This window comes from Neovison vison, chromosome 6 (genome assembly GCF_020171115.1).
Source record: "Neovison vison isolate M4711 chromosome 6, ASM_NN_V1, whole genome shotgun sequence".
Classification (NCBI taxonomy): domain Eukaryota; kingdom Metazoa; phylum Chordata; class Mammalia; order Carnivora; family Mustelidae; genus Neogale; species Neogale vison.
The window spans coordinates 161220953-161348799 of NC_058096.1; the positions used below are offsets into that span (position 1 = coordinate 161220953).

A 127847-nucleotide genomic window follows, 5' to 3' on the forward strand; every position below is an offset into this window, starting at 1 on the left:
CTGACCAGTCAGTCAGTCAATTTTTGAGCCTATAAGCTGGGGGTGGTCGCTCTCTTCAGAGACTGCCCTGGCTGGTCAGTCTGACTTCTAATGCTTGGCATAGAATAGAGCTTTGCATAACTTTAACTTTGTTTCAGTCTCGTTCCCCTGGCCAGTCAATCTGATTTCTAATACTTGGCATAAAATAAAGCTTTAAATAACTTTCACTTTGTTTCGGTCTCGTTTCATTTAATAACAGACCTAACAGTGAACACCAACTATATATTAATCCTGACTGTATTACAATACCAAGGGTTGGGCACCTGGGTGGCTCAGTGGGTTAAGCCTCTGTCTTCGGCTCAGGTCATGATCTCAGGGTCCTGGGATCGAGGCCCGCATCGGGCTCTCTGCTCAGCAGGGAGCCTGCTTCCCTCCTCTCTCTCTGCCTGCCTCTCTGCCTGCTTGTGATCTCTCTCTGTCAAATAAATAAATAAAATCTTTAAAAAAAAAAAAAAAAAAAACAACACCAAGGGTTCTTTCTTTTTAAGTTTATTTATTTTTTTAGTAATCTCTACACCCAAAGTGGGCTTTGAACTCATGACACCGAGCTCGAGAGTTACAGGCTCTTCCGACTGAGCCAGCCAGGCACCCCCACGATCCTAAGGGTTCTAACATAAACTTATTGCTTTCATTCTGACCTATTACAGCATTTACATGGGACTGTAAATAATTAAACAATAAATTTAAAACCAAAATTTCAAAATCAGAATCAAATCAGATCAGATAAAAAATCAAATCAGATCTAGATCTACGTGCTGAGTTTGAATTAGATACTGAATCATTTAGGTTTACTATCAGCTACATATAATAGAAAATCCAAATTAGGGGCAGCTGGGTGGCTCAGTCAGTAAAGCACCTGCCTTTGGCTCAGGTCACGACCCCAGGGTCCTGGGATTGATCCCCACATCAGGCTCCCTGGTTAGCAGTGAGTCTGTTTCTCCTTCTCCCTCTGCCTGCCACTCCCCCTGCTTGTGCTCTCTCTCTCTGTCAAATAAATAAAATCTTTAAAAAAGAAAGAAAGGAAGGAAGGAAAGAAGAGAGAGAGAGGAAGGAAGAAAGGAAGAAAGAAAGAAAATCAATCCAAGTTAACGATGAATAAGTCTTGGGGTGCCTGGCTAGCTCAGTCAGAAGAGACTGGATCTGAAGAGACTAGTCAGAAGAGACTAGCTCAGTCAGAAGAGACTGTGAGTCTGGATCTCAGTGTTGTGAGTTTGAACCCCACACTGTAGAAATTATTTTTAAAAATAAGCTTTAAAAAAATGAGTAAGTCTTACATGCAATAGGGTTTCATCATCACACATATACATATATTCACAAATCCAGCCTGGAATTAGTATGGAGACTTCAAGATATCATCAGGAACACAGGTTCTTCAAGCTTTCTGCCCCTGCCTCACTGGAACATTTGTCTTCATGGTCTAAGATGGCTGTGGGTGTTCCAGCATTCACGTTTACATTCTAGACAGCAGAATGGAATACTAATGTGAAAAGCAAAGAGAGGAAAAGACATGTATTAACCTTTTAAAGCAGTTTTCCAAAAACTGCCATATGATTTTAATTCCTTGCATCTCACTGGCAAGAATTTAGCCATGTAGCTACACCTAGCTGCATGGGAGACTGGAAAAATGGGAGCATTTGATCTAGGCAGTTATGTGACAAGCTAAAATCAGAGATTGTAGGACTTTGGAAGATGAAGACAAGTTGGGGTAGGTGGCTAACAGTCTCTACTTCAGACAGTTTCATATATTATACTATTTTTTTTAATGGGAGGGAATGCATAGAAATTTAAGAAACTGGTTTAAGGTGTGGTTGGAAAGGGGTAGAAAGAAGAGGAGAATGGAAATAGAGTAATACAGATGAGGATGGAGTTATATTTCTTTTTTTTTAAAGATTTTATTTATTTATTTGACAGAGGGAGAGAGAGATCACAAGTAAGCAGTGCAGCAGGCAGAGAAAGGGAGAAGCAGGCTCCCCACTGAGCAGAGAGCCCGATGCGGGGCTCAATTCCAGGACTCTGAGATCATGACCTGAGCCAAAGGCAGAGGCTTAACCCACTGAGCCACCCAGATGCACCTTCTTTTATTTTTTTAATATTTTATTTATTTATTTGACAGAGAGAGAGAGATCACAAGTAAGCAGAGCAGAAGGCAGAGGAAGAAGGAGAAGCAGGCTCCCCATGGAGCTTCCCCAGACCACACGGTTTTGGGTTTGAATTGACCAATCCAGCCTTAGCCCAGAATCCCCAACACCCTCCCTACCCATGGAGAATGATAAAGGCATGTGACCCAGGTCCTCTCCCTCTCTGCCTGCACCTGCCTTGACCTTCTCAAGTGCTCAAGTGGCCCCTTGCCCTATGCTGTGTACTTCCTCCAGATCTTGTGAGTAATAATCCTCTCTTTCAATTTCCCTTCTAATCTTTTGTTGAACCATGGCAACACTGACATCTTGCATTTCTTCAGCAAATATTAATTTAACAAAATTATAACGAAAACATATTCTGGACTTCTAGAATAAGGAAAGGAAACTAAGAAATTGGAGGTATAGTGCAAGAAACCACAGTGGAAGGGAAGATTTCCACAAGCAACATTAAGACATTGTAGACCCATTCACCAGTGAAACCAGTGAAGATTTTGTTAAAAAGCAAGCAAAAAATCAGTGTTTGTCTTTCCTCACCACTGCCACCGAGTCTCTGGGGGGTGGAGGCTCAGGTGTGTTCCAGATTGGACTCCACCAGTAACCCACTGCCATGGCTGAGGAAGGCATGGCGGCTGGCAGTGGAATGGGTGTTGGGACTCTGCTTTGCAAAAGGTGTAGAAGACCATCCTCCTCCACAACAGCCTAGCACGTGGAATTCACTAAGCAGCCAAAGCTTTAGACAAGCTCCAAGCCAACATTTGTGTATTTGCATCCAGCTGCGATAACGCTATGTCTGTCAGCTTGGTGGAGGCCTTTGGTGCTAAACACCAAATCAATCTCATTAAGGCCAATGACAACAAGAGCCTAGGGGGGTGGGTAGATGGGTAGGCCTCCACAAAGTTGACAAAGAGGGGAAAACCCCACAAAGTGGTTCATTGGAGTTGTATGGTGCTTATGGCAAAGAGTCTCAGACCAAGGATGTCTTCAAGGAATACTTCACGTGCTCAAAATGAACAAATAAAAAACTTGCTCTTGTTGAAAAAGAAAAAAACAAAATCATTTAAAATCTCTAGAAATGGGGCACCTGGGTGGCTCAGTCGGTGAAGTGTCTGCCTTCGGCTCAGGTCATGGTGTCAGGGTCCCGAGATCGAGTTCCATGTTGGGCTCCCTGCTCAGTGGGGGAGCCTGCTTCTCCCTCTCCTCCCTGCTTGTGCTGTCTGTCACTATCTCTGTCTCTCTCAAATAAATTTTTAAAATCTTAAAATAGGGGCGCCTGGGTGGCTCAGTGGGTTAAGCCGCTGCCTTCGGCTCGGGTCATGGTCTCAGGGTCCTGGGATCGAGTCCCGCATCGGGCTCTCTGCTCAGCAGGGAGCCTGCTTCCCTCTCTCTCTCTGCCTGCCTCTCCATCTACTTGTGATTTCTCTCTGTCAAATAAATAAATAAAATCTTTAAAAAAAAGTAATAAAATAAAATCTTAAAATAAATAAAATAAAAATAAAATCTCTAGAAATGGTCCCTAGGATGTATAGCCTATTAAAAAAAAAAACTTACTAGAAAGAAAAAAAGAAAGAAATTAATTTACTAAAACAAAACAAAACAAAAACTACTAAAATTCAGTACAACTACTAAGAGTCTATGGTATTTAAGCTGAGACCTGCTCCTCCTTACCCCACTCCCACTCAGCAAGATGAACACTCAGGACCAGTACAGCCAAGAAAGAACACAGCACTCCCTCTCCCCCCAGTTGGAGGCCTATTTTCTACACGCAGCAGGATCAACATTTCTGTGTGGTCCCCCTCCATCTTTTGTGGAGGCTTACTTCTTGTGAGTGTCACTGAGAAATGAGGGCTCCTTTCTTCTGCCCAGTTCTCACTCACAGGACTGACCCTGGATGTGGTGCCTCTGGGAGTCCACAGCTCTGATTGTCCTCACCTCTGCTGACCAGGCAGTGGTTCCAAGCCGGAAGAGGCAAGCCAGGAAGATGTGATGTTACTACCCCCTCTCTACTGAGTGCTCAATTCCTATGGCAAGAGCGACACTGGGAGAGAAGTGTGCCACTGTCTCCCATCCTCCGTTTGGAGTGATGGCTCAGAGATTTTGCCTAAGGAAAGAAGCAGGATGGAAAAGAAAGCTCTTACTCTCTTCCCAAAGGCACTGACTTCATCTGCTATTCATGTGGAGAAGTTCAAGCTTGAGGGTTCTCTCAAAAACAGTGGAGATTATGGTGACAGGCAACTAAGAGGAGAATGACATATTTATTAGATATACAGGCAAAGTACAGGCCAGCTAGAAAACCTGGGAAAGGGAGCAGGGAAGAGCCTACCTGGGATCAGAACAAACTCAAATACCGCTCTCAAAAAACCATTCTGTCTGGGCACCTGGATGACTCAGTAGGTTGAGTGTCTGGCTCTTTACTTCAGCTCAGGTCATGCTTTTAGGGGCTTGAGGTCAAGCCTTCTGTTGGATCAGTCCTCTGCGCTTGGTGTGGAGTCCGCTTGAGAGCCTCTCTCTCCTTCTGCTCCTCCCTCAGCACATTCTCCCTCTCTCTCTCTCTCTCTCTTTAAAAATAAATAAATAAGTAAAATCTTGAAAAGAAAAAAAAAGGATTTGAATTACTTATTTTTCTGCGAGACAGAGACAGAGAGAGAGAGCACAAGGGAGAGAGGCAGAGGCAGAGGGGGAAGTGGGCTCCCAACCGAGCAGGTAGCCTGATATGGGCTTGATCCCAGAACCCTGGGATCATGACCCAAGCTGAAGGCAGATGCTTAACCAACTGAGCCACCCAGGTGTCCCACAATAAACAAAGTCTTTAAAAAACAATTCTATTCTGTTAAAGGAGCCTGAATTGCACTGGTTTCATCTGGAGAGCAATTTTTGCACCAGGCCTTTGCCAAAAATAATAGAGTAACCAGTGGGCAATTTAGTGGAGTCTAATAGCAGTGCGGTCCAAGGAAGAGATATTAAAGCAAGCCCCGCCAAAATGTCCACATCCCAGAGTGACTAGGGACAATGAGGGCAACATTAGAGGTTTACCACAGGTGAAGGAGAGGGTGGAGAGAGAGGAGAGTATGCTAAAATGATGCAGCCAGTCACTAAACAAGTAAACAAGCAAGTAACAACAGCAAGCCCTATTGGAAGGGTTACTATGATATTATCGGAAATGTCCAGTTTCTGACCAAAAGAAAAAATTACGGTACATGCAAAGAAACAAGAAAGCATGACTTAACACTGAAACAAAAAAAACAAAAACAAAAAAACAGGCAACACATACTGCACGTGAGAGCAACCAGATGTCAGAGTTAACAAACCAAAGCTTCCCAGTAGCCATTTGTTTCATGTTAGTGCCAACCTATAGAGAGAGAAGGTCCTGGCTAGAAATGCCTGGGGGCAATGCCATTTCCCCAGTGTGGAGGCCAGACCAGCTCCTGTGGTTCTTACGACTACAAGATGCAAGTCAGCAACAGCCATGAGAAAATGCTGGGGGGAAAAAATAAGATTTATTACTGACAAGTCCTGGAGGGTTGGTACACGGCTCATCCGGGGCTATACAGTGAGATCAGGGGTACAGACAGAGAACATGGCCTTGGGGTTTTGCCATTACTGCAGTCAGGGGTGGGTTGCCTAGGGTTTTACAGGTTCATTCTTTATTGGTGAATTTAAAACCTAAAAGTAGGAATTAAAGTGCATGAAGAGAAAAACATAGCCCCTCAAATACTAGCAAACCAAGTGGCAATATATAAAAATGGTGCACCATGACCAAGAGAGATTTATCCAAGGAATGTGAGTTTGGTTTAATATAATTATTTTATTTATTTATTATTTTAATGCATCATATCACTAAAATGAAAAAAGAATCACATGATCACCTCAATAGACACAAAAAAACGTTCGATAAAATTCAACACCTTGTCAAAAAAACAAAACACGCAACAAACTTCAACAAACAGGGACAGAAAGGAACCTGACAAAAGAGTATCTATAGGGCACCTGGGTGGCTCAGTTGGTTGAGTGATTGCCTTTGGCTCGGGTCATGATCCTGGAGTACCAGGATCGAGTTCCACATTGGGCTCTTCTCCCTCTGACCCTCCCCCTTCTCATGCTCTCTCTCCCTCAAATAAGTAAATTAAATTAAATCTTTTCTAAAAAGAGTATCCATAAAAACTCACAACTAACATATTTAACAACTAACATATTTAATGGCAGAAGACTGGATTTTGGGATGCCTGGGTGGCTCAGTTGGTTAAGTGTCTACCTTCAGCTCAGGTCATGATCCCTGGGTCCTGGGATAGAATGCCACATCAGGCATCCTGCTTGGTGGGGAGCCTGCTTCTCCCTCTGCTGCTCCCCCTGCTTGTGCTCTCTCTCTGACAAACAAATAAATAAAATCTTTTAAAAAGAGAAAGAAAGAAAGAAAGACTGACTGGATGTTTTCCCCCTAAAATCAGGAATAAGACTAGGATGTCCACCTCGCTATTTCTGTTCAAGGTTGTAATAGAAGGTTCTAGTCAAGGAAATTGGTCAAGGATAAAAGAAGGCATCCAGACTAGAAGGGAAGAAGTAAAACTATCTCTACCCACAGATGATGTGGCCTTAAATAGAAAATATCCTAAGGAATTACCTGAAAAACTATTAGAGATAAGAAACAGTTCTATTTTCATCAAGGCTATAGAAAACAAGATCAATTTTTTTCTATATACTTTCAATGAACAATCTGAAAATGAAATTAATAAAATAATTTCATTTGAAATAGCATCAAAAAGAATACAACTTGGTTGCCTGCGTGGCTTAGTCAGTTAAACGTCTGCCTTCGGCTCAGGTCATGATCCCAGGATCCTAAGATCAAGCCCTGCATCAGACTCCCTGCTCAGCAAAGAGCCTGCTTCTCCCTTTCCCTCTGCCTGCTGCTCTGCCTATTTGCACTCTCTCTCTCCCTCTCTGTCAAGTAAATAAAGTCTTTAAAAAAAAAAAAAAGAAGATAACTCTTAGAAACATACTCACAAAACAAATATTATATGTTGAATACTATAAAACATTGCTGAAAAGATCATAATATATCTAAATAAATTGAAAAAATTCCATATTTTTATATATCAGAAGATCAGAAGACAATGTTATAAAGGTGGCAGTACTCCCCAAATTGATCTACAGATTCAATGCATTCTTTATCAGAATCCCAGGTGACTTTGTAGAAATTTACAACCTGATTCTAAACTGCACATCATATTACAAGAGCTTCTGAAAAGCTCAAAACAATCTTAAAAAAGAACAAACATGGAGGATTCACATTTCCTCATTTCAAAATACACTACAAAGTAATGGTAATCAAGACAGTGTGATACTGGCTTAAGATTAGACATAAAAATCAATGAATAGAAGTGAAAGCCCAGAAACAAACCCATGTGCCTAGGGTTTATTTATTTAGTTATTTATTATTACTAACATATAATGTATTATTTATTTCAAGGATACAGGTCAGTGATTCATCAGTCTCACACAACATACAGCGTTTGCCACAACACATACCCTTCCCAATGTCTACCACCCAACCACCTTATCCCCCTACCCACCTCCCCTCCAGCAACCTTCAGTTTGTTTCCTGAGACTGAGTCTTTTGTGGTTTGTCTCCCTGTCTCCCTGTCTCCCTGTCCATTTTTCCCTCTCTTCCCCTATGAGCCTCTGCCGTGCTTCTCAAATTCCACGTATCAATAAGATAATGTAATTGTCTTTCTCTGATTAACTTATTTCGCTTAGCATAATACCTTCTAGTTCCATCCATGTCATTTCAAATGGCAAGATTTCAGTTTTTTGATGGATGCTTAATATTCCATTGTGTATATGAACCACATCTTGATCCATTCAACTGTCGACGGACATCTAGGCTCTTTCCATAGTTTGGCTATTGTGGACACTGTTCCTATAAACTTTTGGGTGCACGTGGCCCTTTGGATCACTACATTTGTATTTTGGGGGTAAATACCCAGTAGTGCAATTGTGGGGGTCATAGGGTAGCTAGCTCTATTTTCAACTTTTTGAGGAACCTCCATACTGTTTTCCAGAGTGGTTGCACCAGTTTGCATTCCCACCAACAGTGTAGAAGGGTTCCCCTTTCTCTGCATCCTCGTCAACATCTCTCATTTTCTGACTAGTTAATTTTAGCCATTCTGACTACTGTGAGGTGGTATCTCATTGTGGTTTTGATTTTTATTTCCCTGATGCCAACTGATGTTGAACACTTTTTCATATGTCGATTGGCCATTTGGGTATCTACTTTGGAGAAGAACATAAGACTCTTGATCTCAAGGTCATGAGTTTGAGCCCCACATTGGGGGTTGAGATTACATTAAAAATTTTGGGCACCTGGGTGGCTCAGTGGGTTAAGCTGCTGCCTTCGGCTTAGGTCATGATCTCAGGGTCCTGGGATTGAGTCCCGCATCGGGCTCTCTGCTCAGCAGGGAGCCTGCTTCCTCCTCTTTCTCTCTCTGTCTCTCTGCCTACTTGTGATCTCTCTCTGTCAAATAAATAAAATAAAATCTTTTTAAAAAAAAATTTAAAAAGAAAAAAATTTCAAGAGGCCCCAGAGTAGCTCAGCTGATGAAGCAACTGACTCTTAGTTTTGGCTCAGGTCATGATCTTGGGGTCGTGGGATCAAGGCCTGCATTAGGTTCTGAACTGAGCAGGGAGTTGGCTTCAGATTCTGTCCCTCTCTCTCCTGCTGCTCCTCCCCCTTTCTCATGCTTTCTTTCTTTCTTTAATTTTTTTAAAGATTTTATTTATTTATTTGACAGAGAGAGAGGGAACACAAGCAGGGAGAGTGGGAGAGGGAGAGGCAGGCCTCCTGCCCAGCAGGGAGCCTGATGCAGGGCTTAATCCCAGGACCCCGAGATCATGACCTGAACTGAAGGCAGATACTTAATGACTGAACCACCAAGGCACCCCTTAAATAAATCTTTAAATATTTTTTTTACACTGTCTTGAGGTTTTTTATTTTCTTTACATATATCATGCCACAGATTCGTAGGGAATGGGTTCTAGCAGTTCAGGCTCCTTTCCACTGCTTCTCACAAAATGTGTTTCTCTGGGTGAGGCAGGCTGGCACTTCAGTTGAACTCAAGTACCTTTCTCTTTGGCTTCCTTCTTTTTCTGGTCTTATTCCTTCACACGTTCCAGGAAGCTATCTCAGCTCTTTGAGTGTTTAATATGCTCAATGCATACATTAATACTCTTGGCAAGAATTTTCCCTTAATTTGTGTGTTTACAACAATGCCAATAGCATGTTGAGTAGCGTTGTAGACTCTTCCAGTTTGTCATGGTGACATTTGTGGGACATGCCTTTTAGAACAGTGTCCATTTTCTTCATGTCCCCAATATCATCTTTCTCGTAGATTCCCATGTATGTGGCCAAAGGAACAACTCCATGTTTTCTAAAAGGCCTAGAGAACATATAGTGGGCACTTCTCCTTTTTCCCTTTGTGTTGGTCATTTTGGTGAATTACTGGATGATGGCTGTTCCAGATGAAAGGAAAGCAAAATTTTCTTAAACTAAAGTATAAATGGGGTGCCTGGGTGGCTTAGTTGGTTTAGTGACTGACTCTTGGTTTAGGCTCAGGTCATGATCTCAGGGTTATGGGATCTAGCCCCATGTCATTGGGCTCTGTGTTCAGAGAGAAATTGGCTAGAGGTTCTCTCTATCCTCCCCCCATGCTCTCTCTCTCCCTCTTTCTCTCTCTCTAAAATAACAAATAAATCTTTAAAATAATATATAATAAATAAATATTAAATATTATTTTATTTTATTTTTTAAAAGATTTTATTTATTTATTTGACACACAGAGGGAGATCACAAGTAGGCAGAGAGACAGGCAGAGAGAGAGGGGGTAGCAGTCTCCCTGCTGAGCAGAGAGCCTGATGCGGGACTCGATTGCAGGACCCTGAGATCATGACCTGAGCGGAAGGCAGAGCCTTTAACCCACTGAGCCACCCAGGTGCCCTAAAAATTAAATTCTTTTTTTTTTTTTTAAGATTTTTATTTATTTATTTATTTGACAGACAGAGATCACAAGCAGGCAGAGAGATAGAGAGAGAAGGAGGGGAAGCAGGCTCCCCCGCTGAACAGAGAGCCTGATGCAGGGCTTGATCCCAGGACTCTGGGATCATTACCTGAGCAGAAGGCAGAGGCTTTAACCCACTGAACCACCAGGCGCCCCTAAAAATTAAATTCTTAAAATTAAGAACTTTAAAATGGACAAAGAGGAGCACCTGGCTGGTTTAGTTGGTAGAACACGTAACTCTTGATGTCAGGATCATGAATTAGAGCCCCATGTTGGGCGTGGAAATTATTTGAAAAAAGTTTAAAATAAAATGGGTAAAATCCTTATTCTTAACATCCTCAAAGTGGAAATAACCCAAATGGCCATCACTTGATGAATTAGTAAGCAAAATGCAGTATTCACAAACAAGGGAATATTAGTCAGCCATGAAAAGGAATGGAGTGCTGATATATGCTACAATAATGGACAAATTTTAAAAACATGTTAAGTGAAAAAAGTCAGTCACAGATGGCATACATTGTATGATTCTCTTTGTGTGAGGTGTCCAGAAGAGGCAACCCCAAATAGTCAATTTGAGACAGAAAGCAGATTAGTGATAGCCAGGAGCCGGGACATGGGACACCAGGAGAGAACCAGTGATGCATGCAGTGTTTCTTTAGGAAGTGATAAAATGTTCTGGAATTATATAATGGTGATGGTTGCACAACTTTGTGAGATACTAAAACCACCAAACTGTACACTCTAAGTGGATGAATTGTATGGTATATGAATTATATCTCAATATAGCTATTTCTTTGAAAAGGAAGCAAGGATGAGCAAAGACACTGGAGAAACATGAGGGTATATCTAAAACACAAACATTACAACAGCTAAATAAGGTTTTAAATGAGTGGTAGAATTAAAAAGAAAACAAAACATTGGGGTTGTGTGCCTCCACAGGCACACATGGAATAATTTTCATTTCAAAAAGGGTAAGGACTGCAGTTGATTAAAACATATTGAATATATAAAAAGTCATGAGTTCAGAATAATTTTTTTAAAAAGGAAATAGTCCTGGATATAGCCAGGCCATCAACTTATTCCTCTGAAAATTGTTAATTATAGGAAAAGAACTAAACATTTCTGCTTTTCTAATACAAATAAAACTTCAGTATAAACTAATAGCCCGTAGATAAGGGAACCTGTTTCAGTACAGAAGAATTCTAGATAGGGCTGGGACGAGGGAAAGGTGAATCAACGGCCTAAGGTAGAAAATTTAAGGAGGTACTTGCTTAGCCCTGATTCTAGTTAACAAATGCAGGCATATCCAAGTTAGAAAATTGTTTCAACCATTAGTGAAATAACTGATTCAGGCAATAGTCATTAATGCTGCTAAAACAACTACAAGAAAAACTGATAGGAAATGTATAAAAACAGGTCATCACCAACCAAACTCAACGATCAATCTTAAAGTCACAAAAAGTGAGGAAACCAGCATCCCATGCCTCCTGATGTGGGTACAGAAAGTACACAGCCCCGTTTAGTGAGGATTCTCAGGAAAAAAAATTTAAGTCATAATGAAATCAAACCGGGGCACCTGTGGTTCTGTCAGTGGAACATGCAAGTCCTGATTTTGGGGTTGTGAGTTTGAACACCATGCTGGGGGTAGAGATTACTTAAAAATAAAATCTTTAGGGGCGCCTGGGTGGCTCAGTGGGTTAAGCCCCTGCCTTCGGCTCCGGTCATGATCCCAGGGTCCTGGGATCGAGCCCTACATCAGGTTCCCTGCTCAGCGGGGAGCCTGCCTCCTCCTCTCTCTCTCTGCCTGCCTCTCTGCCTACCTGTGATCTCTGTCTGTCAAATAAATAAATAAAATCTTTAAGAATAAAAAATAAAATAAAATCTTTAAAAATAATTATAATAATGCAATCAAACCTTTAAAACTGACCCCTAGTCCACAGTAAATATTGAGCGTAAAGGATGCAGTCCACAAGGAAGCAATACACAAAATGTCAAAGGAGGGACTTTATATTAGACTCTAATTTCATCAGCAAGTCAATGAAAGGAAAAATAAAAGGGGAGGGGACTGTTCTAGATTAAGAGAAACATAAGATTTGAAAGACTTATGAGAAACACAAGAGACATAACAACCAAATAAAATGGATCCTGTTTGATCTTGATTCTAAACAGAAATTACAAAAAGAATTTTTATTATAATCGAGGAAATTTGAGTATGGCTGGGTAATTGAATAATATTAAATAATTATTTGCATTTTGTTAGATGTGATAATGGCATTGTGGTCACGCAAGAAAATATTTAAAGATTTCTTTTTGAGTTGCATACTGAAGTGTTTAGAGGTGAATGGTACAATGTTCGGGATTTGCTTTAAAATACTCCAGCAAAATATACAACGGAGAGAAGGGGTAGATGAAACAAGTCTATGGTTAAATGAATTTAGGGGATGGACACATGGGGTTTGTTATACTTTCTAGTTTGGGGCACGTTTGGAAAATTTTACAGTAAAAATCCTGAAAATATGGGTACACCATTATTCAGCTAAGTCCCACTGTAGATAGTACATATCCTAGAGAAACTTTTATGGCTATGCACATGTTCAAGAGGGCCTGTGCTTTGCAAAATGCAAACTGTAGATGAGTTCAATGTCTGTGTATAAAAGAAGGGATAAACAGGGTAAAGTGCCAGCAGCCGTAACCCATTCCTCCTAGTTAACAAAATCCTGATTTTATTTTTCCCTCACAGAAATGTTTTGTGACTGCGGTGTGATGGATCCAAGGTACGAGTTGGAATCTCATTTCTTCTTATCAGTATTGATGCAATGGCAGGCAGGCCACAACTTTGCCAATGAGAACAAAGGGAAAGAGGGAGAGTCCAGGGAAGTTCCACCATGCTTCATTGATGCCAAGGCACACAATCATTCTTTCATTTCTAAAGCTGGCAGGCTTCTCACAGTGGATAGCATCTCACGAACACTGTCATGGGTTGGCTGGTATAGTGGGTTCGTCAACTCTGCATGTGTGCAAACATGATCTGAAAACCTACCCTTTATGACATCTTGTAAGATGCAGAAAGTACTAGAATTACAACTTGCAGAATGGGTCTTCAACATTCTGTGAGGAGATGAGACACAGCCAGTGTTCTTTAGGGCACAGAAGGTAACAACATTATGGGGGAAAACATGGACATGGAAGGTGCTGATTTGAAAAGTGATTTAGAGTGGAATTCTGGTGAGAAGACATCCTGAAAATACACTTAACTAATTTATTTCACTTCTATATTCGTATTTTGTGTACTGAAGAGTAATATATAATTCTAAAAATTTTGTGTCTAAGTTTAAAGGGCTATTTTTAAGAGTATAAAACAAAAATTTTAAGGTATAAGAAAGCATTTTCAGTTTTAAGTGTTGGATTTGTGGGATTTTTAGTAGTTAAAAAAATGTGTGCCTCGGGGTGCCTGGGTGGCTCAGTGGGTTAAGCCTCTGCTTTCAGCTCAGGTCATGATCTCAGGGTCCTGGGATCAAACCCTGCATTGGGCTCTCTACTCAGCAGGGAGCCTGCTTCCCCCTCTCTCTCTGCCTGCATCTCTGCCTACCTGTGATCTTTCTGTCAAATAAATAAAAAAATGTGTGCCTTATCACTGATGGAATGTGGTTGCTATCATATAGAGAATAAGGCTAGAAAATGGGAATTCTTCTTTGCTTCCCTTCCTTCCCTTCCTGCTTTGGACTGGCAAGCAAGAGCACAGCTGTGGCAGTTATTTTAGGACCACCAGGGGAAGACAAAAAGGATCCCAGGGAGACCAAATTGCATCCTGACATTGCTGAGTTGCTAATCTAGCAATGGAACATCCTACTTGCAGATTTCCATCAATGAGATAATTAATGCCTATATTAATTATAAGACTTTTACTTAGGAATCATGCTACAAAAGTATACTTTTGTAGTATACAAAAGTATAATACAGTTAGTGATAATCAGTTAGTAGAATACTGAACAGCATAAAATACACTATATAGTTTAATATAAATTATATTTTGTATATTTTAACATATACTTATATAAATATATTTAATATGAATACTATGTATTTTATAAATATATATTTTGATATCAAAACTATGGTGTTGGGTTAAAAAAAGAAAGTTTCAGAATAATAACTGTGCAATACTTATATAAAGTTGAATGATTAATAATGTGTTATTTATATGTTTTAAACATGGACTAGAAAGATACATACTATCTATAGCACAGTGGGTATCACTGGGAAGGGAGTAAAGGAAATGCAATCAGGAAGGGAACATAAACTGGACTCATCTTTCCAATAATGATTTGCATATTTTTCAAAAGAATATTCAAAGCAAATGTGACAAATACTTTGTTAAATCTGAGTGGTAAATAAACTTGTCATATTCTTCATTTTTTGTTTGTGAAATAGCTCATAATTATGATGACAAGGATTTTAAAAACCCTGGTTAGTTAATTTTCCCGTGTTTACAATTGAAATAATCTCAGTCATATGTTAGAGAATTAAAGTGTGTTTAACACACATACATTTTTTTCTTCACTTGTAAATTAGAAATGTCCACTGGAGGTGGCGCCAAAGAGTCATGAAAAACACTAGGTTAATGATAGAATCATTCTCACTCTCTCTCTCCCCCCCCTTTTTTTTTTTTTAAATTTTATTTATTTGACAGGCCCAGAGAGAGCATAAGCAGGGGGAGTGGTAGGCTCCCCAGGGAGCAGGGAACCCTGGGATCATGACCTGAGCTGAAGGTAAATGCTCAACCACCTGAACCACCCAGGCACCCCCAGACTAATTCTCTTAAAGGTACTATATATAATTGTGAAATCCCACGTATATTATTAAGACTTCTAGCAACAATATCTTGTATTTGCATATTAGTGGTTCAGAAATAATGATAAAGACACAAATCTAAATGCCATTTGTAGGAAGCCTCCAGAAGGAATATCGAACCTCCTTTAGGAGGGCTTAGGATGAGAAGAGACTCCCTAACTCAGCATGTTGTTTCTAAGTCTTTTGCGAAAGGATTTTTTTTTTTAAAGATTTTTATTTATTTATTTGACAGAGAGAGATCACAAGTAGACGGAGCAGCAGGCAGAGAGAGAGAGAGAGAGAGAGGGAAGCAGGCTCCCTGCTGAGCAGAGAGCCCGATGTGGGACTCGATCCCAGGACCCTGAGATCATGACCTGAGCCGAAGGCAGTGGCTTAACCCACTGAGCCACCCAGGCGCCCTGCGAAAGGATTTTTTTTAAAAGATTTTATTTATTTATTTGACAGACAGAGACCACAAGTAGGCAGAGAGGCGGGCAGAGAGAGAGGAGAGGCAGGCTCCCCGCCAAGCAAAGAGCCTGATGGAGAGCCGTTCCTGAGCCGAAGGCAGAGGCTTTAGCCCACTGAGCCACCCAGGCGTCCCTGCCAAAGGATTTCTATTGGTCAGAGTCTAACTGGGAAAACAGAAACCACTCTAAGCACTGAAAAAAGGGGGAAAGACCCAATACAGGAAATTGGAGAGAGGGGCCCAGAAATCTGGCTAGGCAAGGAGGCAACTCAGCCCTTAAAAGAGCCAGACACCGGGGCGCCTGGGTGCTCAGTGGGTTAAGCCGCTGTCTTCGGCTCAGGTCATGATTTCGGGGTCCTGGGATCGAGTCCCGCATCAGGCCCTCTGCTCGGCAGGGAGCCTGCTTCCTCCTCTCTCTCTCTCTCTCTCTGCCTCTCTGCCTACTTGTGATTTCTCCCTGTCAAATAAATAAATAAAATCTTTTAAAAAAAAAAAAAAAAGAGCCAGACACCACTATTGCCTACTGCTGGAACAAGGCGGGGAAAGAAAGGAAGCTGCAGAAACTCATCAAGTCCAGGGGCTGGGGTAATTGAGCAAATCCCTGTTGAGGGAAGAAGAATTTGCCAGAAAGACTACCTGAGGCAGAGAAAGAAGAGGAGAAATACCCCTGGTTTCTCCCTTCCACTTGCCTTCCGAGTTCCCAGTGATGCCTCTCATTGGCTGGACCTGGTCAGAAATCAGCTAACTTGGGAGAGTGGGAAATAGCCTATAGGAGCCAGCCCGGTGATACAAAGCAGAGCAGAGCAAGGGCAAAAATGAGATCTGAGGGCAGAGAGGATCCACCCCATTAGTTTCAAACTTAAGTAGTTAACATTACATTTTCTTGTTTCTCGTATTTCTTTTCAAAATGGTTCTTGCACACCTGGGTGGCTCAGTGGGTTGGGTGTCTGCCTTCAGCTCAGGTCATGATCCCGGAGTCCCAGAATGCAGTCCTATATCCTGCTCCCTGCTCAGTGGGGAGTCTGCTTCTCCCTCTGACCCTCCCCGCTCTCATGCTTTCTCCCTCTAGCTCTCTCTCTCTCTTAAATAAATAAAATCTTTAAAAAATAATAATAATAAAATAAGATAAAATAGAATGGTTCTTAACTCCTGGATACCTTGAGTTGCCAGAGTTAGGCAATGGGAGGGGAGACATGGGATACCAGTTGAATCTGAATTTCAGATAAACAATGCAATATTTGGAATATATTTATAACAATAATATTTATCTGAAATTCAAATTTAACTGGGCATCCTGTGCTTAAAATTGTATCTCACACACTGTATATCATATACCAAGTATAACTCTAAATGAAACACTTTAAAAGCAAAACTAACTTATACACCCAACTATACAAAACCAGAATTTATCCTAACTCGTACATCTGTAAGACAGTAGGAAAGACTATTATACAAAATTGGATAATGCCACTGTGCTCCAGACATTCTGGTGACATAGCCTTTGGGTACAGGGCCACACATAGGATAAAGCAAGTGAAGCACTGACCTTGGGTGCAAAATTTAATGGAGTGTCAAAAAACTTAGAAAGCAATTAAGATAAATAATATATTAATGCAATATTTTGAAATAAAAATGAATACAATAAAATCCACAAAGAACAAAAAATTGAAATTTTTAATATAACAGGATCAGTAACAGTGCTGTGCTGAGACATACTGAAACCTGAGATAAAAGGAAGAATCAGTATTTACTTACTTTAAACCCATCGTTACTTAAAATATTGATATACTGCTCATCATGAATATATTAATTCCTGATTTTTAAAAATATCGCCTCAAAATACTGTTCATCTTGATTACTGAATTTTTTGGCACTTCCTTAAATTTTTCCACTTGAAGTGAGTGTTCAGCACTGTTTGGATCCATTTCAGGGTCACAAAAAATTCACCAGATTTGGGTCAAATGATTACTGGCACACTTTAAGTTAACAAATAGTTTTGCCTTAGAAGCTTGATTTGAACAGACTGTGAATGAAAAGTTAAGTTGGGACAGGAACTTAATGTCAATCCCTTTGGATGTAACTGCTTTGACAAAATGAATAGAAATATATGCTTTTACATCTTTGAAATATTTGTTGGTAATTATGTATTCACTGTGATGAATTATTTGCAAAATAATTTGTAGTTTCAACCAGAAATTTTATTATGGGAATAACATTTGATTTAGCCCTTTGTATCATTTAAAAAAAAAAAAGAAGACCAGGTCTAGAGTCCAAGAACTCTTTCCAAGTTCCAGTTTGACGCTTACTAGCTGAGCAAAATGATTCATAGATTTACTTCTTGGAGCCCCAATTTCCTCACCCTTAAAAATGGGTTTGAAGGGACGCCTGGGTGGCTCAGTTGGTTGGACGACTGCCTTCGGCTCAGGGCGTGATCCTGGAGTCCCGGGATCGAGTCCCACATCAGGCTCCCAGCTCCATGGGGAGTCTGCTTCGCTCTCTGACCTTCTCCTCGCTCGTGCTCTCTCTCACTGTCTCTCTCTCTCTCAAATAAATAAATAAAATCTAAAAAAAAAAAAAAATGGGTTTGAATATCCATATTACAACAATTTTGAGGATGAAAAGAAGCAATCATTGCAAAACCTCTTTAAGAAACTGTAAAAGAGGGGTACCTGGGTGGCTCAGTGGGTTAAGCCTATGTCTTCAGCTCAGGTCATGATCTCAGCATCATGGGATCGAGCCCTGCATCGGCATCTCTGCTCAGCAAGGAGCCTGCTTCCCCCCTCTCCTCTCTCTGGCTGCCTCTCTGCCTACTTGTGATCTCTCCATCAAATAAATAAATAAAGGGGCGCCTGTGGCTCAGAGGGATAAGCCTCTGACTTCCACTCAGGTCATGATCCCAGGGTCCTGGGATCGAGCCCCATATCAGGCTCCCTGCCTGATTTTTTTTTTTAAGATCTTTTTTTAACCCACTCAGTGGGTTAGGCCTCTGCCTTCAGCTTAGGTCATGATCCCAGGGTCCTGGGATCAAGCCCTGCCTATGGCTCCCTGCTGGGTGGGAAGCCTGCTTCTCCTTTGCCCTCTCCCTCTGCTTCTATTCTGTGTGTCTCTCTCACTCTCTGTCAAATGAATGAATAAAATCTTAAAAAAAAAAAAAGATGTATTTATTTATTTGATAGAGACACAGCGAGAGAGGGAACACAAGCAGGGGGAGAAGGACAGGGAGAAGGAGGCCTCCCACTGAACAGGGAGCCCGATCCTGGGCTCCATTCCAGAACTCCAGGATCATGACCTGAGCTGAAGGCAGATGCCCAAAAACTGAGCCACCCAGGCGCCCTGGGAGACAGAATCTTAAGCAGGCTCCACACCCAGTGCAGAGCCTGACACAGGGCTCCATCTCAAAACCTTGAGATCATGACCTGAACTGAAATCAAGAGTTGGATGCTTAACCGACTGAGCCACCCAGGCGTCCCAGAATTCTCATTATCTTAAAGTCATGCTGCATTCATACACATGCTGCATTCATTGGCACGCTTGCTAAGCATCAATACAATGATGGTATTTAAAGACAGTATTTGGAGATTACAGCTTAGGTGACAGAGAGAGGATTCATATCACGAGATTGCTTCTGTAGTGCGAGAGAATATTTGAAAATGCTTAGTAGCCTTTGGCAGTCAGGAACATCTTTTTGAGAAAATGATGCCCATGTTTCCCATGAAGGAAATGGCATTAGCTACAAAAGAGGTTGTGTATGGGATAGAAACTGAAAAGGGATTATAGGCAGGTCATGAAGTGTCTTAAAAGTCATTTTAAGGAGTTTGGAACTGGGGCTAAAAGCAAGGAAGTGTCTTAAATGGGTATGGACATGATCAGATTAGCATTTTAAAAAACCTGTCTTGGGGCACCTGGGTTGCTCAGTCCATTGCGCATCTGCTTTCAGCTTAAGTCACGATCCCACGGTCCTAGGATCAAGCCTGACATCCGTGTTAGGCTCCCTGCTCGGCAGGGGAGTCGGCTTCTCACTCTGCTTCTCCCTGCCGCTCTGCCTGCTCATGCTCTCCATCTCTCTGTCAAATATAAAAATAAAATCATTTTTAAAAAATAAAAAATAAAGTATCTATCTTTGGCTAAATGAAGACATTCTGGAAGGGGAAAGACTGGATGACAAGGTTGCTGTGGCATTTGTCTCAGAAGCAATAATGACTTGGGTATAGAGTGGCAGTGAGAATGGAAGGATCCATTAAATGGAGGAGGTAGAATCCACAGACCTCAGTTGGTTGGTTGAACCAGATAGGGAATGAAGAACTGGGAGATGGTGTTTCAGTTAACTATTGTTACACCCTCAAATTTAGCAGTTTAGAAGAACAACTTGTACATCCACATGCAAAAGAATAAGGTTGGGGAGCAATAGGGTGGCTCAGAAGTGTAAGGATCTGATTCTTAATTTTGGCTCAGGTTGTGATCTCAGGGTCATGAGATTGAGCTCCAAGTGGGGTTCTGAGCTGGGTGTGGAGCTTGCTTGGAATTCTCTCTCTCCCTCTCCACCGGCTCTCCCCTACCCACCCGCTTTTTTTGAGAGAGAGAGCATGCATATGTTTGAAAGGGAGAGGCAGGGAGGGACAGAGGGGAAATGGAAGACAGAAAATCTCAAGCAAGCTCCAGGCCCAGTACAGAGCAGAGTCCAGGGCTTGATCTCACCACTCTAAGATCATGACTTTACCTGAAATCAAGAGTCAGACGCTTAACCGACTGAAATAAAAATAAAATCTTAAAAATAAGGCATTCCTTAAAAATAAAATCTTTAAAAAAATTTAGAAATTGGTAATGACTGTACATCATGAATGTACTAAAAACCACAGAATTGCACACTTTACAAAGGTGAATTACATGGTATGTTAATTATATCTTAATTTTTAGATTTTTTTTTTTTTTTTTTAAATTTGATAGAGAGAGATCACAAGCAGGCAGAGAGAGAGAGAGAAGGAAGCAGGCTCCCGGCTGAGCAGAGAGCCCGATGCGGGGCTCGATCCCAGGACCCTGGGATCATGACCTGAGCCGAAGGCAGCGGCTTAACCCACTGAGCCACCCAGGCGCCCCTATATCTTAATTTTTAAAATTAGATTTAAAAAATGCAACAACAATGCCTTAATATTTTTTGCCATTCTGGGGGTTGACTGAGCGGCTTTTCTACTTTGTATGGTATTAGATGAGATCATTCATGTGACTACATTGAGTTGGTAGCTGAGTTGAGCTAGAAGATTCAAGAAGGCTTCATTCTTGGGGTGCCTGGGTGGTTCAGTCAGTTGAACGTCCAACTCTTGGTTTCAGCTCAGGTCATGATCTCACTGTCCTGGGATTAAGCCGGTGTCAGGCTCGGTGCTCAGTACAGAGCCTGTTTCCCTCTTTCCTTCCGTTTCCCTCTTCTTCCCCCTCTGCCTCTCTCCCAGCTCACACATGCTCACTGTTTCTCAAATAAATAAAATCTTAAAAAAGAAGAAAAGCAGAAGACTTTATTCTTATGTCTGGGACCTTGGTGCTGGCTCTCAGTTGGGGCATCTTGGGTCTCCTTCATGTGGTCTCTCTCCAGCAGGACAGCTTGAGCTTCCTTACACCTTGGTGGCAAGAACAAGAGAGGAAAAGTGGAAGCTGTAATACTTTTGAAGGACTAGACCCAAACCTGGCTCACTGTCCCTTCTGCATTCTTTTTTTTTTTTTAAGATTTTATTTATTTATTTGACAGCGAGAGATTACAAGTGGGCAGAGAGGCAGGCAGAGAGAGAGAGGAGGAAGCAGGCTCCCTGCCGAGCAGAGAGCCCGATGCTGGACTCGATCCCAGGACCCTGAGATCATGACCTGAGCCGAAGGCAGGGGCTTAACCCACTGAGCCACCCAGGCGCCCCTCCCTTCTGCATTCTGTTGGTCAGAGCAAGTCACAGCTTGGTTTCAAATAAATAAATAAATAAATATTTTTAAAAATTGTGTGTGTGTGTGTATACATATATACTGTATGATCCATTTGTATTAAATCTGAATATAGGTGAAACTAATCCATGGTGTTAGCCATCAGTATAATGACTACTCTTGTGAGAAATGGAGGAGGCATGACGGGGGCCTCTAGTTACAGATAGTTGGTTGTTTTTTCTCTGGGTGCTAGTTATGTGGCTATGTTGAAAATTTAATAAACTGTACTTATGATTTGCACACTTTTCTATGTGAATATTAATGCAAATAAAAGAGGTTTTTTTTTAAAGTGGGCAACCACTTAAAAGGGACACAAGAGCCTATTGAAGAAGCTCCTAATTAATAAAGCTGAAACAATTTCAGCAACAAAATAACTTAATATTGGATTGTAAAAATAGTCATGAGTCCATACTCATGAGATTTATGATTAAATAAGTAACTAAATGGGGGAGAAGAGACAAATTCTCTCTTAGAGAAGATTATCTATATACATACTCCTCACCGTGGGAGGTAGAATTTAAAACATCCTCCACACCCCAACCTAAGTGTGAACTGCACTTAATGACTCACTTCCAAACAGTAGAGTATGGAGGTAATTTTACAGACTCTCCCTGAGCCAGGGGATCACAGTTAACATCATCATTTGCTAGCATGTACTCTTCACTTGATGTGATGGGGATGGCAAGTCACCTCTGGTTTTCCTCCTAAAAACCCATAATCCTAGTCTAACTGTAACTGAACTCAATGGGTGGTACACTTGGGATGCGCAAATCCCGAAGAAGTGTGGAAAGCAAAGAACCTTTCTTTTTTTCAAACTTTTTAAAGATTTCATTTATTCATTTGAGAGAGAGAGGAGAACACAGAGGGAGAGTGAGGAGAAGCAGACTCCCGGCTGACCAGAGAACCTGATGTGGGACTTGATCCCAAGACCCTGAGATCATGACCTGAACCAAAGCAGATGCTTAACCAACTGAGCCACCTAGACACTCCAAAAACAAAGAACTTTCTATTACTTGTTGTGTGAAAGGAGAAAGTTCTCAAAGAACTATCTTCCCATGGATTAGCACAGGATGCTTTTAGTCACTGTCTTATCGGCAAGATTAAGAAACTTATACATATTCTATTATCCACACTCTTTGCTTCAACTCTGCTTGTCTAACACATTAACATGCTAGTGCATATAGGTATGTTCAAAAAATGACAGAAAACCCTGTCTATAGGAGGAGATATTAGTACTATAATGAACTAAAGGCAACTTCAAGACAACTCAGGGGGATAAATAATAATAATAATAATAATAATCAAACAAATAAATAATGGGGCTCTTGGCTGGCTCAATTAACAGAGCGTGCAGCTCTTTGATCTCAGAGTTGTAAATTCAAGCCCCATGTTGTGTACAGAGATTACCTAAAAATAAAACCTTCTTGGGAGCACCTTGGTGGCTCAGTCCGTTAAGTGTCCAACTCTTGATTTTGACTCAGGTCATGATCTCAGGTTTCTGAGATCGAGCCCTGTGCCAGGCTCTGTGCTGGGTGTGGAGGCTGTCTAAAATTCTCTCTCTCCCTCTCTAAAAACAGCAACGACAGCAGCAGCAACAACAACAACAATAATAATAATAAATACAATCTTGAAAAAAACAACTCAGTGCGGCTTCTGCACAGATCCTCAGCTCCAGTCCCTCTCAAACTGTCTCATGTAAGGGGCTACCAGGTGAAACACCTAGCTGGATAGTCTTCTTGGCTGGAACCGCTGATTCAGCAAAACGAAATGCATTCCTTCCCTGCTTTTGTCCCTTCCCCCTCCTCCTTCTACTGATAGCTTTTAGCCCTCTGATAGAAGTAACTTCCCCACTGGATCCTTGCTAATTGGGCAGGGGTGTCCTGAGAAGGTAGACCCTGTTGACTGAAGGCCCATGAAGTTAGCGGGTGTCCTGGTGCCACTTTGTCTGATCCTCTGTAGGTCTTTTCCATTTCAAGATACTTGGAATCTAAAATATACCTTTTTTCTTTATGTTAAAGATTTCATTAGGTATATTTGGTAATTGTATCTCTAGGGTAGTGTTGATTAACTACTTGTCCCACAGGTTGCTTTTGAAGATAAAGCAGGCATTCCTATCCCTTGAAGGGATAGGCCTATGTGTTCCTTCTTTGGTCCAGCTTTGCCTGGGGACAACTTGACTGCTTCTGTTCTGAATTGACAAGATGAATGTCTGGGTACCAACTTCATAACCATGAACAAAATAAATCAAATCAGATATGCGTTATTCAAAAGTCCTGACCAGTACTCCTTAAAGCTGTCAAAATCATCAAGGACAGGAAAAATCTGAGAAACTATCACAGTCAAGATGAGCATAAGAAGACATAACGAATGTAACGTAGTGTCCTTGGCAGAATAATGGAACAGAATGGGGGCATTGGGGAAAACTGGTGAAATTAAAAAATAGATTTTAAGAAATATTTTAAAATAATAATTAAATTATTATTTCGTTAATCAAGGTTGTTTCAATCAAGGTTGTTTCTTAGACGTGACAAATGTACCAGTTATTTAGTCAAAATTTAAGATGCTTACAACACGGGAAACAAAGTGAGGAGTATACAGGAACTCTGTGTATCATCTTTGCCATAGTTCTGTAAATATAAAACTATTCTAAAATAAAATGTTTCGTTTTTAAAAGGGAACAGCAACAGTGCCTTCTCACAAAATTGGGAGAAATCAGTGAAAGTGTACAGGCCAAGCGCATGGCTCATTGCTCAGCACACAGTGTTATAATTGTGATTTTACGTAAAATGCGGGAGGAAAGCTCTGACACTGCAGAATTTTAAGCAGTATAAACCAGAGGTAATCGCCTGCAGACCCCGCCCATGCTACCCAGCACACGCCCACAGCCCCAAGATAGCGTCCATCGGGTCGGTCGCGCACGCATACGCACACACGCGCGCCGCCGTGGGCGGGGCGCTCGGGGGACGCCAGCGTGGGGCGGGACCAGCTTGCAGTTCCCACACGGGCGGCGGCCCCCGGAAGTGGTGTATACCGGGAAACCGTGCAGCGGAAGCAGTGTCTGGCTGGAGACTGTGGGGCTATCTGGCCGGAGACGCTGCTTCTTGTTGCTAGACGACGCGAGCTAGCCTTCGTCACTTCCTAAGCCCGCGTCAGCCCACTCCCCAGGCCGGAACCCAGGGGCCCGGAGCCCGGGTGGACTCGTCTTCCGAGGTTCAGGATCGCAGCCGGCTCGGCAGCTGGAATCAAGGCCACGCCACCTGCGGGGAAGAACATAAGCTGGGGTGTGAAGATGGCTGCAGACAAGCCTGCAGGTGAGGTGCCCACGCCCGGTGTGCTAAAGCTGTGGGACACGCAGGGGTGGGCCGACCCTGGCGCGGAGTTGGTGGGGACACGAGGGCGACTTGAATCTGGGTGTGCATTTCTCTCCCACGGCCGTCCCAAGTGTGAGTCTGTGGGTCCCAGATCTATAGGTTTTTTTTACCCAAGTGCAGTATGAAGTCACTACTGACCACCTCTCTCCAGAATATCTGACTTAAATTTATTTAACCACTTCACAGGCTTTTCGGTTTTCCAGTGGGGAAGGCAGAATAGGTAAAGTTCACTCTGGAGCGCACAGCTGCCTTGTGTCCCCTGACTCAGGATAAGATTCACCTGGGCTCTTTCGCCCCCACATAAGCCTGCCTCTGGTCTGCGACGTCCTATGTAATTAGCTTTGTGAAAACTACTTGTTTAAGTAGACATAAAATTAGAGTGTCTCTCTTCGTTCTGTGCTCTCAGATATCTTGCGTTTGTAACCTATTCTCCCGTAGTTCCTTAAAGTTAATTAATTTAATCTCGATTATTTTTTTTTATGGAGTACTGCTCCATTCCTAGAAACTTCTCCATTATGGTATATAAAATTCTTTCTTGCCTACTTCTGGGACGGTCTGCCATATGTGTCTTGTGAGAAATTGATGTTCTCTGTGGCATCTCATTTATGTTGGGAGAACTTAACTGAGGGATCTTAGAAGTGGGCAACAACTTAGACTTTTTGCAGTGAAATTTAGAAAAAAAGGAAAGACAGTCTCTATATTCTGTAGGTTTTGATCTCAATAACTGACAGATGGACTTGATTTGAAATAAAACTGAGCCGATCCTCATATACAGTAGAGAGAAGGTTTACAAAGTGAGGATAATGGAGTATGCTATAGAGTTTTCAGGTAGGCTGGTCACGGAAGGGCTCGGGTGAGGTGATGTTTGAACAGATACCCCCCTGAAATGAAGGAGAGAGCCATGTGGAAGGAGTAGGATGGATAGGGACAATGTTCCAGGCAGGAAATAAGCATGACTTGTTCAAGGCTGGACCAAGCGGACCAGCATCTTCCTTATTAATTGAAGGCAGTATCTGTTTCCCAGGTTTACCTTTCCTACTTGCCGGTGTCTTTTGCTCTTGCCTGGAATGACCTTTTTAGGCCTAAAGCCCATCTAGTTTCCAAGTTCTATCGGTTATAAAGCACTCTTCGACTTGTTCATTCACAAAGATTAAGTACGAGGGACTGCCTTGGATATTGAAGAAGTGAATAGAACATAGTCCCTGCCTTTGAGGACCTATTGCTCAGTCTGTGAGACACCCAACTTAGTAGCATATCCATTTGGTAGTATGTATGTAATATAGCCAGGTACCATAGCTGTGTAATATGTGTAGTGGAAGAATAAGGTCCAGGGCGTTTTGGGACTGTGTCTTTGGTTGAAGTTTATGGGTCACAGTGTAGGAAATTCTTACCTAGATAATGTTAAATTTTTATTAAGTAGATGAGTGTTTAATATCATTCCTTTGAATCTCTCCTCTCCATCCCCCTTTCACCTGTTGTGATTCTAGCCTTTATTTTTTAATGTGGTCTGTTTCACATTAAGCAGCCTTCTGACTGGTGTTTGTTTCTCTTCCTATCCAGTCCATTATTCTCACTACTGTGTCTGCCTTTCTTTCTTTCTTTCTTTCTTTCTTTTTTTTTTAAAAGATTTTATATATTTGACAGACAGAGATCACAAGTAGGCAGAGAGGCAGGCAGAGAGAGGAGGAAACAAGCTCGCTGCTGAGCAGAGAGCCCGATCGATGCTGGGCTCAATCCCAGGACTCTGGGATCATGACCCGAGCCAAAGGCAGAGGCTTTAACCCACTGAGCCACCTAGGCACCCCTGTGTTTTTATTTCTAAAACACTAATTGGAACATACCATTCCCATGCCTGTAAACTTTCTAAGATTGTATCATCTTGTGTGCATCAAATCCTCACTCTTTAATGTCATTTGTGAAACTTTACAGTCTGTTTCCAGCTAATGTTTCTATATCAACACACCTAGTTCTTTACACCAGAAACGACTCTCTTGAAAAGTATTGTGTTCGGGGCGCCTGGGTAGCTCAGTTTGTTAAGCCGCTGCCTTCAGCTCAGGTCGTGATCTCGGGGTCCTGGGATCGAGTCCCCCATCGGGCTCTCTGCTAAGCAGGGAGCCTGCTTCCCTTCCTCTCTCTCTGCCTGCCTCTGCCTACTTGTGATCTCTCTCTGTCAAATAAAAAAAAAAAAAAAGCATTGTGTTCTTTTAAGTTTCTGAATGGTAAGAAAGAAGAGAAAGTGGTATCTTCCTTTCTCTTCTTTCTCTTCTCAATCTGGTAAATTGTGTCTTCATTCAAAGTCTAGTTTATATGCTGCTTCATCTCTGAGCTCCTGAGCTCAGAGCCCTTGTCATGGAGGGTATTGTGTGCTTATTCTTAGTTAGTTAAGAAGAGAAACCCATGAAAGCCTTTAAGAAAGTAAGTGACCTGACCACAGTATGGGAGGGGGTAGATTTCAATGAAACAAGACTGGAAGCCCAGAGAATAGCTATAGCCAGCTAATGTTGTTATATTAATTTATTCAGTAAATATTTACCCATGCCTGCTTTGCCAGGCACTAATGTAACTCTGTAGTTATGAGGCTTATAGTATGAAAGACAGGGTAAACAAAATAAATAATTATGGGTTTTTTTTTTTTAAAGATTTTATTTATTTGACAGAGTGAGAGAGCACAAGCAGGAGGAATAAAAGAGAGGGAGAAGCAGGCTCCTTGTTGACAGGCAGTCTGATACGGGGCTCAATTCCAGAACCCCAGGATTACAACCCAACCCAAAGGCAGACGCTCAACCGTCTGAGCCACCCAGGTACCCCAGTAATTGTGATTTTTAAGTTGTGATAAATATTGTGAAGAAAGGAAGATGAGTCGGACGACAGAGGATAACTGAGAGCAAGAACCCTATTTTGAATAGATTGGTTAGAAAAGGAAGGACTCTCTTACTGGAACAGAGACCCTAAATATAAAGAGCCAGCCATGTGGAGAAAAAATGATCCAGGTAAGAGGAGCAACAAATGTATAGACTCCTTGGAAAATGTTTAAAGAGACTGAGAAGACCCCCTTGAATATAAGCACCCCGAAGAAAGGTACTTTTATCTGTGTTAGTCTTGCTCTTATCTCCAGTGCCTAGAACAAGGGCTGGCATATAGGAGGCACTCAATACATATTTATAGTGTAGTGAGCAAAGAGATGAATTCAGTTGTGTCAGGGGCTGGCTTATGTCAGTTTGAATTCGTTGTAATCAGAAGAGATTTCAGCAAGAGCATCATGTGACCAGATTTATATTTTAACGGAGCTAGGTGAGAATGATGAAGTTAAAAACAAGGTAATTGTGCTCGCTTCGGCAGCACATATACTAAAAACAAGGTAATTAACCAGACAGCCTGGGTTCATCCTACCAAGACACCACTTGGTATCCGTGTGACCTTGGGCAAATTTTCTTTTTTAAAGTAGGCTCCAGGGGCACTTGGGTGGCTCATTGGGTTAAGCCTCTGCCTTGGGCTCAGGTCATGATTTCAGGGGCCTGGGATCGAGCCCCACATCAGGCTCTCTGCTCAGCAGGGAGCCTGCTTCTCTCTCTCTCTGCCTACTTGTGATCTCTGTCTGTCAAATAAATAAATAAAATCTTAAAAAAAGATAAATAAAGTAGGCTCCATGGGGTGCCTGGGTGGCTCAGTGGGTTGAGGCCTCTGCCTTTCGGCTCGGGTCATGGTCCTGGGATCAAGCCCGGCGTTGGGCTCTCTTCTCAACAGGGAGCCTGTGTCCCCCTCTCTCTCTCTGCATGCCTCTCTGCCTACCTACTGATCTCTGCCTGTCAAATAAACAAATAAAATCTTAAAAAAAAATGAAAATAAAGTAGGCTCCACACCCAACATGGGCTTGAACTTGGTGACCCTGAGATTAAGACCTGAGCTGAGATCAAGTGTCAGACACTTGGGGTGCCTGGGTGGTTTGGTTGGTTAAGTGTCCAGCTCTTAATTTCAGCTCAGGTCATGATTTTAGGGTTGTGAGATTGAGCCCCATGTGGGGCTCTGTGCTCAGCAGGGAGTCTGCTTGAGATTCTCTCTCTGCCCCCTCCCCTGCTCCCCCTCCTTGCTTGCTCATGTGCTCTCAAATAAATATATAAATGAGTCAGGTGTTTAACCAACTGAGCCACCCATGCACGCCTTTGTTAAATGTTAAGACCCTTTTTTTAAGCCTCAGCTTTCCTCTGTGTAAAATGGGAATGATAACAGTATCTATGTCTCAGCATTAGTAAAGGTTAAAATGACATCATCTGAGGCCCTGACTTTATTTTAAATATGGGTTAGTATTACTTTGGGGTTGGTAGGATGGTGAGGAGAGGCAGATATGAGAAATGTTTAGGGAGTAAAAGTGGCAGAATTCGTGACTAATTGGGTATAGTAAGGTGAGCAGAAAGCCTTACTCCTTAGGAAAGGTTCTTAGTTGAACCTCAGTTTCTTCATTTGTAAGATGGGTGTTCTGACAGTTTTCTAACTTTTTTTTTAAGATTTTATTTTTAAGTAATCTCTCTACCCAACATGGGGCTCAGACTTAACCCCGAGACCAAGAGTCACATGCTTTACCAACTGAGCCAGCCAGGCACCCCCTAACTTCTTTTTTTTTTTTTTTTTTAATTTTATTTATTTATTTGACAGAGAGATGATGAGAGAGGGGGAATGGAAGAGGGAGAGTCAGGCCTCCTGCTGAGCAGGGAGCCTGCGGTGGTATTCGATCCCAGGACTCTGGGATCATGACCTGAGCTGAAGGCAGATGCTTAACAACTGAGCCACCCAGGTACCCTACCCCCTAACTTCTAATAACATTTTATTTCATTTATTTTTTGTCTTTTTTTTAAAGATTTCATCCATTTATTAGCATTTTTTGTTTTTTTTGTGTTTTTTTTTTTTAAGATTCATTTATTTGTTAGCGAGAGAGGGAGAGCACAAGCAGGCAGAGTGGCAGGCAGAGGCAGAGAGAGAAGCAGGCTCCACGCTGAGAAAGGAGCCAATGCGGAACTCGATCCCAGGACCCTGGGACCATGATTGGAGCCAAAGGCAACCACTCAACCAACTGAGCCACCCAGGCATCCCCATTTATTAGCATCTTTGACTAAGAAAATACCATCATTGTTTTAGGATGATTTATTTGACCTTTTTTTTTTTTTAAGATTTTATTTATTTATTTATTTAACAGAGAGAAAGATCATAAGTAGGCAGAGAGGCAGGCAGAGAGAGGGGGAGCAGGCTCCCTACTGAGCAGAGAGCCCGATGTGGGGCTTGATCCCAGAACCCTGAGATCATGACCTGAGCCGAAGGCAGAGGCTTAACCCACTGGGCCACCCATGCGCCCCTGACCTTATTTTTTTATGGTTATCTAAAAGGAGAAAATGGCTAGAGTTAGGACACAAAATCCTAGATTAGAATTTATCTGAGAATTTGAACTGTGAGCCTGGCTATAATAGGCTTAATAGGAAAAGATTGATAATATGAATAAGGGAAAGATCAGACTTGATGGGTGATATGAAATCAGGAGAAGGGTACTTACAGATGGCTTTGAAATTTTAAGCCAGAATAAAAATAATAATAACAGGGGCGCCTGGGTGGCTCAGTGGGTTAAAGCCTCTGTCTTCGGCTCAGGTCATGATCCCAGGGTCCTAGGATCGAGCGCCGCATCGGGCTCTCTGCTCAGCAGGGAGCCTGCTTCCTCCTCTCTCTCTGCCTGCTTCTCTGCCTGCTTGTGGTCTCTCTCTCTGTCAAATAAATAAATAAAATCTTAAAAATATATATATATATGTATATATATGCAGGGTTGCTTGGTTGACTCAGTTGGTTAAGCTTCAGACTTATGGTCTAAGCTTCAGACTTGTGGCTCAAGTCATGAACTCATGGGTTGTGGGATCGAGTCCCAGTCCATGCTCAGGGCAGAGCCTACTTGAGATTCTTTCCCCCTTCCCTCTCCCTCTCCATCCATGCATGTTCACACTCTCTCTCTCAAATAAATAAATAAAATCTTTGTTTATCTATCTGTCTATGCGGATGAGGAAATAAACTATGCAGTACTCGTCTACCATTTGCTTTCTTCAAGGTCGTGTGAGGAATCCATGCATATTTGATATTTTTTCAACTTTGTATTACAGATGATTTCAAACATCCAAAAAATTGAAAAAATGAGTATCCATATTCTCACCACCTAGTTTAACGATTGTTGCATTTTGCCATATTTATTTCCTCTCTCTCTGGCTACAACTTTGAGTGTTGAATCATTTCTAAATATTTCTAAATATCGGGCGCCTGGGTGGCTCAGTGGGTTAAGCCGCTGCCTTCAGCTCAGGTCATGATCTCAGGGTCCTGGGATCGAGTCCCGCATCGGGCTCTCTGCTCAGCAGGGAGCCTGCTTCCCTCTCTCTCTCTCTGCCTGTCTCTCCATCTACTTGTGATTTCTCTCTGTCAAATAAATAGATAAAATCTTTTAAAAAAAAATATTTCTAAATATCAATATTTCTAAATATTCATCTCTAAATATTTCACCAGGCATTTTTTCAAGATTTTATTTATTATTTGATAGAGCGAGCACAAGCAGGGGGAGTAGGAGAGGGAGAAGCAGGTTCCCCACTTAGCAGGGAGCCCAATACAGGGCTCGATCCTAGGACCCTGAGATCATGACCTGAGCCAAAGGCAGATGCTTAACCAACTGAGCCACCCAGGCGCCCCTCACCATGCATTTTTTATTTTTTTTTTAATTTTTTAATTTTTAAGATCTTATTTATTTATTTGACAGATCTCAAGTAGGCAGAGAGGCAGGCAGAGATGGAGGAGGAAGCAGGCTCTCCGCAGAGCAGAGAGCCCGATGCGGGGCTTGATCCCAAGACCCTGGGATCATGACCTGAGCCAAAGGCAGAGGCTTAACCCACTGAACCACCCAGGTGCCCCACCATGCATTTTTTAAAAATCCACCATGCACTTTTTAAAAATAAGGCCATTCAAAAAAAAAAAAAAAGGCCATTTACTTGTACAACCATTGTCATACTTTAGAAAATTAATATTTGAATATATTAAGTTTCCCAGTTGTCCCAGAAATGCTATTTAAAGGCTTAAAGAGGCTGTGCTTACCTGGCAAAGTATCAGTTAAAAGATAATAGTAAGTTAAAAAGATGAAAAGTACAGCATAGGGAATAGAGTTAATAGTACTGTACTAACGTTTTAACTGCACATACTGTGGCAAGCACTGAGTGATGTATATACTTGTTCAGTCAACGTGTTGTACACCTGACACTAATATAACACTATGTTAATTAACTTCAATTAAAAAAAGAAAGGTGTGCTTTTCAAACTAAGATCCAGTCATGGTTTACACATTTGTTTGTGTATAAAATACATTGGGTTTGTAAGTTCAAGCCCCACATTGGTTGTAGAGACTACTTAAAAGTAAAATCTTTTAAAAAAAAAGTCTAAGTTGAATATAAAAGCTTAAGGGAAATCTAGGCTTTCTATATGTAGAGCCTTAATAAATCAGGTATTAATATTTGGAAACCAGAGTAAATCTCTTTTCTGTACATAAAAACTACTCTCCAATATGAATATTAAAATACTCCCCAGCAGGGGCACTGGCTGCCAGTCAGTGGAGTGTGCTCTTGATCTTGGGGTTGTTTGAGCCTCACAATGGGTGTAGAGATTTACTTAAAAATAAAATCATAAGAAAAAAATACTCAGCATGGTAGAGGTCTGGTTTGCCTATCTTCCACAAAGCATGTTATTGTTAATTCTTGATTATTTTCTTCCTTTATTTCTGTTGTGCTGCACAGGGTGCTCAAGTCTAAGGCATTGCTCGTCACATATTTCTCTGATTATGTAATAATCAACTGTTATATGTGTGGGGTTTCAATAAGTCAGAGACACTTGTCCAAGTGATAGAAAACCACGTGAGCTATGTGAACTTTATTTATATGGTGACTTCAACAGATCTGAATGATTTTTCTTTGAAATGGCATCCTTCTTTTTTAAAACTTGCCTTCACAAAGGCATCATCACTACTTTGTGACCATATTAGTAGGTTTCCTTAGTTTTTAACATTCCTTATTCCTATGGGGAAAAAATGTCTTTTCTTGAACATCATTGGAGCTGTATTTTAAAATGTGTAGCTTGAGTGCCTTCTTAGCGCAGTAGGCAGCGCGTCAGTCTCATAAAATGTGTAGCTTGTGTGGAAAACCCTCCTCCAATCAGCTTTGAATTGTTAACATTCTGTATTAGAATGTGTCTGTGCTTTCAGTTAACTGACTTCTTTCAGTTTTTGAAAAGCAGTGTATTTCTTTTCTACTTACTTTAAACCTAAAGGCAGTTGTTTGGTTCAAAATGAAGCCTATTGGATTAAAGGGTGTCAGGGTTTTTGCTCCTAAGAGCTCTGTGCGCCTGGAAGGTCAGCCATGTTCATTAGGCCAGAGTAGAAGGAAAGTCAAGCTTATGGATGAACGGCCATACACTCTTACAATTGGCAATGGAGACTACTTTTGGACAAATAAAGACACATTATGGAATTACGTGCAGACTCTTTCTGGTAAGAACTCTGAAGTTACAAATAATGTTTTAAAAACTGATTACGAAAGTAACACCCACTCCATACAGAAAACTTGAAAGGTGCAGAAAGATAACAAGGAAAATAAAAATAGTAAACCCATTGGAGTATTTTTGTTTTAAAGTTTTATCTTGAAGTAAAAGTGCAGATAAAATAATGGTTGGTTACCTTGGAAAAGGCTACCTCTTGGGGCACCTGGGTGGCTCCGTGGGTTAAAGCCTCTGCCTTCAGCTCAGGTCATGATCTCAGGGTCCTGGGATTGAGCCCCACATCGGGCTCTCTGCTCAGCAGGGAGCCTGCTTCCCTCTCTCTCTCTGCCTGCCTCTGCCTACTTGTAATCTCTGTCAAATAAATAAAATCTTTAAAAAAAAAAAAAAAGAAAGAAAGAAAAGGCTACCTCTTGCACTGATTTCTTCAAAATATCTGTAAAAATGACAATTTCAGAGTCTCTTGTCAGCCTTAGAGTCTAGCTTGTTTATTATATTAAAGTTGGCATCTTTCTTTGCTTGGAAGATTGTAGGAGGCTTTTACAGTTCCTGAAGGATAATGGTGGAAAGTAGAAACTTCTTTTTTTTTTTTAAGATTTTATTTATTTATTTGACAGACAGAGATCACAAGTAGGCAGAGAGGCAGGCAGGGTGGGGGTTGGGGGTGGGAAGCAGGCTCCCTGCTGAGCAGAGAACCCAATGCAGCCCTGGGATCATGACCTGAGCTGAAGGCAGAGGCTTTAACCCACTGAGCTACCCAGGCACCCCTACGGATTTTATTTTTAAGTAATCTCTACACCCAGCATGGGGTTTCAGTTCACAACCCCCACCTGAGTCAGCAGGTATCCCCAAAATAAAATCTTAAAAAAAAATAATAGTAAATAAATAATTGATCCTTACTGTTGTTGTATACGTAAAAGTTTTGCTAAACAGATGTAGTGTGAAAACAGCTTAACAGTAACTCATTGTCATTGACTTTCTAAAGAAAAAATTATTTAACAGTGTCTTTATTTATTTATTTATTTATTTTTAAGAGTTTATGTTTTAAGTAATCTCTACACTTGGGGCACCTGGGTGGCTCAGTCAGTTAAGCGTCTGCCTTTGGCTCAGGTCATTTTTCCAGGGTGCCGGGATTGAACCCCCACATGGGGCTCCCTGCTCACTGGGGAGCTGCTTCTCCCTCTGCCCCAAAACCCACCTGTAGTTGCTTTCTCTCTCTCTCTAATAAATAGATAAAATCTTTTAAAAAAAAAAATGGTATGAAAATTTTCAAAATTAAAAGTTGGGGAGGGAGTTGGAAAATAAAAAGATCTAAAAAAATTATTAGAAAAGTTGATTGGTGGTTTTTTTAAAATCAAAAGAAAGTATCCTTCCTTCCTTCAGAAAGAGCACAAGTAGGGGGAGCAGCAGGCAGAGCCCAGCAGAGTAAGAAGCAGACTCCCCGCTCCCCACTGAGCAAGGACCCACATGTGGGACTCAGTCCAGGGTTCTGGGATCACGACCTGAGCTGAAGGCAGATAGATGTTTAACCCATTAAGCCACCCAGGTGTCCCAAAGAGAGTTTTCTAAGTTTTCTAAGTAGGAAATATTTGTAAATTGTAGAGGACAGTTTCTAAAGACTGATCTTGAATAAGTACAACTTTTAATTTGAATTTAGTACCTCGGGGAAAAGCAGGAATATCATGAGTAATTTGAGATTAAATGAAGTTCAAATAATCCAAGGCATTATAGCTGGCTATACCTTTCAAGGTGCTATCTTTCCTCCCTTCCCTGCAATTCCCGTTCCCATAGTCTTTATTATTATTATTATTATTATTATGGCATTGAATACATGTGAAAAAGGCTGAAAGATTTAAAGGATTTAACTTTTTTTACAGTCCCTTGGTACGCTAGATGCTGCATTTTTTTTTTCAAGAATGAGGAGTGTTTTGTGTTTTTTTTTTTTAAGATTTTATTTATTTGACAAGAGATCACAAGTAGGCAGAAAGACAGACAGACAGAGAGGGGGAAGCAGGCTCCCTTCCTAATGCGGGGCCCAATCCCAGGACCCGGAGATCACAACCTGAGCTGAAGACAGAGGCTTAACCCACTGAGCCACCGAGGCACCCCTAGATGCTGCATTTTTTTTTTTTTTTTTTATTTGACAGACAGAGATCACAAGTAGGTGGAGAGGCAGGCAGAGAAAGAGGAGGAAGCAGGCTCCCTGCTAAGCAGAGAGCCCCATGCGGGGCTCGATCCCAGAACTATGAGATCATGACCCGAAGGCAGAGGCTTTATTTTTATTAGCTCTGTAGATGTGGTTACCTGGAAGTATTTATTCTTACTAATTTTTATGACTTTATTGTCTCCTTTCCTTTAAAGAGTAATTAAGAGCTCAGATATATTTCTTTTTTTTTTTTTTTTTTAAAGATTTTATTTATTTATTTGACAGAGAGAAATCACAAGTAGATGGAGAGGCAGGCAGAGAGAGAGAGGGAAACAGGCTCCCTGCTGAGCAGAGAGCCCGATGCGGGACTCGATCCCAGGACCCTGAGATCATGACCTGAGCCGAAGGCAGCGGCTTAACCCACTGAGCCACCCAGGCGCCCCTCAGATATATTTCTTATTGTTGAATGGAAACTATGTTTTGTGGCTACTACATGTAATTTTACAGAGGAAACTTCAAAGTTTGTGAAAACTGGATAAGCATGATTCTGTCTCCAGAGTGTGATATTATGATTTAGATTCTTGTCAGTTATCTGACATCAAGGCCCCAAATCCCAAGGAAAAGAAAGATTTCTGCCAGCCCCTCTCCCAAAAAGTCTCTGCTACAGTATATAGATGAGGCTTAGTCCAGAAAGATCTCTTGTGAACAAAAAGAGATGGGATCATTTGACTGCATTGTGCTCACAAATGTTGGGATCAGTGATGCTGCATCTTTCGTGAAAGAAAAAGTATTTCTTCTGGGATGCCTGGGGGCTCAGTGAATGAGTGTCTGCCTTCTGCTGAGGTCATGATCCCAGGGTCCTGGGATTGAGTCCCACATCAGGCTCCTTGACTAGTGGGGAGCCTGCTTCTCTCTCTGCTGCTCCTTTTGCTTGTGCTCTCTCTCTGACAAATAAATAAAAAATTTTTTTAAAAGATGTATTTATTTTGAGAGAGAGGGAAAGAATCTCCCACAGACTCCCCCACTCAGACAGAACTCAGTGAGGAGCTCAGTCCCACCACCCAGAGTTAATGAACTGAACCAAAACCCAAGAGTCAGATACTCAATCTAATTGAGCCACCAAGGCACTGCAGAAAAAGTTCTGGGTTTTTTTGTTTGTTTTGAAGCATTTGTCAGAACAGTTAGAAGTATTGAACTCGAGTAGTTTGAAACTTGATTTAGCAGAGATTTTTCTGTTTATTTTGGAATTTGGTTTTCAAATAAAAAATGTCTAATTTTGAATTGTGGGGCAGTAATCATTAATCTTAGAAGGTATATGGATACTTAATCATGTTAAGGAAGCTTTGTAAATGTGTTAATCTTGGCTTTTGGATTCCTAAGCCTATGAAAGTATTCTTGGCCTAGAAATTAACTATGAGTTCTTATTAAAGTAGTTTTCTAATTGTTAAATGTTACTGTATTCCAACTGAATTATAAACTTTTTGAAGGTATTGTATATATATTTATAATCTTTTGTCTCCGGAGCGTAGCTTCTGAAATATGTAGGACTTTGATATATTGCTGGGGGGCAGATCTAACTTTTTTTTTTTAATTTTTTAAGATTTTATTTATTTATTCGACAGAGAGATCACAGGTAGGCAGAGAGGCAAGCAGAGAGAGAGGGGAAAGCAGGCTCCCCGCTGAGCAGAGAGCCCGATGCGGGGCTCAATCCCAGGACCCTGAGATCATGACCTGAGCTGAAAGCAGAGGCTTAACCCACTGAGCCACCCAGGCGCCCCCAGATCTAACTTTTTTAAGTGAACACAACATTCTCAGCCCAGGTGTCCTGTAATCTTTACATAAGCAATGGTGGGTTTTCATTGTGCTTGACCATGGCTAAAGAAAACATTTCTTTGTTTTTGGAGGAGTGGCTTCTAACTCACCTATAACACTAATATGCCATCGTAGTTGAAAAAGTCCTAACTGTAGCAGCTTCATTAGGAAGAAGACAAAAGAAAACTAGGGCACGTTCACTGTATAGCTTTATTTCTAAACAACTGTGAAACTTTTCTGCTTGCAGATCAGGGAGCAGAGAAACATGAAGGGACAAGTCAGTCCTCTGGGATCACTGATCAAGAGAAGGAGTTGTCCACCAGTGCTTTCCAAGCTTTCACAGTAAGCAGTGGTTTCTTTCTGTCGGCTCTAGTTTTAGGGTCTGTCAAATATGAATCTTTTCACAGTGAATTTTTTAAATTTAAAATTTTTGTTCTGTAGTAATTCAAGAATTAAGTTTAGGGAGTAGGTTTAGTTTTAATATTTAAAAAATTGGAGTTTAAATATGATAAAAGGAATGGGAGTAATTAGAGCCATTACCAAGTTTTTGTGTTTTCATAAACATGTTTAACTCTCATAGTCCTTTTTAAGCCTTTAAAACTTAGATTTGTAAATATGTTGTTCACTCTTTTTTTTTTTTTTAAAAGATTTTATTTATTTATTTGACAGACAGAGATCACAAGTAGGCAGAGAGGCAGGCAGAGAGAGAGAGAGGAGGAAGCAGGCTCCCCGCCGAGCAGAGAGCCCGATGCGGGGCTCGATCCCAGGAGCCTGAGACCATGACCCGAGCCGAAAGCAGAGGCTTTAACCCACTGAGCCACCCAGGCACCTCTGGGTCACTCTTTTTAATTCACTGCTTTTGTTCTGTTCTTTTTCTCAAATATGCTTTAAAATGGAACTCTAAAGGTTTCTTGTCAAAACTTTAACTTTTCTGACATTAAACTATATGAAAGTAAACCTTATTTGATTTTCAAGTTATATACATGTAAGCAGAAGAATTTGATACTTGGGTATTCAAAGTGTATTTAGTGGAAATTAAAAATTAGAATAATTAATCATATTACCTTTCTTTGCTAGCCTCAGCTATTATGTCCTACTAGCAGTATACACCTATAAATAAATAAATAAATAAATTTGTGTATGTCATGTTGTTTTATGCATATATAGAGGTGTATGGTATACCTATGTGTCTATGTATGTGTCTTATACAAGTATTGGTGTTTGAGTTTGCGCCTTAGGAAATACCTGCAATTTTTTTCCAGCTTTATTTTATTTTATTTTATTTTTTAAGATTTATTTATTTGACAGAGAGAGAGAGATCACAAGTAGGCAGAGCAGGAGGCGGGGGGCGGGGGGAGCAGGCTCCCTGCTGAGCAGAGAGCCCGATTCGAGGCTCTATCCCAGGACCCTGAGATCATGACCTGAGTCGAAGGCAGAGGCTTAACCAGCTGAGCCACCCAGGTGCCCCTTTTTCCAGCTTTATTGAGATATAATTGACATATCCCAGTTTCCTTCTCTCTCTCTCTTTTTTTTTTTTTTTAAAGGATTTTATTTACTTATTTGACAGAGAGAGAATGAGAAAAGGAACATAAGCAGGGGGAGTAGGAGAAGAAGAAGCAGGCTCCCCACCAAGCAGGGAGGCTTGATCCCAGGATCCTGGGATCATGACCTGAGCTAAAGGCAGATATTCAACGACTGAGCCACCCAGACGCCTGGACATATCCAGTTTCTTTTTTTCTTCCCCAGTTTCTTAATTAATATATGAATATTGCTTCACCTAGTGACTTTAGTTAGTATTCTTAGGGGAGTTGTAGGTCTTTTTCTTTCTTTCTTTTTTTTTTTTTGTTGTTGTTGTTGTTGTTGTTGTTGTTGTAGGTCTTTTAAAGTTTGTCTTTTTTTTAACTTTTTTTTTTTTTAAGATTTTTTTTATATGTCAGAGAGAGAGCACAAGCAGGGGTATGGTAGGCAGAACGAGAAGCGGGCTTCCCGCTGAGCAGGGCGCCCAACATGGGGCTTGATCCCAGGACCCTGGAATCATGACCTGGGCTGAAGGCAGATGCTTAACCGACTGAGCCACCCGGGCACCCCTTTAAAGAGGTTTACAATGAAGAGTGAAATATATTTGGAAATTATTGTATAGTTTTAAAGCTGATATGTAATTTTGTCTGTTTTTGTGTTTGTTTGTTTTAGGCTGGAAATTACGATGCCTGTCTGCAACACCTTGCTTGCCTACAAGAAGTAAACAAAGATGATTATAAAATAATTTTGAATACAGCAGTGGCTGAGTTTTTTAAAAATAATCAAACGACAACAGATAGTTTGAGACAAACGCTTAACCAGCTGAAGAATCAGGTGATACAGAAATGAATTTAGCTGTAAAAGTACTGTGGTAATCTCTCAATTGACCAGTAGAAATACTTAAGAAAAATTAATAGGACATGTCGGATACTGATAGCATAATTTCTAATGTATCTAAAACACTTGCATCAGTTTTATTTATGTAAAATTATTATTCCAGGAAATGAAAGATATGCTGTATAATTTTATTTTATTTTCTTTTTTTTTTTTTTTTTTTGATTTTATTTATTTATTTATTTGACAGAGAGAGATCACAAGCAGGCAGAGAGGCAGGCAGAGAGAGAGGAGGAAGCAGGCTCCCCGCTGAGCAGAGAGCCCGATGCGGGCCTCGATCCCAGGACCCTGAGATCATGACCCGAGCCGAAGGCAGTGGCTTAACCCACTGAGCCACCCAGGCGCCCTATTTTCTGTTGTATTTTTAAATTGAACAGAATAGACTAATAGACTAAATTTGAATGAGTTTTGGAGTTTTGAGAAAAAAAGTGGAAATATATGAAAAGCTTAGCTACTGAGATTATCTTTTTTATAACTGCAAAGATCAGATTATTTATAATAATGTCAAGATTGTTTTAGCACATTGGATCAGGACATGATTAATTGATAAATAGAAGATATTCTGATTTATATATGGTTTGGGGCTTGTCTTAGTCATTGGTCATAGCAGCAACATTTCTCAGATCACAGAGTTAGAGCTTTGATAGTCAAGAGGGCTGGTGATGATGATAGGATCAGATAGCAGACATTTATTGCTTATTATGGAACAAGGCCCTGCCAAGAACCTTATATGCAACATGTCACTTAGTCTTCCCAGTAGTCCTATGAAACAGCTACTATAATTTTTCTCATTTCACAGATGGGAAAGCTGAGGTACAAATAGCTTGTATAATTTGTCCAAAGACACAAATCTCTTAAATGAAGAGAGTTCCATCAACCCAGTCCTGTTTGACTCCTCAAGGGCCTGTGCTTCTAATTATTGCTTCATGCTGTAGAAGCACCTATGACCTTTTTGAGCCTTTGTCCTTGTTCATGAGTACCACTGTATGGTAGCGTATCACCCTAATATGTGATATAGACCCCTTCAGGACCTTTATAATTTTTTTATAGGAGTAAAGCTACCCTGCAGTATCACCCAAACATGGTATTGTTAGAAATAAGTAACCTGTTCATGCTCTTCCTAATTCTTTACAGGAGTCATTTTCAACCTTATTACAGTTCTTCAATGAAAATGAGAATAATAAGGGTGCCTGCCTGGCTCAGTTTGTGGAGCATGCAAATCCTTTTTTATTATTATGAACATATAATGTATTTGTTTCAGGGGTACAGGTCTGTGACTCACTAGTCTTACACAATTCACAGCACTCTCTATAGCACATACCCTCCCCAGTGTCTATCACCCAGCCACCTCATCTTCCTACCACATCTCCCCTCCAGCAACCCTCGGTTTGATTCCTGAGATTAAGAATCTCTTATGGTTTGTCTTCTTCTCTGGTTTCATCTTGTTTCATTTTTTCCTCTCTTCCCCTATGATCCTCTGCCTTGTTTCTCAAATTCCACATATCAGTGAGATCATATGATAATTGTCTTTCTCTGATTGACTTATTTCACGTAGCATAATACCCTCTGGTTCCATCCATAGAACATGCAACTCTTGATCTCAGGGTCATGAGTTCAAGCACCCCTTGGGTGTAGCGATTACTTTAAAGTATAATTTCTTTCTTTTTCAAGAAAAGAAAATGAGAATAATAGCAAATGTGTATTAAACACTTATGTGATTCCAAATTCCTTGTTAAGTGCTTTTTAAGTTTTATCTTGAATAATCCTCACATTCAACCCTTAAGATAGGTACTTTTATCTCAGTTGTAAAACTGGGATTTAGGGCGCCTGATAATTTTAATTTATATAGCTGGAGAGGGGAGGAGCAAGATTTGAATCAGACCTCTGATTTTTTTTTTTTTTAAAGATTTTTTATTTATTTTGACAGAGAGAGAGATCACAAGTAGGCAGAGAGGCAGGTGGGGTCGCTGAGCAGAGGGCTCGACGCAGGGCTTGATCCCAGGACCCTGAGATCAGGACCTGAGCCGAAGGCAGAGGCCCAACCCACTGAACCACCCAAGTGCCCCTGATTTTTTTTTTTTTTTTAGGTACATTTTATATGTGGGTTTGAACTTACGACCCCGGAAATCAAGAGTTATATGTTCTACAGACTAAGCCTTCTAGGCACCCCCAGACCATCTGACTTTTGAGCCTGTTTTCATAGCTACCCCATTCTTCACACATTTATATGACATCACATTTCTGTATTTCTCTAGCTTAGTAACTGTTACTTTATCTGGAGTTACAGAATCAAAGGAAAGATGATGTTTGTGGATATCTAGTACACATACCCTATGACCCCATAGACTGTTTATTCCAGGGAATATTTATTTGGTCTTTGAGCACAAGTTCATCCTTAAAACCCTTTTTAGGGTAAGAGACTCCTGCAGACTTCTTATTAAGCCAAGAAAACAGTTTTGAAATCCTTTCACCAGCCTTAGTTCTTTTTTTTTTTCTTTTTTTTTTCTTTTGATAAGGCTGGTTCAGTAATCCCCCCATGCCCTCCAACTCTCTTAAAACCTAGAAATATTTGTACCTATGTCTCCTACTTTTCACTAAATCATACTTCTGTTCAGAGTCTTACGTCCTCGGCCTAGTTACATACCTTTACAACCTATTCCACTTTTATTGATGTTTTATCTCATTTAACAAGTAGTTTTTGTTCTGGCTGGAGCAATTACTAGATGTTTTTGGTAAGTCCTAGAAAATGTTGTTGTTATTTATGTCATATGTTCAACCATTTGTGCTTTGCTTTTGTTTTGTTTTTTTAAGAAGAAAGAATTTTTTTTTTTTTTATTCATTTATTTGCTAGAGAGAGAGTACTTATGTGCACACAGAAACGGGGGGAGTAGCAGGCAGAGGAAGAAGCAGGCTCCACACTGTGCAAGGAGCCTAGTGTGGGACTTCAGGACCTCAGGATCACAACCCAAGCTGAAGGCAGAAGCCCAGCTGACTGAGCCACCAAGGTGTCCCTACTTAAAAAAACAAGTCTTAAAAACAAACCCATAGCAGTCCCTGCCATTTGACAGCAAACTCCCAGTGCCCAGCAACTAGTAATCTGCTTTGTCTGTTCATTTGCCTACTTTGGCTATTTCATGTAGCTGAACGTTCAACCTTTTTTTTTTAATGTATTTTTTAAGATTTTATTTATTTGACAGAGAGAGACATAGCAAGAGAGGGAACACAGCAGAGGAGAGGGAGAGGGAAAAGCAGGCTTCCCTTTGAGCAGGGAGCCCGATGTGGGCCTCGATCCCAGGACCCTGGGATCATGACCTGAGCTGAAGGCAGACACTTAACGACTGAGCCACCCAGGCGCCCCTGTTCAACCATTTTTTAATCCAAAATTCCTTAATTTTGTCCAGACCCCTCTTTTCTGGCTAAGAATTAACCTTTTCTTAGTTCATTCTCTCTCCATTATGTTACCACCAGCAAGTATTGTTTTTCTTTGGAAATTGAGTTTTCTCTAAAGAGACTGTTTTTAGTCACTTCAAGACTATGACTTGATAAGCGAAGTTGATACAGAATCTGCAAACTAATGGAGTTGCAAGTGCTTGTGGTCAGAGAGGAGCAGTTGTTAACATTTAAGCCCATGGTATGGATGACTGAAGTCACAGGTGTCTGATTACAAATTACTCTGTATCATGAACCTTCTGGTTCCTTGCCATCAGCCAAACCAAAGTTAAGTTCATCATGTACATCATACTCCTACTGCTTGATATAGGGAAGTGTCAGTCTTAAAATTAATTACTTAACATGCTCAATAATTTGTTCCAATCTTTAGGGGCACCTGGATGCCACAGTTGTTTGGGAGTCTGACTCGGTTTTGGCTCAGGTTGTGGTTTCGGGATCGTGAGATCGAGTCCCATGTAGGGCTCCAAGCTCAGTGCAGAGTCTTCTTGGGACTCGTTCCCTGTTCCTCTCTCCTTCCTCTACGTGCACTCTGTCTCTCTCAAATAAATCCTTAAAACAATAATTTATTCCAATCTTACCAGTGGCAGAGAAAAATTGGTTTTAATACAGTAGATTTCCAGTTTTGTGTGTTAAATGAAATTACAAAGTGTTTGCAAAACTTAATTAAAATTTGTAAGCCTAGGGGCACCTGGGTGGCTCAGTGGGTTAAGCCTCTGCCTTTGGCTCAGGTCATGATCTCAGGGTCCTGGGATCAAGCCCTGCATTGGGCTCTCTGCTTGGCAGGGAGCCTGCTTCCTCCTTTCTCTCTCCCTGCCTCTCGTGCCTACTTGTGATCTCTCTCTGTGTCAAATAAATAAATAAAATCTTAAAAAAAAAATTTGCAGGCCTATTGCTTCAGCTTGGGGGAGCATACAGGTAGTCATTAGCTTTAAAATGCAAAGTGGTGTGATTTTTTTTTTTTTTCTGGTATCAGATGTAAAAGTGTTTTAGCAAAGCCATTAAAAGCCTATTTTTGTTATTTATTCAAACTTTTTTTTTTTAGTTATAGGAACAAAACCTGAAAATAGGAGGAATATCAGAAAATATACTTCCTAGCTATAAAGCCTTAGGCAAGATAATTAAGCTTTTTGTGCTGGTCTCCTTATTTATAAAATGGAAATGATAATAATTTCTCTGTCCTCAAGGTATGGTGTGGATTAAATGAGGTATTCTTTATGAAAGGTTTAACGTAGCAGGCCTGGCACATAGTTAAGTAGTTAGCTCTTGTCTATTAATGTTTAAATTTTACTTTAGTCTTTACAAAATGAAATCAAGGTTATGTATACATAGCGCATAACATAGTGTGTACAGGAAAGGTCTTTGAATTTTGCCCACTCCCAGGGAGACTAAAAAGCGGGGGACTAATTTGGAAGCCAAGTTGGCAGTTAAAACATTGATGATACTGTCACAGTAGCAAGGAAGAGACTTGCCTTGCTTTGTGCTAGGTACTACATAAAGTCCACGAAAATGTTTTACTTAATGGAATTTTATTATGAATAAAATAATTTTGAATATGTGAGAACAATTAAAATCTAGAAGTCCTGTAGAAAAGATGGAAAAATTCAGAGTAAGAAATGGCCTTTGTTTCTGTTTGTTCATATAGATCCTTTCACTTTTGCTCTTGATTTTCTTACTGTGTGAGAACATATTCTTTGTTGATTTTGTTTCATAGGTCCACTCAGCTGTTGAAGAAATGGATGGATTAGATGATGTGGAGAACAGCATGTTGTATTATAATCAGGCAGTCATTCTTTATCATCTGCGGCAGTACACAGAAGCGATAGCAGTTGGTGAAAAGCTTTACCAGTTCATAGAACCTTTTGGTATGTTATGTCAAAAATTTTTCTATCTTTGGGGGACTTGGGTGGCTCAGTCGGTTAAGTGTCTGACCCTTGATCTCAGGTCAGGTCTTGATCTCAGGGTTGTGATATCAAGTCCCACATCGGGCTGTGCACTGGGCATGGAGCCTGCCTGGGATTCTCTCTCTCCCTCTGCCCTTCTTCCACTCTAAAAAAAAAAAAGAACTCCCTGTCTTCTCATACTTGCAGTGGCCACTGGTCCTTTTACCTGGTTAATCAAAAGCAGGGAATTACCTGTTAGTATTTAAAGAAAGAAAAAAAGCTGTGTCAGGTTTTCTTGATAGCTAGAAAAGATTAAAAATGACATCACTTTTAAATGAACCCAGGTTTTCTTGTAGCATTTCTTCCCCATCTCTCGATTTTTTTTTTTTTTTTAAAGATCTCATCCACTTGTTTGAGAGAGAGAGAGTGAGCAGGAGAGAGAACATGAGCAGGGGGAGAATCAGAGGCAGAGGGAGAAGCAGGTTCCCCACCGAGCAGGGAGCCTGATGGGCAGTCTGATCCCAGGACCCCAGGATCATGACCTGAGCTGAAGGCAGAGGCTTAACCCACTGACCCACCCGGGTGCCCCTACTCACCCTTCAGTTTTTAAAAATAACTTAGAGGGAGGACGCCTGGGTGGCTCAGTGGGTTAAGCCTCTGCCTTCAGCTCAGGTCATGATCTCAGGGTCTTAGGAGGGAGCCCTGCATCTGGCTCTCTGCTTAGCGGGGAGCCTGCTCCCCCACCCCCACCCCCAACCCGCTTGCCTCTCTGCCTACTTGTGATTTCTGTCTCTCTCTCTGTCAAATAAATAAATAAAATCTTTAAAAAAAAAAAAAACTTAGTGCTTGGGTGGCTCAGTGGGTTAAGTCTCTGCCTTTGGCTCAGGTCATGGTCTCAGGTTCCTGGAATCGAGCCCCTCTCTGCTCATCAGGGAGCCTGCTTCACCCCCTCTCTCTGCCTACTTGTGATCTCTGTCTGTTAAATAAATAAATAAAATCGGGACGCCTGGGTGGCTCAGTTGGTTGGACGACTGCCTTCAGCTCAGGGCGTGATCCTGGAGTCCCGGGATCGAGTCCCACATCAGGCTCCCAGCTCCATGGGGAGTCTGCTTCGCTCTCTGACCTTCTCCTCGCTCATGCTCTCTCTCACTGTCTCTCTCTCTCTCAAATAAATAAATAAAATCTTTTAAATAAATAAATAAATAAATAAAGTCTTAAAAAAAACAACAACTTAGAAATTATGTTTCTGATTGGAAAGACTTCATGATTTTTGTTTTTTCTCTGCTCTTTAAACACCACCTAGTGTACCCAATCTATCCTTACTTGAGCAGTATATTAAGGCGTGTTCAGGGATGTTAAGGGACAGTGAAATATTTTGTTCATTGCCTTACATTTTTGTGTGTAATCATAGAATATATAGTACAGACTATGCTAGCTTTCTTGGTATCTTAAGTTACTTATTTTACGGTTACTAGCCTTGAGTACGGTTACTAGCCTTACTTTCAAGTAAGAAAGGTGGGGACGAAGGAACAAAGAGGGAGCAAATAAAGCAGCAAAGCCAGGCTCAGGAAATGGTTGTTAGAGAGGCCTGTTTGTTTCCAGTCCACAGGCAGGCAGAATTCAGTTGTGATTTTTGTCTTTTACTCCATGTTTCTTTTAAATTCAAAACACTAATGCCAGTTCCTGATTATTATAAACACCCGAGTGCTGATGTGCTTCCCCACAGGACAAGGGGTAGAGTGTGATGGCTCCTCTGTGGGACTTTGGGAAGAGTTACAAGGTCCCTATTTGCTGTCAGCCTTTGAACAGCTGCTTACTGTGAATCTAGGGAGGCATTTTCATGGTGCTCCTCTTCTGTACTGAGGCCATGGTGGCTGGACAGATTGGGCAGGGAAACACCAGTGGTGAAGATGGTGTAAATTGTGACCTTTCCCTATAAAACTGGAAATTAGCATTATACTTCTATGTTTTTCTATAAAGCTGAGAGGGAGGTTGTTTTTTGTTAAGTAATCTCTACACCTAAGTGGGCTTGAACTTACACCCCAAGATCAAAAGTCGCATGCTCTGCCAACTGACCCACCCAGCTAGGTGCCCCTATAAAGCTGGTTTTTAGAAATTCTGGAACATTCATGAAATTCTATTGATCTATACTGTGGCTGAGTATCGAATATAACAACCAGCTAGGTAGAATTCAGGTCCATTTTTCTTCCTTGAAAATTATTATTGCTCTTTTTATTTTTTTTTTTTTTTTAAGATTTTATTTATTTATTTGACAGACAGAGATCACAAGTAGGCAGAGAGGCAGGCAGAGAGAGAGGGGGAAGCAGGCTCCCCGCAGAGCAGAGAGCCCGATGCGGGGCTCGATCCCAGGACCCTGAGATCATGACCTGAGCCGAAGGCAGAGGCTCAACCCACTGAGCCACCCAGGTGCCCTCTTTTATTGTTATTTTTAAAGATTTTATTTTTAAGTAAAATCTATACCCAATATGAGGTTCAGACTTACAACCCCAAGATTAGGAGTTGCATGCTCTTCCAACTGAGCCAGCCAGGCACCCCCCATTATTGTTATATTTAAAAATGTTACTAGGGAGATGCCGGGGTAGCTCAGTTGATTGAGCGTCCAACTCTTGGTTTCAGCTCAGATCATGATCTCAGGGTCCTGGGATTTAGCCTCGCATCAGACTCCATGCTCATCGGTGAGTCTGCTTGTGGATTCTCTCTCTCCCTCTCCCTCTGACCCTCTCCCCGCTCGTGTGGGAGCTCTCTCACTCTCTAAAATAAATAAATCTTTTTTAAAAAAGTATAAAAATATCACTACTTGGTTCTTCTACAACATGTATTTATTGAGCATGTACTGTGGACCAAAATTGTTCTGTGATGTAAAGGTAATGCAGTGAATGAAATAAAGTCTTGACCCTCATTAAGGTTATATTCTAATGGGAGAGCAACACAATAAATATAAATTGTGAGGTAGCTGAATGCCGCGAAGAAAAGCTAAAATTGGGTAAGATGGAGATGGATTGGGAACATTAATTTTAGATAAGTCAATCAGGGAAGGCCTGGGATAAGGCAGTATTTGAAAAAGAGACCTGAGTGAAGAGAAGAGATGAGCCACATGGCTGTTGAGGGGGAAAGCATTTCAGCCAGAGGTGATAGTTTATGCAAAGAACCTGCGATGACCTAAAGTTTGGTGAGAGGGGAACAGCAGAAGTCCATTGTGACTAGAGCTAGGTGGGGAGAACAGAAGCAAATGAAGTCGGAAGTAGCAAGGTAAAGTTCTGTGGCCTAGGTAAGGACTTACTGTATTAAGAATGATGGGAAGCCCTTGGCCCTTTGTGCATTGACCACCTTGATTTTAGTTTTAAATGGAATCCACTCTGTTTGCTGTGTAAGAGCAAGAATGGAATCAGGACTTGTTAGGAGGCTTTTAAGGGCTTTTGAAATTTTCTGTTCTTGATTTTAGCATTCTTTTTTAAACCTTGTTTTTCATTTTTTCTTCTGAAAGGAAAGGAAAATAGTGTTGTGACATAACAGGTTACCCTTCCTCTCTTTTTGGGCTCTTCCTCCTTTGAAATCCTCCTCAGAGTTGGACCTCAGAAGATCATCTGGCTCACCTCCCCCCTGCCTTCAGGCAGGTGAAGTATTCTCCCCATTTTACAGGTCTGCTAGCTGAGGTCTAAAAATTAGCTCAGTGATATGTAGAGGTCACATACCTAGTAAGTAGCTAAGTGGGTACTGGAATTAGGGTTTCCTTCTACCTAAAGTAATAACTCCTCGTTTCATGTGTTGGTGTTTGGTAGATATTTTTTGTCAAAGGAGTATCTGTCACTGCAATGAGAGGCCTTGAGGTGCGGAATAGAATAGCATTGTTGGTATTGTAAGTTGTTCCATGCACAGCTTTAGGTGATGAACATTCATTTAAATAAAGACTTAAGTGTCTTTGCTCTTTAGAACTTTCTGAGGAGGAGTGGTCTGAAATGTTTGCTTCACTTTGGATTATAACTTTTCTTTTCCTGTTTTTTTCCCCCCAGAAGAAAAATTTGCCCAAGCAGTGTGTTTTTTGCTTGTAGACCTATATATATTAACCTATCAAGCTGAGAAAGCTTTGCATCTTCTTGCTGTCCTAGAAAAAATGATTTCACAAGGCAGCAACAACAAAAATGGGAAGAATGAGGTAAGTGTTCTGAGGTGATCAGATTAAAATTTATGGTTAATATTTTGGGTTATTAAATATTTTAACAGCTTTATTGAAATGTATTGAATATTGAATGATCACTGTTCTTTTTTTTTTTTTTTTAAGATTTTATTTATTTATTTGACAGACAGAGATCACAAGTAGGCAGAGAGGCAGGCAAAGAGAGAGAGGGGGAAGCAGGCTCCCTGCTGAGCAGAGAGCCCGATGCGGGGCTCGATTCCGGGACCCTGAGATCATGACCTGAGCCGAAGGCAGCGGCTTAACCCACTGAGCCCCCAGGCGCCCCGAATGACTACTGTTCTTAAACTTTTTTTTTTTTTTAAAGATTTTGTTTATTTATTAGACAGACACAAGTAGGCAGAGAAGCAGGCAGAGAGAGAGGAAAGCAGGCTCCCTGCTGAGCAGAGAACCCAATGTGGGGCTCGATCCCAGGACCCTGGGATCATGACCTGAGCTGAAGGCAGAGGCTTTAACCTACTGAGCCACCCAGGTGCCCCTGACCACTATTCTTAATGATACCGTAGTATTACATACTCGAAAATGGCCAAGCGAATCTATCTTCAGAGTCCTCAGTACAAGAATAAAAACCTTTTGTAATTGTGTATAGTACCGTGATAGATGTTTCAACTAGACTTACTTATTTCATAATATATACAAATATCATTATGTTGTATACCTGATAGTATTTATGTCAATTATACCTCAATTTTTTTTAATTATACCTCAATTTTGAAAAAATATATTTTTTTAAGATTTTATTTTTTTATTTATTAGCGATCAAGAGAGGGAATACAAGCCAAGGGGCTGGGGAGGCAGTGGGAAAGGGAGAAACAGGCTTCCCACTAAGCAGGGAGCCTGATTTGGGGCTCGAGCCTAGGATTCTGGATCATGACCTGAGCCGAAAGCAGACACTTAACAACTGAGCCACCGAGGTGCCCCTAAAAATTTTTGTAGTCAATAAAAAAATCAGAAGAATTGGGGCACCTGGGTGGCTCAGTGGGTTAAAGCCTCTGCCTTTGGCTCAGGTCGTGATTCCAGGGTCCTGGGATCAAGCCCCACATTGGGCTCTCTGCTCAGCGGTGAGCCTGCTTCCTCCTCTCTTTCTGCCTACTTGTAATCTCTGTCAAATAAATAAATAAAATCTTTTAAAAAAAATCAGAAGAATTATGCCTGCCCTCAGGTGGCCCACATACTAGTAAGGGGAGACAGAGGAGTTAAAATTTTGATTAATGGCGGCAACTGACTGGCTCACTTGGTAGACCATGTGACTCTTGGTCTCGGGGTCGTGAGTTCGAAACCCACATTGACCATGGAGCCTACTTATTTAAAAAATAATTTGAGGGGCGCCTGGGTGGCTCAGTGGGTTAAGCTGCTGCCTTCGACTAAGGTCATGATCTCAGGGTCCTGGGATCGAGCCTCGCATCGGGCTCTCTGCTCAGCAGGGAGCCTGCTTCCTGCTCTTTCTCTGCCTGCCTCTCTGCCTACTTGTGATCTTTCTCTCTGTCAAAATAATAAATAAAATCTTTAAAAAAAAAATTTGATGAGTGACCTAAAAAAAAAACAAATATAATTTACATCTACAGAATCTAACATTTTAAGATGTACAGTTCAGTGGCTTTTAATATACTCACTGAGTTGTAGAATTGTCATCATTATCTAAGTTCCAGAGCATTCCATCACCCCAAAAGAAACCCTGTACCTATTAGCACTTTTCCCCTTCCCTCAACCCTTGGCAACCACTAGTGTACTTTCTATCTTTATGAATTTGACTGTGCTGGACATTTCATATAAATGGAATTATATTAATATATGGCCTTCCATGATTGGTTTCTTTCACTTGGTATACCTTCAAAGTTTATCAAGTTGTAGCGTGTACTTCATTCCCTTTTCATGTATTTCATTCTTTTTTATGGCCATGTACTCCTCCACTATATGGATTTGGCACATTTTTTTATCCATCAGTTGATGGTCATTTGGGTGGTTTTCCACATTTGACTAATATAAATGATGCTGCTGTTAACGTTTGTGTACATATATTTGTGAAGGCATATATGTTTTCATTTCTCTTGGGTATATATTTAAGAGTGGACTTGCTGGGGCGCCTGGGTGGCTCAGTGGGTTAAGCCGCTGCCTTCGGCTCAGGCCATGATCTCAGGGTCCTTGGATCGAGTCCCACATCGGGCTCTCTGCTCAGCAGGGAGCCTGCTTCCCTCTCTCTCTCTCTGCCTGCCTCTCCATCTACTTGTGATTTCTGTCAAATAAATAAATAAAATCTTTAAAAAAAAAAAAAGAGTGGACTTGCTGGATCATATGGCAGTTCTATGTTTAATCTTAGGAGGAACTACTAGCCTGTTTTCCAAATTAGCTACACTATTTTACATTCCTACCATTTTTGCCAACCTTGTTATTACCTTTTTTTTTTTTTTTTTAAACATTGTAACCATCCTGGGGTGCCTGGGTGGCTCAGTGGGTTAAAGCCTCTGCCTTTGACTCAGGTCATGATCCCAGGGTCCTGGGATTGAGCCCCACATCGGGCTCTCTGCTCAGCGGGGAGCCTGCTTCCTCCTCTCTCTCTGCCTGCTTCTCTGCCTAATTGTGATCTCCATCTGTCAAATAAATAAATTTAAAAAATTAAAAAACAAACCATTGTAACCATCCTAATGGATGTAAAGTAGTATCTCATAGTGGTCTTAATTTCTGCACTTACTAAGGGAGTGTGTTTGTATCTTTTCACGGGTGAAATGTTCAATTTACTGGATGTGAAGATTATAATTAAGACAATAGAAATCCATAATTTGGATAGACAGGGCAGCTTTCACTAGAGAAAATTTCATCATTTAAGTTCTTTAGAAAGAGTGCGTATTTATGATGTATACTGGAATAAGGGATTTGGTGTACATTAAGAATACTTCTTAGTTCTCATGGGTTTTTTATTTTTAGACTTTATTTGTATTTTTAATTATTTGTTTTTTTGAAGATTTTATTTGAGAGTGTGCGCATGCATATGTGCAAGCAGTGGGGAGGGCCAGAGGGAGAGGGAGAAGCAGGTTTCCCACCAAGCAGGGAGCCCAGTGTGGGCTTTCGTCCCAGGGCTCCAAGATCATGACCTGAGCCAAAAGCAGACACTTAACTGACTGAGCCACCAAGGTGCCCCAAGATTTGATTTGATTTGATTTGATTTGATTTTTTTTTAAAGATTTTATTTATTTATCTGACAGAGATTACAAGTAGGCAGAGAGGCAGGCAGAGAGAGGAGGAAGCAGGCTCCATGCTGAGCAGAGAGCCCAATGTGGGGCCCGATCCCAGGACCCTGGGATCACGACCTGAGCTGAAGGCAGAGGCTTTAACCCACTGAGCCACCCAGGCGCCCCCCGCAAGATTTTATTTTTAAGTAATCTCTACACCCAGTATGGGACTCAAACCCACAACCCTGAGATCAAGAGTCACATGCTCCACTAAGCCAACAGAGGTGGGTACCATGAGGTGCCGCTTTTGTTTTTTGTTTTGCTTGTCCTATAGTTGTCAAGGGATGGTCATTCTCTTTTTCTGTTCCTGCCCTTTTGTTAGAAAAGGAGTATTTGTAGGGCTCCTGGGTGGCTCAGATGGTTGGGCATCTGCCTTCAGCTGAGGTCATGATCCTGGGATCGTTTTTTATAGATTTTACTTACTTATTGGGGACAAAGAGAGGGATCACAAGTAGGCAGAGAGGCAGGCAGCGAGAGAGGGAAGCATGCTCCCTGCTGAGCAGAGAGCCCGACACAGGGCTCAATCCCAGGACCCTGAGATCAGGACCTGAGCCAAAGGCAGAGGCTTTAACCCACTGAGCCACCCAGGTGCCCCTCTCCCTTTCCTGCTGCTCCCCCTGCTTGTGCTCTCCTGCTCTCTCTGTTAAATAAGTAAAATCTTTAAAAAAAAAAAAGGAGTATTTGTATAAAACAGATCGTTAATAGTACTTTCTTTCTACCTGGGTAAGTTCTCTAAGTTTAAAAATAAACATTAGCATTACTTTTTACAATTTAACAGATGTGGATAGAAAAGAACTGAGTTAAATCATCTTAGCAGGGCGCCTGGGTGGCTCAGTGGGTTAAGCCACTGACTTTGGCTCAGGTCATGATCCCAGGGTCCTGGGATCGAGTCCCGCATCAGGCTCTCTGCTCAGCAGGGAGCCTGCTTCCTCCTCTCTCTCTGCCTGCCTCACTGCCTACTTGTGTTCTCTCTCTGTCAAATAAATAAATAAATTCTTAAAAAAAAAATCATCTTAGCATTATTCCTAAACACTGTGTGGTAAAATACTTTGTTTTTATGTTCAGTACTTATGAATGAGTTGATAAAAATATAATTCTGTTCAGCAGATGCTTGTGTCCTTTGCTAGATACTAAAGTGACAAAAATTAAAACCTTGTAGTTTACACTTTGTGTGAGAGGAGAAAGATGGGGCAGCGTTTCTCCAGGCACTGGGAGGAAGGCAGGTAGGGATGATTTTGGAGAAGTTTAAGGGTGCCTGGGTGGCTCAGTTGGTTGAGTGTTCAACTCTTGATAGTAGCTCATGTCATGATCTCAGGTTCATGAGATCAAACCCCATGTAGGGCTTTGTGCTCAGTGTGGAGTTGGCTTGAGATTCTCACTGCCTCTCCTTCTGCCCTCCCTCCCCAGATAAATAATTAATTATCTTGGAGAAATTTGGATGTCTGATTTGGGCCTTGAAAGATGTAATATAATATAATTCAACTAGTCAGAAGCAGAAGGATGGAGCAGAATAACTGTCATGGCAGAGAAACCATCACAGAAGGTGTGAGAGTGGTACTTGGAGAAATTTCTGGTAATCTGAAATGCATATTATACCTGAAAAATGTAGGTATAGGAGATCAGGAGATGAGATTGTCAACTCAAATATTGGTCACATTGTGAAGGATTTGAGATATTACTGGGAACCAAGTGTATGATGTTGGCAGTGTTTCTATAAGAAAAAGCTTATATGACATGGGGGCACCTGGGTGGCTCAGTTGGTTAAATTTCTGCCTTTGTCTCAGGACATGATCACAGGGTCCTGGGACTGAGCCCCACGTCAGTGGAGAGGCTGCTTCTCCCTGTCCCTTTCCCCAGTATCCCCCTCCTCAAATAAATAAAATCTTTTTAAAAAAATGTAGACATTGATCATTACATTTTGTTTTTGTTTTAAGAATTTTTTTTTTAAGATTTTATTTATTTACTTTACAGACAGAGATCACAAGTAGGCAGAGAGGCAGGCAGAGAGAGAGAGAGAAGGAAGCAGGCTCCCTGCTGAGCAGAGAGCCCGACGCGGGGCTCGATCCCAGGACCCTGAGATCATGACCTGAGCCAAAGGCAGAGGCTTGACCCACTGAGCCACCCAGGCAACCGATCATTACATTTTTTTAAAATGTAAACATCAAAAGTTTAGAAAAGGGCTGCCTGGATTGCTCAGTCGGTTAAGCATCTGCCTTCTGCTCAGGTCATGATCCCAGGGTCCTGGGATTCATCCCTGCATCTGGCTCTCTGCTCAATGGGAAGCCTACCTCTCCCTTACCCTCTGCCTGAAGCTGCCCCTGCTTGTGCCCTGTCTCTCTCTCTCTCTGACACATAAGTAAATAAAATCTTAAAAGAAAAAAAAAAATTGGAAGTTAAAAAATAAAGAAAAATGACACCTGTTTTGGGTTCAGAAAGATAATCTTGAGTTTTGCCTGAGTAATATCCATGCTTTTTAAACCTGGTATATCATCTTCAATGAGAGTTTCTCAAAAGTAGAATTTTCTTTAAAAAAAAGGGAAGGGGGCATGCAACGTTAAATGTCTGCCTTTGGTTTGGGTCCTCACCTAAGTCCTGACCAAGACCTGGTATCGTGGGATCCAGCCCCGTGTAAGGGCTCCCTGCGCAGTGGGGAGTCTGCTGGCCGTGTTCCTTTTCACTGTCTCTGTCAAGTAAATAAAATCTTTAAATAATTTTTTTTCCCTGTTATCCGTTCCAGATTATTACATCTGAATCTCTGGGTGTAAGACCTGGGATTCTGTAGTTTTAAAATGTTTTAGGTGTCAGATAAGCTCACTTAGAAATCACTGATTTAAATTACAGTAAAAAATTTTTATTTAATTTTGATTAACTTTGTTTAAACACCCTACAGACTGGTAATAACACCAACAAAGACGGATCGAATCATAAAGCTGAAAGTGGAGCCCTAATAGAAGCTGCAAAATCAAAGATACATCAGGTAGCATAAATTCTAAGAGAGGTTATCACTTATATTTACTAGTAGTTAAGAATGATGAAGAATATGATAGATCATTGAAAGCAGTAAATAATTCAAGGCATGTATGTTTGTTTGGCTTTGAAGTATTATAATTTAAAAGCATATTTATCCTAATTATATTTGCTTAAAATGATAATACAACATCTTTTCTTTTAATTACTTAAGAAAAGATTAAGTGAAATGGCCAGGGAATGTATTGGATGATAAAACCAGTCTGTAGACTACAAAAATTCATTCTTAATTAGTCAGGTACAGATAAAAAATGATAGGAAGTAGAGAATTGCTGAATCACTATATTGTGCACTGAAACTAATACTGTACATTAATTATATGGAATTAAAATATAAATTATTTTTTTGGAAAATTTTAATATTTTTGCTTGGAATTTAAGTATAAATTTTATTCTACCATGTTTTTTGTTTTTGTTTTTTAGAATGTATTCTAAGACTATAGTGAAAATAGGTTATTTAAGATAATTTAAAACTTGCTTTTGAAAGTAACTATTGTAAAAAGATTGGCTTGAACTTTGATTTAATTAGAAAGTAAAACTTCCAGCATGTGTAAATCCATAACAGTTCTCACATACTAGCATTTTCCTTTGACAGTATAAAGTAAGAGCTTATATCCAAATGAAGTCCCTGAAAGCATGCAAAAGGGAAATCAAGTCAGTCATGAACACAGCTGGAAATGTAAGTTTCTTCTTGATGTTTCTTTTCTTTTCTTTTCTTTTTTCCAATTTGTAACTTTTATGCCCTAAAACTTTTTTGTTTGGATAGTAGGTATTTGTCAGTCTTAAAAATTTATTTTAGTCTATTATACTGTGTATATATATGTATGTATGTGTATATATATATATATACCGCTAGATATAGAGCTTGACATTGGGATGTAAAATGGTGATCGTACTGTAGCTATAATTTAATACTTTTCTCACTTAAAATTATAGCAAGCATTTTCACTTGGTGTGTAGCCCTCAAAACCACCATCCTAAATAGCTGTCTAGTATTCTGGAAATGGCTTATCACAATATATTTACTGTTGGACACTTCAGGGTTTTTTTTTAGTTTATACCAAAATATTTATTAAAGATGTACAGTTCAACTGTATCCCAAACCTGCCACTTCCACATGATCTTTGGCTTGATAGTACCTTCAGTTTGACTAATGCTGCTAGAGTATTTGAGATAAAATTACTCCTTCCTTCCACTCCCTCCACCCCACTCCTCCACTGATAACATAATTTTTAAGATGGTGGAGGAGAAAGAATTATGAACATTCTTGATGCTTTTGGGAAAACTGTTAACATTTTAAATACGAAAGTCATAAAGAGAAATAATTTGGTTTTGAACTATTGTAGTAGTTTGTACTACAAACAATAGTTTGTAGTAGAAATGATTCAGGAAAAGTGACCCTAGAAATCCTAGGCAGGATCCACATTAGTCACTGAGTCAGTACTCAAGTGATTTTTGAGGAGAACAAATTGTAGCCAAAGTCTGAGGAGGGTAGACTTGAGGCTAAGAGGGAAAAACCTAATTAGCCAGCTAACCATTATCAAATCTTTTTGAGATAAAAGACATGATCCTTGCCTTAACAGAAGCCATAGTCACCAGGAAGAGAGAAAAAGGAAAATAAATAATTGTATTGCAGGGTAGTAGTAATACCTAAATCAGGAGGAAGTACTGCTACCTGGAATAAGCTTTGGAAGCCCTTGTTTCCTCAACCTGAGGAAGAGCAAAGCATGAACAAGGACTTAGAAGAAAAGCCTATAGCTAAGCTAAAGTGAATAAATGATGAAACCAGGATCCCTGATGTCCTCCTAGATGAATGTTCAGTTTGTAGATCTATGCATGCTTTTGCATTCTAAATAGGTATGATACACAGCCATCAAAAGAAATGAAATCTTGCCATTTGCGACGACGTGGATGGAACTAGAGGGTATTATGCTTAGCAAAATAAGTCAATCAGAGAAAGACACTTATATGATCTCCCTGATGTGAGGAAGTTGAGAGGCAATGTGGGAGTTTGGGGGGTAGGAAAAGAATAAGTGAAACAAGATGGGATTGGGAGGGAGACAAACCATAAGAGACTCTTAATCTCATGAAACAAACTGAGGGTTGCCAGGGGGAGGGGAGTAGGGAGAGGGTAGTGGGGTTATGGACATTGGGGAAGGTATGTACTATGAAGTGTGTAAACCTGGCTATTCACAGACCTGTACGCCTGGGGCTAATGATACATTATGTGTTAATTAAAAAATTAAAAAGTAAAAAAATAAATAGGTATACAGATGATCCTCCACTGGGAGGATTCTTAGGGGAAGTGAAACGTGGTCTGCCATCCAAAATGTGAAATTTGTCACATGCAAGATGAGCTTTCGAAAATAAGGCATTCTGTTAGGTAATTCTTCCATCCATAGAATGATACTTCTTTTTTTCTATCTGGAAAGGCATTGGATTATTTGTATCCCTTTGGGTTCTGATGAATGTGCATCTACCCTAAAAAATAAGGGAGACCTCCAGTCTTTCTAAACAGTCATTGAACTGAAGGACCTAATTAAATTGGCTTCCAGTTAATAGTATAATAGATGAAGGCAGTCTGTTGATGATCTGCAGACTGTATTTTTATCCATATATACTGTCTGTATTTTTTTTAGGCAGACTCTTAATTCATTTGATAAGGTGCTCTCTTGATAGGTTTAATTTTTTTAGAATGTGAAAGCAATGAAAAATTGTGAAGCTACAGTTTTTTGTGAGCACGACTTAAATGATTCATTTATGCTCTTGAATACATGCCAGTACAGCAGTATGATTATTATCTCACAATAGACATCTGAAAACAAAATATAAGCAACTTATATTTTCTTTACAGTCTGCGCCCTCTCTGTTTCTTAAAAGCAATTTTGAGTACTTAAGAGGCAATTATCGGAAAGCTGTGAAGCTATTAAATAGTTCAAACATTGCTGAACATCCAGGATTCATGAAAACAGGTAAAAGAAAATTGTGAAATTCTAGTATTGTCTTCCTGGCTCTTCTCTCTTTTGTTGTTTGTTTCATTGAGTGCTCTTCAGTATGATTTTTGCTAGTTTTTTAAAAACGAAATGTTTTATTATTTCTGCTGCAAAAAATTCTTAAGAACTTATTCTATTATTTGTTTCCACTTTATTTATTTTATAGATATATTTATTTATTTTAGAAAGAGCAGGAGTGTGCACGGGGAGGGCCAAAAAAAAGGGTGGGGGGAGAAAGAGAAAAGAGAGAGAAGCAGATTCCCCACTGGTTGCTGAGCCTGAGACTGGACTGATCCTAGAGCCTGTGTCAAAACCAAGAGTTGGATGTTGGATGCTTAACCTACTGAGCCACCCAGGTACCCCTATTTATTTCCATTTTAGAAGCTTCTAAAAGGAAACTTCTCTTTCACTTCACGTATGCTTTCTTTCATTTCATTTTTTAATACCAGCCAACAAATTATGTCCAGGACATAAGGTCCTTGGGCTTTTACTTTGTGAAATGAAATCTTTTAAGGAAATGAGATGATAATGTTTTTACTTTTCCCTTTTCTCCCATAAAAGCTGTGAGCATATGATTTTTTAGACTATTAACTATAACAAAAATATTTCTATAAAGTTAAGAAGGTAATTATCATTATCTGTTCTCTATTTAGAAAGTTGCTGTTTTTTTAAGATTTTATTTATTTATTTGTCAGAGAGTGAGAGAGAGAACAAGCCAGTGAGCACAACAAAGGGGAGCGGCAGGCAGAGGGAGAAGCAGGCCTCCTGCCAAACAAGGAGGCAGACAGGGAACTACATCCCAGAACTCTGGGATCATGACCCTGACCCAAAGGTAGAGGACTAAGGGACTGAGCTACCCAGGCATCCCTTTTAAGAAAGTTTTAATGAGGAGCGGCATCTGCGTAGCTTAGTCAGTTAAGCGTCCAACTCTTGATTTTGGCTCTGGTAATGATCTCAGGGTAGTGAGATCAAGGCCTGCACTGGGCTCCGTGCTGGGTGTGGAACCTGCTTAATTAAGATTCTGTCTGCCTCTGCCTCTCTCCCTGTCTAAAAAAGAAAACTTTAATGAGTTGCTTAATACTGTTGGTAAAATGAAAGGTAAAATTTGAGGCTTTCTTTTAAATTCACATCATTGCTGTTTTATGGGGAGAAAGGAGGAAAATCCATTTATTCAAGAAGTGAAGTCAAACATTTGAAAATGTTTTATCCCAAGTTTAAAATGCAAAGATGGGGGGCTCCTGGGTGGCTCACATTGGGCTCTCTGCTCAGCAGGGAGCCTGCTTCCCCCTCTCTCTTTGCCTGCCTCTCTGCCTATTTGCCATCCCTTCTCTGTCAAGTAAATCTTTTTTTTTTTTAAATAAATAAAATATTTTTTAAAGAAATAAAATAAAATGCAAAGATGGGGGTGCCTGGGTGGCTCAGTTGGTTAAGTCTCTGACTTTTGGTTTCAGCTCAGGTCATGGTCTCAGTATTGTAAGTTTAAGCCCCATGTGGGGCTCTGTGCTCAGCGTGGAGTCTGCTTTTAGGATTCTTTCCCCCTTCGTTCCTCCCCGCCTTCACATGTCCACACACTCTCTCAAATAAATAAATAAATAAATAAAATCTTAAAATGCAACAGATGAAATAAGTTTTTTGGGATGTTTTGTTTTAGATTCTATTCAGATACGAAGATAGAACACACAAGGGCACACAAGAACACACAAGGGCACCTGGGTGGCTGAGTCCATTAAGCATCTGCCTTTGGCTTAGGTCATGATCCCAAAGTCCTCGGATCAAGCGCCAAGACGGGCTCTCTGATCAACAGGGAGTCTGCGTCTCCCTTTCCCTCTACCTGCCGCTCCTCCTTGTTGTGCTTGCTCTCTTTCTCTCTCCCTGTCAAATACATAAATAAAAGAAATTCTTAAAAAAAAAAAAAGCATACCTGCAGACATACTCACTGCCCCCTCCCCTTTACCCATTCTGTTAAGTGGGGTTGTAAAAGATGGAGAAAAGCAGTTTGTTCCATTACAGTTCTCTTGGATATTCTTTTTTTTTTTTTTTTAAGATTTTATTTATTTATTTGACAGAGATCACAAGTAGGCAGAGAGGCAGGCAGAGAGAGGAGGGGAAGCAAGCTCCCTGCTGAGCAGAGAGCCCAGATGTGGGCCTCGATCACAGGACCCTGGGATCATGACCTAAGCCAAAGGCAGAGGCTTTAACCCAGTGAGCCACCCAGGTGCCCCTCTCTTGGATATTCTGTTTATTCTGAGTAACCATTTTTAACTCTGCTAAATTTTTGGTTTTGCTTTTTTTATTGTCATAATTTCCCCTCAGAGGCCTGTAACAGCCAAACACTGAAATGATCTTTCAGACTAAATATTCAGTATCCTTTGAGAAAATTTTGCTTAGGGTTGTCTTGATACAGATTTCAGAATCAATATTATTAGGCTCAGGGTGCCTGGGTAGCTCAGTGGTTAACTCTCTGCCTTCAGCTCAAGTCATGATCTCAGGGTCCTGGGGTCAAGCCCCGCATCAGGGTCTCTGCTCGGCAGGGAGCCTGCTTCCCCACCTCTCTCTCTGCCTGCCTCTCTGCCTGCTTGTGATCTCTCTCTCTGTCAAATAAATAAATAAAATCTTTTAAAAAAATACTATTAGGCTCTACAGTGGAGTGAGGAGCAGGACATATAGTTGCCTAGTCAACAGTTAAAATGATCTAATGGGGGGCGTCTGGGTGGCTCAGTGGGTTAAAGCCTCTTGCCTTCGGCTCAGGTCACGATCTCAGGGTCCTGGGATCGAGCCCCACATGGGGCTCTTTGCTCAGCGGGGAGCCTGCTTCCCCCCCTCTCTCTGCCTGCTTGTGATCTCTGTCAAATAAATAAAATCTTCAAAATAAAAAAAGATCTAATGGGAAAGATTTTTATATAGTAGTTATATATTTTATGTACTAGTATTTTTATATAGTAGTTATATATATTATGTACTAGTTTTTTTCCATAGTTGTTAGTTTTAAAATATTCATTTCTCATTTGTAAAATTTAGTTTTTGCTGCTGATAAAATAGGCTTATTGGAGAAGATTCGGGAATAGAACATTCCTTAAATTGTTCACAGTGCCACTACCAGAGGCAGCCTCCTTTAAACATTTTAATGTATATCCTGCTATCTTCCGCTGAAGTCTACTATTTGTCTTTTTGAAATACACATCAGAAGAGAATCTTTAGATTTCAGTATTAAGCATTGACTATTCTGAGTGTTAATTTTGTCAGTCTAGTCTGGCATTTTATTTTTTTATTTTTTTAAACATTTTATTTATTTATTTGACAAAGAGAGACAGTGAGAAAGGGAGCACAAGCCAGGGGCAGAGGGAGAGGGAGAAACAGCTTCCTGCTGAGCAGGGAGCCTGATTCTGGGCTTGATCCCAGGACCCTGGGATCATGACCTGAGCCAAAAGCAGATGCTTAACGACTGAGCCACCTAGGCACCCCAAGTCTGGCATTTTATATCATTGTGGAAAAGACTATCAGTAAATTGTTTTGGAGTATTTGGAAGCAGTTTACAAGAAGAAAACTAAAGGTTGGGTTGCTTTCATTACACCAAAATAGAGCCCAGAGAAATGAAGGGTTGAAATGTAAAAATCATAAAAGCAGCTAAAGAAAACTTGAATATTTTAATATTGTGGGGGGGAGACTTGAGTAAATTTCATCCAAAATGCAAGAACCATAGAGTTTAGGAAAGATGATTTATATCACCACATAAAAATATAAAACTTTTTATGATTAAACACACATACATACACACTGAAGCAGGTCATAAGATAGGTGACACACTGGCTTTGAGGACAATATTTTAAACAGATGTGCAGGATTCTGTAGCATAGTAACAGGTAACCAATAGGAAAAACGTCCATAACCAAATTTTTAAAAATGGGTGAAGAACAGAAAGAAGCAGTGTGTGTATTACAGGATAAGAAATAAAAATGCCTGGGGTGCCTGGGTGGCTCATTTGGTTAAGCCACTGCCTTCAGCTCAGGTCATAATCTCTGAGTCCCAGGATCCAGTTCCACATCAGGCTCCCAGCTCCATGGGGAGTCTGCTTCTCTCTCTGACCTTCTCAGCTCTCATGCTCCCTCTCACTTTCTCTCTCTCAAATGAATAAATAAAATCTTAAAAAAAAAAAAAAGAAAGAAAGAAAGACAATTGCCTAATAAGCTTGAGAAGATAGATGCTCAGCGAGTGATAAAGAAATGTGAACTAAAAGAACAGTGGAGACTTTAACAAGCAAAAGCGGATATTATATATTCTGTTTTATGTGTTCTTGCTACTCAGTATGTTTCCATATCTATTGATTCTTTGAAGTTTCTACATATTTTGTTGTGTGGATGCAATGTGTATATTGTTACTAATGTTACTTTTTGTCCTTTGCATTATTGTATTATTTGCCTATAGTTATTTAAAAATCAGAAGAAGAGATTAAGCAGGCTAAGAAAATCAATGGGTAGGGTTAGTTTATCACCTTTAATAAAAGATTTTATTTTTTATTTATTTTTTAAAGATTTTACTTATATATTTGACAGAGAGAAAAAGAGATCGCAAGTAGCCAGAGAGGCAGGCAGAGAGAGAGGGAGAAGCAGGCTCCCTGCTGAGCAGAGAGCCCGATACGGGACTCGATCCAGGACCCTGAGATCATGACCTGAGTCGAAGGCAGAGGCTTAACCCACTGAGCCACCCAGGCACCCCTAATAAAAGATTTTAAAAAGGAAAGGATCTTAGAAAATTTTCAGATGTCCTGAATTTGAGATGCCTTAAAACTTTTCCATAAGGACTAGGTAGAATTGCTGTTGCACTGCCAGTTCTTGTGTGGCATTTGTCAACTGTAACATTTTCGGACAAATTTATTTGTGTTTTTGTCAGGTGAATGCTTGAGATGCATGTTCTGGAATAATCTTGGTTGCATCCATTTTGCCATGAGCAAGCACAATTTGGGAATTTTCTACTTTAAAAAGGCTCTACAGGAGAATGACAATGTTTGTGCACAGCTCAGTGCAGGGAGCACTGATCCAGGTGAGCCCATTGCTGGTGGACAGTTTGTATTTTACTACTTGAGAGCATGATATTAAAGATCAAGCGTCTGAGCACTGAGTAACGTACAACATTGTTGAGTCACTTATGGTGAGTACTATGAAGTGTGTAAGCCTGATGATTCACAGACCTGTACCCCCTGGGGCAAATAATACATTATAAGTTAATAAAAATAATTTAAAAAATAAATTAAAAGAACAAAAACAAAAAAAATATTGTTGAATCACTGTATTGTATACCCAAAACTAATATAACATGGTCAGTAAATTATATTGGAATTTTAAAAATAATTTTTTTTTAGAGAATAAATAGGTAGAGGGTATGTGCTATGTTGAGTGCTGTGAAGTGTGTAAACCTGGTGATTTCACCGACCTGTACACCTGGGGCTAATAATATATGTTTATTAAAAATTTTAAAAATTATTAAAAAAAAAAAGAATAGATAGCTGGTGATCAGTGTCTGGTCAAAATGCACCCATATGCGCCTGCCTACAATTAACATTGACCCTGACCAACAGGTTTGACTCTGGGGATCTTTCGTAGATGTGGCCACTTCAAATAGCAAGGTAGTAGGAGTAATTATCAAGGAAATTTAAATTACATTCACTTTTTCATGGATTTGAAAATCAGTAATCCATTAGGATAATGTTACAAAGCAAAGTATGTTGCTAAGATTTCTTGACTACTTTTTTTGGTGTTTTTGTTGTTGTTTTCTTTTGTTTTTTAAGTAAGCTATATGCCCAGCATGGGGTTTGAACTCACAGCCCTGAAATGAGGAGTTGCATGCTTTACCTACTGAGCCAGCCACGTGCCCCTAAACTAGTTTTATTATAGCTTCTTTCCAAGGTTTCACATGGGATGTTATAGGCAGCCTGACAGTCTTTATTTTTTTAATTTTTTGCACCTGATAATCTTTGAGCAAATTCCTGAAGTCTCTTATGTTAATATTCATATGCTATGGATCCTTGACCTGGAATGCTTAAAATCAACCAGTTATTTAGCTTTTTTAAACATAAAAACACTGAAGAAATGTGTATCCAAAATCATAAGTAGTCTTATTTTGTTGTAGACTATGAAACTTCAAATAAGCAAGTATACCATAGTCGTCATAGATACAGTATATTTTTTATTTTCATAGGTTCCCAAACCCCTGCTAACATTAGCAGAATACTTCTGGCTAAGAAAGCACATTACAATAAAATGGTTAACCAAAATGAAAGTTACAATAGAAAGTGAATCTTCTAAAAAGGTAGCAAGTCAGTGGGTCCTATCTTTGTTTTCCTGTCTGGACCATTGTTACCTGGGGAGCTGGCAAATAAGAGACATCTCTGGCTACACCAGCACAAGCAACTGAGATGACTCTGGAGAATATTTGTGGAGTTGAAGATAAAGATCATCACTAGCAGAGAGCTATTACAACTTTACACTGGTCTAGAACAGCTGGGTGGCTCAGTTGGTTAAGTATCTACCTTTGGCTCACGTCATGATCCCGAGTTCCTGGGAATCATGTTGGGAATCTCTGCTCAGTGGGGAGTCTGCTTCTCCCTGTCCCATGTGGCTCTTCTGGCTTATGCTCTCTCTGTCAAATAAAATCATTAAAACAACAAACAACAGCAAAAACTTCACACTGGGGTCCGTGGTATTAAACAAGGTAGTATTTAAGTATTTAACAGTGTTTTCAATGTAATGTAATTAATGTAATTAATACATTACATTGATGTAATTACATCAATGTTATGTAATGTAAGTGTGTTCAATGTAACGGTTATTTTTAATCTAATGATTTTTTTTTTACCTAATTTGTATCATTAGGCAAGAAATTTTCGGGAAGACCCATGTGTACATTGCTAACCAACAAGAGGTATGAGTTGCTATATAACTGTGGCATTCAGCTTCTTCACATTGGAAGACCTCTTGCTGCATTTGAGTGTCTGATTGAAGCTGTTCAGGTTTATCATGCAAATCCCCGCCTCTGGCTAAGGCTGGCTGAATGCTGCATTGCTGCAAATAAGGGGGTGAGTGCTCCTTGGATATCTTTTTGTTCAAAAAACTTCCCCTTGCTTGTTACATAGAAAACAAAAAATACTTGGAAACACACAAGACGTCATTCTCTTATAACTCTCAGGGAATTTATAAAAATAGTCTGTTCTTTAACAGTTGGATAAAAGATTTTAGTTTCTTAAAGTCATTTGTTAACATTCTGGTTCTTAAAATATAGCAGGCTGTATCAGCAGTCGCATTAAAGAGGTGAAGCCAACGAGAGGGCCATATCTGTTGGAACAGTGATCTACTAGCAGCTGCTGGGTCAGGGTCCATATCCTCTGCTGGCCTGGCCTGAGTATGGTATGTACATCAGGTGGTTAGAGTAGGACTAAGACCATGAGTGTGGACAGAACTGTACAACACTACCTTTCCTTTGGTGCCTACGGGCTTTACTTTTGATTCAGTAAATGGTTCAGAATTCATGGATTATCAGGCTGTTTCCTTCACACCTTTCTCACCAGCGACTGTGAGAATTAGGCCAGTTTACATGGGTGTCCTTGCCTAGATTATCTGCACGTAGTGGTTGGTGGAAGCCTTTGAAATCTCAAGTGGGGAGTGGTCAGTAGGAGTAAAAGAAAGACAGGTTGTATCAGAACTACCAGATGCCTGTATCACCCCATTTCCTACCCACCCCCCACCCTTGCTGTGCTCTTTGGCTGTGTGGAGATTGGCAGGCCTGGCACCTGAGGTTTGCCTGCCATAGATGATATAGATGTTTTTGCGCTCCTTCTACTGCTGAACAGCACTTCCTGAGAAACAGCTGCAAAAACTAACATTTAGAAGTATGTTTGCCTGGCAGTATTCACACATGATACTGAAGTAGTTTATGATTTGGTATGTATATACCACTAGGGGAAGAGATAAGTGCTATCTTTCAAGGGCTTTAATCATTTATTTGTCTGATTTGTCTTTTAAAAGAACTTTTTTTTCTTTTTAAGATTTTATTTATTTGAAGAGCGAGAACACAAGCAGGGAGAACAGAAGGCAGAGGGAGAGGGAGAAACAGGCTCACTGCTGAGCAAGGAGCCTGATGTGGGACTCAGTCCTTGGACCCTGGGATCATGACTCAAGCCGAAGGTAGATGTTTAACTGACTGAGCCACCCAGGCACCCTAAAAGACAACTTTCTTATTGGATAATTCTTAAATAAACTGACAATTCTAGGTAGTATTTATACTTTTTTAAAACAATCTCTAGAAATTTCTTACTCTTTTTTTTTTTTTTTTAAGATTTTATTTATTTATTTGACAGAGAGAGATCACAAGTAGGCAGAGAGGCAGGCGGGGTGGGGGGAAGCAGGCTCCCTGCTGAGCAGAGAGCCTGACGCGGGACTCGATCCCAGGACCCTGAGATCATGACCCAAGCCGAAGGCAGCAGCCTAACCCACTGAGCCACCCAGGCGCCCCAGAAATTTCTTACTCTTTAATCCATTGATGAATGTAAGGGTTGGAGGCCTCTCATTTGGATAGTTATTGGAAACCAGGTAATTAGATCTTCTTAGGAGTAGAGAAATACAGTAAGGTTTAAAATTACTTATTTTTAGAAATAGTACCTTTAGGATTGTCTTCATTCTGTGGATTTTATTATGAAATCCTCCTCCCCCCAATTTTCTTATACAAAGTTCTAAATTTCTAATTTTTTTTAAAAGATTTTATTTATTTTGAGAGAGAAGAAAAAGTGTGCACAAAAGGCAGTGAAGGGCAAACAGAGAAGGAGAAGCAGACTCCATGCTGAGTAGGGAACCCAGTGCAGGGCTCAATCCCAGGATTGTGGGATCATGACCTGAGATAAAGGCAGACACTTAATCAACTGAGCCACCTACGTGTCCCCGGAATTTCTGATTTTTGAAAAATGGTAGGGGTGCCCTGGATGGCTATGTCAGTTGAGCATCCAACTCTTGGTTTTGGCTCCCATTGGGTTCTCAGAGTTATGGGATGGAACCCTGCATCCAACCCTGTACTCAACAGTGTGGAGCCTGCTTGGGATTCTCCCTCTCCCTCCTCTGCTCCTCCCCCCTGTTCATATACACTCTCTCTGAAATAAATAAATAAAGTCTTTTTTTTTTTTTTTTTTAAGATTTTATTTAACTCATTTGACAAGAGAGGGAGACACAGCAAGACAGGGAACACAAACAGGGGGAGTGTTAGAGGGAAAAGCAGGCTCCCCACTGAGCAGGGAGCATGACGCAGGTCTCGATCCTAGGGTCCTAGGATCATGACCTGAGCCAAAGGCAGCCACTCTAAATGCACTGAGCCACCCAGGTGCCCCAGTAAATAAAAAAATTTTTTAAATGGTAAAGATGACTTGATTGCCATAATTTGGTGAATCTCGGAACACTCAGTTTGTGCTACAAATAGGACTTTACCAAAAATAATTATCTAGGGGCGCTTGGGTGGCTCAGTGGGTTAAAGCCTCTGCCTTTGGCTCAGGTCAGGATCCCAGGGTCCTGGGATCGAGGCCCGCATCGGGCTCTCTGTTCATCAGGGAGCCTGCTTCCTCCTCTCTCTCTGCCTGCCTCTCTGCCTACTTGTGATCTCTGTCTGTCAAATAAATAAATAAAATCTTTAAAAAATAATAGTAATAATTATCTATGTCTATGCTTCTCCTTCTAAAAAGGATCTGAAGTGCCCTAAAAGACAGTGAAAACAACCCCCAAAATAATCCTGAATAAAACCAGAAAACAGGGGTGCCTGGGTGGCTCAGTTGTTGGGCATCTGCCTTCGGCTCAGGTAATGATCCTGGGGTCCTGGGATCCAGCCCCACATGAGGCTCCCTCCTTGGCAGGAAACCTGTATGTCCCTCTGCCTGCCTCTCCTGCTTGTGTTCCCTCTCTCACTGTCTCTCTCTCTCTCTCTCTCTCATAAAAATCTTTAAAAAAAAAAGGGAAAACAAAATCCCAATAAGTAATATAAACTCCAAATAAAATTCCATAAAATGTATTTACTCAGTATAGAAGGAATATTGAACAAAGCAGTTTGTACCTTCAGAAATAAAATCATTTTGGAGGTGCCTGTGTGGCTCAGTCTGTTAAGCAAGTATCTGCCTTTGGCTCGGGTTATGATCCCAGGGTCCTGGGGACGGGTCCCTGCTTCTTCCTCTGCCCCTCCCCTCTCTTGTGCACTCTCTCACTCTGTCTCTCTCTCAAATCTTTAAAAATAAATAAGTAGATAAATTCATTTTTTAATAAGAAGAACCAATTAATTGTTAAATTGGTGATGCTGAGATGATTTATGTCCTGTTTATGTGATGCTCATTGCTTCAGACCTGCTTTTAGCAGAAGCAGGGCTTATGCTTATTGGGTCGGGGTAATATATGTGAGATCTGCTCATTACAGAATGTAGACGTAATTGTAGGAAGGTATTTAAGCAGTTTAAGAGAAGACTATTAAAATATATAAATAAAATGTGCTGTTTATTTTTCTTAGTTCTGAAACTCAGATATGTTGAGTGCTATTGCTGTTATGGCAGTATAAAGTAATATTTTAATTACATATGATTCTTCGACATCATGACTCATCTGACACACTTTCTGGCTATTGGTGTATTATTTAAAGTATAGTTTATTATTGTGGATTTTTATTTCCATTCCATCTTTGTTTTCATCTATTACATATTCACAATCTAGCCATCTGATCTGTGTGGATGACCTTAAAGATCAGGAAAGAATGTATGGATGAATCTGGGGCACCTGGGTGGCTCAGTGGGTTAAGCCTCTGCCTTCGGCTCGGGTCATGATCCCAGGGTCCTGGGATCGAGCCCCGCATCGGGCTCTCTGCTCAATGGGGAGCCTGTCCCCCCCCCCGCCTCTGCCTGCCTCTCTGCCTACTTGTGATCTCTGTCAGAGAAATAAAGAAAAAAATCTTAAATAAATAAATAAATAATATTTATTATTTATAAAATAAATAATATATAATATATAATGTTTATTATATATAATTTTATGTATAATATTTATATAATAAAATAAATAAAAAATAAAATCTTACAAAAAAAAAAAGAATGTGTGGATGAATCAGAATCATTCTAAATTTATCACCACCACTAGGAAAAGAAGTCAGAATGGAAGTCCCTCCCGGTACTGGTTCAGAATATCCACATTCTGTAATTTTTCATTAATGTTGCTTGGCTACCTCCTCGACACAAAATTTCCAATCAGAGAGGGACCTAGGTGGTTCAGTCGGTTAAGGGGCCAACTTTTGGTCTCCACTCAGGTCATGATCTCACGGTTGTGGGATCGAGCCCCTCATTTGACTCTGTGCTCAGTGTGGAGTCTGCTTCAGATTCTCTCTTCCTCTCCCTCACTGTCTCTCAAATAAATAAATAAAATCTTTTAAAAATATTTTTTACTTGGGGCACCTGAGTGGCTCAGTGGGTTGAGCCTCTGCCTTTGGCTCAGGTTATGATCTCGGGGTCCTGGGATCAAGTCCCACATCAGGCTCTCTGCTCAGCGGGGAGCCTGCTTCCCCCCTTTCTCTCTACCTGCCTCTTTGCCTACTTGTGACTTCTCTCTCTCTCTTTAAAATCAATAAATAAAATCTTTTTTTTTTAAAAAAAGAATATGTATTCTCAAAAAATATATATTTTTTACTCAGAACAGTTCTGTTGTCTTTTTAAGCATGTTGTATTTTTTAAGCACTGTGTATTATTTTTGTTTAAAATGAATATGCAAGTGAGTCCTTGTTTTATTAGAAGTCATAAATAGAAGTACAACCATAATAAACTTCTAGTAGGAACAGCAAGTAACAGTACAGAAACATTATGCTTAGAGAAGGACTTTCAGCAGGGCAGAGTTTAGCTCTGAGTTCATATGAATTGGCTCCAGTTTATTCCTGCATATGAGAATCTGCCTGACTTTATATGACTAATTGGGAATCCACCTCAGGTAACTCAGAGACTTTGAGTGAAAGGGACGATAAAGGCAGCTGACACCCACCATTAACTTGCCATAGTAAGATGATGCATCTTAGTGAAATATCCTAAAATACTATATATGTGTAAGTAGCTTTTACTGTTTTCTTTTACAGGGTTTTAGGATTTTAATTTCCTAGAAGGCAAGAATTGAGCCCATGTAAATTTCAACATATAGCTTGTCCAAGTTTAGAAGTTGTTGACAATTTAATGCTTCTAATGAAGAAGGACAAGATTTGTGTTTTAGAAAATAGAGGTGTTTCCCTTTTTCATTGAGTTTTTGTGGCTCTCCTATGTTTCCTTACTCTGATGTCAAAGTACCGTAATATGCAGCATGGTTCCTGGGATGTAGAATGTTCTAAAGAAATGCTTGAGTCATTCTTGAATGGCCTTTTTTCCTTAGTATTACCTCAGACTTAATATTAAAATATGGCATGTATCACAGAGCTCCTGCTTCATGTACTAACTACCCTTCAGTATGGAACATCCTTCTCTCTACATCAGTGGATCTTAGGAACTTCCTTGGAGTAACTGGAAAAGTATTAGATCATTTTTCACATCCTGTCTTAAAATTGCACTAAATTAATTGGAAATTATTTGTATTTTGTAGACTGCTGAACAAGAAACTAAAGGCCTTCCGAGTAAGAAAGGAATTGTACAGTCTATTGTTGGTCAAGGCTATCATCGTAAAATAGTTCTGGCATCACAGTCCATACAGAATACTGTATATAAGTAAGTATTTTGCAAAGAGGAAGTCTAGATATTTAACATTGTTTCACATAATATTATTTATGTATAAAAATAGGCAAAAGACTTATCACTTCATGGGAGGAACCACTTTGTAGCTAGATTTTATTGCTACTTCAACAAGTACATACCCTGTATAGGTTCACAGTGAGTATTACCTGATACAGGATTTCATTTTATTACATCTGTGCTGAAACTGTTGATGGCCTGAGAGACCCTGGTCTATTCAGTACCATTATTCACAATGTCCAGAAGAGGGCATCTTGATGTTTCCTTTATATATAATTTATTATATAATTTATCATTGATGCTTTTTATTTAGGTGTTTTCTTATAGTCCCTAAAACTAAGTATTTAGAAAGAAAAGTACTAATAATACACAAAGTAACCAAAGCATTAGAAGCTGTCACATGTAAACCTTCAATAACTTTTAAATATGAACATTTTTATCTTGTATAAAGATTCCAATTTGGAGTTGCTGTTATTTCTAAAGTAGTAAGCTTTGTAAAAAATTTGCTATAGTTTTACTTTTCTAAAAAATAAAATTGTTCCACTGCCATTTAAAAATTCTCCCAAAGTTTTAATAATAGTAACTGGCACACAGTAGTTTGGTCTTAGTTTATTTCAGCCATAATGCACTTTTCTTTTAAAGGCTTATGATGAAGGATCATCTTCTTACAATTTCAAAATTACTACTGCTTTTCACCTTTATTTTCCTAATAAAGATTAGTTTGGTGTATTGAACAATAGAAAGTTATGTAAAATCTCAAAAAAATTATAAGACAAAACTTAGAAGTATTTTCAAAATGAGATCAACCAAAATGAGACTCAAAGGTGAATATCTATGTTCTTTCCAATTCTTACTGTACTTGCCCTGGTCCTCACTAGTTTTCCTTGTCTATAACTCTTCTGTTACATTAAAACAACATTACAGATAACCTTTAAGCTGGTTTCCATCCTTAATCCCATTCCTAGAGTACAATTTATGTGATGTTTTTACTTGCTATATATTATTCATACGTTTTTAAATTTTATATGTAATATTTAGGATTTAGGTTCTTTAGGATTCTCTTATAACTGCTTTTTTTCAAATTTCTACCTGTCGGCAAATTTTCATTTACAGTTATATTGGTTTTTTTCCTGATACTAGAAAAGTCTTATTTATTTTTAAGTTATTTACTGAGCTAATTTGGTTTTGTTTTTTTAAGTGATGGACAGTCTTCAGCCATTCCTGTAGCCAGTATGGAGTTTGCAGCCATTTGTCTCAGAAATGCCTTGTTGCTCTTACCCGAAGAACAGCAAGATCCAAAGCAGGAAAATGGGTCTAAAAATAGTAATCAATTAGGTGGGAACACGGAAAGCAGTGAAAGCAGTGAAACTTGCAGGTATTCTAATCCCTTTGGCCCCCTTTGGTGAAACCCCTTAGGACTTCATCAGTAAGCCTCTTTGTCCTTTAGATGAATTCCTAAAATCTGGAGCCTGAATTTCCTAAATCCCCTGTTTTGAATAATAAGAAAGGAAAGTATGAATGTTAAGTATTTCTGGAAGAGAGAAATAATTTGAAGACTGAGGAGAGAACCTTCGAAAAGGGGAAAGAAACAGCTTTTCTTTAACAGGAGGAGTATTTGTAAAGAAATCCTGTTGCTCTCAGAGAGGGCACTTTGTTTTTACGTTTGTTAAAATACCTAAATCCTGAAACTTCTCCTTTCTTTTTTTTTTTTATTATTTTTATTTTTTTAAAGATTTTTATTTACTTATTTGACAGACAGAGATCACAAGTAGGCAGAGAAGCAGGCAGATAGAGAGGGGCCTGCTGAGCAGAGAGCCCGATGTGGGACTCGATCCCAGGACCCTGAGATCATGACCTGAGCCGAAGGCAGCGGCTTAACCCACTGAGCCACCCAGGCGTCCCTTCTCCTTTCTTCTTAAGCTATGCCTTTTCTCGCACTATTTCATAAACCATTAACCTCCAGAATATTTCTATAGTTTTTTAGTATAAGTTAAATACTAACCAGTCTCTAGAAATTAAGAGAACTTTTGGTAATAATAAAACACCATTATATATAAAGTTCTTTTTGCACATGGCACCTTTAAATTGAAGTGTTTCATTCCAGTGTCTTTTGTTGATTTTGATAGAAATATATGTATTAAAGAAAATTTGAAACAAAATTACAGGGGGTTTTGTTTTTTTCCTCCATCAGGGGGCTATGTTTTGCTGTAGTTGATAAAAAGCAATCAGAAGACCAAGAAACGTGTGAAAATACAGGAGTGGTTTCCTTTGTAGAGATACTATTTACAATTAGAAATTTTTAGAAACAGTATTTTGTACTAGGGGAAAGAAACTGAAATACAATATATCTTTAACACACTGGTTATACCAACCTACTAAGCAGTTTGCATTTGTTTTTTTTGGCTCTTCTTTATGTTTGGCATAAACAATTGCATGTGAGTGGGGAGAGGGAAACAATTTTATATTTAATTGTTTATTTGCTTTTCATAATTTAGAGTCTATCTTTATTTTAGCAGTAAAAGCCATGACGGAGATAAATTCATTCCAGCTCCACCTTCTTCGCCATTGAGAAAACAAGAATTAGAAAACTTAAAGTGAGTATCTAAACAAAATTAGTATAGCAACTAGTGTACATTATTTCCAATCTTTGTTAATGTTATGAATTACATTGATAGAATATCAAATGTTAAACCAACCTTTCAATCCTGTGATAAACCCCGCTAGTCAGAATGTGTTATTTTTTTTTTATAAATTGTTGGATTCAATTTATTAATATTTTGCCAAGAATACTTACTTCTTGGGTACCTCACTGGCTCAGTTGGTGGAGCATGCAACTCTTGATCTTGGGGTTCTGAGTTTGAGCCCCATGTTGGGTATAGAGATTACTTAAAAATAAAATCTTGCAGGGGGGTGGGAGGTTGGGGTACCAGGTTGTGGGTATTATAGAGGGCACGGCTTGCATGGAGCACTGGGTGTGGTGAAAAAATAATGAATGCTGTTTTTCTGAAAATAAATAAATTGGAAAAAAAAAATCTTGATGGGTGCTGGGTGGCTTAGTCATTATGTGGCTGCTTTCAGCTCAGGTCGTGATTCCAGAATCTTGGGATCTAGCCCCACATCTGACTCCCCACTCAGCGGGAAGCCTGCTTCTCCCTTGTGCACTCCTCCCTGCTTGTGTTCCCGCTCTCACTGTGTCTCTCTCTGTCAAATAAATAAATAAAATCTTAAAAAAAATAAAATCTTGAAAGAGAAAAGCCATCTTTTATATTCAGCAAGATAATTACCACTTTCAGCTGATTCTAGTTTCCATAAGATACCATTTTTCTTCATTCTGAGGCTCTTCTTTCAACATTTCTTACAATATAGGTCTTAATTTTCATAGGTTTTTTGGTTTTTGTTTTTATACTTTTAGCTTTATTTTTTTTTTTTAATATTATTTATTTATTTATTTGACAGAGAGAGATCACAAATAGGCAGAGAGGCAGGCAGAGAGAGAGAGGAGGAAGCAGGCTCCCCGCTGAGCAGGGAGCCCGATGCGGGACTCGATCCCAGGACCCCGAGATCATGACCTGAGCCGAAGGCAGCAGCTTAACCCACTGAGCCACCCAGGCGCCCCTATACTTTTAGCTTTAAATTTACAGTTGTTGGGTGCCTGGGTAGCTCAGTTGTTAAGCATCTGCCTTTGGCTCAGGTCATGATTCCAGGGTCCTGGGATTGAGCCCCACATTGGGCTCCCTCCTTGGCAGGAAGCCTGCCTTTCCCTTTCCCACTCCCTCTGTTTGTGTTCCCTCTCTGGCTGTCTCTTTCTGTGTCCAAAAATAAATAAATAAATAAATCTACAATTGTCTTTATTTCATGTTCATTCTTAGAGGATATTTTTGCTAAAAATAGAACTCTTGGTTGGTAGTTTGTTTTTCCCTTTCACTGAGTTCTTCGAAGAGGTCACTGCATTATCTTCAACCTCTGTTATTTGTGATTAGAAGTTTATAGTCATTCTACAGAGGTGCCATTTTTCTATCTATAGATTACCTCTGTTTTTCAGCAATTAGACTGATGAGTCTGAGTGTGATTTTCTTCATTTTTACTGTTAGAGTTAGCTGACTTTAAGTCTATAAATTTATCTTTCAACTAATTTGATATATTTTCACCATAATTTCTTCATATTATTTCTGGAGCTAGGCTGAACAATACAGCATTACTTTTAAAAATGATTTCAGTAGGGTCACCTGGGTGGCTCAGTGGGTTAAGCCTCTGCCTTCCGCTCAGGTTGTGATCTCAGGGTCCTGGGATCAAGCCCTGCATCTGGCTCTCTGCTCGGCAGGGAGCCTGCTTCCCCCTCTTCTCTGCCTACTTTGGATCTCTCTCTCTGTCAAATAAAGACATAAAATCTTTTTTAAAAAAATGATTTTAGTAATAGAATTGAAAATTAAAATGAAAAGAAAGAGGGGCGCCTGGGTGGCTCAGTGGGTTAAGCTGCTGTCTTCGGCTCGGGTCATGATCTCAGGGTCCTGGGATCGAGTCCTGCATCGGGCTCTCTGCTCAGCAGGGAGCCTGCTTCCCTCTCTCTCTCTGCCTGCTTCTCCATCTACTTGTGATTTCTCTCTGTCAAATAAATAAAATCTTTAAAAAAAAAAAATAAATAAAATAAAATGAAAAGAAAGAGCCATTATTTCTTTTACTAGAATTTTTACTATTTTTTAAGAGCCGTTATTTCTTATGTTTTTGCCTACTGCACAAGATTGACAAAAGTATATTTAAACGTATATATGTTGCTGGTAGCATTGTAAATTGATGGATTACTTTTGGAAACATTTCATTTATTCCCATTTTTTTTTTAACAGTGCTAGCCATGTAAAAGGTACAGAGAAATTAGAGATAGAGGGAAAAAACACTGCCTTCAAAAAGAAGGGTGCCTCAGTGGCTCAGTTGGTTAAGCAACTGCCTTCAGCTCAGGTTGTGGTTCTAGAGCCCTGGGATCAAGCCCATTGTCCGGCTCCTTGCTCATTGGGGAGCCTGAATCTCCCTCTACCTTCTACTCTACCTGATTGTGCATAATCTCTCTCTCTCTAACAAATAAATAAATAAAATTAAACAAAGAAAACAAAAGCAGATGGTGAGGAGCACCTCAGTGGCTCAGTCAGTTGAGTGTCCAACTCTTGATTTCAGCTCAGTTCTGATCTTCAGTTGTGCAATCAAACCCCACATGGGGCTCCACATCCAGTGGGGGGTCTACTTCTGTTCCCCTCTTCCTCTCCCCTTCCCCCAACTGGCATGCTCTCTGTCTCTCTTAAATAAATAAATCTTTTTTTTTTTTTTAAGCAGATGTCCAACACTTAGGAGAAAAAGATATTAATTAGTAGCTTAGTTATTAGGTGGTGAGATTTGGGGTGTCCCTTTTTTTCTTGTGATTGTACCCTGAGAAGTGAAAAATTACATCACTTTAAAATTTTGCATTTCTTTCAGTCTGCTCAAGGTGCTCAGTCTGATGCCAAGGTTTACTGATGGCTTACATTTTTTTTTCTGTGAACTGCCTATTTGTAGAATTTACCATATTCATATTGGGATTTTCATCCTTTTTTTTACAAGAGTTCTTATATATTATAGAAATTGGCCTTTGTTTATGATACTAGTTGTAAAACAGAATTTCATAAATATTCATGTAATGTGTAGAAAGGCCTTCTTGCCTCCAAGGATGGAACACACCCATGTGTTCTAGCATTTGTCACAATCACCAATCTAAATTTCTGTTTCATCTAGAATGTATTTTATAGCAATGAATAAAGTAGGGATCTATCTTTACTGTGTGTAATTTTTCATAGTATAATCCATTTGATTAACTTAACTTTAAAATCAAACATGAAACAACTATAAAATGTTAAGATTCTAGGTCTAAACAGTTTAAAATTATATTTTTATAAAACAACATATATATATTTATTTGCACAAAATAATTAGAGGGCTCTATGTCAAAACCTTCATGGTGGTTATCCCTGAATGGTGGAATAACTGATGATTTTTATTTTCTTATGGGGTATCTGTTTTTTCTAATTCTTTAAAAAGGAAGATATTTCATTAATGTTAGCGATGCCCCTCCTTGCATATCTAGTATTTTTGGAGGAAGATTGGCCAGTGGATGTATTCTTTTCTCTCTCTCTCTCTCTCTTTTTTTCCCCCATTTATTTTTTTTTTAAAGACTTTATTTATTTATTTGACAGATGGAGATCACAAGTAGGCAGAGAAGCAGGCAGAGAGAGAGGAGGAAGCAGGCTCCCCGCTGAGCAGAGAGGCGGATGCAGGGCTCGATCCCAGAACTCTGGGACCATGACCTGAGCTGAAGGCAGGGGCCCTAACCCACTGAGCCACCCAGGCGCCCCTTTTTCCCCCATTTAAATAAAGATGTGCCCTGGGGCACCTGGGTGGCTCAGTGGATTAAATAAAGATATGCCCTTTTCATTTTTCTTTTATTTTTTAAGATTTTTATTCATTTATTTTGAGAGGGAGGTGATTTATTAATTATAATAATTATAATCATTAATTAGTAAGTTATTTATTTGTTTGTTTTGTGTGTGAGAGAGAGAAAAGGAGAGAGGGTGCTTGTGTGGACAGGAGGAGGGGCAGAGGGAGAGAGAGTCTCAAACAGACTCCACACTGAGTGAAGAGTCTTGACACAGTGCCCAGTCCCACAACCCCAAGATCATGACCTGAGCTGAATTCGAGTCAGACGCTTAACTGACAGAGCCACCCAGATGCCCCCAAGATGTGCCCTTTTCCTGATCATATCCTGTCAGATCAGTGTGTTTATGATAGGGCATTGCTGTCCTTGAGCACAGGGCTCTATGCACCATTCTCACCTAGACAACAACTTTTTATTTCTTTATTTTATTCTATTGAGGTATACCAGAAATTCTCTCTTTGCATTAATACCCCTCTCTGTCCTGGGTTTTATTATCAGGAGGAAGGAATTAATCCTCTGATTATATGGGGATTAAATCTTTAGTTCAGTTAGAAATGAATTGGTCAGGGCGCCTGGGTGGCTCAGTGGGTTAAGCTGCTGCCTTCGGCTCAGGTCATGATCTCAGGGTCCTGGGATCGAGTCCTACATCGGGCTCTCTGCTCGGCAGAGAGCTTCCCTCTCTCTCTCTCTCTGCCTGCCTCTCCATCTACTTGTGATCTCTCTCTGTCAAATAAACAAATAAAATCTTTAAAAAAAAAAAAGAAATGAATTGGTCATATAAGATTTTGAAAGTAAAGTTTTGGTTTTTTGAAACTTGACAAAGTTAATTAAATGTTTCCTTGGGGCGCCTTGGTGGCTTAGTCTGTGAGCATCTGCCTTTGGCTCAGGCCATGATCCCAAGGTCCTGGGATCGAGCACTGCACCGGGCTTTCTGCTCTGTGGGGAACCTGCCTCTCCCTCTTCTCACTGCTTGTGCTCTGTCTTGCTGTCTCTCTCTCTCAAAAAAAAATAAAATCTTTAAAAAAAAAATGTTTCTTGGGCGCCTGGATGGCTCAGTGGGTTAAGCCACTGCCTTCGGCTCAGGTCATGATCTCAGGGTCCTGGGATCGAGTCCCGCATCGGGCTCTGCTCAGCAGGGAGCCTGCTTCCTCCTCTCTCTCTCTGCCTGCCTCTCTGCCTACTTATGATCTGTCTCTGTCAAATAAATAAATAAAATCTTTAAAAAAAATGTTTCTTCAATAATCTTTAGTTATATTAAAATCTCTTGAATTCTCAGATGACCCATAAGATAGCAAGGAGAGAAAAGTACTATAACAAATTACCAGTAAAGGGACACTTCTGTGGTTCAATCGGTTAAGTGTCTGACTCTTGATTTCAGCTCAGGTAATGATCTTAGGGTCGTGGGAGCTCTGCACTCAGCCTGGAGTTTGCTTCCCTCATGCACATGCTCTTTTTCTCTCTCTCTCAAGTAAATAAATCTTAAAAAAAAAAAAATTAGCAGTGAAACAACAGCAGTAACAAAATATACAGAAGAATGTTGCCAGAGTGAAATAAAATTGAATTTTTAAAAAGCAGTGAAATTCCAACATACTACTAAAACTTACCATGCTAGATTTTTGTCCTAAATGAAAATTTGTAAAAACAAAGCAAATTGGGGTGCGTGGGTGGCTCAGTGGGTTAAAGCCTCTGCCTTCGGCTCAGGTCATGATCTCAGGGTCTTGGGATGGAGCCCCACATCAGGGTCCCTGCTGCAGAGAGCCTGCTTCTCTCTCTCCCTCTGCCTGCCACTCTGCTTACTTGTGCTCTCTATCTCTCTGTCAATTAAATAAATAAAATCTTTAAAAAAAAAAAAAAGGCAAATTAAGTAAAGCTAGACCGTACTTGGTATAAAGTGAGCTTGTGGGAATGAGGTGGATTATAGTGATCAGCCAGTACGGTATTAGGGAAAATGCTTTAATTTGCCCAAAAAAATGTACTGTTTTTCCTCCAGTATTCCTAATGTTTTCTAGAGATATCTCTCTTTATGGAGCCACCTACATTTTATATTTATCTAAGGGTTTCATCTATTTTTTTTTTTTAAGATTTTATTTATTTATCAGAGAGAGAGAGGGGGAGAGAGCAAGCACAGGCAGGCAGAGGCAGAGGGAGAAGCAGGCTCCCTGCTGAGCAAGGAGCCCGATGTGGGACTCGATCCCAGGACGCTGGGATCATGACCCGAGCCGAAGGCAGCTGCTTAACCAACTGAGCCACCCAGGCGTCCCATGGGTTTCATCTATTTTTAATAGGTTATTATATGTGATAAAAATCTCAGTACAAAAAGTTATATAGTATAGGGTGCCTGGCTGGCCCAGAAGAATGTGTGACTCTTGATCCCAGGGTCATGAAGTTTGAATTCTGTGTTAACGTATATAGATTACTTAAAAATAAAATCTTAAAATGAAAAAATACTGTATGGTATAAGTAAAATTTGTTACTTTCCTCTGTTTCCAAGATCTTCCAGTCCTCTGTTTCCAAGATCTTCCCTGAGGGCCAACCAATAGAATTGCATTATATGGATATGACATACTTTATCATTCCTTTATATTTAGCTGTGTTTTTGTTTTGTTTTTTTGTTTGTTTGTTTTTAAGATTTTATTTATTTATTTGACAGATCACAAGTAGGCAGAGAGGCAGGCAGAGAGAGAGAGAGAGAGGAGGAAGCAGGCTCCCTGCCAAGCAGAGAGCCCGATGCGGGACTCGATCCCAGGACCCTGAGATCATGACCCGAGCCGAAGGCAGCGGTTTAACCCACTGAGCCACCCAGGCGCCCTGTTTTGTTTTGTTTTTATGATCTTATTTATTTGACGGGGAGAGCGAGAGAGAGAGATCACAAGTAGGCAGAGAGGTAGGGGGAAGCGGACTCCCTGCTAAGCAGAGAGCCCGAACCAGGGCCTGATCCCAGGACCCTGAGATCATAACCTGAGCTGAAGACAGAGGATTAACCCACTGAGCCACCCAGGCACCCCTATTTAGCTGTTTTAATGTTTCAGTCTTTGATGTTACAAATACTGCAGTGAATATCATTATATACAGTTTTTAAGGAGAATCCTTAATGAATAAGGTATTTTAAACAATTTTTAAATTTGATTTAATTTTTACAATTTGTTTTTTGAGTACTAATCTTAGGATGGCTTTATGCCATTTAACAAGTATATTATTCTCTAATGGCTGAACAGCTGCAGAGTTGTGTAAATTAATTTTGCCTTTTGAAAGTGGCATTAAAGAGAAGAGTATGTGCAGAGTGGCATACTCCCTCTCTGAATTTTGTTCCCTTCATGGCGTAACTCTTTGCTTTCCATGTGCCTTAGTAGGAGGAATGATGATTTTTAGAGAAAATAAAATTGCTTCCTCATTTTCCTGGAAAGGGGCAAAGGGTCTCCATAGGGAATTCCATCATCATAAAGTGAGGTAAGGATGGGTTTGCTGGTATATATTAACCTTTCTTCTTATGGAGCAGATGGGAGAAAGGAAATGGAACAAGATGGAAGGAGCCTTAGGGTAGATTTATAAAAAGAGCTGCTATGCAAGACAGTAGTAATGGTAATGTGGAGACAAATGGTGCAGGGAGGGAGTTCTAAAAGATTTGTGTCGTAATTTTCAAAGCTGTAAAAGCTCATAATACATTTGGGCGTGTTAAAGGGCAGTTCTGTGGCAAGAGCCAGCTGTCTTCTGTAGAAGGAAGGAGACGGAGTACATTGGTTTTCTGTTAAGATCATGAAATTCTTAGAGATTTCATCTATTTCTGACCTGAATTCTTTATGTGATTGGAAATGTGTGTGACTAGTGTATAGTTTAGTTTTTATGGACTATTATATTTGACCCCTTGTGCCCTATGATACCCAAGACAGCAATGTAAAACCTCATTTCCTATTTCCAGCATAACTAATATGCAGTAAATTATCGTGAGTGTTCTATTGGCCACTTCTTATGGTATGGGTTCACAGCCTCTTGAGTACTTCCCTTTTTTTTTCATTTGTATATAGATAAAGATGGCTTCCAAAAAATATTTCTAACCAAGTTTCAAGTATGTTTTTGAAGACAGATGACACCTGAAGCAATTGTGAGATTCTATATTAGAATTAAGATAGTTTTCAGAATAATATTCTCACAGTTAAAACAGAAGTTTGCTCCACATTAGGAAGTGTCTCAGAAATCAACTAAGCATTTTAATTGTGAGGCTCAGATGAACAGATGAACACTGTTAGAGTATTGTTCAGTTCCTGAATCATTCAGAGCTCTGCAAAAGCATTAGTTTCATTCAGTTAGGAAAGCACATGCACACACACATGTGTGCACACATTCTACAGCCTTAAATTAAGTAAATGCTATGACTTTAAATTTTCAAAATTAAAGGTTATTCTGTTTTTAGGTATTTACCCAAGATAAATGAAAACTTGTGCATATAATAAAACATAGCAGCTTTATAGAGAAAAACTAGAAATAGTCCACGTAACCATTAGGAAGAGAACAGATAACTAAATTATAACCACTGTATATACTGGAATACTATTCAGCTATAAAAAGCAACAAATTAAAGATACACAACATCATTATGAATGAATCTCAGAACTACTGTATGATTCCATTTATGCCATTTATATGGCAGGCAAAGCTATACTAAACTGATTTATGTTGATCGAAATCAGAGCAGTGGTTGGGAGGAATTAACTTGAAGAATTTTTCTGCAGTGATAGAAATGTTCTGTATCTTAAAAAAAAAAAAAAAAGAAAGGTTCTGTATCTTAATTGGGCTGGTAGTTACATGTATATATTCGAATTCATCAAACTGTACACTTAAAGTGATGCATTTTAGTATATATAAATTATATCATTAAAATTACAATGTATTGGAGGATCTGGGTGGCTCAGTCAGCAGAGCATGTGAGTTTTGATCTCAGGATTGTGAGTTTGAGCCCCATGTTGGGTGTAGAGATCACTAAAAATATTTTGGAAAAAAAAAAAAAGATGTTAAGGTATTTTGAAGTCTTACAAAAATTAATATAATTCTAAGTATATTCTTTTGAGGGGTGCCTGGATCACTCAATCAGTTAAGCATCTGCCTTTGGCTTAGGTCATATCTCAGGGTTCTGGGATTGAGCCCTACATCAGGTTCTCTCTGCTCAGCAGGATTCCACTTCTCCCTCTGTGCTCTCTCAATCCCTCTCCCTCTTTCTCCCTCCATCTCAAATAATAAAATAAAATAAAAATATATTCTTTTGGGAAATATAATTTAACCACTAATGATTAATACATGGTCAGTTTCCTTTACATATCACTTATCAAGTAGGAGGACATGGAAAATTTCATTTTCTTAACAACACAGAACCATTTTGTATTTAGCATGTATTCTGCAGACCCTAAGTTTACAGAATCCTGAACCAGAGCTACTTACCAGGTCACTACTAAGCCCATGAAAGGCACACTGTTTAAGTGTATGGTACAACAAGGGATTTCAAAACTTACTACCAAAAACAATGTGAAATGTATCAGTGATTTTTATATTGATGATATGTTGAAATGATAGACATAGTGGGTTATTTTAAATACATTAAAACTATTTTAAATACATTAAGCATCTGCCTTCAGCTCAGGTCATGATCCCAGGGTCCTGGGTTTGAGCCCCACATCAGGCTCCCTGCTCAGCAGGAAGCCTACTTCTCCCTCTCCCACTCCCCCTGCTTCTATTCCCTCTCTCACTGTTTCTCTCTCTGTCAAAGAAATAAAATCTTTGGGGGAAAAAAATGTAGACAGTAGGAGCATGGTTAAGCGCTTGCCTTCAGCTCAGGTCATGATCCCAGGGTGCTGGGAGTGAACCCTGTGTCAGGCTTTCTGCTCCATGGGGGATTCTGCTTCTTCACACTCTGCCCCTCCCCTTGCTCACATGCCTACACTCCTTCTATCATTCACTCACTCTCTCAAATAAATAAATAAAATCTTTTTTAAAAAAGAATGTAGACACTTGTGCAGGATTGATATTTTGACCATCTGCTTTAAGTATTAATGTTGCCACATGCATTTGAGAGATAATGATTTTCTTATACAATGACTATATTAAAAGGGTATACTTTTAAGATCTTATTTAACAAACATTTATTGACTTCTACTGATACCTTAAATTTTTAAAACACTTATTGAGATATAATTCACAGACCATGCAATCTCCCCATTTAAAATTTACAACCCACTGGTTTTTTAAAAAGATTTTATTTATTTATTTGACAGAGAGAGATCACAATAAATAAAAAGATTTTATTTATTTATTTGACAGAGGCAGGCAGAGAGTGGGGGGAGGCAGGCTCCCTGCTGAGCAGAGGGCCTGATGGGCCCTGATCCCAGGATCCTGAGATCATGACCTGAGCCAAAGGGGGAGGCCCAACCCACTGAGCCACTAGGCACTCCATCCACTACTTTTTAAGTATAGTCACCGAATTGTGCAGCCATTACCACAGTCAATTTTAGAACATTTTCATCACCTCAAAAGAAACTGTGCACCCTCTAGGTGTCATCCCTTTGTACCAATCTACTCCCCAGCTCTATTTAAGTTATTTTCTAGAGGCACCTGGGTGGCACAGTTGGTTAAGCCACTGCCTTTGGCTCAGGTCATGATCCTGGATTCCCAGGATCAAGTCCCGCATCGGGCTCCCAGCTCTTTGGGGAGTCTGCTTCTCCCTCTGACCTTCTCCCCTCTCATGTTCTCTCTCTCTCTCTTTCAAAAGAAATAAATAAAATCTTTTAAAAAAAATAAAAATAATTTATTTTCTAAAAGCTCTATAGATTTTTCTATTCTGGACTTTCATATGAATGGAATCAGTGTTGTGGGCTTTAATGACTGGCTTCTCTTTCACTTAGGATGTTTTCAAGGTTTACCCAAGTTGTAGCATATATCATATTTGTTTTTGTAGCTGAATAGTATTTCATTGTATAAGTATACCACATTTTGTTTATCCTTTCATTCATTGAAAGACATTTGGATTGTTTGTCCTTTTTTAAAAAAATTTTCAGGACTTCTGGGTGGCTCAGTTAATCATCTGCCTTGGGCTCAGGTCTTTATTCCAGAGACCTGGGATCAAGTCCCATATTCGGCTCCTTGCTCAGTAGGGATCCACTCTGCCTGCTTGTCCTCTCTTTCCCTCTATCAAATAAATAAAATCTTTTTTAAAAAATATATTTTTTAAAGATTTATTATTTATTTGACAGATCACAAGTAGGCAGAGAGGCAGGCAGAAGAAGAGGAAGGGAAGTAGGCTCCCTGCTGAGCAGAGAGCCCAATGCGGGGCTCGATCCCATGACCCCGGGATCACGACCGGCGCTGAAGGCAGTGGCTTTAACCCACTGAGCCACCCAGGCGCCCCTAAAAATATATATTTTTAAGAATTTTTTAAAGTAGGGGCTCCTGGGTGGCTCAGTGGGTTAAGCCACTGCCTTTGGCTCAGGTCATAATCTCGGGGTCTTGGGATCAAGTCCCACATGGAGCTCTCTGCTCAGCAGGGAGCCTGCTTCCCTCCCTTCTCTGCCTGCCTCTCTGTCTACTTGTGATCTCTCTGTCAAATAAATAAAATCTTTAAAAAAAAATTTTTTTTTTTTTTAAGTAATATCTATACCCAATGTGGGGCTTGAACTTAAGATCCTGATATCAAAAGTCACTTGTTCTACTGACTAAGCCAGTCAGACACCCCTTGTCTTTACGCTATTACGAATAATGCTGCTGTATACATTTGTGTACAAATGTTTGTGCAGGCATATGTTTTTCTGTTTCTCGGGTATATACCTAGAAGTAGAATTGCTGGATCATAAAGTAATTCTGTTCAATCACTTGAGGAATTGCCAGACTGTTTTCTAAATGGCTGTACTATTTTATAATCCCACCAGCAGTGTGTGAGTATTTCAGTTCACATTCTCACTAGTATTTGTTATTGCCCATCTTTTTGATTATACATTGTGGAAGGTGTGAAGTGGTATCTCATTTGCTTTGATTTACATTTCCCTGAAAATGATGTTGGGCTTCTTTTCTGCTTATTGGGCATTTGTATATCTTCTTTGGAGAAATGTTTATTCAGATCCTCTGCCTTTTTTTTTTTTTTTTAAAGATTTTATTTATTTATTTGACAGAGAGAGATCACAAGTAGGCAGAGAGGCAGGCAGAGAGAGAGAGAGGAGGAAGCAGGCTCCCTGCTGAGCAGAGAGTCCGATGCGGGACTCGACCCCAGGACCCTGAGATCATGACCTGAGCCGAAGGCAGCGGCTTAACACACTGAGCCACCCAGGCGCCCCCTCTGCCTGTTTTTTAATTGGGTTATTTTACTATTGAGTTTTAAGAGTGCTTTATACATTCTAGACAGAAGACCCTTTTCAGATACATGATTTACAAATATTTTTTTTTCATGACTTGAGCCAAAGGCAGAGGCTTTAACCCACTGAGCCACCCAGGCACCCCAAGTTTTTTCATTTAATTGAGGTTTAAAAAACAAAATTGAAGGAAAAGTTTTTCATTTTGATGTTCAACTTCCCTATTTCTTTTCAAGATTTATTTATTTTAGAGAATGTGAATGGGGGGACAGAGGGAGAGAAATCCTCTCGCAGACTCCGCAGTGAACATGCAGCCCAACATGGGTCCAATCCCAGGACCCTGTGAGATCATGACCAGAGCTGAAATCAAGAGCCAAATAACTCAGCCACGTAGGCACCCCTTATTTTTTTCTTTTATTGACCATGCTTTTTGTGTCCCATCTAAGAGTCCTTCACCAAATTCAAGGTCATAAGGGTTTAACCCCTATGTTTTCTTCTAAGAGTTTTATAGTTTTACCTGTTAGATGTAGGACTTTCATCTCTTTTTCAGTTAATTTTTATATATGATATAAAGTAAGGGCTCAACCTAATTCTTTCACATGCTGGTACCTTATTAACAGGAAAGAAGTAAGTTCATAGGCTTAGTCATATAGTAACATTTTGTTGTTACACAGTGGTTTAATAATTGGCTTAGATATGTACTGATTTTTACATGTTGCATATTTTAGGACCTCTTCGTTATTCATTCCAAGATTCTGGTGTTAGCTGAACTTTTAATTTGTGAAACTAAAATGGAGCTGCTCTAGAACTTGCAAAAAAGTGTAACAGAACTGGAAAAGGGTAGGAAATAATTTGGGGGCCCACATAGCAAATGTCTGCATGGGAAATTAAAATCACAGCATATAGAATAAAAATGAAATTTCAGTTTGTCTTTTTTTTTTAATAAGGGGCTCAAAAATGGATAAAAGGAAGTGTTTGGATCAAATTTAATTAAACCCAGTTAAGTTATTTTAAGTATAAATTATAAAACTTTAATTAATTCATTTAGAATTTGATATAACACTTAGTAAATGATTTCCCATTCAGTTAAAGGGGACCTCCCATGACCCAGTGTTTTTGTGAGAAGATAAATCAAACAAATTGTTGATGACATAAATATTAAAATCAGTTCTGGTGTACCTAAGGAATCCAGGTTCTTTTGGTTTTAGCTTAGTGGTTATATTGTAGCTCGTAAGACATACCTAAAACAGAATTATGGCTAACAATCTTTTGAATCTCCTGTTGCTCTTACAGAGAGTGTGTGGTCCTGCTAAAATGTATCCACCTATAATCAATTCTACCAAAGAAGGAACCTGCACATGTGACATTTCCTTCACTCGTCAGTAGTGTTCATATTGGCAGGGTTCAAATAATTCTTCCGTGGTCTACCATTGCTGTGGAAGCCCATATGGCCACTGCTGACATTGGACAAATCCTTTAACCCCTATAGGTCTTACTTTTCTGTCAAATAAGTGAATTGGGTCGGATGATATTCAGGTCCCTTCTGTATATAAAATGCTGTGTCTGTGACTTCCTGAATCTTACTTGCTGCCTAGGCTAGGACTGGGTACATTGAGTTGCTAAATTTGGTTGAAAAAACTTTTTTCAGCTTCTTTCTGTTGGGCTTCTATTTGTTTTGGATTTGGGGTGTGTTTGTGAGTATGCTGCTTTTTGTACAGAACTGTTACTAGAAAAGCAAAATGTTTACAAAACATGTACAGTAAAAAATGTTTGAATTTTCTTAAGATTTGAATGTTGAGGGGCTCCTGGGTGACTCAGTTGTTTGGCTTCTGCCTTGGATTCAAGTCATGGTCCCTGAGTCCTGGGATCAAGCCCCGCATCAGGCTCCCTGCTCAGCAAGGGAGCTTGCTTCTCCCTCTCCCCCGCATGTATTCCTTTTCTCGCTCTCTGTCAAATAAATAAATAAAATCTTTAAAAAAAAAAATCGAAAGTTGACAAGTTTAACATTTCGAAATTACTGTAGATAATGGAAATTGCTTGAAAGACTTTTTTTTAAAGTAGGTTCCATGCCCGCTATAGGGCTCAAACTCACAACCCTGAGATCAAGAATCAAGAGCTCTACCAACTGAGCCAGCCAGGTGCCTGAATTTTCTTTTCTTTTTTTTTTTTTTTAATAGTATAATCTAGTACCATATTCAGCTTGGAAGAAATAATTATTATTTTTAAGATTTTATTTATTCATTTGAGAGAGAGAGGAAAAAAAAGCAGGCTTCCTGCCTAGCCTCCCATTGTGGGGCTCAGTCCCAAGACCTTGGGACGATGACCTGAACTGAAGGCAGATGCCCAACCAACTGAGCTACCCAAGCACCTCCCCTGATAGAAATTCTTCATTGGAATTTTTGGGCCAGTTTTTCAAACATATTTGCTATAAGATTGCTTTATAAGTTTATTTTCTTTTTACACATTTTGACTGACTAGATTTACCCCCATTTTAGCCTCTTTTAAAAAGGGTTAAACTATTTCAGACATTTGGTTTAGAGTCATTTAACTCACAGAATATGTGGCTTGGCAGATTTTAATGCCCAGTCTTATATGCCTTGCTGTAACTTGATGCTTTAAGGAAAGTCCCTACCCTCATTTCTTTCTTCTTTTTATTCTTTCCTTTCCGAGGGTTTGCATTCTGTGGACCTAGAGCAAGCTCCTCCCACATGTAGAGAAGAGAGTGTGGGGTTATGTCAGATCCTCCATGGCGTGGGGCGGGTAGGAGGTTGGGAAGCTAGTATGTCTCTTCCCTTGAGGTATAGTTCTTCCAGTCTGATGAACTGTCAAATCCACTGTGTGGTTGGTAAAGCAGATTGGACAGTGACTCGAGGAAATAGTGGGGTGGGGGGTGGGGGTTCAGTGTTTAAGTAACAACTCTCTAAAGTAAAGTGATTTCTCCAGGGGCTTAGTAGATTAGAGCTGTATGTGTTTCTAGTGTTACCACTCTGTAGGAATTATGCAGAATGGAGTGTTGCTTCCTAGAGGAAAAGGAGGATGAGTGGGGATGATGAGCCATTGGGGTAGATTGTGAGGCATTAAGGGAAAAGGGGCCATAAATGTTAGTTTTAGTTTTGTTCAATGAAACTTGCTTAATCCTGACAGCTCTTAATCCAAATGCCAGCCACAGAGTTCTGCGTTGACATATTTAAGTATTTTTGAAAAGAAAGATTATTATTAGAATCTTCTACCCTGTTGTGATTTGATAGGATATCTTCTGGGGAAAGAGGTACAAGTTGAGGAAACCATATTTTTACTTGGTATATAGCTGCAGTTTGGACTTCCTGAGCAGCAGAAACTGCCATCTTACATGACTGATTTCTGGACCCAAAGTGGGCTTGACAGTGGGCTGGAGCAGTAATAGCCCCCTACTGTCGGGAGAGGCCAGGGCAGGCTTTTCCCAGCAAGCCTGCCTGAGGTGTGGCTATCCTAGATGCTAGGCCCTAGAGCATGCAGGATGACTCTCATGTCTACGGGAGCTGGGAAGGAGGTGGCTTCGTCAGCAAGGCAGCCAGCCAACAAGACAGGTAGAGGTCTGGATGCCTGGAGCAGTAAGTCAAAAAATGTCTTCAGGGACGCCTGAGTGGCTCAGTGGGTTAAGCCGCTGCCTTCGGCTCAGGTCATGATCCCAGGGTTCTGGGATCGAGTCCTACATCGGGCTTCTTGCTCGGCAGGGAGCCTGCTTCTCCCTCTGCCTCTGCCTGCCTCTCTGTCTGCCTGTGCTCACTCGCTCTCTCTCCCTCTGTCTCTGACAAATAAATAAATAAAATCTTAAAAAAAAAAAAATGTCTTCAGTGATTACCTATTAAACACTTACTGTGCAGATGATGAGGAATTGCTCTATGTTAGTGCAGTAAACAAAAGATGGTGGGCTTCTGCTTTTAAGGAGCTTATGTTTTGCCCTGACCTTTGACCATGTCCCATTTGAAGATGGATATTAAACTTTATGATTTTCATTCATATAGATCCTGAGCTGATGGTTTTCTTAGGCCTTTGGAGCCTAGGCCTTAAAAGTCCTTTTCTTCATAAGCAATACTATGTCTGGCTGATGAGTGAGTCTTTATTGCCTTTTTAAAGTAGTACAAATAAGCCGAAAGAGGTAATTAAGTCACCCTAATCTCACAACACAGAGCTAAGCACTGAGGAGCTTCTGCACAGAGGAGATAACTAGCCAGTGCTTCCCTTCTTTGGGCCCTTGCTTTTTCCATCAGAGAGAAGATACCCCCTCACCCCCGCCGCCCGGCCAGGGGCTGTGGCCACAAGACAGTCTGGCTCATAAAGACGGCTTTTAGAAATACGGGGATATTGACCATAAGCTTGTCAAAAAAAAATCCCTTTAAGGAGGACATTACTTGTGTGTACTTACTCTGTTCTGCGAACAGGGTTTAGATTTTAAATTATGTGATCGGTAAGAAAATTTAAACTTTGGAGGGATGCTTGGGTGGCTCAGTGGGTTGGGTGATTGCCTTGGGCTTGGGTCATGATCTCAGGGTCCTAGGATCAAGCCCCACATCAGGCCCCCTGCTCAGTGGGAAGTCTGCTTGTCCCTCTCCCTCTGCCCCTCCCCCTGCTTGTGTTCTTTTGCTTGCTGTGCTTAGCTCCCAAATAAAATCTTCTTTAAAAATTTAAACTTTGAGGGGCACCTGGGTGGCTCAGTGGGGTTAAGCCTCTGCCTTCAGTTCAGGTCATGATCTTAGGTTCCTAGGATCAAACCCCGCATCAGGCTCTCTGCTCAGCAGAGAGCCTGCCTCCTCTCTCTCAGCCTGCCTCTCTGCCTACTTGTGATCTCTGTCTGTCAAATAAATAAATAAGTAAAATCTTTAAAAAAAAATTTTTTTTAAACTTTGAATTACGGGACGCCTGGGTGGCGCAGTTGGTTAAATGACTGCCTCCGGCTCAGGGCTTGATCCTGGAGTCCCGGGATCGAGTCCCACATCAGGCTCCCAGCTCCATGGGGAGTCTGCTTCTCCCTCTGACCTTCTCCTCGCTCATGCTCTCTCTCACTGTCTCTCTCTCTCAAATAAATAAATAAATAAATAAATAAATAATAAAAAAAATAAAATCTTAAACTTTGAATTACATTCTGTTTTCTTCCCTTTTAAAAAGACAAGCTTAAATACCTACATTTGTATGCATAGTTATGTATGCATTGGGAAAATCATAATGTAATCTTTTCTTTCTACTTCATTTTCAGGTAGTCTTGTGAACCAATAGTAAAGCAATATGATAGGATGGGAAGGGCAGTGAATTAGGAGTCCATGGTGTTGAATGTTGGTCCTAACTCTAATCACTCACTCTAAGCTAGAGAATATATTTAATGACTTTGGATTTCAAGCTCTATCTTCTTAAAACAAGGGACCACATTAGGCTCTCTTTCAGCCCCTACCATTGTAGCCTACGGCCGTAAATCTCAATTTCTTTGTGTCACTTCTGGGTCCAGTCTCCTTTTCTGTGTTGTGAGGAGCTGAAGGGACTATTTTGCCTTTAGTGGGGTAATTTTCCAAGGTTCCAACAACCAGGACTCATCCAGTGAAGAGGAAACAGCAGGCTATTTCTGGGTTTGCCAGCTGCACTTTTAGAAAGGCCATTTCTAGTAAGGGGTTTCAGATTTTTAGAAAACTGCAGGGCCGTGGGGGTTGCATTCTTCCTTAGACTGAAATTACAACCCAAATGCACTTAATGATACACATATGTACTGTAATTTGTAAACATAACTCAAAACCCTATATCTAAGTTGGGTCATTTGCGGTTGGCCGTTCAGACCTCATTTCTATTTGACAGCGGTTTATTTTAAGATTGCTTTTTGGAGCAGTTGTTTAACATTCAAGTGATCTATTAGTGTCAAGTCTTTAGCTAGACCTGTTTTAAATGAGCTGCCTGTTAAGTAGAAAACCAAACAGAAATTTAGCTTCCCAACGCAACTTAGCAAAGTCAATGTAACTTAAATGTTCTTATCTTCATGTGTATTTATTCAGCCTAATTTCTTTCTTGAATATTCATTTAGGGTAATAGTACGTGTATGAATGAAATTCTTTTAGTTACTCTTGATACTGTTGCTTAGCAAGAACTATAAACTTCTTAATAGATTCAGAGAATAACACTTTACAGTAAGCTAAATGGATTTTTTAGTGTGTTAATTGTGTTTCTTAGTGAAACAAGTTTGAAAGAATAGTATCTGCTTCTGGAGCTTTATTTCTGTATATTAAATGTTCTATGGGAAATAAATTCTCACTAGGCCATTAACTACATTATTTTTTTACAGGCTAAATATTTTAACTCCTTTCAGTTATTTTGTTGAAGATGGGAGTCATTTGGATGGAAGCTAAAGATGGTTTGGGTAGATAGCTACACTCTGCCTCAGATGGTAGTTTTATACATCATCCTAATTCTTAACCATTACTATTTTTCCTTCTTCTCTTCTTTCCTAGTGTCCAGATTGTCACAGCTATAATTAGGGTGTTCTTCCCTATTTAATTAACAAATGCGGCCATTGTCAATTTTGTAACTCAGGTTTTCAGCCCTTCTCTTTTGTGTTTCAGATGCTCCATACTTGCCTGTAGTGCTTACGTGGCTCTGGCTCTGGGTGATAACCTTATGGCTTTGAATCACGCAGATAAACTTCTTCAGCAGCCCAAGCTGTCAGGATCGCTTAAGTAAGTGTGACTTCCCCTGCTCTGTCCCAGGGTTATTTTGTTTGGAGGTTTTCAATTAGTTCATAGTACATATTGCGGCTCTTTACTCCCCCAGTGGGATATATTATCTAGACAAAGTAACTGACTGAAACATTAATTTGGTAGTTCTTTTCCCTTAACTGTATCTCAAGGATTAAGGGAAGTAGTGTTTGCTGCACTGAGTATTAGTAGGCAGGAACTTTGCACTGTCTAGTGGCAGCTACAAGCCCTGACTGGAGCATATTTTCACAAAGGGATCCCCAAAATAAGAGGAGTCCTCAGGAGGAAGACCAACAAAAAAAAGGAACTTAGTCAGCATCATAAATCTCCAAGGAATGCAATTTAAATAGACATAAGAATTCTGACTACATGAGTTTTATTCAAACTCTTCAAATGCCTCTTTAGTATTAGTGTCATTGTCATTCTAAAATTAGCTAAATAGCTCTTCTTTCCTTTCATGGATATTGAGTGAGATGCAGCATTTTTTGAATCTTTGTATGATGCCATGCTAAAAATTTCATTCAAAGCCACAAATACTCTGCTTATCGTTAGGACAGTTGTTTTTTCATTCATCCTGTGGATATATACCTATAATCTCCAAAATACAATTACTTTTGTCTTTTTGTGGTCTTTGTTTATAATGTACACTGCTTGCAATTGGGAAATCATACTCTGAGGAATAATTTTGTTGATGTTTATTTTTGTCTTTAAGAAAACTTACTACTGGGGCGCCTGGGTGGCTCAGTGGGTTAAGCCGCTGCCTTCGGCTCAGGTCATGATCTCAGGGTCCTGGGATCCAGTCCCGATCCGGCTCTCTGCTCAGCAGGGGGCCTGCTTCCCTTCCTCTCTCTCTGCCTGCCTCTCTGTCTACTGTGATCTCTCTCTGTCAAATAAATAAATAAAATCTTTAAAAAAAAAAAAAGAAAACTTACTACTTTATTCAAGCATCTAAAATTAACATTGATGAAGGTTGTTTCAGGCCAGTGTTTCCCAAACATACGCTGTGTCTCCAAAAAAAAAGGATAATTAAGAGAATATCCAGTAACTTAAGAGACTTTGCCACAGTCAACTATAAGAAAGCTCCTGCCCTTTGGGACGCCTGGGTGGCTCAGTTGGTTAAGCAGCTGCCCTCGGCTCAGGTCATGGTCCCAGCATCCTGGGATCGAGTCCCACATCGGGCTCCTTGCTCAGCGGGGAGCCTGCTTCTCCCTCTGCCTCTGCCTGCCATTCTGTCTGCCTGTGCTCGCTCGCTCTCCCTCTCTCTCTCTGATAAATAAATAAAATCTTTAAAAAAAAAAAAAAAAGAAAGCTCCTGCCCTTTTTTGAGAAAGCCTTGTCTAACATTCAGGCCTGGAGGGATCCCGAGTTCTAGTTCAAGGCCATGGTGTTGCCTCTGAGGGTACCACCACCCAACTCGGTGAAGTAGCAGCCCAGAGCCAGTGCCGCTGCCCTCGCTGTTGCCACTGCCGGACTCGGCGCTCAGGCTGTGGTGCATGTAGCCATTATGAGAGCAGTGTTTGGTTTGCTTTCCTTTTTTTACAAAAATGAAACACAAATCTTCCTTGCTTTTTCAAATCCTTTGGTCGACATTGTGGTCACTGTTAAATCCCAAGTAGATTCTTGGCATTTGGTGGAAGGTTTTAACTTTATCAACTTTTGAGGGATTGGCCAAGCTGTGTCTGGCGATTTCTTTTTTTAATTCTTGAGTTCTTAGGGGAAGGCTCCATAGCTCAGGGGTTAGAGCACTGGTCTTGTAATTCTTGAGTTCTTTTTCTTTCCCAAGTATTGGTTTCTTAATTATTAACAAGGCCACTGTCTTCCCAGTAAAGACAAGCAGGTGATTTTGCATTTGGCAGCTCACATACCACAGCAGATTTACCCCACAGCTTTTTGCTTTCTGTACACCCGGTCAAAGATTTTTTGTCTTTGGGTGTCATGAAGCATTTCATTTGGCTAAAAAAGGAATATGTTTTTTAAGTGAATTCACAGAAGACGATTTGAAGTAGTTCTTTGAATTTATATGTTTGTGTTTTGTAGTGATAGCTACTACTATCTAGATACTACTAGATAGTATCTACTAGATACTAATAGATACTACTTTAATTAAATTTTTAAATTTTCATATTTCAAAATATAATTGAAGTTACTGATTTCTTTAAAAGTTGTCATTTCTGTTAGGGTATTTGGTAGAGAAGTAAAATGAAAGGTCATTGCAGCCCCTGGCAATTAGAAGAAATTGCTTAATAAAGAGTTAAAGAACTCTTGAGTAGTTATTATGTGTAAATATCTAAAAAGGTTATATTGAAAAAAGCCTAAAATTTGAGGACTCAAGATAATGGGGACAGATTCATTTGTGGGCAGACTAGCTAGAGTAGGTGAGATGTAGCCGGCCATTTAAAAGGAGGAGTAGAGAGGTGGCTGACTGGCTCAGTTGGTAAAGCATGCAATTGTTGATATCAGTTTTGTGATTTCAAGCCACATGTTGAGTGTAGAGATTACTTGAAAATGAAATCTTAAAAATTAAAGGAGGAATTGACATTAACTTGTGGAGATGAGGCCAGGCTTGCCCAAGAAAGCCAGACCCTGCGGGAACAGCGGGTTTGCCCTGTCCAGGATACTGGCTGGTAGGAGCAGAGCAATTTTTGAGGGGGTAGGAATATTGACTGGACATAGAAAAGTGGCACCAAATTTGGAGAACTCTAAGTTGAAGAAAGTTCTGTTTTCAGGTAGGGAAAAGTCATTAAGATTTTTCCACAAGGGTATAATATATCTAATCCAGTTTTAGTTTTGAAAAATCAATCAGGTGATCATAGAGAAAAACGACCTGTATTTAAAAGACTGGAAGAAGCAGGCTCTTAGAAGCCAGGAGGATACGTATATGTCCTAGATGATTTGAAAAGCAGGAAACTTTGGGATAGAAAGTAAATTTGATCTAACCCAAATCTCTCAGTGTCATTTGGCACTCTGATGTCTTGACTGTTCCAGCAGCAGAGCCTGGAGGATTCATCTCTTGACCTGTCTCTTATTTTAGAACATTCCCTTCTTATGCTAATGTTATTTTCTGCGTAAATAGAATAGTAAATTTGCCAGTTCTGAACTTTTTTCTTTCTTTTTTTTTTTTTTTTAAGATTTTATTTATTTATTCAACAGAGAGAGATCACAGGTAGATAGGCAGGCAGAGAGAGAGGAGGAAGCAGGCTCCCCGCTGAGCAGAGAGCCCGATGCGGGACTCGATCCCAGGACCCCGAGATCATGACCCGAGCCGAAGGCAGCGGCTTAACCCACTGAGCCACCCAGGCGCCCCCTGAACTTTTTTCTTAATTGATAATGTGCCATTTGTTCCAGCTTAGCTGATATAAAAATTATTATTTATTTTAAGATACTTTTATATAAAGAGATAAGATTTAAGTGGCCTTTAACTGATCCGTTTGTAAACTTCTATTTCAATTCAAAGATTTGAAATACGTGAAGCATGTGTACACCGAATCTTGTTACACATTGGGTGTTTTGTGATGATGACCTACTTCTCAGTTTGGAATCTGTTCTTTTCATCTTAGGTTTTTGGGCCATTTATATGCTGCAGAAGCCCTCATCTCTCTGGACAGAATATCTGATGCCATTACTCACTTGAACCCAGAGAATGTCACTGATGTTTCCTTAGGGATTTCTTCAAATGAGCAGGACCAAGGTTAGTGAGGACACACTTGATCAGAACTGGTCATCATTTCCACTGCCTTCTCGGATATGTGGAAATTTAAAGGGAAAGAAGTTTTAGGTTGGCTCTCTACATATTTGGCTGTACATATTTTGGCTGAATAGACCTAAGAGTTGATTATCACATGGTCTAAATGCTCACATTAGAGGGTCGCCTGGCTGGCTCAGTCAGAAGGGCAACTCTGATCTCAGGGTATGAGTTCAAACACCACGTTGCATGTAGAGATTACGTACCACCAAAAAAAAAAAAAAAAGACTTTTTTTTTTTAAGATTTTTATTTATTTATTTGACAGAGAAATCACAAGTAGGCACATGTAGGCAGAGAGGCAGGCAGAGAGAGAGGGAGAAGCAGGCTCCCTGCTGAGCAGAGAGCCCAACATGGGGCTCGATCCCAAGACCCTGGGATCATGACCTGAACCAAAGGCAGAGGCTTAACCCACTGAGCCACCCAGGCGCCCCCCCCCCGTTTTTTAAAGATTTTTAATTATTCAGAGAGAGACAGCAAGAGAGAGTGAGAGCACAAGCCAGATTGAGGGGCAGAGGGAGAAGCAGCCTCGCCATTGAGCAGGGAGGCTGATGCGGGGCCCAATCCCAGGACTCTGGGATCATGACCTGAGCTAAAGGCAGACACCCTGCCCTTTGGGACGCCTGGGTGGCTCAGTTGGTTAAGCAGCTGCCCTCGGCTCAGGTCATGGTCCCAGCATCCTGGGATCGAGTCCCACATCGGGCTCCTTGCTCAGCGGGGAGCCTGCTTCTCCCTCTGCCTCTGGGAGAGGGAGAACTGACTGAGCCACCCAGCTGCCCCAAGAAAGACTATTTTAAAGAAATAAATAAATTCTCACTTTTGAAAGGCTGGTAGTAGAAAAATTTGTTTTGATTCTCATACTGTATTTTTCTCCTTAAAGGGATTCTACAGTCCAGGGAAAAGTAGAAATAAGCATTCAAAAGTCAGTTGTAAATCATGCCTAAGTTTTTAAGAAAGTGAGACTGGTATTTACTTTATTCAAGATTATTACGCAGGAATGGGGTGGTGGTGGGTATCTTCTAATATAACCTCCACAATATGAAAAGTAAACACTGTAATGTGACAGATTGCTTTGATACCAGATTTTTCATTTCATAAACAAAATAAGGTTTCTAGAAAATATACTGTGTTGTCCTTCCCCCTCAGGTTTATTTTCATGTTTTGTAGGATCAGACAAAGGTGAAAATGAAGCAATGGAATCCAGTGAGTAAGAAGTTCTGTAAATACTTAAAGTAGCCTGGCTTGCATCCCAAAGATGTAGACTCAAGCCTTCTGTGCCCTTTATTTGTCAGCCTAAGAAGCAGCGCTGTGCTTTAGTCTGAGCAGTTGCTGGGGTGGTAGATTGGGTTGCCCCCTTGCTCTTGACCCAGCCTCTTCACCAGGGTCCACACTCTTTTTCCCCAGCTGGGAAGCGGGCCCCTCAGTGCTACCCCAGTTCGGTCACCTCTGCCAGGACGGTGATGCTGTTTAATCTTGGCAGCGCCTACTGCTTGAGGAGCGAATACGACAAAGCCCGGAAGTGTCTCCACCAGGTGAGGCTGGAGGTGGTGGGGCCACACCCTCTTCTAAAGCAAGGATTTGGAGTTTCTGGGTTTTGTTATTTTGTTTGGGGCTCTGGTCAGTTTGTTAAAAATTGGAGTATTACTTTCCCAAGCTTAAAAATATTCTTATAAGGTAAACAACTGATCAGCTATTACAAGTGAACCTAGGCACTTAATGGAGGGTTTTTCCCAATGGTTTTAATAAATAAAATTTCAGAAGATTGGAGGGGTGCCTGGGTGGCTCAGTGGGTTAAGTCTCTGCCTTCAGCTCTGGTCATGGTCTCAGGGTCCTGGGATTGAGCCCTACGTCGGGCTCTCTGCTCAACAGGAAGCCTGCTTCCTCCTCTCTCTTCCTGCCTCTCTGCCTACTTGTGATCTCTCTCTCTCTGTCAAATAAATAAATAAAATCTTAAAAAAAAAAAAAAAAGCAGATTGGAAACTATCTAAATGAGGGATCACTTAAATAATAGTGTATCCATACAGCTGAACATACTGTAGCTATAAACTCTGTGTACTAAAATGATATCTAAGACCTACTAAGTGAAAGACCAAGATTTAAAACAGTTGCTTTATAATTGTGTATGTGCATATGAGAGCTCTGGAAGGACATATGAGAAACCAGCAATATTGGTTATGGGGCAGCAGGATAAGTACTGTGTTGCTGGAGCACTGGAACAGGAGACCTAAGAAGACAGCTGGTGCCAAAGAAATTCCACATACACTAAATGAAGTGACTGGCTAAATATGACTAAAATATGTCTCTGAATTTTACCACTGAAATGATGCTTCATCAGTAGGTCTCAGGGAAGATTCTGATTGAGCGTCTTTAGGTTTCTTGGCCATCCCTGGACCAGTCATGGACATGGACCCTTACCTACAGTAGGGGACCTGGTGGCCAGGTTTCACCAGTAGCAATTTCAGAGGCTGTATCATAGACTCGGAAAGCGATATTAATTCAGCAAGCATATGAGCACTTCTTGGTAAGCCATGGGAATGAGACAGTAAAAATAGGTAGGCATGATGCAACCCTGCCTATAAAGGGAATTGCAAGGTCGGAGGGTATGCAGAATTTTAAGACTTTAATATGGAAGTTGTAATATGTGCCAAATTGTATAATCGCCAGCAGCTCAATTGTATAATCACCAGCAGCACAGGAGAGAGTCAACATCCCGATATGCTTTTCAGAGTAGCGGAAATTGAAATTAAAGCTATTCTCAAGAGATTTGTTGGCTTCTGGAAATGTTCTTCCTCTGAAGACCATCTTGTCATGTAGAGCCGTGAAGAATCTTACCATGTGGAAAATAACCACTGGTGATATTTAGTTAACTTAGTGGCATCTGTTTGGCACTTCTGATCCAAAATCAGAAATGTAAGTGGTCGACTATCCGGGGAAACATATTTGCTATTATCTCACAAGTTGAGTCATACACTTGATTGGGAAGGAGTTGACTACAGCCAGCAGGACTTCCGATCTAATGTTGCAGTATGCATGATCTGACTCAGGTTCTCGTACAGCAGGTGGCCATGGAGGCTGCCACTCTGGGAGAGACAGATGGGCTCAGGCCTGGCTCAGGGTCTGAAGGGGGTTTTGTTTGTTTTGATCCCTTGGTTTTTAGGTTAATCCAGTGGCTGGATTTTTGTTAATTGGGAGGCCCACCGTGCCTGGGAGGGCAAGACAGTGATATAAAGAGTTGGAAAGGGCTCCATGGAGATATTTCTGAGGTTGCCTGCCCACCACTAGCCATTCTGAACAGCCAGTCTCATAAAGTTGCTGTTGTGAATTCCTGTGTTTTAGAGAAAGCTGCACACTGTGGTCAGCGTAAAGAACAATAAGTGACCTGTGTTAACCAGCCACTTGGAGGCAAAATGGAGGTTTTATTTTTTTTTATTTTTATTTTTTTTTAAAGATTTTATTTTTATTTATTTGACAGAGAGAGATCACAAGTAGGCAGAGAGGCAGGCAGAGAGAGAGAGAGGAGGAAGCAGGCTCCCTGCTGAGCAGAGAGCCCGATGCGGGACTCGATCCCAGGACCCTGAGATCATGACCTGAGCCGAAGGCAGCGGCTTAACCCACTGAGCCACCCAGGCACCCCAAAATGGAGATTTTAATACCCAAAAATGTTGTAAAGATTATCTTGCCTGTATGAAGCTTGGCCTAGAAGTGTAAAAATCTCATTTTCTGAACTGAGTTGTTAGACCTCTGTGATGTGGTGAGAGGAATAAAAGCCTCCTTCCTTCGTTCATGAAGAACTTAGGGTGTGCCGTGGACGAGAGAGTCCCTGCTCATTCGAGATCTCTCCTGAGGCTGCCAGGAACTGACCTTGTGCAAGCTTCTGGTCCCCCAGACGTCTCCCATCTTCACAGCTCAGCCTACTAGGCCTTTCTCCCCACTTTCTTCTTACCAAATATCCACCCTGCAAGGACTGAGGCAGGTCCCCCATGCCCTGAAGCTCTCCATTCAAAAGAAACATTTTTCTCTCTTCATATTTACAGTGCATTCACTCTGTTCTCTCCCTAGCATTTGGGTTAATTTGTTTGGATTATTATTAGTTGTGTGCATGCCTGTTTATTATCAAAATGAGACCCTGTCTTACCCACACTTTCTGGTCAGTAAATGTTTATACAAGTATACTTTCTGATAAGATGAAGGGAAGAAGCAGAGCATCCTGGAAACCAGACCACCTGAAACTGGATGGGGGAATACAAGTCGGTAGTACGGTGTGAGGAAAAGACTGCCGCCCAAAGAAGCCCAGACTGAGGGAAAAAGATTGACCAGAGCAGGCCAGGCTTCCTTTCTCAGGGCTAGGTCAGAGAGAGACTGCTAGCTGGAGAAGTGACTCTCAGATCCAGGAAAGAATAGCATGTTGCTTAAACAGTTAAATTATTTTATTTGACAAAATTGTACTGGTTCAGTCCATAAAAATGGGGACATTGAACATGCTCAGTGGTTTTTTTTTCTCTACTACCAATTTCTTAAATTTGAATTCTTACTGCTGACATTGAGAACTTGGGACCTACAATACTGAGTTGTTACTTAGGCAAACAAATGGACATGCAGATTAGAATGTAAATGCAACCATGTCTGTGGTGAATAGCCACCAACAGACCTGGACCAATGACTAGAGTGCACAATCAGGAGTATCTGGTCACCCATCTCAAAGCCAAATAGAGCCAAGACATGGAAGAAGAATCCCAAGTAGGTGAAAAGCTTTCCTCTCTAAAAACTCAATTTGGTAAGGGAAAATAGTGAATCCTTTAATGAAAAATTATATGTCTGGTTTAGTCTGTGGGGATGAGAGCATAGGTAGCTGAGGGACATATGAATGGAATGAGAGTAGTTGCTAGCAGGTCCCGTGGGAATGAGCAGGCTTCCTCCCCACCCCCAGCATTACTTGGAGTTTGTGTCCTAAACTGTTGGTTTTTCATGGGTATCTTTTGTTTTGAGCAAAGGCGGCTTCGATGATACATCCTAAAGAGGTGCCCCCTGAAGCCATCTTACTGGCAGTCTACCTTGAACTGCAAAATGGTAAGTAATTCTTCTCTCCAGATAGGACTGTATCCCTTCAGAGATGGCCGGCTCAGTTGGAGGAGCATGCAATCTTGATCTTGGGGTTGTGAGTTTGAGGCCCACGTTGGGTATAGAGTTTACTTAAATAGAAGTTTAATAAAAAAAAGGACCGTATCCCTTCAAAGAGCCCAGGGTTTTGGGTGTCTGATTTATCTCTTCAAATTTGAAACTTTGCCTTCCTTGAAGATATTACCCATCAAGTTCTTCTAGGAAAAAAACATAGCATTGGTCCTAGTGGCCTTCTTCCATGCAAGCTGGGTTATACCTTAGAAAAACCTTAGGGCTTTTAAAAATCTCTTTGCCCACAGGCACCTGGGTGGCTCAGTGGTTAAGCCGCTGCTTTCGGCTCAGGTCATGATCTCAGGGTCCTGGGATCGAGTCCTGCATCGGGCTCTCTGCTCAGCAGGGAGCTTGCTTCTCTCTCTCTGCCTGCCTCTCTGTCTACTTGTGATCTCTCTGTCAAATAAATAAATGAAATATTAAAAAAAAAAAAAATCCCTTTGCCCAGGTCACACCCAGAGTCTCTTAAATCAGAATTTCTGGGGATAGGATGGAGACATGGGGGGCCCCAGTGTACAGCAAATGTTGCAGATCACTGCTCTCCCAGACCATCTTTTACTTCCTTTGCATGATGTTAATGGCATGCTTTTTACATGGTGGTATTGTTTATGCTTTTTTTTAATGGTAAGTGTTTTTGTAGGTAATACCCAGCTGGCCTTACAGATCATCAAAAGGAATCAGCTGCTCCCTGCAGTGAAAACACTGTCTGAGATGAGAAAGAAGCCAGTGTTCCAGCCTGTACACCCGATCCAGCCCATCCAAATGCCAGCTTTCACTGCCCAGAGAAAGTGACATTTTTGCTCTTGGAAAACTGTTACTTGAGACCCAGGGGAGTATTTATGGGCCTTTTTAGTTGTATCACAGCAAAATGAATAAAAACAAAGGGTGAAAGGTGCTAGTTTTGGACATAATTTTGAAATGATTCTAATCCCTGGCTTTTTGGGGTTTTTTGTTTTGTTTTGTTTTTGCCAGAAGCTTACTTAAAATTAAGGATTCACAAACTCATTTTCATCTGTTTTTCTTTAATCTTACATTTTGCGCCATTATGTGATGTATCCATGTCATAGGCAATTAAAACATGGTCTTATCAAAACAGTCTTGTATAATAAATACATTTTGTCTTTCTCACAACTGTTGGACAATTTTAGATCTGAGGTTAAAGTTTTAAAACCTGAGACACCTGTCAGCAGTAAATGAGTAGCCAATCCAGAAGCTGATTTGAGGGCAGAGAGGAGGGGAGGTTGATGTGTTTTCTGCCTAGTTAAGACTAAAAGGACCAGAAAATGTATAATAGAACCCATAGGGCCAGTAACATTGGCTTAAGAAGAGATGACTGGTCCGATAAGAGTCACTTGCTTCAAGATTATAAACCAGTTTCAGGCACTGATCATGCTTCTTCTGTACCGCTAGGCAGAGGCAATTGTTCTAGAGTCTGTTAGCAAGAAGCTCAAGGTTCATTGCTAACGCCTTTGCAGATGTAAACAAAAATTTTAAAATTGCTTCATTCCTGGGTGGTTGGCTGACTCAGTGAGTAGAACACATGACTCTTGACCTCAGGGTTGTGACTTTGAGCCCCGTGTTGGATATAGAGATTTCTTAAAGAATTTTTAAAAAAAAAAGCTTCTTTCGAAGAGACAGATCTATGTTATGGGATTAACATGGCCAAAATTTGTCCAGAGGGTTGATATATTTACTTCAGGAAGGAAAAGCCATAATACAGACGTTCTTTAAAAAAATTGGGTCAGGGCACCTGGCTAGCTCAGTTGAAGGAGCATACAACTCGATCTCAGGGTTTTCAGTTCAGGCCCCACATTGGGTGTACAGATTCCTTAAAAAATAAAATCTTTTTTTTTTTTTTTAAGATTTTATTTATTAGGGAGAGAGCATGAGTTGGGGGGAGGGGCAGTGGGAGAGGGAGAAGCAGACTCCTGGTGAGCAGGGAGCTTCACACAGGGCCTAGTCCTATGACTCTGGGATCATGACCTAATCCAAAGGCAGACACTTAACCAACTGAGCCACTCAGGTACCGCCAAAAATAAAATTTTTAGAAAAAAATGTGGGGCACCTGGTTCACTTGATTGGGTTTCCAAGCTCAGGTCATGATGGTCTTGAGGTCAGGACCTGTGTTCAGCAGGGAATCTACTTGAGGTTCTCACTCACAGATAAATTTCATTTCATTTTTTTAAAGGATTTTATTTATTTATTTACTTGTTTGTTTATTTATTGGGGAGAGAGCATGAGGAGGGGTACAGAGGCAAATGGAGAAGCGGGCTCCCTGCAAAGCAGGGAGCGCAATGTAGGGCTTGATCCCAGGACCCCAGGATCATGACCAGAGTGGAAGGCATATGCTTAACCAACTGAGCCACCCAGGCACCTGTAAATAAATCTTTAAGAAAGGAAAGAAAGAAAAATTAGTGACTTTGGTAGGTTCATCAAAGCTTAAAGCTTGCTATTTAGAAGTGCCCCTTGCTGTCTACATCTCTTCAGTTCCCTGGTTTGGAAACCAAGTTCAGATAGGGAAGTACGACACACCTGCTGACTCTGATGCTTCCTCACTTACACACCTGGAGAGGAAAGTGTTTGATAACAAAGCATTTAATTTATCCAAAACTTGATCTTACTCTGTTGCTGCAATCACTTTAGATAGGGATTATCTACTAGAACAGGGTATTTGTGATGTAACAGAAATTGCACATAAAGGACTCAGAGAAGGGGTGAGTTTCTTTTTCCACTTTTTTAAAGGTTTTATTTATTTATTTGACAGAGTACAAGTAGAGGGAGCAGCAAGTAGAGGGAGAGGGAGAAGCAGGCTGATGTGGGACTCGACCCCAGGACCCTGGGATCATGACCTGAGACTAAGGCAGACTTAAGGACTGAGCCATCCAGGTGTCCTTTCTTCTTTTTTTTCCCTTAAGATCACAAGTAGACGGAGAGATAGAGGGAAGCAGGCTCCCTGCTGAGCAGAGAGCCCGATGCGGGACTCGATCCCAGGACCCTGAGATCATGACCTGAGCCAAAGGCAGCGGCTTAACCCACTGAGCCACCCAGGCGCCCCTTTCTTCTTCTTTTTTTTTTTTTTAAGATTTTATTTGTTTGACAGACAAAGCACAAGTAGAGAGAGCAGGCGGAGGGAGAGTAGAAGCCGACTCCCCACTGACCAGGGAGCCCAGTGCGGGGCTGGATCCCAGGCCCTGAGATCATGACCCAAGTCGAAGACACTTAACCAACCGAGCCACCCATGTGCCCTCTTTTTCCAATTAAACACTGGGATGGGTTGGCACAGAGGGGTTCTGTTCTTTTAAGAGCCACACTGCTCTTGGGGCGCCTGGGTGGCTCAGTGGGTTAAAGCTTCTGCCTTCAGCTCAGGTCATAAACCTAGAGTCCTGGGATCGAGCCCCAAATCAGGCTCTCTGCTCAGCAGGAAGCCTGCTTCCCCCCTCTCTCTTTCTGCCTGCTTCTCTGCCTACTTGTGATCTCTGTCAAATAAAATCTTTTAAAAATAAAAATAAAGAGCCACACTGCTCTTAAAATTTGTCTTTACAGTCTAAATTCTTTCCAGGTAGATACTGAAAACAGTGCCCTAGCTTCCATGGGCCTCTCAAAACCATTTCCAGATGAGAGGAGGGTGCTTAAGCTTCACTGATGTTGGTTCAAGTCTGTAGCCTTTGGTTTCCCACATCCAGACAAGCAGCAGCATGGTGGGACCCACTCATATGCTATAGGGTGGTAACAGAATTGCTTGGTCTGGACATTTTTTGGAGAATGAGTCCACAGGGTCTTGGTAGTGTGAAGTAGGAAAAGGCATTTTACTTGAGGACAAGACATCTTTGGAGAAATCTTAAGAAATGAGAACTTTCCTTGTTTGCTGGTTAGTTTCTGGGAAAGTAGGAACAGCTATGAGGCCGGTCAGGCCCCACGTCGCTGTGTTAAATAAGAATACATTTGGGGCACCTGCGTGGTGCAGTTGGTTAAGCTTCTGACTCTTGGCTTAGGCTCAGGTCATAATCTCAGGGCCATGGAATCAAGCCCCACATTGGGCTCCACACAGAGCCCTCCACACACAGTCTCCACACACAGTCTGCTTGGGACGCTCTCCCCCAACTCCCTTTTCTCCCCACCCCACCCCCACTCACTGGCATGCTTTCTCCCAAATAAATTAAAAAAAAAAAATGCATTTGGGGCACCTGGGTGGCTCAGCTGTTAAGCCTCTGCCTTCAGCTCAGGTCATGATCCCAGAGTCCTGGGATCGAGCCCCACGGAAGGCTCTCTGCTCAGCAGGGAGCCTGCTTCCCACCCCCCCCCACGCTTCTCTCTCTGCCTGCCTCTCTGCCTACCTGTGATCTCTCTCTGTCAAATAAATATAATCTTAAAAAAAAAAAATAGGGCACCTGGGTGGCTCAGTGGGTTAAGCCGCTGCCTTCGGCTCAGGTCATGATCTCAGGGTCCTGGGATCGAGTCCCGCATTGGGCTCTCTGCTCAGCAGGGAGCCTGCTTCCCTCTCTCTCTCTCTCTGCCTGCCTCTCCATCTACTTGTGATTTCTCTCTGTCAAATAAATAAATAAAATCTTTAAAAAAAAAAAAATACATTTGGCTGCTAGGAGTAAACAATGGGTTCATGATATCAATGAGCAGAGAGCCCGACATGGAACTTGATCCCAGGACCCTAGGATCATGACCTGAGTTGAAGCAGATGCTTAACCAACTAAGCCACCCAGGTGCCCCAAGATCTTACTTTTAAATAATCTCTACACCCAACATGGGGCTCGAACTCACAAGTCTGAGATCAAGAGTCATGCACTCTACTGACAGAGCCAGCTAGGTGCCCTTCAGGTGGCAAATTTTGAGAAGAGCCTCATCAGCTTCTATTCAAGCTCCACTATGCATTCAGCTTCAAAAAGGGAGAAATTTACAGACCTGATGAGAATGTGATTGTAAATGTTCCCCAAACTGTAAGGCACTCACCCTCAGAAGAGCTGGAGCATTATGCCCCTGGCCCTCATGTCATAGGACGGCCTCCTGCTGAGCTCCACACTGCCAAGTCCGTGATAGGCATCCTAGCCCACTTCCGCCTGCCTGTGCATGGACACCACACACCATCCGCCAGTCTGTTACCGTGTCATCCTTTCACAACAACATACCCTGATATTTTCACCACTCATACTCCACTGTCTAATAGTTAGCTCTGCCCCTTACTCAACCCAAATGACCAAACCAATGACTTGATCTCTTAAGGTTTTTGGTTTTTTTTTATAAAGATTTTATTTATTTATTTGACAGAGAGAGATTACAAGTAGGCAGAGAGGCAGGCAGAGAGAGGGAGGAGGAAGCAGGCTCCCTGCCGAGCAGAGATCCCGATGCGGGACTCGATCCCAGGACCCTGAGATCATGACCCGAGCCGAAGGCAGCGGCTTAACCCACTGAGCCACCCAGGCGCCCCGATCTCTTAAGGTTTTTAACCAATTTGCAAAATGAGGGGGCCTTTCCTCAGCACCCAGTGAGAGGATTGCAAAGTGCACCTGATGGACTTTCAATACCAGTGAGTTCACATGCCCTTCCTGGTGCCTACACCCTGCTCAGCCCAGCCATCCTTCACACTTCCTCCCATGACTGTCACCCCTCTGAATCTTCCATCCATTCCCCTTCTTGGAAGCCTTCTGGATAAAAGAGACTAATGACTTCATGGACCCAACGCCAGACTCTGACTGGCTTCAAATCTTTGTTCTCTCACATACTAGGACAAGTCTGATCTGGAATAAGTTGTTTTGCTTCTTTGTGCTTCAGTCTTCCCATCTGTAAAATGAGGATACTAATAGTACCTCCTCACAGGGCTGGAATGAGGTTTTAAGGGCCTGACCCTTGTTATTTTTGGAAGTGCCTTGAACTTCCAAATGGAGCTCCATGATTTTCACTGTGCAATATAGGATATCAAAGTAGAAACAGTTTTCTGCTTTATTAAGGAAACGTTATATATTATCCCATTATTAACATAGCTCTGCAGGTGGCTGGTAGGAGCAGGAGGGCTCTTTAGGTAAACTATCTTCACTTTGGATATGTCCAATATTAAAAGATAATCTTTTTTAAAGTTAAAAGATAAACTCCAAGGAGCTGTACAAAATGAAAAACTTAATGCCAGAAGGAAATAGAAACAAGGAAGTTATGCTGGCAAAAAAAGTTATTGCAAAGTATTTTAGGGATGCTAGGGATCTATCAGGCAGATTCCTGATTAACTGGTTTAAGATTCCATTTCAGGAAACACAAAACTAAGTAGGTTGAGGCTCACTTTGGTGATGAGGGGCTTAGCACAAGTGACTCTATTTGGAGCCTGTTGTCTTGGTTTTAATACCATTATCTGAGGTGTAGTATTTGTGTTCCCATCCCATTCTTTTTTTTTTTTTTTAAGATTTTATTTATTTGACAGCAAGAGAGGGAATACAAGCAGGGGGAGTGGGAGAGGGAGAAGCAGGCTTCCCACTGAGCAGGGAGCCTGATGTGGGGCTCAATCCCAGGGACCCTGAAATCAAGACCTGAGCCAAAGCCAGAGGCTTAACAACTGAGCCACCCAGGCGCCCCTCTCATCCCATTCTTTCCAACCTTGCCCAGGCCCTTACCCTCCAGTGAGAAGAGCTCCCAAATATCACTGCCTCACATCCCTCCTCAGCAGAGCCGGTAACTACCTACAGGGCAGTGCTGAGTGCTGCCCAGGGTCCAAGAAGACCTGAAGGTCTTTTGGGGAGAGCCTCGTTGGCTCTCCCCAGTTCTGTTGACCTCTCCCTTACACCCCAGGTGTCACCCAAATGATTCTCTGCCATCGCCCCAAGGAGTCTCCATTTCCCATTCCCTAGATATTCCTCTTCCAGTTTCAACATGTCAACATCCTAGCCATCCCACACTACCTGTCCACAGCCTAACCCCCAGGAGATTCATTTCTCCTACACCCCAGCTCTTCATTCATGCCAGCCATGTTACCTGGGGTGTGTTCTGGGCTGGTGAGCTTTTTTGTTGGGCCCCATAGTAACAAATCTTCAGCCAGACTGGATGTTCTGTTTTTTGTCAGCGATTTTCTTCCTGCTATGGGACTGTGAGTACTTTGAAGACAGGGCTGTACATTATACAGTGTGTGGATTGTGCTAGATGAACAAAGTCCACTGAACAGAATTTTTGGTGATGTTTTTCTTTTTAGGCCTGGCGGTGTCAAAAGACCCACTTCTTTCAAGGTGGGGGTGGCCTATTAACATAACCCCCAAGGTTCACAGGGCCTCAGCATCCTTGACCTCCTGAGCCTTATCAAGTGAGATTTAAATAGTGGCCGGGGATGGGTGGGTTAGTGGTGAAATTCAGCTGGCCCAGACTAGAGTAAGCAAACCCAGGCATACACAAAGCAAGCAATTTACACATTTGGCTTCTCTTTCTCCCCAGGAAGAGCAAGGCAGAAATACAGGCTCTGGTATGAGTGGGGGTGCCACGGGAGGAGGTAGCGAAGTTCATTAGCCCCCTCATTTGGGGCAAAGGGGATCCGTGTGGTGACAAACAATTGTCCTGGAGGATTTAGGAGGATTTGGCCAAGTGTCCCTGTGGGCCCCAAGCCTCCTCCTAATCCCGTCCACATTTCAGACTACTTAGGATCGCATTAAATGTCAAAGCCGGCGTTTAGGGAAATATCTACATTTCGTATGCATCGCTCGGGTCAAAAGAAAAGCTGAAGCGAACCTTCGAGCATTTGGCGCGAGAGGCTCTCTGTGTGGTCTGGAGTGTGAATGGGGAGGGGGGCCGGCGCCCTCGCGGCCTCCCCGCCCAGGAATGCGGGCTTTTCACATGTAGAAAATGCTAATGCTTTGTTCCAGCTTTGGCCTCCCGGAGGCGCGGAGGCGCCCAGCCGGATTGTCACAGCTGCATTTGCATGTGAGCGGCCCCTTGTTCCCGTCCCCACCCCCATCCCTTCCCTCCCCCCAGCACGGCTGGGCCGAAGACTTCTGGGACTGCTGGAAAGGCCCCCTGCAAATGTCCTCTGTCACCCCCTAATCCCCCAGTCAGGCTACAGGTAGCTCTTCTGGAACTTTCTGAACGAATATCCTTATATCCTTTTCCTTGCCACCAGGCAGGTTAACATTTTTTTTTTTCTACTCCAATATTCATTTTATTTAGCACTTTCAGTCATTTCATATAAAACAACTTAGTCCATCGAGGAAGACGAAGGCGTTGGATGAAGCATTTACATCTGTGCCCTTGCGGCAGGAGCCCAGTGTTCCCTGTGACGCTTTGCGAGGGCTCCATTTCGCGTTTCCTCCTTAGAGTGAGCAGCCGAGAAACCTCAGGTAGAGACCCCGCGGGGCGGGGTGGGCTGCATGTGTGTGTGTGCGTGCGTGTGTTTTTACGGAGGGGACACAGCCCACCCGTTGGAGAGGAGGCCGGGGTCCCGCAGCACGGGAGCACCCGGCGCAGACGCCGTCCCGGAGCCAGCGCCAGGCGGACTCGATCCTCGGGGCCCAGGGTGCCACCTACCGGCGACGCGGTCACCACGGCGAGCGAGCTCCAGAAGAGCGGGGATGCGGTCACACCCGGAGGGCCCCTTCTCCCCCACGCGGCGTAACCGCGTTCCCCGGCTCCAAAGCCACGCCCCACCCGAGAAGACCCCGCATTTCCCGAAGCCGAGCTTTACCTCTGGCCGACACCGGGGAGCCCGAAGATGAGGGCGGCCGAACGGGATCCTACCGAACACAGTTTCCTTCAATGATTGTGGTGTTTATCTGATTAATTTCCTTTTTTTTTTACTTTCTTATATTTATTTGGTTTTTCATTTAGTTTCTTTTTTAGTTTTATTTTACTTTATTTCCTTAATTTTATTAAGTTTATTCCATTCCGTTCTTTTCTTTGGTTTATTATTCACATTCATTTCATTTTACTAATTTACTCATTGTATTTTATTAATTCCGTGTTTTAATTACTCTTTAGCCCATTATTTAAATTTAATTTTATACATTCTATGTTATTTAATTTAGTCTCCTTTATTTGCGGGTTAAGGGAAAAGGTGGATAACATTTTTTTATCCTCTTTTGAGGTTTATTAGTCTCCTGAATCTGAATTTTGAGAAATAGTGAAAACAAATACTACTTTAGCTAACTGCTCAGGGTGTTTGTGTCATCTCCACAACCAATCCTGAAACACCTAAAAGTCTGAGGCAAGGTTTAATACCATAATTGGGCCAGGGAAATACGTTCATTGGCTGAAAGTCATTAATACCTATTTCTCCCTTTGGCATAGTGTAAAACACTCATTGTGGGTCCTGTCAATCTGATTTCTAAACTCCAAGACACCCGCTCTGAGCAAGAGAAACTGCCAAGTATGGGGGTGGGGTGGGGAGTCAAGTTCAGAGCACAAAGTCCTAGCCTCAAGTGGTCCAAATAGAGGATGGAGACAAGGACCCAAGAATTTAAACAAGGCTTCCTGGAGAATGTCTCAGGTGGTCTGATGTGGGGGGCAGGAGACTGCTGCAGGTGACTGGATCATAAGGGGCACATTCCAGATAAATAATACCAGGAAAGAGGGTCTCTGTCACACTGCAGAGTGTCAGGTGCTGGAGGGAGAGTGGTTTGTATGAGGAGGTGGTCCAGGGGTCTTTCATCAGGGAAGTGTCAGTTCTCAGACCCTGTGCTCCTGGGTGCTCCATAGAAGGCCTTAGTGCTTGTGAGTCCCCTGAAAGACCATGTATATTACAGTGTGTGGCCTGTGTTATTCTGGGGAAGGGCCTTTATTTGCTATTTATTCTCTAGAAGGCTTTATGAGTTGCATTTCTAAAATTTCACCTACACCCCTTTTATTTTAAGAAAGATTAAACATTTAAGTAGAAAAAAATGAAAAAGCTGTTTAATGAACACCCTTATGTCCAAGATCTGACAATTAACACTGGCTAACATTTGGTTTAGCATGCTTCCCCCTCTCTCTTCAGCACACACATACCTCCAGTTGTCTGTTTAACTATCTGCCTAGTGAACTTTTGAGATGAAGTTGCAGACACAATGATACTTCACTACTGAATGCCTCAGCCTGTATCTCTAAGAACAGGGCCATTCACTATGCAACAAAATGGAATTACAGCTCCCAAGAAATTTAACATCAATATGATGATTTTATTTAGTAATACACAATCCATATTTAAATTTTCTCAGTTACCCCCACAATGCCCTTTATTGACCTTTTCCCTCTCTGTCCAGAATCTCCTCCAGGATCCTGTACTGCATTTGGTTGTCATAGGTCCCCTTTTTTTTTTTTTTTTTTTTTTTTTTGAAGATTTTATTTATTTATTTGACTGACAGAGATCACAAGTAGGCAGAGAGGGGAGGGGGAAGCAGACTCTCCGCTGAGCAGGAAACCCAATGCGGGGCTCGATCCCAGGACCAGGACCAGGACCCGGACCCTGGGATCACTACCTGAGCCGAAGGCAGAAGCTTAACTCACTGAGCCACCCAGGCGTGCCTTTCATAGGTCCTCTTTAATTAAGGACACTCCTCAAGCCTTTCAGTCACTCATGACATTAATTTTTGAGGGCTCCAGGCCAGTGATCTTGGAGACGTTTCCTCTGCCTAGGTTCCTCTGGTTTTTCTTGATGATCAGACACGCATTTTTATGAGTTGAAAGCCCACTGTTTTCATTCTTGATACCCCGTCCACCAAGCTGGGGTACCTCTGCTTAGAAGCAAAGGCTGTGATTTCTTACAGAGCTTTCTGTTCTTGCTTTCCTGTCTAGATTCCAACCCAGTAGGAAAGCACTAAGATGACTAGATTTCCATGTCTGAAACTGGCACATTTTCCAGGTTGAGAAACTCAGTTTTCTATTGCCCATTAAGTACTGTGGCTTTCATTAGCACGGAATGATGGTAAGGGAACAGTCTGGGAGATATGGCAAGGTGACCCAGGCAACAGCCGAAATGCTGCTGGGATGGGAAAGTACCACAGCAGTGAGAAGCCACGAGGTATGGCTCCTCATGCCTGACCCACGTCGGGCGAAAGGCTGGGTGGACAGCAGTCTTGAGTTAGGATTACCCCATCTGCAGGTGGGGGCAGATCAGATCTTCGGGGGCCTCTAGCTCCGTTAAGGCTTTCCGAGGCTGCAGATGGGCAGGAATGGTAGGAGATAAAAAGAAAGAATATATATATCTTATTTATATATTATATAAAGAAAGAAGCCTCGCTCCAGTCCTTGGACCGCATGGCTCCTGTTGCTACAGTCAGTAGTAGGACCAAGGAGCCTGCTTGGATGGGATTCCCGCTGTCCCTGTGGGAAAGGGCTCCCTGGGAAGGCAGTGCTGGGTGTCCCCGTGGGAAGGGCCCAGTGAAGACATTGCCCAGGCATGACTCTCAGTGAGACTCTCTTCACTCAAAATGGGCAAGAGACAGGTTTTTTGGGGGGCGGTGTCCCACTCTGCTTTCTTCCTAATTTGTATATGATGCATCCACTTGTCTGCCCTCTCTTCCTGGAGCTGGCTTCAGGGAAGATAGGAAACACACAGGTTTCAGAACCCAATTACCCGGGTCCAAGTCCCAAGTGCGCTACTTCCTGTGTAACTTTGGGAAACTTACTCTCCTCTCTTGCTACAGTTTCCTTCTTTGTAAAATGGAATCATAATAACGGGAACTTCAAAGGCCTTTTTGGAAGCTTACTTGGGTAATACTTGTAAAGCTCTGGGAGCAGTGCCCGGCATTTCTGAAGCACCAGGTCAGTGAAGGTTAAGGAAGTCTATGCAGGGCTGCTACCACACCACATGGAGATCCTGAGTCCAGCCCTCCCCGACAGTGTGGGAAAGGAAGAAGGATGAGTTCATGGGAAAGTCTTGAGCTTTGGAACCAGACACTCTTGAGTTCAAATCCCAGCTCTGCCACTTCCTGGCTGTGTGGCTGTGTGCAGGCTGCTTGCCCTCTCTGGACATCAGCTTCCACATCTATAACATGAAAGAAGGCTCGCCCCGTAGGGCGGTGTTAAGGAGTGCTTCCCTAACAACCCTAGAAAAAGTGGCTCAGTAAACGGCCTCTAGTCATTTTAGGAATGGTTCTTTGATTTTCTGATTTCTGCCTGTTAAAAAATTCAGTCTGGGGGCAACTGGGTGGCTCAGGGGGTTGAGCCTCCGCCTTCGGCTCAGGTCATTATCTCAGGGTCATGGGATAGAGCCCAGCATTGGGCTCTCTGCTTGGCAGGGAGCCTGTTGCCCCACCCCCCACCCCTGCTCTCCCTGCCTGCATCTCTGCCTACTTGTGATCTCTCTCTGTCAAATTTAAAAAAAAAAAAAAAATCTTAAAAAAAATTCAGTCTGCTCTGCTGGAAGGAATAGTCTGAAGGGGCCTCCCCTGGCCTGATCCTTGCCTAGAGCCTCTGACTTTTCCAAGTTTTCTCTCCTAGAGAGGGAAATGGGCTTTTTCTTCCTTTCTGGCCTCTCATAAAAACAGCGAAAACCCCTGAAAAACCCAACAGTGGTCTCATGGATCAGGAATCAGAAGTCACTAGCGGCCCCACAGTCGACCCCTGTCAGCCCCTCAGAGGCCAGAGAAGCTGGAATGTTTTAAGAGAGCTCTGAGTACGGGTTGTTTTATCTATTTATCTGTCTGTCTGTCCATCTCGTTGCCATCTTCAACTCAAGTCCAGGCCAGGGTTATCATGAAGACAGAGAGGAGGATTCTGGGAGGAAATGACAAACTTTGGTCCCTCATCCTCTGATTGGTTATGTAAAATTCATACCCACAAAGGGATTCAACGCCCCCTGGAAACCTGCCTGAGCTGCAGAAACAGCCAAGGATGGTCTGGACTTTTCTAACTATGGTCTTTTGTATTTGGGGAATTTCAACTATGTTTTAGCTGTTCAAAGTTGTTTTTTTTTTTAAAGATTTTATTTATTTACTTGACAGAGAGATGACAAGCAGGCAGAGAGGCAGGCAGAGAGAGAGGGGGAAGCAGGCTCCCCACTGAGCAGACAGCCTGATGTGGGGCTAGATCCCAGGACCCTGAGATTATGACCTGAGCTGAAGGCAGTGGCTTAATCCACTGAGCCACCCAGGCGCCCCCTGTTTTAGCTGTTCAAAGATTTTATTTATTTATTTGACAGTGAGAGAGAGTATAAGCAGGGGGAGCAGTAGGGAGAGGGAGAAGCAGGCTCTCTGATGAGCAGGGAGCCAGAAGTGGGGCTCAATCCCAGGATCCTAGGATCATGACCTGAGCCAAAGGTAGATGCTCAACCGACTGAGCCACCCAGGTACCCCTGTTCAAAGATTTTTTTAAATCAAAATAAAAAGGGTTTGTTTGTTTGTTTGCTTTATTATTATTATTATTTTTTAAATTTTATTTGTTTATTTGACAGAGACGGCAGGAGAGAGGGAACCCAAGCAGGGGGAGTGGGAGAGGGAGAAGCAGGCTTCCCACCAAGTAGGCAGCACAATGCACGGCTCAATCCCAGGACCCTGGGATCATGACCTGAGCCCAAGGCAGATGCTCAATGACTGAGCCACCCAGGGGCCCCTGTTTGCTTGCTTTAAATGAGAGTAGCTTTCTTTTTTTTTTATTTTTTTTTTTTTAAAGGGAATTAGTCTTTTTTTTTTTTTTTTTAAAGATTTTATTTATTTATTTGAGAGAGAGAGAGAGTGAGAGAGAGCATGAGCGAGGAGAAGGTCAGAGAGCGAAGCAGACTCCCCATGGAGCTGGGAGCCCGATGCGGGACTCGATCCCGGGACTCCAGGATCACGCCCTGAGCCGAAGGCAGTCGTCCAACCAACTGAGCCACCCAGGCGTCCCGAGAGTAGCTTTCTGAAAGGGTCACAACAAGTGGCTGACTTGGGCCACAGGAGTGGTTTAGGCCTACCTACCAAAAGGATGAGTAGAGGTAGCCAAGAGGGCCTCCGTGGTGGGTTTCCTTTCTGAGAAGGAGAAGGAGATGTTTTCATTATAGTCCAAAGCAGAGGTGCGTTCAGGGTGCTGTGTGGCTGGATTTTCCACCCCTCGAAATCCTACTCTGCTTAGAAAAGGTCTTAATTAGTCTAGTGGCCTTAACCTGCCTAGCCAGTGTTTCTTTTTTTAGAGGGTGATCCTACTGAATTAAAATTCAATTAATCCAACTTTTAGGGCAAGAAAAACTATTTGTGAAAAATCATTAAACAGCACATAAAACCCTTTGAGGAACAGTGAATAGTCAAGAGAAGTACAGCCTGGCTTTTGTTAAGGTACTTTGGGGCCAACGAGTTAACTTTTTAAGGAATTTTAACAAGATAGTGGTCAAAGTGGAATTTGTTCACATCGTTTATTTAAGGTTTTACAAGACCCTGAAACGAGCCCCTCCCCTGGGTCTGGATGAGAAGAGTTTGGTAGGCGTGGTGAGAGGTAGGATCATGGCGGGGGGGGTGGGGGGTGGGGGGGGGTGGGGGGGGGTGGGTGTTGGCATTTGAACCCTCTGAGGAAACAAGACAACTGGCCTGAAAGACAAAGGGCAGGGGGCATCTGTCCCAGGTTAACGGGGACAGGAGAGCCAGGGACACTGAAGGCAGCATGTGCCCTGGTGGAGCCCCGGTAGGCAGAAACAAATGTGCCTAGAAAGGACATTATTAGGAGAACCAGTGAAATGTGGATATAGTCTGCAGATTAGGTAATCGGATTGGATCAATGCTAAATTTCCTGATTTCGGTAACCGTGCTTTGGTTCTGTTAGATAAATTTGTATGTTTAGGAAATGCACAAGGAAGTGATCAGAAATAGAAGGGTATCCTATCTCCTCCCAAATGGTTCAGAAAAACAGTTAACATAGATAAAAAATTATTTTATGTGTATTTATATATAATTATATACACACACACATTAGACACACATACACAGTTGGCGCTTGAACAACACAAGTTTGAACTGCGTTGGTCCATTAACCTATGTGCGGATTTTTTCCAATTAATGTGGTTCAGTAATGCAAATATATTTTCTCTTCTATTTTATTATGTATTTCTCTTCTTTTTTTTTTTTTAAAGATTTTATTTATTTATTTGACAGGCAGAGATTACAAGTAGGCAGAGAGGCAGGCAGAGAGAGAGGAAGAAGCAGGCTCCCTGCTGAGCAGAGAGCCGAATTCGGGACTCGATCCCAGAATCTGGGATCATGACCTGAGCCGAAGGCAGAGGCTTTAACCCCCTGAGCCACCCAGGCGCCCCTGTATTTCTCTTCTTAATGACATTTTCTTCTCTCTAGCTTACTTTATTGTAAGAATACAGTTTATAGGGCGCCTGGGTGGCTCAGTGGGTTAAGCCGCTGCCTTCGGCTCAGGTCATGATCTCAGGGTCCTAGGATCGAGTCCCGCATCGGGCTCTCTGCTCAGCAGGGAGCCTGCTTCCTCCTCTCTCTCTCTCTCTCTGCCTGCCTCTCTACCTACTTGTGATCTCTCTGTCAAATAAATAAAAAATAAAATATTTAAAAAAAAAAAAAGAAAACTGATGCTGTAAGTTTAAAAAAAAAAAGAATACAGTTTATAATCCATATAACATACAAATATGTGTTAATCAACTGTGTATATTATCGGTAAGGCTTCTGGTAAATAGTAGACTATGAGAAGTTATGTTCTGGGGGAATCAAATATTATATGCGGAGTTTTGACTGCACAGGGGGTGATACCCTTAACCCCCATGTTGTTCAAGGATGTGTATAATACATACGATGTACATGTAACATAAATATTAATGTATGGAGGCTCATGGGCAGCTCAGTCAGTGGGGCACATGATTCTTGATCTCAGAGTTGTGAGTTCGAGCCCTATACTGGGTCTAGAGATTACTTAAAAAAAATAATCATTTGGGCACCTGGGTGGCTCATTTGGTTCAGTGGTTCAGCAGCTGCCTTCAGATCAGGTCATGATCACAGGGTCCTGCTCAGCAGAGAGTCTGCTTTTCCCTCTACCCACCCCCCTGCTTGTGATCTCTCTCACTCTCTCTTTCTCAAATAAAATCTTAAAAAAAAAAAAAAATCTATATATAGACACATAGAGGAGGCAGAGAGAGAGAGAGAGATAATGCAAATAAGGGGAAAGTTAACATTTAGGGTCTCTGGGTGAGGCTATATGGGAATTCTTTGGATTATTATTGTAATTTTTCTCTACATTTACAATTATTTCAAAATGCAAAGTAAACAAAAATAAAAATAAGTAAAACTAAATAAAATTAAGAAGAGATAAAACCTAGGGATGCCTGGGTGGCTCAGTCAGTTAAGCATCTGCCTTTGGCTCAGGTCAAGATCCCAGCGTTCTGGTATTGTGTCCCACATCTGGCTCCTTGCTCAGCAGGGGGCCTGCTTCTCCCTTTGCCTGCTTCTTCCCTGCTTGTGCTCTCTCTCTCTGACAAATTAAAAAAAAAAATTCTCGGGGCACCTGGGTAGCTCAGTGGGTTAAAGCCTCTGCTTTCGGCTCAGGTCATGGTCCCAGGGTTCTGGGATTGAGCCCCGCATCAGGTTCTCTGCTCAGCGGGGAGCCTGCTTCCCTTCCTCTCTCTGCCTGCCTCTCTGCCTACTTGTGATCTATCTGTCAAATAAATAAATAAAATATTAAAAAAAAAAAAACCTGGATTTAAGTCCTAACCATTAAAAAAAAAAAAATTCTCTTTAAAAAAGAAGAAGAGATAAAAGCCAAAAAAAAGAAAGAGAAAGAAAGAAGGTGGCATATAGGGAAATGAACAAAATGCTCATATCTGAAGACATTTACTGCTTTCCTCCTGCCTAATGAGACCCTCAGGAGGTGCCAACTGTCTGCACAGGAATTAGGAATCCCCCCAAGAAAGGCCTGTGACCAGACTGGGAAGACCTAAGGCACTCACTTACAGCAGTTACTGATAACCCATGTTCATCCCTGCATCCAGCGGCATGTGTTCTATGAAGAGTCACCAGGGCCACTGGTGTCCAGACCAGAGCTTGTGACTTAGCCCCGCCCCCACCCCGGGAGCTGGTGGTTTTATATGGAGACAAACATGCATACAATTATTGCGGTGTGGTTTGACAGAAACCTATGACAGCATGAATGTGGGAATTTGTGTCTAGGTCTGGGGAAGAAACCTGCCATAAATGACTTTCTCCCCAGGTGGACACTTAAAGTCTTTTTTTTTCCTTTTTAAGATTTAAGGATTTTATTTTTTTTATTTGAGAGAGCACTAGAGAGAGAGAGAGAGAATACAAGCAGCAGGAGTAGTAAAGGGAGAGGAGCAGGGAGCCTGATGCGGGGCTCAATCCCAGGACCCCGGGTCATGACCTTAGCCAAAGGCAGATGCTTTATCAACTGAGCCCCCCAGGCGCCCCTTAAAGTCATTTTTGAAGACTGAGTAGAAGTAGAGGGTCAGTTGGCCAAGCACAGAGGCCAGAGACCGCGTGCCACTCCCCAACAACGTTTTAGCAAGTACACGCGGAGCAGAGGCAAGGGCCAGAGGCTGGACCACTGAGTCACTGTTGAAAGGCTGAGAGGAGGTCAGGGTTTCTGAGCTGGGATTTGAAGAGGAGATTGCCATGGGTGTGTGAAAACGATTACACACAGATGCAGGGAGTGTCTGGTACAAAAGCACAGAGGTCAAGAACGAGCAAATCCCAAGGTGAGGGCTGGTAAACACCTGGAGCCCATGAGTCTGCCCAGGTGGGGTTGTGCAAGGTGTTTGCTTCTCACCTGGGCCAGCGAGTTTTCATGTTAGTCCTCAGCCTGTAGCGCCCACTCCCCCTCCCCCCGCTGCCAGCCTCCCCCACCTCTCAGGGGAAACCCAGGAAAACAGCGTGACTTTACATATTTATAAGAGAGAATTTCATGGAGAGATTTGGTTGGACAGGTGATGCTACCCAAAGGTCAGGTGGAGCAGGTAGCTGCTGCCACTTCTTGCTAGAGGGTCAGAGGTCAGGGGTCACCTGCTGGAGGTTGAAACCACAACAAGCCCGAAGGTGGAGTCCCAGAAGAGAGGCAGTCACTGCTGGAGATGAGTTGCTACCCAAGGGGGTGGGGGAGGAGGAGGGGAGAAGTACCCTCCTATTTGCCTTTCCCCTAGCAGCCTCTTCCTGCACAAACCTAGCCAGAAAGGAACTGACTCTGGAACCTGGAGAGTATAGCCAGGATCAGCATCTGCACTCCGGGACACAAACCAAGCTGGGAAGGGTGAGAACAGGTCTGAGGGCACACAGGCCCACAGGGAGCCTTGGCAGGATCTCTCCAAGAATGTTTTTTTTTGTCCTTCTCATAAACTGCACAATCCCTTTGGTACTAGTACCAGCATAAACCAATTCAACCCCCTTATCACCGGTTATCCAGCTGCTCAGGCCAAAAACTCTGGAGTCATCCCCCACTTCTACTTCTTTTTGTCTTTCTCTCATCCAGCCCGTGAGGAAATCCCCCCCTTCCCTCTCTGTTCCCTGACCCAGTTTTTTGTTTTTGTTTTTTATTTTTTTTTTAAAGATTTTATTTATTTATTTGACAGGCAGAGATCACAAGTAGGCAGAGAGGCAGGCAGAGAGAAAGAAGCAGGCTCCCTGCTGAGCAGAGAGCCCGATGTGGGGCTGGATCCCAGGACCCTGGGATCATGACCTGAGCCGAAGGCAGCGGCTTTAACCCACTGAACCACCCAGGCGCCCTCCCTGACCCAGTTTTGACTTGAAGCACTAATCATGAGAAAAAATGCACTCTACCTTCATTCATATGTAATCTGTCTGTCTCCTCCTTCTAGGGGCATTCCCAAAGTCTGGCACATAGTAGGTGCTCAGTAAATATGCATTAAGGGAATTCACCTGGTACTTCATTCCCTCCCTGTGTTCACTTGGATTAGTCAGTCCGCTGGTCAGTTGGCAGGTGGGCTGGAGGTTGGCTGTTCCTACACAGCCTCACTCACGAGTCTGTTGGAGGCCAGCCATCCTAGGGCTAAACGGGGTACCTGGGCCTCCTACATGGTCACAGAGGTTCAAGAGCAGCAAGAGAGCTAAGCTTCCAAAGCTCAGATACTTTCAGGTTTCTACTTATATGTCATGTTTGCAACTGTCCTATTAAAGCAAATGATATGGCTGTGCCCAGTCTTTGTGAGAGGGTAGTACCAGACACGTGAGCACAGGGAGGCACAGACAGCACAGGGACCACAATTCCTATGATGCCTTCCAGTGGGAGAACATGGTACATGTTGGAACAGACTGAACAGCCAAAGTGCAGTGAGCATAGGAGGTGGCAGGGTGGAGAAATGACTTATGACCCAAGGTTATGGAAAAGCAGTGGATTCTAAGTGAGCCTTTTTTTTTTTTTTTAAAGATTTTATTTATTTATTTGACAGAGAGAGATCACAAGTAGGCAGAGAGGCAGGCAGAGAGAGAGAGAGGAGGAAGCAGGCTGATGCGGGACTCGATCCCAGGACCCTGAGATCATGACCTGAGCCGAAGGCAGCGGCTTAACCCACTGAGCCACCCAGGCGCCCCTAAGTGAGCCTTTATAGGACAGGTGCATTTGGATGGATGATGTAGAGGGTAAGGACGTTTCAGATGATATAGCATCAAAGTGCTTAGGGAGAAAAAGTATGATTAGCAGTATAAATAGCATACATCACATAATTTTCTGAGCTTTTCTATGTACAAGGCTCTGAGCTAAATATTTTTTAAAATTTAATTATTATTACTTTTTAAAGATTTTATTTATTTGAGAGAGAGACAGATAGCAAGAGAGATGAGCAGGAGGCAGGGTGAGGGAGATGGAAGCAGGCTCCCTCTGAGGAGGACCCCGATGTGGGGCTTGGTCCCAGGACCCTGAGATCATAACCCAAGCTGAAGGCAGATGCTTACCCAATTGAGCCACCCACGTGCTCTTGACTATTATTTTTTAAAAGATTTTACTTATCTACTTATTTGAGAGAGAAAAAGTAAGCGGGTGGGGGTGGGTGGGGAGGAGCAGAGGGAGAGGGACAAGTGGACTTCCAGGCTGAGCATGGAGCCCAACATGGAGCTCAATCCTGTGACCCTGAGATCATGACCTGAGCTGAAACCAAGAGTCAGATGTTCAATAGACTGAGCCACCCAGGCACCCCATGAGCTAAATACTTTTAAAGCATTATCTCATTTAATCTTCATTGTCATCCAGAGCTAGGATCTATCTTTAGCCCAATTTTATAGGAAAGGAAAACAAGGCCTAGAGAAAGATTTTTTTAGATCACCAAAAGCATAATCCATAAAAGAATAAATCAATAAACTTAATACATTGGATTTCATAACATTTATAATTAACACAAAAGAGAATGGGGCACCTGGTATGGCTCAGTCAGTTAAGGTTTGCCTTCACCTCAGGTCATGGTCCCAGGGTCCTGGGATCAAGCCCCTAATCAAACTCCCTTCTCAGCAGGAAGCCTGCACCTCCTTCTTCCACTCCCCTTGCTTGTGTTTCCTTTCTGTCTTTCTCTCTGTCAAATAAATAAAATCTTAAACAAAACTAAATAAAATAAAACCACAATGAGGGGCACCTGGGTGGCTCAGTGGGTTAAGCCTCTGCCTTCGGCTCAGGTCATGATCTCAGGGTCCTGGAATCGAGCCCCGCATCAGGCTCACTGCTGTGCAGTGAGCCTGCTTCCCCTTCTCTCTGCCTGCCTCTCTGCCTGCTTGTGATCTCTCTCTCTCTCTTTAAAAAAAAAAATAAAATAAAATAAAATAAAAAAATAAAACCACAATGAGGGGTGCCTAGGTTGCTCATTCAGTTAAGCCACTGATTCTTAATTTTGCTTCAGGTTGTGACCCTCGGTGGTGGGATCGAGCCCCTTGTCAGAGTCCACACTCCATGTGGAGTCTACTTGAGATTCTCTTTCTCACTCTCCCTTTGCCCCTCCTGCTACTTGCACACATGCTTGCATGTTCTCTCTAAGTAAATACCTAAAAGTGTAAACACACACATACCAAGAGAGACGACATGCATCTATTATAATGGCGAACATGAAATTAAAAAACAAAACTGACCATACAAAGCTGTGGTGAGGGTGTAGACAAAACCGAACTCTCATACCTCCCTGGTAGAAATGTAAAATGGTGCAAGCAATATTTAAAACCATTTTGTAGTTCCTTGAAAAGTTAACATACACTTACCCTTTGACCCAGCCATTCTACTCATAGTTATTTTTCCAAGAGAGAAGATATACTTCTCCGGGGCTCTTGGGTGGCTCAGTGGGTTAAATCCTCTGCCTTTGGCTCAGGTCATGATCCTAGGTCCTAGGTCCCCTCATTGGGCTCTCTGCTCAGCGGGAAGCCTGCTTCCTCCCTCCCTCTTTGCCTGCCTCTCTGCCTGTTTGTGATCTCTGTCTGTCAAATAGATAAATAAAATTAAAAAAAAAAAAAAGAAGAAGAAGATATACGTCTCCGAACAAAGACTTGTACTTGAATGGTCATAGCACCCTATTTGTAATAGCCAAAACTTGAAAACAGTCCAATGACCATCAGCAGATGAATAAATCAACAAATTATAGTACATCTACACAATGGGATACTACGCAGTAATAAAAAGAAATGAATTAGTGATTCACACAACAATTCAGATTAATCTCGAAGTCATGCTGAATGAAAGAAGCCAGACCCGTATTCCCCAAAAAGTACAAATTGTACGGAAGTGTATATATTATGTGGTTCCACTGATATAAAACTCCAGAAAATGCAAATTGACCTTTAGTGAAGCCTGAGCAGTGGTTTCCTGGGGAGCTGTTCAATGGAGGGATTATTAAGGTGTTAAAGAAAACTTTTGGGGGTGAGATATACTCATTCTTGTGTGGTGATGGGTTTCCAGAAATATCAATGTATCAAAACGTTTCAAACTGTATACTTTTAAGTGTGAATAGTTTGCGACACTTGGGTGTCTCAGCTGGTTAAATGTCTGTCTTTGGCTCAGGTCATGATCTCAGGGTCTTGGGATCGAGTCCGGCTCCCTACTCAATGAGGAGTCTTCTCCCTCTGCCTGCCATTCCCCCTGCTTGTGTGCTCTCTCCCTGACAAATAAATAAATAAAATCTTACAAAGAGGGCGCCTGGGTGGCTCAGTTGGTTAAGTGACTGCCTTCAGCTCAGGTCATGATCCTGGAGTCCCAGGATCAAGTCCTGCATCAGGATCCCTGCTCAGCAGGGTATCTGCTTCTCCCCCTGACCCTCTCTCCTCTCCTGGTCTCCTTCTCTCTCATTCTGTCAAGTAAATAAATAAAATCTTAAAAAAAAACAAAAAACTTATAAACATGTGAATATTTTATTCATTGTATGTCAATTATGTCACAATAAGGCTGTTTTATTTATTTATTTTTTTAATATTTTATTTATTTATTTGACAGACAGAGATCTCAAGTAGGCAGAGAGGCAGGCAGAGAGAGAGGGGGAGGAAGCAGGCTCCCTGCTGAGCAGAGAGCCCAATGCGGGGCTTGATCCCAGGATCCTGGGATCATGACCTGAGCCGAAGGCAGAGGCTCCAACCCACTGAGCCACCCAGGCGCCCCATCAATAAGGCTGTTTTAAAGAATTAGGAAACTTAGGGACATTAATCTGACAGAGAATTTGGAATAGGCTGGAGTGGAAGTGTCCTAATTATTTATTGCTATGTAACCAATGACCCCAAAATTTAGTGGCTTACGACAACCACCATTTAATTTTATTTCACAGCTTTGTGATCAGGAATTCAAAGTGGCTCAGTGAAGTGATGCTCTGTGGCATCAACTTGGTGGTATTCAGGTTGGCATGGTCTGGAAGATTCAAGATGGCTTCATTCACTTTCTTGGCACCTTGTCAGGAGTGGGTGGGAGCCTAGGCTCTGGGCCCCTTTCCTTCTCCATGGGACTCTCCAGAAAGGATGTCAGACTTCTTACATGGTGGCTCAGGCTACAAAGGTAGAAGCTGCCAGTTCTTTTAAAGCCTGGGCCCATGGCTCAGTCGGTTAAGCATCTGCCTTGGGCTCACGTCATGACATCTCAGGGTCTTGGGATCGAGCCCCATATGGGGCTCCCTGCTCAGAAAGGAGCCTGCTTTTCCCTCTCCAGCTCCCGTACTTGTGTTCCCTCTCTCGCTATTTCTCTCTGTCATAAATAAATAAAATCTTGAAGGAATAAGAAAAAAAGATTGTGCCCAGAAGGGGCATAGCATCACTTCTGCCATGCTCCCTTGGCTGGAGTGGCCTAGACTCTAGAGGAGAGGGAATAGAGCCCACCTTTCAGTGAAAGCTCTGGGAATCTGGGAGACAAAATAGCCAGGGCCAGTGAAAGACAATGCATCTGAAGCAGGTGAACTGGGATATACATAGATAGGCGGTGGGCAGAGTTTGTGTTAAAGAGACGGAAATGGAGGTTTGAGACAGAGCAGAGAGATCTTTGGTTGTCAGGTTAAGCCTTCTGAGTTAACTTTTAGGTAGGAGGGAGCCCTTGAAATTTGGCACAGGTGGAATGAATGAGGGTCAGGGTTAGGCCGAAAAAGGGAAATTTAAATGCGATAGAGATTTTTCAGCTAAAAAATCAGAGAGCATCTGAAGTAAGAAGCTGCACAGGGTTAACAGTATGTACTGATTTAGACATATTTTGATTTTCTGCTATGCTCATCTTAAAAACAACCTTTATTGTTTTTTGCCCCCTTAGGAAAGACACACATTTTGTTTTAGAAAATCTAGGTTTGGGGTGCCTGGGTGGCTCAGTTGTTAAGTGTATGCCTTTGGCTTGGGTCATGATCCCAGGGTTCTGGGATCGAGTCCTCACATTGGGCCCCACATCAGCGCCTGCTCTGCGGGAAGCTTGCTGCTCCCTCTCCCACTTCCCCTGCTTGTGTTCCTTCTCTGTGTCTCTCTCTGTCATAAATAAATATTATCTTAAAAAGAAAAAAAAGAAAAAAATCTAGGCTGAGAGCTTCGCTTCGACATGGTGGGCCACAGGCAGCTGCACTGGGACCTGGAGAGCAGAGGGAGGGGGGAAGGCGGAGATGGCAACTCTTGTTAGGGAGGGAAAAAGAACATGACTGCCTGTATGAGATGTGGAGGGCCGTCGAATGTAGTGGTAAGGCAATGATAGAATGATGTGACAAAGCTAAGATTTAAACGTGGGCTTGCCCATTTACATGTGACTGGTGCTATAAGAGGCACAGTATATTTAGCAGTGCTTTGATCCTGGATGAACTAGGCGTTTGCACCAGTTACAAAGCATGAGGAATCTGAGGTGCAGGGAGTTTACCTAACTTGCTCAGAGTGGTGGAGCTGGGTTAGAAACCTAGCTGAGCTCTGCACTTCCTTTAACTTCCAAAGCTGCGTACTGATTTTTTTTTTTACCTTTCGTATGTACAATTCAAGTATCTCTACTGCAGACCATACATTTCTGGGTGACTAGAGCTTACATTATATCGTCTGATTTGCCGCTATGCTTAACTTGAGGTTGTTGAAAACAGCTGACACACGTCTGTCAAATGATTTCAAGGCCAGAGTCAGGGTAGAGTCAAGAGTTGGCCAGGTGTGTAGAACTCCACCCCCGACCCCCAACAGGCAGGATGCAGGCAATGATTCAAGAGCGTCTGTTAAGCTGGTTACCAGCCTGCTCATGGCTCAAAATAGTAATTGTGATGTAATATTTATTTAATGTCTAAAAAAGAATACTCTGCTGATTTATGTACCTAAAAATTATGTAAATGCACCCTCAGGATGCTGGTGAAAGGTACAATTTTGACAACAGAACACGTGATGCATTAAATATTTAATTAAAGGACCAGATGAAAAAAGCAGATGATGGAAATGTGGTCTAGCCACCCCACCCCCTCATTCCACCCCCAGGTCTGAGAGAGCAGCAAAGTCTAGTGTCATCTTTGAAAACAAAATATGAATACAGATGAATTTGAAAAAAAATGCAAATTTACTCTCTACATAATTTTAGGGCTGGCTTCTTTTAAAAGTGGCTATTAAAATACAAATGATTTATTTTCAGGATTCAGGAATGAATGTATTTATACTCCCTTTCTAATGTTACCTAGTGGAGAGAAAACTGGAAGGCTGCTTGTTCCTCCCTTGCTAAGAGAGGGTGTTTATTAGCTAGGGTGGCAATGAAAAATTTAATACTAGTTTATAGCAGGGGACTGTCTTGGGGCTTTCATCTGGATATGTGGCTCTTATTCTTCTGATGGATAAGCTCTAGCCTTAGGAAGTCTAATCCTAAATTATTCTGTATCACTACACCATATTTAAAAAACCCAACTATATTTCTATAAAGTGGAGTTCATCAGTTGCTTTAAAGATTACCCTCTTTCCTGCCTCGAGTAAATGGTCTTAATGGAAACTAGGAATGTGCTACTTTAAAAATTTACACTGCAGCCCTGTTTCCTGGCAATGTCCTGTCAATTCAAGAAAAGAAAGAAAGGGAAGCTACTTCATGACAAGAAATCAAAACCTTTTTTCTCTCTTCTCTTTCTTTTTTCTTCTCTTTTTGGTTTATTCTGAGCAATTGTCCCCAGGAAACGAACCCACCAACTGCTGTCAAGTTTGATTCCTGTTCCTGGAGTTAAACCTTCCTGCTCTTCCAGGATGTCTCTGTTGGCTTTTCATCTTGGTCATCCACTTGCAAACTACTACAGTCTTAGGACCAAGAAGACTGTAGAGGGTTCCACACTCCCCCCACCCCTCCACCCCAGCCTTGGCACCTCTTTTTTTTTAGATGCTGGAGGGTGGGGCCTTTTCTGACCCTCTGGGGCCATCTTCCCTCTGGCAATTCTCTTCCCCCATCTGTTTTCCTTTTGTTTTTGTTAAAAAAAAAAAAAAAAAGAGAGAGAGAGAGTGAGAGAGAATTAAAAACAACCAAAGCAAGGAAAAGAAACAAACCCTAGAAATACTACAACTCTGGAGCTAGGCCAGTATGGTGGAAAATTCTATAGGAGTGTGTAGATTCACGTGGGAGCATGTACATGTTTACACACAGCTCTCAAATTATGGAAGAAAGTCGTATTTGGCAGTACATGGTAGCAACAGAAGCTCCTCCCTAATCTTTAAAGTCTAAGAGGTTTCCTTCTCTTTCATTGGCAGAGAAAGAGCTTTGTTTTGAATTTTATTGAGATACAATGAACATATGTTTTGGTTTTATGGGACATTTTTGTTCTCTTTGCACAGTTCAGTGAATGCTCCCTCAGCTTCGATTCGCTCCAGGTGCTGAGGAAGCCTTCCAAGGGCAGCTGA

General features: G+C 41.4%; 1 protein-coding gene and 2 pseudogenes across 3 annotated transcripts; 2 read left to right on the forward strand and 1 right to left on the reverse strand.

Moving 5' to 3' along the window:
* The first annotated feature begins 2784 nt into the window (after nt 1-2784).
* On the forward strand, nt 2785-3187 carry LOC122910588 (annotated as a pseudogene).
* A 5986-nt stretch (nt 3188-9173) lies between these two features.
* On the reverse strand, nt 9174-9657 carry LOC122910589 (annotated as a pseudogene).
* A 14838-nt stretch (nt 9658-24495) lies between these two features.
* On the forward strand, nt 24496-102807 carry CNOT10 (CCR4-NOT transcription complex subunit 10). Of its 3 annotated transcripts, none has more exons than XM_044252758.1 (19): nt 24496-24787; nt 37603-37697; nt 39546-39707; nt 44929-45079; nt 49129-49271; nt 55428-55514; nt 56159-56242; nt 58418-58535; nt 63444-63593; nt 65423-65625; nt 71170-71291; nt 72514-72690; nt 73829-73909; nt 92672-92785; nt 96361-96491; nt 97711-97746; nt 97948-98075; nt 101535-101610; nt 102353-102807. In XM_044252758.1, exons 1-19 carry the CDS (start codon nt 24766-24768, stop codon nt 102502-102504), a joined length of 2232 nt encoding a protein of 743 aa, XP_044108693.1. In that variant the 5' UTR covers nt 24496-24765; the 3' UTR covers nt 102505-102807. The 3 variants fall into 3 exon arrangements, with proteins under 3 accessions (XP_044108693.1, XP_044108694.1, XP_044108695.1); XM_044252759.1 differs by having other exon boundaries at nt 73832-73909; XM_044252760.1 differs by lacking the exon at nt 24496-24787 and adding an exon at nt 33191-33392.
* The last annotated feature ends 25040 nt before the right edge of the window (nt 102808-127847 follow it).

Coding starts and splice junctions, on each gene's coding strand:
- CNOT10 (XM_044252760.1), top strand. CDS start 33,191: ATGAAGCCTATTGGATTAAAGGGTGTCAGGGTTTTTGCTCCTAAGAGC. Junction 37,698..39,545: donor GTGCTTTCCAAGCTTTCACA/GTAAGCAGTGGT, acceptor TGTTTGTTTTAG/GCTGGAAATTACGATGCCTG. Junction 98,076..101,534: donor CCCGGAAGTGTCTCCACCAG/GTGAGGCTGGAG, acceptor TTTTGAGCAAAG/GCGGCTTCGATGATACATCC.